At 44.2% G+C, this 144,179-nt stretch overlaps 1 protein-coding gene across 1 annotated transcript; it reads left to right on the top strand.

Moving 5' to 3' along the window:
* The first annotated feature begins 41,064 nt into the window (after positions 1-41,064).
* LOC134366937 (H(+)/Cl(-) exchange transporter 4-like) lies at positions 41,065-101,032 on the top strand. Its single transcript, XM_063083510.1, has 11 exons — positions 41,065-41,205; positions 43,765-43,864; positions 49,554-49,741; positions 52,452-52,574; positions 59,157-59,363; positions 59,483-59,563; positions 60,642-61,187; positions 63,857-64,043; positions 65,004-65,402; positions 72,489-72,705; positions 100,942-101,032. The coding sequence occupies exons 1-11, from the start codon at positions 41,080-41,082 to the stop codon at positions 101,030-101,032; spliced, it is 2,265 nt and encodes a 754-aa protein (XP_062939580.1). The 5' UTR covers positions 41,065-41,079.
* The last annotated feature ends 43,147 nt before the right edge of the window (positions 101,033-144,179 follow it).

The following is a 144,179-nucleotide window of genomic DNA, read 5'->3' as shown; positions in this document are numbered from 1 at the left end:
GACTGTTAGGGAGAGTTCGGGCTCTGAACACCGGCCAACAAATCCCTGGCTCTCACAAGATGTTGCTTCCATGCTTGCCCTGTGCTTTGTATAGATCAGGCCCCATTCTAAACACTTTCTGAGTTCTAGTACCTTCAGTTCTCATGACAGCCCACTGATACATGTACAATTGTGATCCCCATTTTATAGACGAGGGAGCTGAGCCCAGATGAACATGGCAAAGCTAGACTCCCAAGTCCTCACTGGCAGACGCAGTGCTTCCTGGCCCTCTCCATAGTGGATGGCATTTATTCACATCAAAAGAGTATCACAAAATAGAGAAATCCCATGTCAATTGTAATAAGAGCCATCTGTGGCCTTCTTTGTGTCCTGTAAAAAGATAAAAGTGACCCTCAAATGATAGCAGCATAGGAGAAAGTGCAAATGCACACTTGCCTCCTTGTCTCCTCTATCCATTTGACTGAAGACCTTTTAAAAACTAGTACTTTTATTTAAAATAATCATCATTATAATGAATATATATGCACATATATAAATGGTAGTGAGGATGAGGAGGTTGCTGTGCACTGCTGGTGGGAATGTGAGATGGTGCAGCTGCTGTGGTGAACGGTCCAGCAATTCCTCAAAGGCTGAAACCTAGAGGCAGCACATGACCCAGCAACCGCACTGCTGGTGCACAGCGCAGAGAGCTGCAGTCGGCCCCGAGCGGCTGTGTGCACCCCCGTGGTCACTGCACTATTCACAATAGCCAAAATGTGGGACCAACCAAATGTCCATCGATGTATGACTGGCTAACCAAAAGCGGTCTACACATACATACGATGGAGTGTTCCTCGGCCTTACAAGGAAGGAGATTCTGACCACGCTACAACGAGGATGAACCTTGAGGACATTATGCTGAGTGAGATGAGCCAGGCACAAAAGGACAAATACTGTCTGATTGCACCCATATGAGGTACCCAGGGGAGTCAGATCTATGGAGACAGTAAGTTGAATGGGTGTTGCCAGGGACTGCAGGAGGCAGGAATTGGGGACAGAGTTTCAGCTGGGGAAGATGAAAAAGTTCTGGAGATGATGGAGGTGATGATTGCACAGCCACTAAATATACTTAATGCCACTGATGTGTACACCTAAACATGGGTAAGATGGTAAGTTCTGTGTTATGTATGTTTTCCACAATAAAAAGTATTACACAAAAGCAGATACTGTATAAAGAGAGAGGATGCGTTCAAGTTTAGAGGAATGACACCCTGTGGTTGGAGATACTATCACTGTGTTTCTCAGACACGAATCAACCATTGACTTTCCCACACTCACACTCAGTCGCATGACTGCTGTCATGTAAAGTGAGCAGTGATGATGGAGATGACACTACCCAGAGCTGTGAGTTATCATTTACGTTCCTAGTGACACTCTGGCGGCCTCAGTTAAAAACGCCAAGAGCACAGAGTCTAGAAGATCATGCTGGAATTGTGATGATAGTCATTTAAAGCAAAATCCAGGTGGTCTGGGCTGACCTTTTTTTGTGGGACAATCCATTGAAGACCTTGAACTTCTTCACGGAGACGATGAGATGATTAATCTAAAGTGACTCCCGGGAAGTCTCAAGGATCTCCTTAACTTGGACAAAATGATAAACCGTGATGGTGTTTTCCACCAAATAAAAAAAGTGAGGAGGGGGGCTTCTCAGAAGTACAAATGGCAGTAACTCTCCAGTTGTCAAGAAAGCAAATGCAAACATTCTCATGTCGCCATGACCACCAGGGCTGGTGTGGGCATGTTACAATAGGGACACATAAAAAGTGCAGAGTCGTCTGATATCCCCTTGAATTTGAGAAGTCTTTCTAGAACAGAATAATTATTTTTATTATTGTTGTTATTATTATTATTTTTAGGTCCTGGATCAAAAGGTCATTGCAATTTGTGTGTCATAAGTTGGAAAACCATAGGAAGACCCACACTGGATTGAAAGATGTTCTGTGACAGGAGCCAGAGGGCTTTGCTAGAGAAGTCAGCGTCACCTGGCACGCACCTTCCTTAGGTTTTCTTAAACAAGGAACCAGGGTTAGATATTGACGGTCTGAAACTCATAATGCACTCGTGTGATTTTGTTTCCTTTCGGTTGCAATGATAGATCCCATTCTTCCCCCTCTGTATTTTACTTTCAATATTGTGGTCATCTGATGATGCTTAAGGGTGTAGATGTATACAGTTTTAATTTAATACGTACTGTGGCCAAAATGCCAGAAACTCACACACTAAGCACGGAGTCAAAGTAAACTGGAATAAAAGTGGGCAGAGAGGAGAGAAAAGGGCAGATGGGAGATAACAAAGAGAGAGAAACCTGCAGTTTGTGTTTTTGTTTTTATAATTTATTCCCTTTTCTTTTAGATTATACTTAGGGTAAAATTTACAAAGAATAAAATATACAAATCTGCAGTGCACAGGTCGATGAATTTTCACATGGGCATACACCCCTGTCACCTCCTCTCAGATCAAGATACGGGGTATTCCTGTCTCCTAAAAACTTCCCTCCTGCTTCTTGCCAGTCCATAGCCACCACTTCCTGCCCTCACCCAGATCTAACCACTATCCTGACTCTTCTTCTCACAAATTACTTCTGCATGTTTTTGAACATCATATAAATGGAAGCACGTGGATTGTATCTTTGGTGTCTGGTTTCTTTCACTCAACATAACGCTTTTGAATTTCATCTGTATTGTTGAGTGTAGCATCACCCGGCTCACGGGTACCGTCGCACAGCATTCTGTGCTCTGCACGGCCCAATCTGTGCGTTCGTCCTTCTGTTGAAAAACACTGGGATGTCTCTGGTTTGGTGCTATGACAAGGAGGAATTTTTTGGTATTTTAAAAATAAGCCATATGCTTTCTTCTTTTTTTTTTTTTTGTCGTTTTTTTCGTGACCGGCACTCAGCCAGTGAGTGCACCCGTCAGGATTCAAACCCGCGGCGTGAGCGTCGCCGCGCTCCCAGCGCAGCACTCTACCAAGTGCGCCATGGGCTCGGCCCATATGCTTTCTTCTTAATCCGGTGTTTACAATCAAAGATTGGAAGATTGTGCTTCGCAGAAATAGATTTCTGAATGGACTGCGGCAAAGTGGGAGTCTAGCTGGGCTTTTGACATTTCATGGAGAAACCACACACAACATTGCCGCTTCCCCTGGTTTTCTCTGTTGGGGTAGCCTTCCTCTTAGAAGAGGAAACAAGAGAACTCTAGGAAAGGCAGACAGATGGAGTCTTTTAGGCTAAAAATTAGTTTGCCCTACGCTTCTAGAGGAAGAACCCAAGAGGGCCACAGCCCTTAGATTAGAAGGACCACAGTCCTTAGATCAGGCTGTAGGTTAGTAGGATCTTTATCTTAGTAGGGCAACAGTCCTTAGCTGTTAGAAGGGCCAAAGCCCTTTCGTTTAGGCTGGAGCATAGTAGGACCACAGACCTTAATTTTAGCAAGGCCAAAGCCTTGTAGTTTGAGGAATAACCTAACCTTTTAGTATTGCACATAGAAATGCTAAGCTTGGGAAAAAAACAGAAAACTTGCACAGGACCGAAAAGTCCCTGGTGTGGATATGAAAATCATAACAAAGCAAAAGTGCTTGCTCTAAGGCCAAGATGCCCTTGGTGCAGCTAAACCTACTTAAGAAAGAGTATGTGAGTTAAAAGCTTCAAGGCTACTCTCCCAATTAGCGGTTGGTTCCACATTTCACCTTCCTAGGGAACTAAGTGTTGCCATAACAATTATCTCATTGGTTCTTTTGCATGTCACATAGCTCAGTTTTATGATTCCTTTGATGGCAAATTGCTTAAACCATTTTTAAGTTGCACCTGCTTTAATGAAAATTATGTAGCCAGTTTGTTTATGTTCTCTCTGTGACTGATTAACCACCTGTGTTCTTTTCTGTAACTTTCTTGGCTAGACAACAAAAAGCGAGAAAAAACCTAGTTTGGTTTATTTATTTATTTATTTTCCAAGGAATGCTTCTGTCTTGAAGAAGTCATCTCCTGGAATTAACCCATTCTGGGCCTCTCATTTGCTCAGGAAAGATGGGCTTTGAGGAATACTTTGGGTCTCCATCTCCGTCACCCTGGGTACAGGTGACGCTGGTAATGTCGCCGAGAACCGATAAGGCCTCTGCGTGTGAAGACCAGGACTTTCATCTCAGCTCCACCTCTGACTGGTGACAAGTCACTTAGAATCTCTACATTTTATTCCTTCTTGTAAAGGACAGGAGACACCTGCCCTGTGTCCTGTTCCCCACCACAGGAATATGATACTTCCCAGCACACAGGCCAATCTGGTCCCTTCCCCGGGGCTGCCAACGGGCTTGGCCACGATGTGGAAGGTGGAAGCTGTTCACGAAGCACAAAGCACTCAGCTCATTGGGTATGAGGGTGACGGTCACCTCCTGGTGTTTCCTCAGAGTCTGGTGTGGGACTGAGAATGAGATTGTGGGGGAGGAAGGGGTCGCCAGCTCCGAGCTGGGCCCGCCCCTCACTGGCTCCTTTCAACTGTGGCCTCCAGGCCTGTACAGCAAGGCAAATCATAACTAAAGCCAAAATGTTTCATAATTTTAGTTATTATTTTAGTTATACTAAGTCTCCATTTACAACATTAGAGCTAGCGCTCAGACCCTTCAAACCCATTGTACAGACTGGGTCACCAGACCCCTCACACGCAGGTCCATGCTAGTTAATTGGGAAAGATTCCAGATACCACGAGCTGCTGGCAGATGACATGAGCTCAGTCCTCAGCTTCCTCAGCAGCAGCAGGTTACTGGCCTGGTAGCTGACAGGTCTGGCGGTGGCGGTGGCCTTGCGGAGGGTCCCGGGGACACTAGCAGCAGCAGCCTCCAACAGCAGCAGTGGCCTCCCCATGGCACCCGCCCCAGGGCATCCCGGGGCTGGGAGGCGGCCTGGATCAGAGCCACTCATCTTTTATACTTAAGTCCATCAGCGAGGACACCTGGGTGCACAAGCACAATTACACTAGACAATAACCAAGGAACACTGAGCACACGTGCCTATTTATATCAAACGCTCAGCAAGATTCTGAACAACTGAGGGGCCCTGACCATTTTCCTATATTTTCCCAACAAGCCCGAATGCCATAAAGCACCCTCGCAGCTCCCAGATACCTTAGAAAGCTCTCTAGTGGGGAGAAAGAATGAAAGAAATGCCACCAGCCCTTCCAGCACCCTTTGGTGTGTGTTGTGCTGACAGGAAATACACAGGACACACTCTCTTTGCTTTTTCTTGTAAATAATGGAGAAAAGAATCTTTAGTTCAGAAGGTCTCGAGACTCCATTTTTCCTTTCTTCCTTTTACCCTGCTCTCCCAAAACAAAGCATGCCACGGTGTCTTGCTCTCTGTTGAGACTGAAGGCAGAAGAGGGTCAAGGGACCACTTCCCCCACCCTGAGCGAAGTCAACTTCCCCCTATGACCACCAGGTGGCAGACGGGGAGCTGGTTCAAGCGAGAGCTGCTCAGAGTAGCCGTTCCTCATAAACCTGTCTTCAAGTTTCTGTTTTCCAAGTAGCATGTGATTTTGATTCACTTAAATTACACGAATCATTTGCCAAAGCTCCTTAATGTAAGGTTAGCCTTAATTAGACCTACTGTAGGGAAAGATTTTGTTGGGGAAATGTGAGGTTTACCTAGGAACCATTTTAGAAGCCATTCTTGTAGTTACATGGAGAACACATGAGAATCTCTCCAAGACCAGCCCTGAAGGCCTGAGTGGGATTCAGACTCACCATCCAGCTCCTTTCAAACGGGAAGGAAGCCAAGAATTCTAACTAAATGCAAAAGGGTGTGATTCCCTTCTAGTTCCCAATGCTTGCGAGCTGAGGATATTGTACAAATTATAGTCACCAGGAGACGCACATTTACTAAAGAATGCTATCAAAATTTTACAAAATCCCTTAGCCGTAAAAAAGGATGAACTTCTGCCATTTGCAGCAATATGGATGAGCTTGGAGAATATTAAGTTAAGTGAAATAAGCCAGGCACAGAAAGAGAAATGCCGCACGTCCTCTCTCATAAGTGGAAGCAAAGAAAGAAAAAGAAAGAAAGACCACAATAATACATTGAATTTTCAGGAGAGAACAGACCTAGGGTTACTAGAGGTGGGAAAGGGGGAGGGGGAGGGGGTAAGACATAAATTGGGTAAGGGACACGAAGAATAATTATGAATTGTAATGATAAGCATGCAAAGAATATTGATTCAATCTCCAAATATTGTATCAGATTGTGGGGGAGGAAGGGGTCGCCAACACCGAGCTGGGCCCGCCCCTCACTGGCATCTTTCAGCTCTCGCCTCCAGCCCAAATGCCATACACCACCCTTCCGGCTCCCAGATACCGTAGAAGGCTCTCTAGTGGGGAGAAAGAATGAAAGAAATGCCACCAGTCTTTCCAGCACCCTTTGGTGTGTGTTGCACCAACAGGAAGTACACAGGACACACTCTCTTTGCTTTTTCCTTAAATAATGGAGTAAGTTGATAGTCAACTCTGTACTCCAGAAATATGTATAATCAATTATGTTTCAATTAAAAAATGAATTTAAAAAACTCTACAAAATCTCCATCAGAAAGGGGGAATTCCTTGCGCACAAATCAGAACACAAAGCCCAGAGGCAAAGGATTTGTTTGACGTTATATGAGCAAACCCACCCCGCTGGGTTCCTAGGCAGTGTTTGTGGAGCATGCATTCTTAGCTGATAGACTGACATTTCACAGGGGGAACCAATTTTAAAATGCTCTCCAAGACTTAGATAAATATTCTTTGAGAATACGAACATTCCAGGTTTGCCTTTTGATCTCTCTTCTGTGGACTCACTAGGACCCTTCCGTGTGTGGAAATCTGAGATAAAAGTATGTCCAATGTTTAACCTACAAATGCCTTACTTTTTCAGCCATTTATTTATTCTTGATTGAGGCCCTTTATACACCTGAAAAGCTGTGGACAATCAAGCTGCACAAGTAGAAGGTATATGTTATGTCCCCATAGCTTTTGGTTGAATGTTTGGTGGCACTTCTCACATGAAATACATTGATGTTCGCTGAAGGACTTAATCAGCAAGAGAATAAGCTGAAGTTGTCTGTCCCCCCAGGGCTGGCCTTAAGCATGACTTTGCAATGGAATCAGATAAGGACAATTGGGGGCTTAGAAGTTACCCTCAGAGCTAGTGAGGCCACCCTTGAAGTTTGGGACAAAAAAGCACTCCACAGCCCACAAAAGGCGCACCTGGTGAGTGGGGTCCTGGGAGCAGTGACCTAGATTTGTATAAACAAGACCTATGCTCCTAGTAGAAGTTAAAAAACAAAACAAAACAAAACCATTGTAACCATTCCATTGATAATCACCAGAAGAGAGGAAGTATTTAACTCCTCCTCCCCACAACTATAAATGTGGAATGGAAAAAGTAACACTCTGCATGTGTTGAAAGTCTAAGAATACATTAGATTTGCCACACTCCCCAGCAATCCTACTCCAAGATATCTACCCAAGAGAAATGAAAACCTGTAGTCATGCATAAACCCAAATGCAAATGTATCAAATAGCTTTATGGATAATTGCCCTGTACTGGAAACAACCCAATGCAAAGAAAACTACCTTAAGCTTTCCTTCAACTGCAAAAGTAGACTTCAACAAAGGGAAAGACATCCCATGTTCTTGAATAGGAGGACTCAATATTATAAATATGTAAATGATCCCTAAGTTAATGTATAAACTTGGCATTATCCTAACGAAAATACTGAGAGTTTTGTGTGTTTTCCAGTCTGGAGTAATGCAAGTTGATTATAAAGTTCATATGGAAAATAAGTAGAAACAAGAAAGTCCTCAGGGTGGGGAAGGAATAAGATCCCAAATAACATACATACTATTTTAAAATAAGTCTCTGTGATGCTTTTAGGTGTTCACTAGTTTAAGAAATACCTAGAGAACTGGTAAAGCGTTCTTTCTGGATGTGTCTGTCAAGATGTTTCCAGAGCATATTGGCCTGTGAGTTGGTGAACTGAGTGGGGAAGATCCACCCTCAATGTGGGTGGGCACCGTCCAATCGTGTGGGGACCCAGATAAAACAAGAAGGCAGAGGAAAGGTGAATTCTTTCTTTTTCCTGGAGCTTGGACATCCTCCTTCTCCTGCCCTTGGACATCAGAACTCTAGGCCCTTCAGCCTTTGGACTCCAGAACTTATACCAGAAGCCCGCTGGGTTCTCAGAGCTTTGGCCTTGGACTGAGAGTTATACCGTCGCCTTCCCTGGTTCTGAGGCTTTTGGACTTGAATCGAGTCAGGCTACTTGGATCCCAGGGTCTCCAGCTTGCAGACAGCTTGTTGTGGGACTTCTCAGTCTCTGTAGTTACATGAGCCAATTCCCCTAATGAATCCCCTGTCATGTATTGATGTCTATCTATCTCTGTCTATGTCTATCTGTTGCTCCGCCTCCCACGAATTTGTCACCCCTATTGCCCTGGGTGATAGAGCTGCCAGAGATTACTCAAGGCCCATCTCTTCTGAGCAGTGAGAAGCCCCAAAATGGAGTTAATCTCCCAGAACCTTCAAGATAGAGGCATTCCTTCCATTTGGGAAATTAACCACAAGTTGTGTTTCTCTTCCCACATTTATTCTCCAGACCAGGAAGTTACAGGAGGAGAACACAGGTGGGGTTTTTTCCAAGTACAGTTAAACAAGTTTAACAATAGAAGCTGGTAACATTCAGTAAGACAAGCAAGGTGACATTCTATAATGCAATTAAGTCGATCCACTAACAAAAGCTTGATCTTAGCAAGCATTTTCTTCTACAGCAATTTCCCAGTATCTTTACATATCAATCAGTAACCTGTCTGTCTTTGAGCCAGCAACCTTGCTGTGTTACAATTTTTATCTTACAACAGAGACTAGACAGCCTGGAGAAAAATTCCTGTCCTTTGCAAGGTCAATATTTGAAACTGCAAGGCTTTGGAAAACCAGGCCCTGTGAGGTACATTTGCTTTATGTGTACTCCACATCTATCTGTATATCCTATTGGTTCTATTTCCCTGGAGAACCCTGACAAATACAATCTCTACTCTGGTATGAATGTCCCCACAAAACTCAGACTGAAGCTTGATCTCCAGTGTAACAATGACAAGAGGGTGTGAAATCTGACTATGATATTTAAAAGATGGTGCTTTAGGGAGGTGATTGGCTTGTGAGGGCCCTATCCTTATGAATAGTTAATTTATTGATGGAGTAATGGGTTAATGGATAAGGGGTTTATAATGGGAGTGGCACTGTGAGGCTTCATAAGGAGATTAAGTGAGCATGTTTACATGCTCTTGCCCTCTTGCCATGAGATGCCTGGTGCCCCCTCGGGGCTCTGCAGAGGCCCCACCAAAAAGAAGGCTCTCACCAGATACACCCCATCAGCCTCCAAAACTGTAAGAAATAAATTTCTTTTCTTTATAAGTTACCCAGTTTCAGGTATTCTGTTATAAGTGATAGAAAATGGACTATTACAATACCTGAAATTTAAAGCAGGGTAGGACCAGTACATGAATATACAAATACACTAAAGGGGTCAAATAGGATGTCCAGAAATGAGCCCAAGATCTGGAAATGATAACATTTCCATTTAATATGGAAATGATAACATATCAAATCATTGGAGAAAATATGGATTTTAAAATTAAGTGGTATTGTACAAAAGGAGAATCATTTCGAAAAAATAAAATTTGACCCAATACACTACATCAGGATAAATTGCAAATGAATACAGTAGGAATGGACCCATTCAAGAGCCAGGAAAATAATGAACAAAGGCCTTTATAACATGTAAGTGGGAGAAATACACCTAAACTGTGACTCAAATACCAAAAGCAATAAAAGGAAGATTAATAAGTTTAACAATAGGTAAACATTACCAATACATTTGCATACCAAAAAACCATAAGCAAAGTACAAAACCAAATGACAAATTAAGAAAGATATTTGTGACTGAGAGCACAAAGGGCAAATATCCATACCATATTAAGAGCTTCTAAAAATCAAGAATACCAACATGTCAGTAGAGAAAGGGGCTAGAAACATACTTAGATACTGTGGCGGGCAGCTTGTGACCTGGCCACAGAGATTCCCACCTAACTCTTAGTCAATCCCCTGACCCCTTCCTGCGAAGTGTGGGCTGGACCTAGTGGCTTGCTTCTATGAATAGAAAGTGGCAAAAGCCATGGGATGTGACTTCTGTGGTTCAGTTATACAAACATCGTGACTTCCTTCTTGTTAGCATTCTCTCCGTTGCTGTCTGTCCCTGGCTGTCTCACTTACTTGCTCTGCCATGTTGTGAGAAGTTCTACGGACATAGGCCCATAAGGTAAGGAACTGAAGGCTCTGGCCAGTAGCGTTTGAGGAACTAAGGAAATGAATCCCACCAACAGCAGTGTAAGTGAGCCGTGAAGTGGATCCTTCTCCACTGAGTTTTCAGATGAGACCACAGGCCCAGCTGGCATTTTAATTGCAGCTTTGTGAGAGTCCATGAAGCAGAGGACCGGCTAAGCTGTGCCCAAACTCCTGATCCACAGAAGCTGTGAGGTAATAAATGTGCGTTGCTTGAGGCCACTCAGTGCTGCAGGAATCTGTTACATCGCAACAGACAACTGACAGACAATGCTGAGAAAAAAACAATAGCCACTAAACATTTGAAGGAGTACTCAGCCTCACTAAAAAAAAAAGGTCATTGAAATAACACAGAGATAGCCTTTCTCACCAATCATATTGAAGAAAAATTCAGTGTTTTGCATTGTATTCTTTGACAGGGCTGTGAGGAAGCAGACATTTTCATAGCTGGCTCATGGGAGTGCAAAATGGATCCCCCCTGTATTAGTCCATTTGTGTTGTTTATAACAGAATACACGGAACTGGGTGATTTATAAAGAAAACAAAATTTATTGCTTACAGTTTCTGAGGCTAGGAAGTCCAAAGTGCATCTGGTGGTGGCAACAGTGACTCGGTGGTCTCACATTGCAAGATGGTGGAAGCAGAGAGAGCAGAGAGAGAAAGACAGACTAGCCTCCTCTTTTAAAGCCCTCAGAACCAGGCCCCTGACCACCATGTTTAATCCATCCACTACTGCACAGTCCTGCAATCCAATCGCCTCTTGAAGACTCCACCTTTCAATTACCATAATGGGATTTCCCACTCTCTTAAGAGCCACATTGGGGGCTAAGTTTCTAATACATAAAATGTGGGGGATATAATTCAAGCTTCAATGAGTTTTGGAAGGACAAAATTCAATCCACTACACCCCCTATAGTGGAAGATTTAGCAATGTTTTTTAAAATTACAAATGTATTGACCCTTTGATCCAGCAGCCCTAGGAATCTATCCCAAAGATATACTGGCAAAAATACAAAAATATATAGGCACAAAGTTATAATATGTACACACACACACACACGTTTATACATACATAACTGATTGAATAAATCAGAGCACATCCACACAATAGAATGCTTTGCAGCCATAAAAACAATAAGAAAGATGTTTACATATAGACTGATCTCCAAGAAAGTATTACCCAGTGAAAAAAGCAAAGTGCTAAGCTATATACACACTATGATAGCATTTATAAGAGGTGGAATAAATGTGAACACATACCACTTTGCACATATGTGCAAAAGAAAATACTGAAAAATAAAATTAAAATGTTATCTACAGTGGGAGAGAATAGAATGGGGATGGGAACAGACGTTTATTTAGACTTTTTTCTGAATGAACCTGGTTATGTAAATTTGACTTTGAAATTATGTAAATATTTTACATATTCAAAAAGAAAACTATATAAAAAAGACAAAATAAATCCCTAAAAATAGAAAACAAGCTGAAAGGAATAAACTTAATTGCTTATCAAGCTGGTATATAACCATACAAAGAAAACTTTTACACCAAATAACTTTAGAATGCAGTGTTTTGACTATCGAAGCCTAGTACAATCAATTTTAGGGACAAATAGAGCTTCAAAGAAACCTTAACCTTTATCTATTATGCTTACTAATGATATTGGTAATATTTAAAAAATTTTTCTATGTTACAGAATAAAGCAAATAAGTAATTATGTCAGTATTGTTGGGTTTTGAATCTGTGAGAAAGAAATGCAGAATATAATTGCAGCTAAACAACAGTTCTGTAAGTTAAGGACGAATTGAAACTCATCATGATTTTTTTCATCTCAGAAATTCATATATCCTAGTCTTATCCACTAAAGAGATCGAGATATGGCGACAACTCAGGAGGAAAGGCACCAGTGGGGCCCAGCTTGTGGTTTCTAAATCCTAACCCTATGTCGAGGGCTCAGTGAAGGAACAGCAGGTTGGATTCAACATGTCTTCTGACAGACATGTACAAGATACACCCGGGAAATCTTGTTGAGGGACAGAATAGAAAGCCTCAAAGACTAATAGGGACTGCTAATGGGTCTGGGGTTCTTCCTGGGTTGATGAAAATGTCCTGCAATTAGGCAGTGGTGATGGTTGTACTATTCTGTCAATATACTAAAAAGCAACGAATTGTACACATTCAAAGATGAATTTTATGGTATGTGCACTGTACTTCAACCAAGCCTTAGAAAAATTATTTAAATAGAGTATTTTTAAGAGCAAAACAAAAAAGATGAACGGGAAGCCCCGTACTGGCAGCGTGCAGACCACAGGAGTCACGTCTATGAGATGCTTACATGATCTCACTGCATTTAGAATTTCCTGTGCTCCTGAGATAGTGCTTCTGCAGCAACATCCTTCCCTTTCAAATATTAACTTGCATTTTAGTCATGTTTTTTGAAAGAAAGGAAAATGACTTTGATTTTATGAGAATTACAATTTTTCCTTCAACTTTAAATATGGGAACCAACACTCATGGCTGTTTAAGAAAATGGTCTTTAGCACAATATATCTGTGCTCATTAATATTCTAGGCATGTTTTTAACTGGGAAAAGTTAATTTGTTTAAAAAATAACCTGAAGATTATAAGATGGGAGAGTTTCTAGCCCACACATGAAAAAAAAAACTTTCGGGAATTGTCACTTACTTTGAAAATGAAGTCCATGAATAGGTTCCAAGAGGGTTATGAACTTGTGCATAATTTTGTGTGCATGGGCATTATTCTGGGGAGAATTTCCATAAGGTTAAGAACCTCTGCTATACAAGGTAATTAGATAAGAGTAAATAAATATGTTTTAATTTCAACATTTCTCTCCATAACACTTGATGAATGTAGTTATTAATTGTACTGTTATGTCTTTCTCTGTACCATTTTTTTCTTTAGGAAAATCATTTTCATAGAACAAATTTCGTTGAGAAAGTGAGGAGTTACATGAGGCAAATAGAATGTTATGATTGTCTTGAATATAGATTTTTTTTTTTTTGCTCTTAGAAAATATCAATGGAGACAAGTCAATGGACATATGTGTCCCCATGGCTTCACTTCCAAAGATGCTACAACTTGATCATAAAAAGGAGTAATGAATGCAACTGAGTGAAACATTTTGAACATATCGAAACCCACAAGTTACTGTTAAAAACATTTATGAGACAATTAGGGAAATTTGAACATTGCGTATTTGAGTACATTAAGAAATTACTGCTAACCTTTTGGATGTGATACTGGCAATGTGGTTTTGTCAAAGAAAGAAGAGGTCCTTATCTTTTAGAAATATATAATGTTGTATTTATGGATAAAATAATATATTGCCAGTGATTTACTACAAACTAATCCAATTCTGCCGTCAGAGCAGGTAGTAAGGGTAGGGATAAAACATGACTAATCATATATTAATAACTAATGAAGCTGAGAAAATAAAGACTACTTTTGAATGTATTTGAAAATGTCCATGATAAAAACACAGAAACAATCTCATGAGTTCAGACTCAAGAGTTATTGATACTCCAAAAAGAGAAAGAAAAAACTGAAACAGAAAAAAACAAAAAACAAAAGCATTGGGCAACACCGAAGGTAACTAGGACATTCTCCCTGTCTACTTGAGAAACCAACAATTAGAGGGAAAAAATAAAGTATTTACCCTGACTTTTTGTAGGCACTGAATTTTATTTATTTAATTTGTTTTTTAAATAGTGCAGTTAATTTTCACTCCATCTTTTCATCCCCTATTCAGCAAAAATGTATTCTTGGTGGCTGGCTGGTACATTAATCCAAAGCCCTGACTTTGGTGTTACCAGCACCACGCTCTAACCAGTGAGCAACCAGCCAGCCCTGAATTTTGGACGAAGCAAATGGCCACAGCTAATGAGGGAAAACTCTTTACAAAAGCATCCCAGCTAATAAATCCGGCAAGAATGTTCATGTTAGAATGTCACCGCTTGCGATCCTTACTGTGATCCAAACAAGGACAGTCAATAGATGAAACCATTAGGGACAGAGGGAGGTGTGATGAGAAAATTTACAAGAGGGGTCAGACTTCCCCTCCCGGATCCACCACTGATCAGTCTTCGCATCACGAAAAGGAACAAGGATCACGTGCCACCTGCTATGATGCGTTCAGTATGCAGTGCATGGCACCGCCTATGACATGGTCTTCCTCAGAGAGGTCACCAGGGATCTAATTGAGCCTCTAGTGGTAACAAGTTAAGTGACAGGACAATTGACCCTCTTTCTTCAGCAAATCCAAATCATTAAAAACAAAACAAAACATAACAGGCTGTGGGGGGAGTGCCGTGTGTGTGTGTGTGTGAGTGTGTGTGTGTGTGTCTGTGTGTGTCTGTGTGTGTGTGTGTGTGTGTTAGATTAAGACTTACGAGGCAGAAGGAGTGGCTTGTCACAAATAAAACTACAGAATTATTTTTGAGGTATTTAAAAATTCAGAGTACTTGATGATAACAAGGAATAATTGTTAGATTTTTGGTTTAATTCGTTTGCAAGAAAATGTCCATTTTTAGAGAGTGATATTGAAGCACATGGAGATGAAGGAACAGGATGTCTGGGGTTTACTTTAAAATACTTGGAGAAAAGAAACAGATTTAAAAGGGGGAGGCAAGTGGAGAGGAAGCTAAAATCTCTAATAATTGTTGGTAATTGTTGAGTCTGGTAATGCGTGTGTGACGTTCCTTAGACTCTTCTCTCTACTTTCGCACATTTTGGAAAACTTCATATGATAGGGAGATGTTACTACCATGGCATAGGATAGAAGGTTCATTATTGTTTCTGGCAGCAGCTTATGAGGGAGATGCGAGAGCTTAATGTACTCAGAAACTCTTACTTCCATACAGCAGGTTTATAGTATTGACTTTCTACTTTAGCCAAAAATTAAAATCCAGATCCAATAAGACCAACTGACATGTGAGCAAGAGAGGATTTTTGTTTGCTTGTTTTTTAATGAAAGCTCCCAATTCAACCACCTCATCTTATGCACAAGATAACAAAAAGAAACGGTTGGCCAGGTTTTGTCACAAACTACATTTGCCTTGGTCTTGAGTCCTTGGAATTACTTGGTAGAGCATCTTGGTAAGAGTTCCCATAAACTCCTGGGAATCTGGGATTTGCAAAGCCAATGCAACCTGGAAATGCATATTTCTCGAACCTTGGGATGTACTGGGCTGTCCAGGGGAAATTTGTAAGAGAGGAAAAGCAATCCACTTAAAAACATCAGGAAGGCAGCTATCGTTGCCACTATAATGGCACTCCCAATTTCCTGAGTACCTGGCTTGAGGGGCAAATGGTAAGCTGGTGGGAAGGCAATACCCTTGGGGTTCAGGATGGAGTAGTAATTCCAGAGCACAGCAATTAAGATACAGACACCAGCAGTTATGTTCAGAATTCCTGAAGCAATGAATGGCCTGCAGGTGGCATTATTCTGAAGAATCCCCATGTACACATTCCTAAGTGCAAAGATGTTGAAGGCTCTCCCCAAGAGCCCTAGAATGGCAGCAGCCACCAGGAGGTGTTGAGCGGCACGGATAGCAGGAGGAAGGAAGGTGTCACGGTAGGTGTATTAGTGGCAAACTTTGGCTTTGCTGAAGTTATAGTGGTAAACACAGACTCTCCAGATTCCCACATTGGCAAGGCAAGAGGAGGCGTGGGAGCAGTCATCTGTGTGCCACATTTGCCACCCCACAAAGCCCATGGAAGACATGCAGAGGATCCATCCTATGCTGGAAAGTGCAAAACCTGCTACTTGATGATCGGCACTATTGATGAACAAGGTCATGGCAGCAACGTTCCCTGCGGAAATGAAAAGAAAGACAGGGCGTCATGAGGGTAGGCTGCTCGGGCCAGGGACAGTCCCCATGACTGAGAAGTACCAGGAGAGAAGTGCATATGAGCATCTGAGAAAGGAGACATTTGACCCTCTTGCTCTCCTGGTGGGGGCAGAGGCTGAGCAAACCCTGTGAAGGGCCATTTGGAAACGTTTGTCAAGAGCCTGAAAATGCACAATCCTTCAAACAGGCAATTCCACTTCTGAGCATTGGTCCCAAGGTGTAATTAAGGTTTGCCAAAAATCCTTAGTCACAAAGATGTTCATCACAGTTCGTTATATTGAAAAATGAGAAACAACTTTGAGTTCAACTGTAGAGCTTGGTTAAATAATTTACGCTGTACCCATGCAATGGAGCTACGTACCAACATGAAAAATAGAAATGGAGTCATATGAGCTGTAATATTTCATGCTTTTCTCTTAGCATAGTGTTTTGAAGGTTCATACATGTTGTAGCATGTATGAGAAGTTTGTCCCTTTGCATTGCTGAGTAGTATTCTACTATATGGAGTTACACAGTTTCTTTATTCATTCATCAGTTTTTGAACATTTGGATTGATTCTATGTCCGGGCTACTATGAAAAATGAGGCTGTAAACGTGTGCATACAAAATTTTGCATGGACATATCTTCTCATTCCTCTCGTTTAGTTACCTGGGAATAGAATTGGTGGATCGTATGGTAATCGTATACTTAACTTTACTTATTTATTTATTTATATTGAATCATAATTGATTATACATATTTTGGGGGTTCAGTGTTGACATATGTTGATCAAATGAATATACTAGTATAGGTATTGTTACAAATTGTACTTATTCTTTATGCTCCTTGCCCAATCTCTCCCCATCCCCCTGTGCCTCCCCCATTTCCCCACTAATTACCCTACATTTCTTCTCTCCCTCTGAAAGAGTAATGGTTATTTGGTTGATTTGTTGCCTAGATGATCTGTCCAATGCTGAGAGTTGTGTTCAGGTCCCCCAATATTATCACAGAGCAGATGCTTCTTCTGTCACTCTGGAATGGGCTTTGTGGAGAGAGACATCCTCTTCTTTTCTTTGGTCTCTCCTGGTGACTCTCCTTGTGTCAATGTACTCCAGTGGCTGGTGGACCATCTGTGTGGTGGTTGTGGTGTCTAGCCACATTTGCAGCAGCTGTGGTTACTGTGGTGGCTGTGGCAGGCCACCCACCTGGAGGGCATGTTTTTGGCATGCTCCTTGGTGCTAGCAGTGTGCCTGGTCGTGGGATGGGTGTTGCTTTGCCCCAAACGGATTTGTCACCCACCTCCCCTGGGCGATGGAGCCACAAAAGTTTACTCAAAGCCCATCTCTTCTGAGCAGTGAGAAGTCCTGAAGTGGTTAAGTTCCTCGGGAGCCCTCAAGTGAGAGGCTTCCCTTCCTTGGGAAATTAAGCCCCAATTGGGGTTCTCTTCCAGCATTTGCTTTCCAGACCAGGAAGTTACAGGAAGAGAACATAGGTGGGATTATAGTTTAACAATATAGGCTGGTAACTTTCAGTGAAACAAGTCAGATGACATTCCATTAGACAATTAAGTGATCCACCAACAAAAGCTTGATCTTAGCAAACATTCCTTCTCCCTCCAGCAATTTTCCATGATCTTTACATATCAATCAGTAGCCTGTCTGTCTTTGAGCCAGCAACCTTGCTGTTTTAGAATTCTTTATCTTACACCAGAGACTTCATAGCCCAAGAAAATTTCCTGTCCTTTGCAAGGTCAATATTTGAAACTGCAAAGCTTTGGAAAACCAGGCCCTGTGATGTACATTTGCTTTATGAATCCTCTACAGATGGGGGGTCTGGTCCCTGGCTCCATGCCTATATTTAACTTTTCTGAAATTGCTAAGTTGTTTCCCCAACTGGCTGCAGCAATGGACAAAGGTTTCAGTTTCTCCATATCTTCTCCAAAATTTTTTATTTTTAGTCTTTTTTTCTTATAGCCATTCTAGGTACCATTATATGTGACCAAAAGAAAGATGTTCACAATATATCAAGTATAAACAGCATATTACAAAATAGTATGTACAATACAATCATGAATATGAATTGAACTGGGAGGTTAACTGCTGTTATTAAAAGAAATTTTTAGCTAGGCTTGAGAGATTATGAGTTTTTTAAAGCTATTTGTATTGTGAAGAATCACCACGTATAGAAAAGCACACAACATCGAAGTGTACAGCTCGATGACCCACGACAGGGCAAATGCCCATGTAGCCCCCACTCAGTTTAAGACATACAGTATCACCACTTCCTCACTTTTCTTTATCGTTTTACCACCTCAGCATGCATCCCCAAACAGCTCAGCTCAATTTTGCTTGTATTTCATAATGGGAATCAGGCAGTAGGCATTCCCGTGTGACTGGCTTTTCACTCAACATTGTGTTTAATTTTGACACTCGAATTGTGACTTTTCTAAATGGTGTCTGGCTGTGCACTAGTTTCAGATATTTCTGTCATAAGCATTATTTTTTAAAATAATAAAACAATAAAAAGATTTCTTTAAGAAGCTGTCAAGCAGTGGAGGATTAATAAGTTCTGGTATAGAAATACACTTTAATACCTAGTATATGTTAAAGTGCAGTCATTCATTCACTGTAATATTTAGCTGATATTAAAGCAGGAGAGCATTGAAGAACAAGCAAAAATGTCCCTGTAGGGTGGAATCCAAAATGCAGATAACAAAACCATAAGTACATAGTATGATCTTATTTTTGCCTATCATAAAATATGCTGGGAAGATACAAAACAAGGCATCTGAATACCAGGATTGCTAGTGATTTTTCTTTTTATGTTTTAAGGTTAAAGTCTATTACTTTTTTAATTGGAAAAAATGATGGAGCAAACAAAGATACAAACATAGAAATGTATTGGTAAATGATTATCAAGAATAACGAAAACATTGTGTCTTCTGACCCAATCTCTCAATTCTTGGAATAGATTGCAGTGCATAAATCAGAGGTGTGGGATCAAAGTGTCTGGTGCCAGTGCTCACGTGCAGTGTTATTATACTGGGAAAAAGGAAAATCTGGAGACAATATATGAAGCAAGAGGGGATACACAAGTACATTTCATAATTCCAGATGATATACCATATTATTCAACTATATACAACGTATATACGTATGTTTTAATTACAGGAAAATATTCACTGTATTTTAAGTGGGGAGAGGATGCAAAAGAATATATGTCCGTGTGTGTGTTTGTAGTTGTAGGAGCCCAGTTTTGTTTTTAAAAGACACCCACGTATATATGGATAAACGTTTGGAAGGCAGTACTTCAAAATATCACCTCTGGGTGGTAAAATACTTATTTTCTTCACTCTTTTTTGTGCATTCCGATCTTTCAACAGTGAAAAGATGTCACATAAAAAGAACCCTTAACCTTTGAAAAGAAGGTGAAAGTGTGAGTTTTTACGGGTTTTATCTTAAGGCAGCCTCTCCACATGCATCCCTTCCATGTGCGGCAGGAGGGAGTGAAGGATGGAGTCTCCGACGGGGAAGTCCGTGGTGCTCCCTCTGAGGGAACCCGGGAAAGAGATTTCCCTGAAGCTGATCATCTGCAAAATGAGCGGAACGTAACTCCTGGGAAAAATGTCTAAAGGCATCTCTATTTTCATTGCTCGAAGAAGCAGCATTGAAATGCAACACAGTTATCTCATTTTTCAGACAAACCTTTATTGATCCCAGAGATAAAATAAGATCATACTATGTACTTATGGTTTTGTTATCTGCATTTATTGCAAGCTGACCGTGTGCCAGCTAATAAAGGTGGTACCTCCAGGACTTTCTGCATCAATGGGGAAAGGAGGCGTCAACACATGCATCACAACACAACACGCTGAATGCCGCAGCTGGGGTGTGAGGCGAGGTCTGCGGGTGCACCGAGGCAGATGGGGGTTCCAGGTGGTCACTCAGTGGGGATCACTCCAATGGGCTCTTTTACTAAGTTCTACTGCTGGTTGGATTTATTAGGAACCACCCTTTTAGGAAAATTCATCCATTTACCGAAGCCATGGTTGTGTCTACTGGCATTTCCTTTTCTGAGAGCTAAAACTACATCAGACAGGTGCAAACTCCTCCACTCACTTCATTCCCATGACTTCTAAAAAAGCTCGTCTGTTAGCACTTCATCCTACTTGAAACCACAGAATAATGGGACAGCCGGCGCCTGCTTAAATCACTGGCTGCCATCTCTGGGTATGGCAAGCCCCGGATTCTTCCAGCAGAACACTCGGGAACTTTGCTTCGTTACTCCTTACAAAAGACACCACCTCTCTCTTCCTGGAGCCCTTCTCTGTGTCCACCTGTGTCTTTCTTCTACAGTGACAGTCCACTGAATTCCACAGCGTTGGAAGGCATTGACCCTGCCGCTAAATGTGTTTTAATCCCTCAGGGGCTATAAGATGTTCTCCTTTGAGACCAATTAAGGCCCTGGAAGAGGTGATTTGAAAATCCATTCACCTTCAGAGTCTAAACCACATAATCTGGGTTCCTATCAGATAAGATTGTTCAAGTCAATCTCCTATGTGGGGCCTGAGATCCCCTGATCTTTCCTTCTTCTGGGAAGCAGTTGGGCTTAACAGGCTCATTATGGACACCGGTTCTTTAAGGAGAATGTCTCAATGGCCCTTTTAAGAAACAGGTTTTCTATCTAAAGTAAGAAAGAGGAAGATGCTTTCTTAAAGTTTGTGTCAGTAATTGTGCTCTAAGTATTCTTTGTAAAAAATCACCCTCTTCAAAAGTATGCTTGCTTGGGTTACGTGTATGTGAAATGAATACATATTCACTTATACATTCACATACATACACTTCTATACAACACTGGGGAAAATATTATCTGTAATGAACATATACTACTTGTGTATTCATACTGAATACATATAAAAAACGTATTTATTCATGTATATGTTTGTATAAAATATTGAGAAAATATTGTCTATCAGTATCCCTGTAAAATTTAGAAGTAAAACTTATTAGAGGTCAACATAGATCTTCAAATTCTATTTTGCGTAAAAATATGAGTCACAACCTTCCCCACCCATGGCCTGTGTCCTGCCTCTCCCAAATGGCCCAGTGGAGGTTGACTGGTGGCAAACCCCCATCCCGGAATAAGATCCGCTAGTCCCCCACCCCAACACTGGAGGGGAGGGGGTGGCTGCTCAGAGCCTTGAAGAATCCCACCTTCAATAGAGGACGAGCAGCAAGATAATGTACCATCTGCCATTGCCACTAGAAGCAAGTGAGCTGAACACGAAAATCTTCCATCGGCATCTTTCTCTTGGGGTCACAATATTTCCAGTTCATTGTGCTCAAAAGAATCCAAAAATGGTCTTGCCCACAGAGGGGCACAACCCCAGATTTGGCCTCTCTTGAACGCTGTGCTATGGCTCATCTCTGCCTCTCCCCCTCCTCAAATTAAAGCTCCCCCTGGGTCTCTGTTATGCCGTCATTACGGGTAGCTCTGCAGCTTGCCTTGGAGATCCTCTACTGCTGATCACTGTCATCCCAGGTCAACCAACAACCCACCAGGAGAGAAACCAAGGCCGGTATGGACATTTATGGGTTGGCCCAGGTGAAGAATCCTCAACGTCCGAAGGCTTATTTTCTCAGCGGACTGTAAATCCAATATTCCAAAAGATTGTTTTCCCTGCTACATCCCGTCGTTATCTGCTCTGAAACCACTGGGGTCGACTTGGGCAAGCCAGACAATTGCGAGGTTTTAACATCTTTACCTAGAATTTTCATTGGAAAGTTAATACTAATCTTGAGTTTGAAAACTTGTTTTTGAAACTCATTTTAGACTTACAAAAACTTGCAAAATCATACAGAGAATTCTTATATACCCTTTACCCAGCTACTCCCAATGTTCAGATCTGACATAACCATGATGGTAATTAACATCAGCACAATACAATTAACTAAATTACAGATCTTATTTGAATATCATAACTTTTCCCACTGATGTCCTTTTTCTGGTCAAGGATCCAGGAGCCCACATTGTCTTTAGTTGTTGTATCTCCTTAGTCTCCCCCAACCTGTGACAGGTCCTCGGTATTTCCTTGTCTTTCATCTCCTTGAGACTATTAGATAGTAGTAGTCAGATATTTTGCAAAATATGCACTAATTTTGGTTTTCCAGATGTTTCTTCATGATTGGAAAGAGTTTGTACATTTTGGAATAACACAGAAATTATGTGTGTCCTTTCCAGTGCATGAGGTCAAGCTGCTCACAATGTCTGTATGTCTCATGACTGGGGATGCTGGGCCCCATCACTTGGATGAGGGAGTATCTGCTGATTTCTTTCGTGTAAAGCTATTTTCCTTTGTATTTAATCTTTCTCTTGTGTTTAATAAATATCTTGGGGGAATTACTTTGAGACTATACGAATTCATTGTCTTCCATCTTTTCACCCACTAATTTTTTTTTCCAGAGTGAGCTTTTTCCCTGTGGGCTCCAGTGTCCCTTCCCCATGGCTACATTCTTTTTTGAGCACTTCCTTACTTGCTGGTACCACAAGGAATCAACCATTTCTTCAAAGAGCCCTTGTTCCTTTTACTGAAGAACAGTAGGACAAAACTGAATTTTGTCAGCACACTGAGAATTGAACTGATTGGAGGGGTTGACTCTTGTTAGTTCCTTGGGATTCCAGTTGGCGTATAAGCCAAATGCCCTACTTTGAAGAATGCACATTAGGAAGATTAATTGCCACTTGACATCTCTTCTTGGTCACGTAATACGTACTGCAGATTACGACCTAAGCAAACTCCACAGCTCCCTTCCTCACCGCGCCGCTTTCAGCCTTTGTCCTAGCGTCGTCTTCATAGTGGGCCCTTCCTCACCAATCTTCCAAAAATGGCACCTCCCAGGCCATCACTCCCCTCTCCCTCCTGGCTTTAATTTGTGACCATCTGCAATGTCTTACTTGTTTCCTTTCTTCCTTCCTTCCTTCTTGCTGGTCTTCCTCGCGTTACCTGTCTTGTTTACCACTATGCCGTGGCCCTTCCAGCACTGCTTGGCCACAGGAGACACATGTGAGCGAATGAGCAAACAGATGGAACTTTTTAGGTGTGGTGATGGCTCCCGATTTCCTCTGGCCACATAGAATTGCTTCCTGACTCCCAATCTGTGCCACCTTCCTGGTAAGGTGCAGCTTCTCCCCTTGTCCCACCTGCTTCTTTGGGGACAGAATGTGGCAAGTCTCTTCCCATCACATTTCCCTCCTTCCTGTCTACATTTCTCCCGAGACCTTACTGGGAACTAGGGTTTTTACAGAGGTAATCAAATTAAAGTGAGGTCATTAAGGTGAGCCTTAAACAATGTGACTGGTGTCCTTCTACGAAGAGAAGGTATGTACAGAGGGAAGACATTTGTGGAGCATCTACTATGTGCAAAACACTCTCCTGGGTGCTGGGAAGGGTCCAGAGGAATAGTTCACAGACCCCCATCCTCTCAAGGAAGATCCATTGGGCCTCTGAGTGGTGAGGTGGGAGCCTGGATGGGACAGGTGCAGTGGAGGCACAGGGCCAATGCCCACGAGGCAGGGAGGATGTCACAGCAGCCCGCAGGGCATCCCGTGCAGGAGCAGGGAAGGCTCACTCCAGGCTGAAATCAGAAAGCCCTACCAGGGCCAGAACCTTCCTGGCAGATGCCACCTTTATAACAATCATTCTTTATGGCCACATAATCCCGAATACATCACTGTGAAGGGACAATTGAACTGGCACCTTGGTAGGAATGTGAGAGTGGGGCTGAGTGACTTTAACTGACTTTGAGAATTCCTTTTGAGGTGACTTTAGGAACTGCCAGTTGGGGGCGGGCTGCTGGAACATGTGGGCTGGCAGGAAGCATTTAAATGTGCAAGGTAATTGCATCTGTTGTTAGAGAGAGGAATTCAGTGAGTGGAAGAGATGGCACGACACAGCCTCCGCTGGCACAGACGCTGCCACCCAGGGACACTGGGCAACTGAGCCCACCAGTCTCCAGTACAGTGCATTTGGGAGAACACTGTTTGGAAGGGAACGACAATTAATTAATGAGTTAAAGTTGTGGGCTCCCTCTGACGTCCCAGGGATGGCCCAGAGATGGGGAGCGCAGACTCTGTCTCTAAAGGTGAGGGATTCATCAGTGCTGGCATGGCAAAGCCACATTAGAGAAGTCACTTTGTCCTCAACTCAGAGAGGTCCATGCACAAGAGAGATGAAGAAAGTCCTCCTTCCCAGAGCTGCGGGGCAGAGAATCACCTGCAGGTGCAACAGTGGGACCAGAAAACCAGTGAAGGCACCTCCCACTCATATTTACACACATATACACAGGTGTGTCAATGTGTTTGTGTGTGTGTGTGTGTGTCTGTGTAGATGCACACGCATGCATTGAGGAAGAGAGATCCATTACCAAGGGTAAACGTTACAGAACAATGTGTATTTTATAATTTGTGTAAATATGAAAGGATACACATGTCTTCTTACCATACATCTGAATATGCATGGAATGTTCTGGAAAGACAGCACTTGGAACCGCTGAAGGCAGTTTCCGGGAGTGGGGTCTGGGATGGGAGGGCAATGCCCTGCTCACAGTATGCCTTTGGGCACTATTTATGTACCATACACACACATGGTTTCCATTAAAGAAAGAGAGACACAGAGACAGACAGACAGACTGAGAGAGACAGAGCAAGGGGAGGTGTCCTGGCAAGGAAAACTGTTCAAAATACTTTGCTAAGTAAAAACTTCAGTTGCAGAAGAGTTTGTATAGGAAGGTCCATTTCTGTAAAAGTTAATTATATATTTTATATAATACATGTTCATATATATATTAGAAAATAAATATATAATTATAAAAATATGTGCATATATATATTATACAAGCTATAAAACATGTTTGCTTATGATAGAGAATGGGTGCAGGAAATGGTAAAAGTTCTTACCTCTGGGAAGGGGGACTGGGTTGGGCACTGGTGGGAGAACTTCTTCCTTATCTCAGGCGGCCTCTGTTGGATCAAGGGATGACCTCCACTGTGGAGGTGGGGACGGGGCTAGGAAAGAAAAGGCTGTCAGAGAAGCTGTTCAATATTTGTAGAATGAAAAATCAAACAGACGGAAATCAGAGGGCTATTTTTTTACAAGTGTAGTTCCAAGCGTATTATTAATTGTTGCATACATATTTTTATCCTCAGTATCTGTGTTGACATTTTCTCTGTTCTCATTTAACTCTACCTGCCTTAAAATATCTTGAGCACAATGTGCTATCACTTCACATCCATTAGGATCATTAAAAACAACAACAAAACCAGAAAATAACAAGTACTGCTGAGCACGTGAAGAAACTGGAACCCTGTGCATTGCTGGCGGGAATGTAAAAAACGGTGCAGCCGCTGTGGAAAATATGGCGATTTCTGAAAAAAGTAGACATAGAATTATCATATGATCCAGCAATTCCACTTCTGGGTCTATGCCCAAAAGAAGTGAAAGCAGGAACTCAAAAATATATTCACATGCCCACGTTCATGGCGGCACTATTCACAGCAGCCAGGAGGTGGGACCAAGTGTCCGTCCGTGGATGATTCATAAGTGAAACGTGGTGTATCCAGACAGTGGAATGTCACCCCTACTTACAGGCTTAAAAAGGAAGGAGGGGAATTCTGACACACGCTACAACATGGATGACCCTCAATGACATCATGCTAAGTGACATAAGCCAGACACACAGGACAAACAGTGTCTGATACCACTTATGGGAAGTATGTAGAGGAGTCAAACTCAGAGACAGGAAGTAGAATTAGGGGTATCAGGGTCTGGGAGTGGGGGAGTGAGGACAGAGTTAAGGTCGGCAGTGTTTAATGTGGACAGTTCCAGTTGGGGAAGATGAAAAAGTTCTGGAGGTGGATGGTGGTGATGCTGGCACACAATGTCAATGTCCTCAATGCCACTGAACTGTACATTCAAAATGTTTCAAATGGTAAACTTTGTGATGTACACTTTACCCCAATTTAAAACTACACAGCAAAGAAGGACTAAGACTCCACTAACCAGTGATGTGGTCTCCAAGTGAGCCACGAGTTGCGGGGAGGACAGCCAGCATGCTGGGTGGCGGGGCTGGGGTGGACACAGCTCCTCACAGACGTATGTCCCAGCCCTTTGTCACTGGCTTCTGAGCCACACTCTGGGCCGGTCTCGATTCTGAGGCCCTTCCCTCGGCCTTCCACTTGTCACAGCTTTCCACCAGCCACTCTTCCCGCCTTCTAAATTCCCAGTTGCTAGGCACGGCCACCATGGCAGTGCCCATTCTTCATTGGGCCACAGCACCGTCTTCGGTGTCTTTTCTTGGTCATGTGTCTTCTTTGTCTCTCTGTTAGCCTTGGGGGGCAGAGTATGTTTACCAGTGGACCATCAGAGTCCATCTCAAGTCTCTCTTGTCCCTCCCACATTGTATTTAATGCATATCACAGGGAGGTAATGACATATTTTAAAGCGATGGCAGTGTATGAATGCAGGTGTCAGGAGAGGTGGCACCAACCTGGGTGAGATGTAATTGTGAAAGGCCATCGACAATGAACACATTAGGAAAGACATGGTTAATTCATGGGAAATGACCTCCCGGTTGAGTCATGGGCTTGTTGGGACATAGTACACATGGTGAAATGGTGATTGGGCATAGCTTCAGATGGGGCTTCTGTAATAAGAAATGAGATGGCCAAAAAGGCCAATGATGTCAGCAAGCCAGTGTGGAGGGCTAGATGTCATGTGGAAGTCAAAACTCCACTTTGCCTCTGGTGCTCCCATGACAAGGAATTTCTCCTAAGCAAATGAGCAGAGATTGTACAAAGATTTGAGTGCAAAGCACACACAACGAACTTTACTACTGGGACTAAAAGGAAAGCTATTAAAACCACATGTAGAGAAGACATTCTATAAACCGCTCTATCTGTTGAGTCATCTGTAGTTGTTCTGAGGATCGTAATACATGTGTTCCACAGCCTACTTAGAATGAATATTTTGCCACTTCAAGGTGAATATGCAGACTGGAAGTTCCACGAGGCATGTCCCTTTCCTTCTTCCCTGTAGGTCGTGGCTGTCTTACACATTGACATCTACACCACCTTCTACTTCTTAGATATCATTTTGGGTTCTTTTTCACTTAAATTTAGAAAGATGTTGCTGAAGAAAAATACTTTTCTTATACACAGGATACTGTTGAGTATACTATAAAGCAAATGTATTTCACAGGGCTTCCAAACCCTTTAGTCTCAGATTTAGCCTAAACTTTTGGGATTACATATAGAAATGTTAACCTTGAAAAAGACAGGAAACTTTCCCCAGGCTAAAGTCTCTGTTGTAAGATATAGAACTGTAACACAACAAAGTTGCGGCCTCAAGGACAGACAATTACTTGATTGATATGTAAAAATGCTGGGGAAATTGCTGTAGGCAAAAACAGTGTTTGCTAAGATCAAGCTTTTGTTGGCAGATTGACTTAACCTTTTGTAAATTGCATTATGGAATGTCACTTGGCTTATTTCAATGATGTTACTAGTTTTCCATTTGTTAGCCATAATTCTGCTGATGTCCTTGTTTTTATAATGGTTAAATCAACTGAATTTTCTTGTAAAACTTCCTTGTCTTTACAATAAAAGGGAGAGGCTAACTTTGGAGGTGGATGCCACACTCAGTTTCACTCCTCCTGATGGAGAATTACCAAAATGCAGTCTGTCCAGGACTCAGTGCATACATAGTGCTTGAGTATTTGCGTAATTCGTTTTCTTAGTATCCGTTACACAGAGAAAAGAGGTGTAACAGGATACCAAGAAGTTGACATCTGTTATGGACTGAATGCTTGTGTCCCCCACCCCAATCCCCGTATTGAAATGACCCCCCAGTGTGATAGTATGTGGAGGTGGGGTCTTTGGAGGGTGATTGGGTCCTGAGGGCACAGCCCTCATGGATGGGATCAGTGCCTTCTTAAGAGGCCAGAGAGCTAGTTTGCTCTCTTTGTGACAGGTGAGGATGCAATGAGAAGTCAGCAATCAGAAGAGTCCTCACCAGAACGCAACCGTGGTGGTGCCCTGACCTCAGACTTCCAGCCTTCAGAACTGTGAGAAGCACATGTCTGCTGTTTGGGCAACTCAGTCTATGGTACTTTGTTACAGTGGCCCAGATGGCCTAAGACAACATCTAACATTTGCTACTATTTGGATTCTTTGGATCTGTTTATGAAGAAAATGCTCTTGCCAGTAAGAGTTTAAAAAGGACTCTAATTCCAAATATACGTTCTACAGTCCTAGGACTGGAAACTTTAGACAAACAGAATATGTAAATAAAATTTTCATGCTCTGCATCTTTCTTATTTGAAAGTCTCTCTGCACATGCTATTGTTTTTCTTCTTCCTTCGATTAGAATGGGCTGCACATCTTCCTGGTCTGTTCTTGGGCCGATAATTTTATGACTGGATACGAACAGGGACATACTCTTCTGCTAAAATGTTTAGTTGTTCAAGCGTATCCAGAATGTTAACATCACCCCAGAAGGTGCCCCATGCCCATTTCTAATCAACCCCCACCCCAGAGACAACCACTATCTTGATGTTTCCTACCACACGTTGTTTGACCCATTCTCGAAGCCCACGTAGATGAAGCTGTGCAGCAGGTCTCGTGTGTGTCAGCCGCCTGTCACTCAGCATGATGCTCCTGAGATGCACGTGTACTCCTGTGTGACTCGTAGTCCATGCCTTTATACCCCCGAGTAGCATTCCACTGTATAAACAGACCACCGTCTGTTGCTTTATTTTCCTACTGATCAACCTTGGGGCTGTTTCCAGGTTTTGACTATGGAAATAATCAGATTGAAACACAGAACCTGCTCTCCTTTATAGCCCAAAGTGTAAGAAGAGGCAAAACATACAAATTAAGATCTGACCATCATAGACAGCACAGAGGGGAGGGAGTCAAAACTTATAAAACACACATATAAACCAAACCCTGTGGACAAAACCCCAGGAAAAACACCTGAAGAACTAAGAACAGCTCATCATTTTCAACAAATTGACCCAAAGGTCCTTACTGCTTCCTTCCTAGCCACGCCTGTTAAAGCACGGCAAAAGCCTCACATCATGGTGTAGCTCACATCAAGGGCACACATCTCCACTGAACACAGGTGGTTTCTCCATATGGGGACACCTGTGCACCCGGCCGACAGAGGAAGATGAAGGCCGTTTCCAGGTATATTATCTATAACGCTCCTCTATGATTCTTGTCTCTGATATTATGTCACCCGCCTCTATGATTCTGCTCTCTATGATACTATCTAAAAATGCTCCTCAATGATTCTTGTCTCTATGATATTATGTGTCATGCCCGTCTATGATTCGCTCTCTATGATATTATCTCTAATGCCCCTCTATGATTCAGCTCTCTATGATATTATCTATGATGCGTCTCTATGACGCACCGAATGCTGGGTGAAAGCCCAGGGTTACCGGCTTCGTGCGGGGTGAGGCTGTGCTGCCCGCGGGAGTCCTGCTCCGTGTGGGGTGAGTTCATGCGGATGAGGGGGGTGGGCGGTGGGACATGCTCCTGCAGGGTGAGGGCGTGTAGCCCTCGAGGGGGACCAGCTCCGTGCGTGGCCAGGGTACCTGCTCGGTGCACCTTGAGGGCTCCAGACTTTATCTGTCCGGGTGACAGCGTGTGACCTGTGGTGGGGACCTGCTCAGTGCGGGGTGAGTGGGCGCAGGTTACGGGAGTTCCTGCTCTGTGGGGGGATGGGCTCAAGAACTATCTTCTCGGGGTGAGGCGTGCAGCCTGCGTGGGAACCCGCTCCATGCGGGGTGAGGGCAGGCGACCATCAGGAGGATCTGCTTTGTGCGCAGTGAGGGCTCCAGACATCGGTGTAAACGTGAGGACTGCGGCCGGTGGCGGGGAATCTCTCCGTGCGGACTGAGGGTGCGGGTCCCGCTGGGGTGGGACATGCTCCGTTTGGGGAGAGGACCGGCTGCCGCGAGGTGTCCTACTCTGTGTGGGATGAGGTCTCCAGACCTTATCGGCGTCCGGGTGAGGGCTTGTGGCCCGCTGAGGGGTAGTGCTCCCTGCAGAGCGAGGGCAGGAGGCCCTCGGGGCAGGATCTGCTCCTGCGTGGTGAGGGCGTGCAATTCACGGGGGTGACCTGGTCCGTGCGGAGTGAGGGCACGGGTCCAGAGGGGGTGTGACATGCTCCGTTCGGGAGGAGGACCCGCAGCCCACGGAGTGTCCTGCTCCGTTTAGGGTGAGGGCGTGCGGACTGCCAGGGGAGACCTGGTCCGTGCGCAGTTAGGGCTCCAACCTTATCCGTGTCCGGGTGAGGGCACGTAGCCCGCGTGGTGGACCTGCACCTTGCAGAGTCAGGTCTCTAGACCTTACAGGTGTGGGGGTGACTGTGCGTGGCCGGCGGGGCGGGAAGACCTGCTCCTGCGGGCTGAGAGCACGCGACCTGCGTGGGGACGTGCTCCATCCGTGCAGGGTGGGGGCGAGCGGTCGGTAGGGGGACCTGCTCAGTGCGGTTTGAGGGCTCCAGGCTTTATCGGTGTCCAGTGAGGTACAGCCCCGGTAGGGACCCGGTCAATGCAGGATGAGGGTGCGAGTCCCACGAGGAGTGGGGGGACTTGCTACTGCTGAGTGAGGTCGCGCCGTCGGCGAGGTGGGGACCTGCTGCTGAATGTGGAGCGAGGGCTCCAAACTGTATCGTTGTCCAGGTGAGGGCCTGTGTCCCGCTTGGGGGCCCTCTATGATTCCTTTCTTTATGCCATTATCTATGATGTCCCTCTGATTGCCCTCTGTATGTTATCTATACTGTCCCTCTATGATCACCCTCTCCACGTTATTATCTGTGATGTCCCTCTTCGATGCCCTCTGTATGATGCTTTTATCCATAATGCCCCATCAGGTCACCCCTCTCTATGATATTACGTAATATGTCCCTGAACGAAACCCTTCTGTATGATCCTACTATGATGTCCCGCTATGATACCCCTCTCTCTGATGCTATTACCTGGGATTTCCCTCTGATCCTCCTCTCCATGATATTATGTATGGTGTCCCTCTATGACACCCCTCTCTATTGTATTATGTATAATGTCCCTTTATGACACCCTTTCTCTGCTATTATCACTGATATCCCTCTATGATGCTCCTCTCTATAGTACTATCAATAATGTCCCTCTGTGAGATCCCTCTCTATGGTATTATTAATAATGTCCCTCTATGACACCTTTCTATGGTATTATAAACAATGTCCCTCTATGATACTCCTCTCTATGATGTTATGAATGATGTTCTTCTATGACACGCCCCCATGGTAGGATCTGTGAAGTCCCTCTATAATGCAGCCCTCTCATATATTACCTGTGATGTCCCTTGATGACACCCTCCTCTATGGTATTATGTATAAAGTCTCTCTATGATACTGCTCTCTATGTTGTAACCCAGCATGTCCCTCTGTGAACCCTTCTCTGTGATGCTACTGTCTGTGATGTCCTCTATGATACCCATCTCTGTGATGCTATGACGTCTGATATCCCTCTTCAATGCAAGTCGTGTGGGTTGAAGGCGCGGGTGGACCTGCACCGTGCGGTGGAAGGGTGCGCGACCCTCGGGGTGGGAACCTGCTCTGTGCACGGTTAGGGCTCCACATCTTAGTGTCTGGGTGAGGATGCGTGGCCCGTGGGGGGACCTGCCCTTGAGGGGTGAGGAGGCGCGGTCCGCGGGGGTGGGAAGGTGGCGATCTGCTCCTGCTGGGTAAGGGCGTGCGGCCCACTGTGGGCACCTGCTCTGTGAAGAGGGAGGTCGTGCATCCTGTGGTGGGGGAACATGCTCCATTTGGGTGCAGGGCGCTCAGCCCGCGGGCGTTCCTACTCTGTGCTGATGCACATGGCCATGAGGCAGGAAGAAGTGCCACCTTGAGCCCTGGCCAGGGGGAGCCGAGGTCAGGCCAACAGGACCACTGGACAGTCAAAACAAAAGCACAACAGCCCACTGCCTCCAAAATTGAAAGCGACACTTAGAACACGCGGCCCAACATTTTTCTCAAATGTATTTGTTCTTTCAAACTTGTCAATGCACATCCCTAAGAGCGAGCCAGCAGCACTGGGCGCCTGAGGCCAGCTGAGCAGAGTTTGCCGCTGCCAGCAAAGAAAACCGTAAGGTAACTGGGACCTGTGTCATTTTGGGCTGAACTGCCCGGCCACCCATATCACTGGAACACTGCTTATCAGAACTCCACAGTGAGCTCCTTCTGCTGACGTAACCTCGAGTGTCCGAGGCCTGCTTCATGACAGCAGAGGGGACAGGAGAGAAGTAAGGAATTACCCTCAGGTCCAGAAACCAGGGAAAGCCAAAGGGCCACACCTGCCAGGCTTTTGGACACTGTAGCCCAGCAATCCAATCACAGAGAAGGAGACTGCAAGGACACAGGTCTTTCAGCTTTGCATCCTCCAAAACAGCAGCCCAGTGCCAAAGCCCAGAAACGACCTTAACTCAAAGGATCTTCTCCCTCCAGGCACCCATAGCCCCTTTCCCTGGAGAGGCAGCCTCCCCGCAAGCCCAGGCAATCCTGATCCCAAGACTGTGCTCTGAATCTTCACGGAATGGCAAGTGTCTTCAGATGCCCCCCCCTAGACTCTGCACAACACGAAGTCAAGGATCACAGAGGTCTTGTCCCCCAGGACCTAGCACAGACCCTGGAGTGTACTGTGCTCAGACGCATGGAGGACTGGAGGAATGGGGGGAGAAAGGAGGGATGGAGGGAGGGATGACAGGATGGACAGAAGGATGGATGGACTGAAGGAGGGATGGACGGATGGAGGACGAAGAAAGGGACAGAGAGAGGGATGTGGAAAATGAGGAATCTTGTTCTGGAGAGAACGCTAAGGGGGTGGCTGGACAGTCGCTCCATGAAGTGGTTCCCCATGATGTCAAGCAGCCATCTCAGCAGAAGACAGGAATAGAGATGGGATCATACCAGCAGAGAGACTGCCAGTTTGAACTGCAGGGGACAGAGAAATTGGGACAGAATGAAAGAAGGCTGCTGGACTTCTGGGACTCTAAAGGATGTGACCACAGAGATATTCAGATGAGCACATGCACTATTCTTTAAGAAAACTGAAGAATGACACTGAAGGCGATTCAGAGACCACGGGGCTGCTGCTCTTACCACAGGTCCAGGGAACGAGGCTGTTCCCTCCTCAGCTGCAGAGGGCAGGGCCCTCGCAGAGACAACGGGGGCACCCCCTAGAGCCATGAGGGTGATGCTGCCCCACCAGTGAGCCGGGAAATCTGGGCATCAGGCCAGAGAGGCTTGTTCTCCAGCCTTAAGAGCTGACGGCATTTGCCTTGCTAGATTTCATACTTGCTTGAGACCCGTCACCCCCTCCTTCTTTCCTATCCCTCCCTTTTGCAATGGGAGTGTCTATCCATGCCTGTCCCACCACTATATTTTAAAAGCACATAATTTGTCTGGTTTTGCAGGTTCACGGAGGGAAAGGAATCTTGCCTCAGGATAAATCATACCTCAAGTGTCACCCATATCTGATTCAGATGATATTTAGATGAGGCTGTAGACTTTAGACTTCAGAGATGATGCTGGAATGAGTTAAGAGTTTTGGGGTTGTCCAGATGAAATAAATACATTTTGCATGTGAGATGGTTATGAGTTGTGGGGGGCAAGGGGTGGAATGCGACGGACTGAATTGTGTCTCCCCAAAATTCATAAATTGAAGCCCTAACCCCCAATGTGACCATACTTGGAGATAGGGCCTGTGAAGAGGTGATAAAAGTTAAATGAGGTCATATGGGTGGGGGGCCCTAATCCAACAGGGCTAGTACCCTTATAAGAAGAGGAGGAGACATCAGAGCTCTCCTCTCCACCTTGTGAGGACACAGCAAGGTGTGTCATCTGCAGGTCAGGAAGAGAGTCTCCATCAGAAACCAACCCTGCCAGAACTGGACCTGGGACTTCTGGCCTCCAGAGCTGAGACAAAATAAATATCTGTTGTTGAAGCCCCAGCCTGTGCTACTGTTATGGTAGCCCAGGCACACACAGAGAGCACTGCAAGAGCTACGTGAGATGCTCAGTGCCAAGAGTTAATCTCAGGGGAGCAAATACATAACAAATCGCCTCTACCCAGCAGATTCACTCGCTGGTGGGACACAGACAGAAAGCTATGGAAACTGAGCGAAGGAAGCTATTCAACACAAATAGCAAGGATTTTTGGTCAGCAGAACATAAACCCTTACTCCCACCCCCACTCCCCAACCCTCTCCAAAGGAATAATACAGGGGCATTTGTAGCTGTTACACCCTTCTCTCCCCTTTACAAACCCCAACGTTTCTAGTTTCCAGGGTCAAGGTATACTTGCCCAAGCTTCATAAAGAGGTTGAAATGATCAACAAATATTCATTGGTTATTGTGAGCAAGATGGAGTTGTGTAAGCCAGTGTATCTCCATCCTGGCCGGGGACATCATGCAGGGATTCGGACTTAATTGGTCTATGGTGCAGCATTTCTTAAATGCTTGCTATGAGTTGAATGTGTCCCCCCAAGTTTCATGTACTAGAAACTTAATCCCCACTTTGATAGTGCTTAGAGGGTGGGAAATTCAATCGCGGTATTTGATAGGTGAGGCCTTTAAGAGGTGATTAGATTGTGAGGACTGTGCCCTCGTCAATAGATTGATCCATCCATGAGTAATGGCCTGGTTCTGATGGCTTTATCAGGAGAGTGACAGAGCAGGTTAGTTCTCTCTTGCACATGCCATGTCTCTCACCTTGTGACACACTGCATTGCGCTCAACAGATGTGTCCCCTGGACTGGGGACTTCCCAGCCTCCAAAACTGTAGGAAATAAATTTTGTTTCTTTACAAATTACCCAGATTCAGGTATTTTGTTATAAGCAACAGAAAACAAACAAATACAATGCTCTTTAGATAATGTAAATTTGAAGTTGGGTTAAGAACCACTCTTATAAATGACGCTCAAAGGTAAATTTATTCATCTGTCTCCTGCATGCTGGGCATCTCATTGGAGAAGAAAGATTCGAGGTGAGCAGAGTCAGGAACTGTGATATTGTGGTACATGAAGAAGTATGTATTTGGTTTCTTCCCAGATCCTGGCACAGAATTCCTTAAACCCTTGGAATTTCCTGAGCAATGGGGGTGCTAGGAGAATCTTTTTTTCTTATATTTGGTCTTTGGCCCTAGCTCCTGACACAGAGCTCCTAATCCCTTGGAAATTCCTGGGTGATGGGAGTGTCTTTTGTCCTAACAGGGCAACTCTTGGTGGGCTCCTAGATGGGGGATTGTCACCAGAAAGTCCAAGCCATGATTAGAAGACTGGAGGGGGAGAGGGCTGGAGACTGAGTTAATAAAATCATCCCTATGTGATGAAGCCCCCATAAACATCCCCAAAGTACAGGATTCAGACAGCTTCTGCTTTGGCAAACACATCCACGTACTGGGAGGGTGGCACACCCCAACTCCGTGTGGACAGAAGCCCCTGCACTCAGGACCCTTCCAGACCTCGCCTTACACATTTCTTCATCTGGCTGTTCATCCGTATTTTTTATCATATTTAATATAATAAAGTGGTAAAAGTGTTTACTTGAGTTTTGCAAGTAATTCTAACAAATTAATCAAAACTGAGAAGGGGCCATGGAAGCCCCAAATTAGAGCTGGTCGGTCAGAAGCACAGTGACCTGGGTGACCAGGTGAGCTGGACCATGCATCTAACTTCTTTAGCAGCAATGTTGTGCTGGGTCCAGGGTGGGCCCTTGGTTATCAAAGAAGCCTGGTCTGGTAGGGTCACATCATAAGATGTCATTACAGTGTCTCAAGATGGGGGATGTGGAGGCTGCCCTCATGTCCTGTAGTGCCTGGGTCAGTGACAGCATTACCTTTGATGTGCAGTAGCTCGCAGGGACAGCAAAGGAGGTGGTCTGTACGTCCAGCATATGACATCAGAAAGGCTCTCCTTGCAGTGTCCTGTCATGGATGAAGTCACCTGAGTGTTCAGGCTACTGTTTAGCACCGGTGGTTCTTGCCGTCCACCACACTCATTCTTTCAGCAGCTTGCCTAAGACCACACAGCTAGTAAGCAGCAGAGTGTGAGATTTGAACCCAGGCAGTGCTGTCCCAGAGTCTGTGTTTTTAACCACTATGCAATTCTGCCTCTCATGAGAAACGCTCAAAATATAGAGGGAAAAAGCATAATATTTAAGAACCAGATGTATTATACCCCCAATTTGTTAAAAAATATATCTATGTAGAAAACATAGCAACAGGTTGTAGCAGTTCACTATCTAGAGTGTGATGACAGGTAATCCTTATTTTCCTTTTGATACTTTTCTGTATTTGCCAAGATTTTTCGTAAGTTGAGTGGTTAGTTGTATTTTTCAAAAAAAGCCAGAAAAATATTTTTGATTTTTGTATGCTCCTGTTGAGGTTTGCCATTCTCCCATCAAGAGGTGGAGTCTACTTCCTCTCTCCTTGAACCTGGGTGGGCTATTGTGACTGTCTCGAGGGACAGCCTGTGGCAAAGAGACGCTGCCTGACTTCTGAGGCTCAGTCATGCAAGATGACACAGCTTCTCCCTGGTCTCTCTCTCAACGCTGGCTTTGGAGCCGAGAGCCTCCAGGTAAGAAGTCCTGCCACCCAAAGCTGCCGTGCTGGAGGGACCATGTGGGATGCCACATGGAGAGAGAGATGCCTGGGGAGCCCCAGCTATTCTAGTCTCTAGCTGTTGAATCTTCCAGCCCCAGCTCCTTTGAGCCCAGTCAAACCCTAGTACCAGGGGAGAGAGTGATAAGACTATTGATACTGTCTGAGCCATGGTGTTATGGCGTTGGCAGCAGATAACTCGGACCTCGGTGTTATCAGCACCGTGCTTTAACCAACTGAGCTAACTGGTCAGCCCCAGGTTTCCTTTAAATGGTAGAGATCCCTGCTCTGAAGGTGAGCCAGCCCAATCAGAGTTGCCTTCAGAATCAGTCACAAATTGCATCATTGATGACGTCATAATAACACAGCCTTGTCATCACTGGCGCTGGCTGAAGTGGGTTTCACTGGACAGGTTCGGTCGTTAGCAACTGCTGTTGAAGGCTGACCCTAGCCTCTTGGGGTCTTCGTGCTTGGAGAACAAACATACAGAGACTTTCTTGCCTTAAGAGATTGGATAAGGACCTAGGTGTCCTGCACGTCTTCCAGAGTCCGTTTGTAGGCAAATGTAAATAATGGCTGTGGTAAGAGAGATGTTATATTGTCAGGCAGGATGCCTCCGGCGTGGACTAGGGAGCGTTCTGGTCCATCCTGTCCCTTCTGATAGCTTCGTCACCCCTTGCTACTCCACTCCTTCTTCCCTGTCGTCTTTTCTCCTCTCCCAGAGCCCAAGTACGTTCTGTCCGTTGTCCATTGTTATGATGCTGCTGTATAACAACTCTTTGAAAGACTCAGTGGCTTAAAACAATAACCACTTTGTCGTCACAAGTCTGTGGGTCTGCTGTGTGGTTTGACTGGGCCAAAGCTGCGGATCTTGGCTGGGCTCACTTAGGAATCTGTGGTCAGATGGGCCGAGATGATCCGGGATGGCATCAGCTGAGGTGACCCAACTCAGCTCCCTGTGGCCTCTCATCTTCCAGCCTTCTAGTGAGGCTTCTTCTCATGGTGGAAACAGAGGCCCCAGGAAAAGAGCAGAGGCTGCACCGCCACTTGGGGTCTAGGCTCAATTCATGCGTACTGTCACTTCTATTGCATGACACAGGAGTAGAGAATAGACTCCCTCTTAATGAAGTGGAGCAGGAAAGTCGCATTGAAAAGGCAGTGGAGACAGGGAGGGCTAGAGAATATGGGCCACTTTTGTGGTCTGCTGTAGAGATCAGGGGTCAACAAACTTTTTCTGTAAAGGGCGAGATGTTGAACATTCCAGGCTTTGTGGGTGATATGGTCTTTGTCATAACTACTCAACCCTGCTGTTGTAACGTGAAAGCTGCCATAGACAATATGTAAACAAGTAGATATGCTTGTGTGCCAGTAAAACTTTATTTACAAACCAGGCAGCAGGCTGGGTTCGGCCCAAGGGCTGCAGTTTCCTGAGCCCTGACCTAAATGATCCAGGCCAAGTAGAAATCTTAGATCCAGGCTGTAGGATGCTTTTCTTCCTGAACCCATGGCCTTCAGGATGTAAGCGCAAGTGTCATCTGCCAGCAGAAATATTCTTGTTGGAGAAAAGAAATTAAAACAGGTGGGTGGTTCAAGGGCTCCCTTGTAAGTTGCAAATGACTGTGTGCATCCATTTGGGGTTGTTCCTTGTACTTTATTGAACATACAGAGCTTCAGTTTATTTCTCAGTTAGCAAATCCTTGGAGTTCCCTCCCTGTGGCTCCCCTGCCTGGCTGGATTCTAGTTCCTCATCCATTTCACCTCCCAGGTGGATCCCAAATAGAGTCCTTCCCATTTTCCCACCCGGTTGTTCTCTTCTTGCACTGTCTCTGTTCTGGTCATCTCTTAACTCCAATTTCAGACATGACATCACCATTTCCTTCCAGGTCCCCAGGAAAGTCCCCCGAGGCTTTGCAGATTATATCATGTTTACTTTCCTCTACCAATTATGTGTCTAATCATCACGATCATAACATGCTCCATCAAAGTTTAAAGATGTAATTTTTCTCCAGAGCGAATTTTTATCTCAAGCATTATTGCCTGGAGTAGTTGTTTGACTAGAGGTTTGGTTAAATTTCAAGCAGCAAATACAATATCCAGGTCTCTGCAATTATTCTATATGCCAGCTGGGTTTTTCTGATGAGAGCTCCCACTGTGGGCCAATAGCCTGTCATCTTATTTTTCCCATCAGAGATTTTCTTTACCACATGTAATAGGTTATTACCATATTGTTTTTGTAGAGATGAGAATGAAATCTTTGTGCTCTAATTTGACCCCTTCCCTTATATTACTGGTTCTGTTATTGGCTGCTCCTGCCTTATGCAATGCGACTCTTCCCTGGATACTCATCGATGGGTGTAGTTTTGGACTTGGCACTGCTCAAACCTCAAACTTTTAAAGTTTTGAAGCAGCCGAGTTGCACGGACGGTCAACAAATCAATCACTGTGGCCATTTTATTGCTTGGAAGGTGATTACTTTGCCCATAGCGACTTTTCAATTTGATTAAAATCCAGGGACATCAGGTCATGACTGAGTCCTCCAGATATAGAAATACAAAAGCAATGAGAAGTCCGCACTCATCTTTTTAACCATCTATTTCCGCACTTTTGTGGCCCTCGTCCTATAATTCAAATTCCCATGCTCTTTACCAAAGTAGTTTTTATTTAGTGCATATTTCAACCTCCGGTCTCTGTAGGAGCACATTTTTCTTTCTGCTAACTGGTGGTGAGCACTGGCCTGCTCCAGATTAGCTCTGAGGGGATCTGTAAATCAGGCTCTGATGGCAAGAGAGCCTGGCAGATGTGTTGGTTCACTTGCAATTATTTTCCAGGCAGGGGAGCTGGAATAGTGCGAGTGGAATTGTGATCTCAGACAGGAAAGGAAGAGACATTCACCTTTGCTACTACCCTGGCAGCAAGAGCCCTTCTGACTGTATTTTAAGAAGAATTAAAAATGAGCGTCTGTGCCCAGAGCTCCTTGCCCAGGGCAGTGTGCCTCCAGCCTTGCATGGCTCTTGGCTCGTGACGGCTTTTCCTACCTCCCTTATCCATGTCCGTGGTGGCGCCAGGAGTGCAGAGGGCCGCTGCCATCTGCAGATTGCCTTGGCTCCCACCAGCGTCTTCACTGGTGCTGTGCATTTTGAATATCTGCGATGACAACCACATAGACTGTCTGCCCGAGTGGTCCACTTATCTCCCAGGGGAACCAGTTACCAGTTTGGCTACAATTATTTGATTTTGAGTGGTATGCGTCAATCCTATTAGCCCTCGACCCTCTCATTTTGACACCTTGCTTTTGCAGGATGTGGGACTTCTCAGAAATGTATCTAGTTGCTCCTCATTTTTGGGTTTGGTATTTGCAAGTTTGCCTGCTCACTCAAATTTATTGTAGCCTCCGAATCAATACTTGTGGTGCTTTCAATGTCATTCACAGACATGTGCACGTGCACAGTGGCAAAAAATTGAGTTGCCAGAAGCACACGTTCCTCACTGAGATCGAAGAAGGCAATGCTCTGCCTTCTTGTTTTCAGTCTCATGCTTTAAACAAGTGTCCTTTCTGTGTTCTATTTAGTGCCACATTTTTGCGCTTTTTGCTTGGTAATGTTGCTGTTTAAAATGGCCCTGAAACTGAGTGATGAAGTGCTGTCTAGTGTTCCCACGCGCAGGAAGGCTGTGCTGTGTTTTATGGAGAAAATACGTTTGTCGGAGAAGCTTCACCCAGACGTGAGTGGTAGTGCTGTTGGCCATGAGTTCAATGTTAATGACTGAGCACTGTCTATTAACTACAGTGTCTGTAGACAGAAACACAAGATACAGGGTTATGTCTTGATAGGTTGACGAGAATGTGAGCAGAGGCTCTCAGGGCCCTAAATCTGTATTCCCTTAGGAGCAGTCACTGAGTTTTTGCTAATGTAGTGTCTGAAGTGACTTTATAGAACACATCTTCTACCTATAATGAGAACTGTCTGTGTATATATGTTACTACAGCAGAGATGCCTATGCTGAGATAACTTCTTGTTGTGTAAGAAAATAGAGCCCGTGGGTTATCTTCTGCCATGTCCGCATAGATGTCCTGTTCACCTTTTCCTTGACCGTTTTTCTCTCTCAGGTGTAACTAGCCTGGTCAATGCAGGAGCGATGAGTGGCAGTGGAAACCTGATGGATTTTCTCGATGAGCCATTCCCCGACGTGGGGACATATGAGGACTTCCACATCATCGACTGGCTAAGGGAAAAGTCACGGGACACAGACCGACACAGAAAGGTAGGTGGCATTGCGAAGGGACAAGGTGAAGTGGGCCCCTGCAAGTGGCTGTGGCATGCTGGCATCCGGAAGTTGTTGAGTGGGGGCTCAGGTTCATGTGTCATGTACCAGGTTAGGTTCTAAAGAAGAGTGGGGCCAGGTCAGAGATGTGGACAGATGGCTGTAGCTCCCAGTGCTGGGGGTGGGAGTCTGTGTCATATAGAGGGAATGTGGTGCGGAGCACAAGGAGGGGACTATGGAACCAGATGAATCTGGCGCACTTCCTGCCCTTGACACCATTGGGCTAGGTGACTTTGGGGGTGCCAGTTCTGAGCCCCTCATTTTCTCATCTGTGGGGACAGAGGTGATTATTCCTCAAGGGTAAGTGAGGCTGTGTGTGTGAAAGCACATGTTATGGGGCCGGGCGTCTAGTTGGCAGTCGATATATATTTTAATGGGCTGCAGTGAAGCTACGTGTAAGTGCTATGGGATCCTCTAAGAGGGACGGTTAGAGAAGAGGTTCTCAGAGGCTGATATTTCAGTTGGGACTTGAAGGAAGACTAAGAGTTCACTGGGCAGACAAAGGGAAAAGCATGTAAACACCAGAGTGGCCCTTTCTTAAGTCAGAGGCATGAAAGAACATGGCACACTTGGGCAATTCAGGGAGCTCCAGGGGTCTGGTGGGGGATTCCTGGAAGGGGAAGAAAGCAGATGAGTCTAGAAACGAGAGTAAGGGCTGGCCGGTTGGCTCAGTTGATTAGAGCGCAGCCTTGCAACACCAAGGTCAAGGGTTCAGATCCCCTTACCGGCCAGCTGCAAAAAAAAAAAAAAAAAAAAAGATTTGTAGAAACATGAGCAATGGGGCCCATTGGGAGTGACTGAGTAGGCCATGGGGAGGAGTTTGTATTTTGTGTTGCAGGCGACAGAATACAATAAAGATGCATGGCAAAGGGAGAAACAGAAGGCTTGGAAGTGAGTTCGGGAGGAAGCGGGAAGTCTGACTAAAGGCCGTGAAGTAGAGGTGGATCAAGGGGAGCAGGGACCTCAGAGAGACATTGACAGGACTAGGGGAGGGGCTGGGGTCAGGTGGGGAGTGGAGTCAAGGAATACCGGGCTGTGGCCAGATGGGGTTGATGCCTTTGATGATGGGGGGTGGCAGATTTCAGAGCGAGACCAGTGGGTTCTGTTTTAGACGCTTTGAATTTGAGCTGCCCACCTCGCCTGTAGCTGGGGGTGGGTGGGTGGCAGGTGGAGGGAACTCAGCATTTCCAGGGCAAGGTCAGGGCCACAGTGATGGGTCCCTGGCATGAGAGTGGGTGCTGAAGCTTTAGAGGTGGCCAGGGTGGCTGGGGAATGTGGAGGGAGACAGAAGGAGGCGGTCAGGACCCTGGGCAATGCCAGGAGTTAGGAGGTTTGGCGGAGGTAAGTGGGTGCCAGTGACAAATTCTGAGGAGAAGCAGGGAGAGGTGAGGGAGGGGACCAGCCGAGAGTTGTCCCAAGTGAGGAGAGGAGAGAGTGTTGAGGAGGGGCTGCTCCCAAGGTCAGCCTCCATGGAGGGGTAATGGTGAACCAACAACATGGGGGCTGTCGGCGACCTCAGGGAGAGCCTCTTCAGAGGAAGATGCGGAGGGATGTCTAGAGTGCGACTGTGTCACGCCATTTCACGAAGGTTGGCAGTGAAAGGAGGAAGAGCTTTGCAGGAGTGAGGTTCAGTCATGAAGGTGGCGCAGCCTCTTGGCTCCAACGTGGAGGAGCATGGGGACAGGGCAGCCTTCCCTCTAGAGCAGGGCTCAGCAAACTATGACCCTCGGGCCAAAGCCAGCTGGCACCTCGTTTTGTAAAGTTTTATTGGAACTTAGTCATGGCCATTCATTTACATGTTCTTTATGGCTCCTTTTGTGCACAGAGGCCGAGTTGATTAGTTGCAACAGACACCATTTGACATGCAGAGCCCGAAATATTTACTGTCTAGTCCTATATAGAAAATGGTTGCCAACCACCTCTCGAAACGGGTGTGAGGGGAATGGTGATCTCGGAGGATTTTGTGAACACAGGGAGGCAAAGGTGTGTTCTTACAGTGTGTATAGACGTGTCCATCTGCCATGACAACTGTGATCCACGCTGTTAATTCACAGTTCTTGCTGTTAAAATTAAACCTCGAAAACAAAAGTAGGAAATGCAGTCTTTGTTGAAGAGGCTTTTTAATGAACAGACCTGATAAAGTAATTTAAAACAGTAGCTTATTTTCAAGATAGTGATACCCAGTCAGTGCCTCGTTCAGAATGGCTTTTAAATAATGAAAGCTCAGATCACATTCAGTATGTTTTCCTAATCAAGTGCAGTTTTTGCTACTCTTGTTTCTTGGAGACTATGATGGCACCTCCATAGCTCTGTGAACTAGGAAGCCCATTGTGTCATGTGGCACACAACTGAATGAATAATGTAACTGGGAATTTGGTTGCTGAATGACCTTCATTTTCTCTTAATTACCACCCTGTTTCCTGAGAAAACAGTTTCAAGGAGAAAAGCATGAGTTGAAAAATGTGTGCACGTCACCTGCTGTGTCTGCTCTGCTTCCAGATAACCAGCGAAAGCAAGGAGTCTATATGGGGGTTCATCAGGAGCCTGCAGGACGCCTGGTCGGGCTGGGTGGTCATGCTGCTCATCGGCCTGCTGGCAGGTACGCAGGGCACGCAGCGCTCCCGGGCGAGCTGCGGACGCTGACGACCCCGAGCCCCAGCCGCTTGGGATGATGTTCGGAATGTGGAGCGTTTCCCTTTTACCCCGTGCAAGAGATTTCTTACTGGAAATGTCTAAGAGCAGAATACATGACCATATAGTTTCCATCAAATGTGTCATTGATTAAGCTTCTGGAGAGCTGTCATTATAGAGCTGGTTGGCCCTTTCCACATAGTGCAAAGGTTTATGAGCATGCGGGAGTGTACTGAAAGCACACGTTCTGCATTCTGCTGTCCTTGGTTATGTAGAAGCCAACGAAATATGAAAAGATTTTGAGCTGCCATAATCAAACACCACATGAGACTGGCTTTTGCTACTACTGGCCTTCCCTGGAATGACCTGTAAACACCGTAGGACACTGAAAACCATGCTAGACACCCACAGGATCTGAGGTAGGCCCTGGGAGATCCCCAGCCCCGACATCGTTCTGACCCTCGGGGACTCTGTGTCCTTCCTTTTTATAATCCCAACACCGTGTTTGCCAGTAGTAGATGTTTCCAGAGTAAATGGACAAATATCTGGAGGGGAAACCTGTTGTTTTAATGTCAAATGCACCAGCTCTGCATGGAAATTGTTTCCCGAAACTTACTTCCTTTGAGGAGGCTGGGAGGGTTAATGTCTAAGAATTTAAAAATTTGAGCATGCTGAAGAGATCCCCTGAATAAAAATCCCCTACATGTAACAACATAATCATTATGGCAGGAAAATTGATCAGAGAAGTGACTGTAATACAGGCCGAATATAGTAAGTGCTTTAAGAAAGAACAGTAATGAGACACATGATTTTGTGATTACAGGTGATTCCGATTTCCAGGCGACCTTTCATTTATTTCATGGGTAATTGTAGGAGAGGCTCGGTGGCCAGGGAAGGGCCCCATCTGCCTCGTCCGCCTCGGCATTCCAGAAAAAAGGAGCCAAGAGGAATGCTTGAGAGCATCCCTTTCCTACTAGCCACAGCAGCTGTCTATTCATTTCCCCAATTCTATTCTCCCACCCCCCAGTGGCGGCAACCAGGGAAGGGAATTAGTCTTGGCAGATACATGGTCTTCTGCCAGCACGTTTGCTTGACCGCTTCTGTGAAGACCTTTGAAGGAGGCGGGGGTGGGGCGGGGCAGGGGGGAGGGGATGGAGTTTGCTCTGGATTTCGATGGCCCTACTTAGAATAGATTTATCAAACCTTACACTGTATCATTATTCTTGGCTCCTAAGAAGGAGAAATAAATAGGGTAAATGAAGACACTTGGAACAGATGGTCTGGTGTCTTGCTGGAATAAATGGCACAGCTTAGATTTATTTGGCTAGTGGAGGAGCGCAACTGGGCTATCTTTAGCTGACCTGGTATTGACCAGCTGGTCTCACTATCAACTCAGTTGCTGTCAGTTCTCGCAGGAGGAATCACCTGGGGAGTGAAACAATATGTAGAACTGCCTGGGCTGCAATTAAACGGACTCTCTGGAGGGGGCGCCCTGGCATTGAGTAAAGCCCCCTCTTCTCCCCTCTGTGATTCGAATATGGAGGCCGGGGTGAGAACCGCCGGAGAAAGGAAGGTCCGTGGGCGCATCTGCGCATGAGTACGGAAGGAGGGCAAGAATGGGAGGACAGTGGAAACAGAAGTGGCTCAAGTGTTCTTTTGGCCTGGTTGCACCAATTGTCTGGCTGGCTGTCCGTCCCCTCAGTGGCGCCCTGGCCACTCTATTCTGACCCCGGATGGAGAGGCCCAGCGGCATCTCCTCTGCAGAGCGTTTATCAGGAGCTGCTACTTGGTGTCGCTGTTGTACCGTAGAATAAAGCTGAGGCTCAGTCAGCACCAGAATCAGCAAGGAGGATTGGGTGTGGGATAATGTGATTACGAATGAATGAATAAAGATGGAATTTGGGGTGATCATTGCGTCTTGCCCCTAGATATCTGCAGGACCCCTCCCCAACCTTCTTTGGGTCTTTGTTCAAATGTTATCTTTCATTTGAGGCCTTCCCCGACTGCCTTCTCTAAAATTACATCCTTCCCTCTGAATCTCATCCCCCTTTCCTGCTCTAGGTATGTATATATGTGTGTATGTAACAGCTTTATTGAAATATATTTCACATGCTACACAATTCACTCATATAAAGTGTCCAGTTCAGTGGTTTTTAGTATATTCACAGAGTTGTGCAACCATCACCACGATCAATTTTAAAATAATTTTATCACCCACAAAAGAACCTCTGTACTTTGTAGCTATCAAAGCCCCAGCCCCAGTCCCCTCTCAGCCTCAGGCCACCACTAATCTACTTTTTGTCTCTGTGGATCTGCCTGTTCTGTATATGTCTTATAAATGGAATCATACAGTACAATGTGGTCCTTTGTGATTAACTTCTTTCACTTAGCACGATGTTTTCAAGGTTCATCCACATCGTAGCAAGTATCAGTGCTTCATTCCTTTTTATTACTGAATACTACTCCATTGTATGGACAAACCACATTTTGTTTATCTGGTCATCCATTGATTAGTATTTGGGTTGTTTCTACTCTTTGGCTGTTTTGCATAATGCCACTAAGAGCATTTGTGTGCAGGTCTTTATGTGGACACATGTTTTCGTCTTGGGTATATGCCTCCGAGTGGAGTTGCTGGGCCAAATGGTAACTCTGTGTTTAACTTTTTAAGGAACTGCCAGACTGTTTTCCAAGGCGGCTGTACCATTGAATCGAGCTATATTTTCTCTCTAGCACCTATCACCTTCTAGTGGAGTCTCTGGCTACTTACTTACTTGTCTAGTGTCTCTGTCCCCTCCGTGAGGTACAGCTCCATGAAGTCAGAGACTTGGGTCTGCTTTGTTCGCTGCTGTATCCCCAGGATGTGGACTAGTGACTGGCACATAGTAAGTAGGTGCTTAATACATATCCCTTGAGTGAATGAAGGGACCTGAGTTTTCTGATTTTTTCCTCCATTTATTTACTGCAGTCATCCACTCAATGTGAACATAAGCTCCAAGTATATACCTGACGTGGGTACAATAACGGACAAGGCAGGTAGTCTCCTTGCCCACTTACAGTGGACACAGGCTCTGGACGACTGATCTAACCCCCTCTGTGGCATGAAAACCAGACAATGAAACCTTTTTTCCTGTGATTTATAGCCTGTGGAAGTACAGACGTATATATACCTATATTGCTAACCATGAGATCACGATACAGTAGGTATGGAGATGGGGCAAGGCCCGAGAAATACATTTGGGCCACACTTAGGAACTCAGAGAAGGCTTCCCAAAGGAGGGATATAAATGCTGGAATCTGGAACATAAGGAGGACCCTGCCCAGTGGAGGGAGGGTAACGCTTGCCGAGATGGTGCAGACAGGAGCTCCTGGCATGTTCCAGAAACATGGATTGGGCAGAGGGTGGGGGTTAGTGATGGAAAAAAAATGAGGCTGGAGAGATACGAGGTGCCTGCCATCAGGGACAGCAATCTGTTGAGGATTTGGGCGTTCTCCCAAGAGCAACGGGAAACCGTGGCATGCTTTTCCATAGGGACTGGCGTGGGTCAGATTGGCAGCTTTGAAAGCCTGTTTGACCACAGTGTGGAGAACCCACCGGAGGGGGGCAAGTTGGGCATGGAGACCCGAAAGGGAGCTCTGGCTGCAGCCCAGACAGAAATGATTCTGAAACGGTGGCCTGAATGTTAGCAGAGGCCATGGGGAGGAGGGGACGGGAGCGATTCAAGAGAGATTTGGAGGTGGAGTTGCTAGGATGTGGTGATTGCCCGGAGCGGGATGTGTACGCAGGGTTCTGGTTTGCACAAGTACCTGGATGCTGGGCCCTTCTCTCAGCTGTGAGCAAAGCTGGGCCTGGGAGGGAGATACTGTCGCTCAGCGTTGGATGCAGAGAGCTGGGGTGGAGATGTCCCACAGACCCAAGAAGCCAAATAGACGCGTGTCCTTTGACAGTTGCTGCTCATTGGCTTTGACTGCCTGGGGCTCTGTTAGAAAGGGTGTTTGAGGGTGATTGCACATGAGTCTGGCATAGTGGATAAGTGGTGTCTGACGGGGGCATGTCAAAAGCGTTGTGAAGGCGAATCCAGTAGAGTGTGTCAGATCGATGGGTGATGTCTGCCATGGGCAGTGGAGCTGGCGGCTGGGCTCTGTGGTGACTGAGCACAGTAGGCAGGAGCTCCTACGTGCCTGGAGGGCAGAGCTAGATATGCACAGCTACAGCTCAGTGGCAATAGAAGGACGTGAACCAGGTGGCCAGGGTCGAGAGCGTAGTGTAAGATCAGAGAAGGGTTTAGGTTCAAGCTTGGAGGAAATGTGCCTTTTAGAAGTTGGGTAGAGCCGAGATCAGGGAGACAGAGAAAACCAGAGAGCCAGGAGGAAACCAGGGGAGGATGATGTTGTGGAAACCAAGGGCAGGCGTGTTTCTAGAAGGATGGAGTGGTCAGCAGTGTCAAAGAATGCTGAGAGATCTGGAACTGGGGTCAGCACACTTTTTCTGTAAGGGGCCAGGGAGTAAATATTGTCAGCTCGGTGGGCCACCCACTTTCTGTGTCACCTCTTCAGTTCTGCCTCTGTAGCATGAAAGCAGCCACAGATGGCACCTCATTGAGTGGCACGGCTGTGCTCCAATAAAACTAGATTTACGAAAACAGGCAGTGGCCAGATGTGGCCCGTGGGCTGTAGTTTGCTGATCGGGTCCTGGAAGATGAAGACTGAGCAAAGGCCATTGCCTGAGCTGCGGGTCTCCAGGTGGACAGAGCGGAGTGAGGCTGAGCGGACGGAAGAGACTGGCCGGTGGCTGGAGGGGAAGGTGGGGCCGGGCAGTGTTCACACTGAAGGCTGCTGGGAAGGAGCCATCAGAAAGGGGAGGTGGCAGGGACAGGAGAGAGAAAGGGGAACTGTAAGAGGGAGGGCCTGAGGACGCAGGGTGTCTGGGACCCAGGCGGGCCGCTGCGCACGGAGCAGAGGACAAGGGACGTGGTGCGCCTATGTGGGGGTGCGGATGCCTTTGGGGGTGATGCGGGTGTGAACCCGATACTGTCGTGAGGATTCAGTAAAAGTTTCACAAGTTAAGAAGCCGGAGAACATTCCTTGCCTTTGGAAAAGACTAGAATGAGTTATTCTGGAAAGAGATGCAAGGCAGCCTTTTGTGGCCCGCTGAGCTGCACAGTCTATTATTTATGTTTTCGTTGGGACGTAAGTGACTGTACATGTGTGTGGGGCACAGCCTTGAATATCTGTAGCCGTGTGCAACATGCGATGCTCCGACCAGGATAATTGGTACACTCGGCATGACACCATGTCATCGTTTTGGGTGGCCATTTACCAGTCCCTCCCTTGGCCATCTCCCCTCCCCCTTTCCCAACTCTGGTAACCTCGGTCCTGTTCTCTCCTTTGCAAAAGTATTATTGGCATCCTTGTGTCTTTCCTTCTTTCTTTTTAAATTTATTTTGCAGCTCCCACTTATGAGTGAGGACACGTGGTGTTTCTCTTTCTGCTGCACATTCTATTTCATCCCACTTCTATCGGCCTTTAAAGTCATTATCTACTTGTATGGACCCACGATCCCTTACCCAGAATTTAAAGAATCCGGAAAGTCCTAATAAGCATGGGTTTCCCAAGTTTGGTTCGCATTTGGTGGCAAAACCTTGTGCTGCTTCCTCCAGGCATCTTGGCTGGGGTCATCGATCTTGCCGTTGACTGGATGACAGACCTGAAGGAAGGTGTGTGCCTGTCTGCCTTCTGGTACAGCCACGAGCAGTGCTGCTGGACTTCCAATGAAACCACTTTTGAGGACAGAGACAAGTGTCCACAGTGGCAGAAATGGTCGGAGCTGCTGGTGAATCAGTCGGAGGTGGGTGTCTGGGCAGGGTCGTCCTGGGGACTCACGCAATTCCACATGCCTTTGGAACCCTGCAGGGTGATTCGTGAGTGTCATTTCACCTTCAAGTGTCTGTTGCGATGACAGTCCACAGTGTAATACTAGTGTGACTTGCTTTTCTCTAGCTCTAATGCAGCCACCCAGACTTCACTTGGAAAACCCTTCCTCACTGTTTCATGTGCTATATACATATATATTTAAAAGCTTTCTATTTGGCTTTATTTTTCTTACTGAACGTAGTTTGTTGATCATGCTGAAGAAATAGCATTAATTTTTATACCTTTTATTTGAGGAGAAAAGATGAATTATCTTTTTTTAGAATAACAGCTTTAGTGAGATATAATTCACATTCCATATTTAAAGTCTACAATTAAACATCATCACAATCTAACTTTAGAACATTTTCATCAACCCCCAAGATACCTTGTACCCATTAGCAGTCAGTCCCGTGGCCCCCCAACCCACTAGCCCCTGGCAACCGCTCTATTTTCTGTCTCTATAGATTTGTCTATTCTGGAGATTTCAAGTAAATAGAGTCATATAATGTGTGGCTTTTTTGTCTGGCGTCTTTCACTCAGCACAATGTTTTCCAAGCTCCTTCATGTTGTAGCATGAATTAATAATTCATTCCTTTTTATGGCTGAATAATATTTCACTATATGGATATACCACTTTTTAATTTTAAAATCTAATTTTTCACATTTGTGGGGGGACATACCACATTTTATGTATCACTTTCTCAGTTGATCAACATGGGTTGCTTTCACCTTTTTGCTATTATGAACGATGTTGCTATGAACATTTGTGGACACGTTTCATTTCTCTTGAGTGTATACCCAGGAGTGGAATTGCTGGGTCAGATGGCAACTCTGTGTTTGACCTTTTGAGGAGCTGCCAGACTGTTTTCCACAGTGGCTGCACCATTTTACCTTCCCACCAGCAGTGCATGAGGGTTCCCATTTGCTCTCCTTCTTGCTAACACTTATTATTATCTGCTTTTGATGTTAGCCATGCTAGTGGGTATGAACTGGTACCTTATTGTCCTTTCAGTTATCTTCCACTCCATTTTATGAGCTCATTACAAAGGATGTTCCGGGCCTTCGGTGAAGAGAATGTCCCAGGCACAGGGGATGTGGTGGTGAACCACAGACCTAGTGTTTGCCTTCAAGGCACCTAGAGTTTCACATCTTTATAAAAATCTAAGCTCAGGAAAGGGTTAACTTTTAACCAAATTCAGTGGATACCACAATGACTGGATCCTTGAAGGATCAGAAATCCAGGTGAGGGGAGCTAGGAGCCAAGCTTCACATTAGGGGTGATGTGAGGACCGTTTAAGCTAGAACTGTTCTTGGAAAGTACATGTAATCTGTTTATCCGTCTCCTCCCTGCCCCACTTTTTTTTGCCTGACCAACTTAGCACAGCTGAAGACATTTGGAATGCACTTTGCCATTTTGCTAAACCCCTTTCTCAGTGGAATAGAAAATGAATTTCTTCAAATCTCAGAAGTAGACAGAGATCTTGAAATCTCACACATTCTCAGTGCTCTCTGTCACTTCCGAAAAGAAACTCTCTACTTGGGCCGATGGGTGTAGGCAGGCAGAGGTGGCTGGGCGCCATATTTTATTTCTTCTCTCCTACTTGCAATATGTGTTTTGGGGCAATATGGCCATCCATCTTTTCAACTACTTTTAATATTTATACTTTGGTTCAAAGAGTTACTGTTAGTAGGAGTGAGAAATTATTTTTAGCCTCCAAAAAAAGTACATATTTAAGTGGGTGAAAGATAATCCTCTGTCCGAACTCTCACCTCATAGGGTGTGAATATATGTGCTTGTAAAGGCCAGAGCAGTCTTCTGGAATGTGTTTTGCATTTAATAGGAACACATTTGGCTGTGTCCATGGCCTGACTTGTAGGTGACCTCTCTTTCCTTCCGCCCTCACTTGAGTCATCGAGATGGTAGCAAGAAGCTGAGGCCTAAAGAAATGCAGACTCCACTCAGCAGACCAGGTCCTCAACTGTAAAGACCCCAGACTATGTCTTTGACTCAGAAAAATGCTCCCCACATACCAGATAATTTGGAATCAGTGAAGTATTCTGAGGGAGATGATCAAGTTTTCCCTAAAGTAGTGCCTCTCATATGGGACCTGAGACTCTGCATTTCTTGCAAGCTCCAAAGACATGCTGAGGCCGCTGGGCCAGGCAGCTCACCTGAGTAGCAGCATTCCAAACCACAGCTCCCACCCTTGCTCATCGCCAGTGCAGTTGCTTGCTGGGGTGTGAGCGTGGCCTCTATGAAAGCTAGGAGAGACCAGTCCACCGCAGACAAGAAAGACAGGCCTTCCAGGCTCTGAAGATAGAATTTTCTGCATCACACCGTTCATTAGCTCTAGTGCAAGTGGTGATTAAAATCGAGCATCATTCACGGCTTCCGTTGCCTCTGAGACATCAGCCGGTGGAAGGTGCACGTGAACAGCTCCTGGAGGAACACCGGTGCTGTGTTGTGTGTACCCATTTCAGCGATGGCGACAGGCGATAAAACCGACTCTGGCCTTTTTGTTTTTACAAGACAGGGACTGGGCCTGCCCGATCCCATCAGAGTCTGCTCTCCCGACAGAGGGGTGGCTTTGGTATGTTGCTCAGGTTTGCCATGGCTCATGTCCTCTTCCTTTGTGTCTGTTTAGGGTGCCAGTGCTTACATCCTGAATTACTTAATATACATCCTGTGGGAGTTGCTGTTTGCATTTCTGGCCGTCTCGCTGGTGCGCGTGTTTGCACCATATGCCTGTGGCTCTGGCATACCCGAGGTGAGTCGTGGCTGAATTTCTTTTGTACCAATAAGAAGAATAGCAAATACTTCCATAGCACTGTTGTGACAAGCACAGTTCCGAGCATGAACTCATTTTACTAACTCATTTACTCCTCACAGTAGACTATGAGAAAGGTACTATTATTGTTCATTTGGTAGTTGAAGAAACTAGCGCAGAGAGATTAAGGAACTTGCCCAAGGTCACCAAGCTGGTCAACTGTGAGTTCAGGATTCATACTCTGTATCCAAGATTTCTGCTTTATCGCTTCTCAGATGATTAAACCATTGTCGTAGTAAACCTGGCATAACTCTTAAGGCCTGTGGAATCAGAGTTCATTAACCACACGCATAAATTGGCAATGGGATGACTCGGAAGTGCGCCTATGATATAATGTGAAAAAAGGGCAATAGCGGAGGTTTGTTGCTGAGAAAGTTCACTGATGATTAAACTCACTTGCCACATTCTGCTCTTCTGATGACCAGGTAATAGCAATCTTTACAAAACTTAATTTCACTTTCACCGCATGCACTGTGAATTTACCCTTGTGAATTTAGCATTCTTATAAATAGTTTTCAGCGCTTTGATGTAACCAAAGTATGAGGGAAGTGAGCTCATCCATCAGGGCGAATGCCTGAGACTGAACTTGAAACCTACAAGGATCTACTGGGCAGAATAATGATAATTGAGCTGGTTCGCAAAGAGCCCAGACAGTGACAATTTTAGCCAGAAATAATTTTTAAAATTCTTGTATTATCCCTCAAATCAATGCAATTCAGTTCTTCAAGTTGGTGCTGCAGCAAGGCCCACAGGCGGTAGAGATGGTGAGTTTGAAGATATAGTTGTGCACCAGTTGTGGCGACACATCCCCACCCTTGGGTGGTGCCCTCCACCACTGATGCTGGTCCAGGCAGTTACAGGAAGGGCTGAGTCATTGAAAGATGGTGAAAAGAAAAATTCAATATGGTCTTGTTTCAGGAAAGATAGGGAAAAATCTTAATATGTCATGCTAAATTTTTGATGGTTTATATTAACGAATTGCTTCAGGAACCCAAAAGAAAGCTGTATTACCATACTATTTTCTCAGTACAGCCAGTTCGGCTATAGTGTGACATATGCATTCCTAAACATCACCATGCCATGCAAAATCACGCAATTTAAAAAAAAAAGGGCTTATGGAGAAAATGGGTTAGGAACACAATACTCAAAAACTTCATCAGTGATACATATAAAAAAGATAGGCTAGTAAAAACAGCAGCACAGTTTTACACATTAAATAGCAAAGAAATATGTCAATACTACAATAAGTATGTTTCTTCTTGAAAAAACTTGAAGTTGGCTGTGGAAGTGGGTGTCAGAAGGGCTGCAGCTTGTGAGTTACTGTGAAGGGGCTGCAGGAGGGTTATCTGGACCTGGAGGGGAAGCTGTGACAGCGGCGTGCACGGGTGTGGCTCCCCAGCACACGTGTGGACTGATTGATGTTTGAGGCATGTGTGTATGTATGTTTTGTGTTTTCCTACATAGCTCGGTTCAGCTGGGTACGGTGTTCTGCATTCACCTAGTATTTCTCCCCGAGCATATTGTGCATAAACAGACATGAAATTTGTGTTATGCTCAAATTCTTCCCTAATGTATAGATAGCATTAGAACAAATTTGCATTTTCTAAACAAGTATTATAGCCGAGCTGACTGCATTTTCTCTGACATCTAAAGCGTAAGGCACCCTGGCGTCTTAGTTTATGATCCCACCACCCGCCGATACGTGTTGTTGACTCAAATATTTCCAAAATAAGGAGATGGCCAGTGGGGAATTGGTGGAAAATATAAAGCAGAAATAAAAGGCATGATGGGCTGTCCCGTCTTCCTCTTCCAGGAACCAGAGGTGTGAGGCTCAGCTTGTGATCTTACAGACAGACCTGGAGCTCGAGTATGAGCTCTGTCTTTGAGGGCTGGCCGGACTTGGTGTTCACTTGAAGTGGGCATCTTTAGTGGTGACAGCTGGACTCAAAAGACGTGAACTACCCAGAGGAGCATTGAAATTTCTTATATAACAAAAGTACCAGGAACAAATCCATGTGGAGGAAACTGAAAAACGTGATGTCAAGTGAAAAACTAAGTTGCAGAAGAATATATAAAGGATGCTTCTCTCTATAATAGGAGTCCATAGGGAAAGGCAAAGAAATGATCGGAAGTGGTGAAGGGAAGGAGGACGTTTCTACTGGGGAGTGAACATGGGGCTGTCAAAGGGACCCACTCTTCTATTTCTTAAACTTGGGAGTGGGTACATAGTGCTTGTTTTAGTAATTTCTTTTAACCATATGTAAATATGGATGTAATAGGTTCATTTCTCCATTTAGAAAAGAGTTTATAACAATCTTTTAAAGTATCAGGAACCAAATAACCTAAGTTTAGTTATTATGACTCAGCAGTAGCAAAATTTTCATAGTAGAGCTTGAAATTCTTAACCGAAGAAGGCAGTACCTATCCCAGTTCTTGGAGGAAAAGGGCAGAGTAGAGAGGAAAATAAGTAAATAAAAGTAAATTTAAGTAAATAAAAGTAAATTTTTAAAAAAGTGAATAAAAGTAAATTTCAGTTCATGGATAAAAAGAAGCTCCTCCTGGTCAAAGCCCTACTAAATATGTGCACCGACTTCAGTTGAGACATGGAGCTATTCTTTCATTTTGGCAAAGATACTAACCAAATTATTTAAAAACAAACTTTGAATGCAATGTGCCTACATACATTTAAAAAATTGCTCATCCTCGTAGCATTTGATTCCAAAACATATTAAGTGAAATAAGTCAGGCACAGAAAGAGAAATACCACATGTTCTCACTTATTGGTGGGAGCTGAAAATTAATATATAAATTCACACACACACACACACACACACACACACACACAAAACCGGGGGGGGGGGTGGAAGGAGATATAACATCCACAATTACTTGAAGTTGATACGACAAGCAAACAGGAAGGACATTGTTGGGGGGAGGGGGGGAGGGAGAAGGGAGGGAGGTTTTGGTGATGGGGAGCAATAATCAGCCACAATGTATATCGACAAAATAAAATTTAAAAAAATAAAATGAAATAAACCTTTGGAGAAAAAAAAAAATAAACCTTTGGAGAAAAAAAATAAAAATAAATAAATAAATAAAAATAAACTGGATCACATTTTTATTATTTAAAATTAAGGTTCTTTGGAAACATTTTTTAAAATGCAAACTTAGAGAAAAGTTTTTTATGTGTCTTGAATACTCCAAGTGGGGTAGGTGCTGCCTTCTTAGGTATAAGCTCTGTAAAGCATATTTAAAAGTGAACACTCATAGTTTCTTGGATTTGGGAATTTAGAGAGAACTGGGTAAGAGTCTCTCTTTCTGCTTCTGTTCGCTTTATCAGTAGAACCACTATCAACTATACAAGGACTTCAAGAAGGTCGTGGAAAAATAGACTTAAAATACAAATCTTTCCACGAACTTTTTGAAGTATCCTCGTATATGAAATCATGTCTTCTCAGAACTTACTCTGAGTTGATGTTTCCGTTCATTACAAGAAATGAACACTCTTACAAATATTTACTTAACAGAAAGTGTTCTGGTTTTAAAGTTAAAAATACCAAGTCACAAATCCACTGCAATACACCTTGTGAAAGCCCTGCTTGCTTCAGTCTCAATGAATCCAAGTTAAAGCAAGTCATTGGATTTTGGCATCTATTGGGAATGAATTTTCCCTCTTTAGTCCCTAATTTGATCATGAGAATGTTGTCAAATCATTTTAGAGAATTAGAAAATACCTATTACACTGTTCAACTTACCACATGCCATGGTTGGCAAAGGCTCAGGTAATTTAGATGCTTGTAATTTTCTAAGTGCTATTATGCTTTTAAACTGTACCCTGGGGTCCAAATCCACATTAACTAACTGACAAAAAATTATAGAGAATTTTATTCAAGGCAACACAAAAGGGCAGGATTGTGGCAGGCATAATAAAACATCCCTTAAATAAAGGGATCTGAGATCCCCAGAGCACAGGATCCATTAGGCCAACCACCACCTGTTAAGGCCTGGTTTCGCCACCACTAGTTTGCCATCACTTAAAGGCTCATTCAAGAAACACCAGCTGACTGCGCAGCTAGGAGGCCTCTGGCGTGTCCTGTAGGGAGGAGCTCATTGAGTTCTTCAGGAAGACACGCACGACCTGCTCGCATGGGCTCTTTCCCTCGCCTGCTCCTGAGATGAAAATGGTCCTGTGCACACCCCTTTAACAATCTGAAGATTCACTGACTTCATGACCCTCCCCAAGTCACCATAGGTGACATGATGCTCAGTAGCAGGAATTTGTGAAAGAACCAAGAGTGTTTCAGGTCCGTCTCTTAAATATTGAGAAATTAGGGCTACCTGTGCTACATTTTCCCGGAATGGAACTGTGGTTCCCCACCTGGGCTGCATTGTAGATTCACCTGGGGAGGCTGTACAACTCCTCATACCCTGGATGCACCTGGGGCCAATTACATCAAATCTCTCTGGGGAGAGCCAATTCTTAATATTTCCTAATTCCCAGTGATTCTGATGAGTGCTGAGGTTGTGAAGGACTGTAATAGCTACTTGAGAAATTGAATACTTGGCAGAGCAGTGTCCACAAGGAGGCACTTTGAAGTTATGTAAATGGCACTGATAAGCGATAACACTGTCCCGTTATGTATTACACAATGGGAAAAGAAATCGACCACGAAATTCATGGAGTAACTCACTTGGCGTCTAATTTATCTGTGATTACAGGCTTGTAAATTGCCAGCTCGTTCATAAACATTCACCCCATTTTAGCGAATTGTGGGAGAGGTTGGAGGTAGAGGTTATGTAGCCATGGTAATGTTTCTGTATCCTAAAGGACACAATTTTGGGGGAGAGGACCACAGTGTATGAAGTTAGTCACTGAGATTGGCACTGAGTTGAATTCTCAAAGCCTTAGGCAAAATGCTCAAGCATGCCTTTAGGAAGAAAGCCATTACTTGGCATTTACAAAATGCGGCAGGTCTGAAAATGGAGCAAGACAATGCTCCCTGTAGTCAAAGTCCTTTTCAATACAAGAGATAGGATTAGGCAAAAGAAAAGGGGTTGCCATGGATTCAAACATCTGTATATCCCCCAAAGGTGCGTTATTAGAATGCTGAGCGTCTTCTTCCTTTTCCAATGCTGTGTTAAGAATATTTTCAAACATATAGAAAAGTTGAAGGAATTGGACAGTAAACACCCATTTTACCTATCGCCTCCAGCAGGGGCCAGCAAACTTTTCTTATAAAGGATAGAGAGTCAATATTTTAGGCCTATGGGCCAAGAGGCAGGATGGAGCAACTATTCTCACTGAAGGGCTAGTAATTTTTTCTTACTTTATGTGATATTTCTATTACTTTAAATAATGTAAAAACCATTCTTAGCTTGTGGGTCATATAAAAATAGGCAACAAGCTAGATTTGGCCCACGGGCCATAGTTTGCCAACCCTTGACCTAAAGTTCAACTGACGTTTTGCTCTTGTGGGGGAGGCAGGATTTTACCTCTACCCTTTTAGGGGTTTTTGGCTGGGCCTGAGAATTAAGTTGATGTAAGACAGATCCATAGGAGAAAAACATACACATTTATTTAATATGTTTTATATGACATGGGACCCTTCATAAGGAAATGAAGACCTGAAGACGCAGTTAGAGTTGTGCACTTATATGCTGCATTGGACAAAGAGTAGTCAACTATGAAAATGTGACAGGGTAAAGGGGCTTGGGCTCGGGTACTGACAGAGACGTGACTAGGAGGATAAGGGCTAGTCTAACAACGTTGGTTTGTACAGAATTGCTTTGGCCTCAACTTCCCATCCTTGATGATAAGAATGACACTCTCCTTCTCGTACATGAAGGACATCTTTCACATGTGAATTTCATCTCCTTCTTTTAAGAAACAAAATGAAGGTCAGAGAGATCTTGCACCTGCTGTTTTCTGAGTGCCTGTAACTCAAATAGTCAATCTGCCAGAGTGGCATACTCTGGGTGGCGTATTCTAAACTCCTTCACTCTGTTTGCTCTGTCATGTAGCTGGCCAGCTCTCCCTGTCATTTCTCTGGGATATCTTCCAAGAGTCAAAAGGTAGCGGTTAAAATCATAGGTATATGAGGATACTTCAAAAAGTTTGTGGAAAAATGGAATTAAAGATAATACGAATCTTTCCATGAACTTTTTGAAGACCCCTTGTATATCTCTTCTCAACACAGCAAAGGGTAATGTGAACAGGACAAAACATCACGACTAAAATGAGACCTTAGAAGTGAGTTATTCAGTCCTGTGATCTTTTAGTACTTTGGGAATTCTTAAAGTTTCCTTGCATTGAATTTTTCAATGTTTCTGTTAATATAAAATTATATATTCATGTAAGTTTCTGTTAATATAATATAGACAAATGGAAAACCAAAAGAGCCTGTCTTCCACATGACTTTGTGAATCAAAACTTTAAAAATGCCTCTCAGAGGAATTACAGCTATTTTCCTGGCCGTGCATTGAAACAGTTCATTCCCTCTCATTCTCGATCCTCTGTTTCAGATCAGGACCATTCTGAGCGGCTTCATCAAAAGGGGCTACTTGGGGAAGTGGACCCTGCTAATTAAGATGGTCGCCCTGGTGCTGGTAGTGTCATCCGGCCTGAGCCTTGGGAAAGAAGGGCCGCTGGTGCACGTGGCTTGTTGCTGTGGCAACTTCTTCAGCAGACTTTTCTCTAAGTACAGCAAAAACGAGGGCAAGAGGCGCAAGGTGAGCTGGCCAGCTTCCGCTGCAGGAAAGCGTTCTGCCCACAGCCCTCCGTGGTCTTGCCTGCACACGCTGGTGTTCACGGAGGGCCCGGAGCTCATACGTAACTGTTTGCCTTGCAGGTGCTTTCAGCCGCAGCTGCGGCGGGAGTCTCCGTGGCCTTTGGTGCTCCGATCGGGGGTGTGCTTTTCAGTCTGGAAGAGGTGAGAAGGGGCAGCAGAGGGAATGCGTGGGGCTGAGAGGCAAGGACCCGTGGATGACTGGCACAGCAGTGAGCCTTCGTCTCCTGCCCTGTGAGGAGTACATTCAAAGAAGGGTTGCATAAGATTCCTGCAGTTAATTAAGGAGCTACAATTTCTGCCATTTAAAAATATTGCTTTTAAAATTGCCAACATGACTTTTTTTGAAGATTTATATTGTCTTCAGTGTTTCTCAGAGCCAACTGAATTAAGCATTTTTGGTTTTGGTAACGCGAATGGATCATTCCAGGGGTTAGCTGGTTGGCAAACGTTTTCCGTAAAGGGCCAAATGGGAAATATTTCAGGCTCTGTGGGCCACACAGTTTCTGCTGCAACTGCCCAACTTGGCCATGTGGCATGAAAACAGCCATAGACAACACATAGTTTGTGAATGGGCATGGCTATGTTCCCATGATCACTGAAATTAGAATTTTCTTTTTTTAATATCCTATGTGTGTTCGTGTGTGTGTGTGTGTGTGTGTGTTTATCATTATGCACTTTTAACTTTCTTTGTGGCCTTTTACCGTGAAATTAGAATTTTCTATAGTTTTCACGTCACAAAATATTGTTCTTCTGAGTAGTTCAACTCAAAAAAACATTTTTTTCTCCTCCAACCATTTAAAAATGTAAAAACCATTCTTAACTCGTGTGCCTTATGAATACTTTTGGTGGGCCAGAGTTGACGTGTGGGCCAGAGTTTTCCAACCCCTGAATCAAATCCAGAGGTTTATTTGCTTTTAGGAGGGTCTCTGTGCTATGAACAGAATTATGATTAACTATTTTTCTCTTAAAAAAAGTGGCTTAAGCCACCTTGCTCAGTATCCATTTTACTTTTAGACACAATTAGATCCCTTTGGTATCTTCGTTGGTGCATTTTGTCATAGTCAAGCCTGGACTGACTGATGAAGTGAGTGCCGATCGTCCATGTTTGGTCCCAGTGTGTCTCACGGTGGGCACCAGCAGGTGGCTGCTGACCAAAGGGCCTGAACTCTGAGCAGCTCTTTCTCTGGCCAGTCACTAATTTGCGACTTCTTTATTCCAGATCAGTTACTACTTTCTCTCGGAGACATCGTGGATGTCATTATTCACGGCCCTGGTGGCGGCCTTCACGTTGCGATCCATCAATTGCTTTGGGAACAGCCACCTTGTTCTCTTTTATGTGGAATATCACACGCCCTGGCACATGGCTGAACTCTTCCCCTTCATTCTGCTTGGGGTGTTTGGGGGCTTGTGGGGAACCCTCTTCATCCGCTGCAACATCGCCTGGTGCAGGAGGCACAAGACCACCCAGCTAGGGAAGTACCCGGTGCTGGAGGTCATTGTGGTGACTGCCATCACCGCTGTCATTGCCTACCCCAATCCGTACACACGCCAGAGCACCAGTGAGCTCATTTCTGAGATGTTCAACGACTGTGGGGCCTTTGAGTCCTCCCAGCTGTGTGACTACATCAATGACCCCAACATGACCCGGCCTGTGGATGACATTCCAGACCGGCCAGCTGGGTTTGGCGTTTACACGGCCATGTGGCAGCTGGCCCTGGCGCTGATCTTCAAAATCGTCATCACCATATTTACCTTTGGCATGAAGGTAAGTGAAGGGTAAGAAAGTGAGGGTGGGTGCTGGTGGGGGGAAGAACCCAAGTCCTTCTGGGAACAGCACCCTACTCTCCTGAACAAAATTGTCATGGGAGGAAAAGGGGATCCGACCTTTCTTGAATGTTCTCATGTGCTGGGCACTTGACATTCTTTCAATCATCAGGACACAATTCTTTAATAACCAGCAAGCCTGTGAAATGAGGTTTTAATCCCATTTTACAAGTGAGGAAGCTGAGGCTCAGAGACCCAGAGTGGCCTAATCAGACCCACAGCATATGGGAGACAGAGCTGGGCATGGAGCTCACTTCATCTCACTCCCAGACCAGGGGTGGCCACAGCTTTGCCTGCTGGCGGGGTGATGCCAGGTGGTGGGACAAGCCCGTGTGTGGCCCAGTTTGGATCGTTGAGCATGCATTGAGCATCTGCTGTATCTAGGCTTTGTGCTAAGTCCAAGGTGTACAGCACTCGAAACAGAATGCTGCCCGTAAAGAGCACATGCCTCTGGGAGAGACAGACGCAAACCCAGAGTTCTGAGACTGTGTGGCAGCACCTACGCTGCACACCACGTGATGGCCTCCCAGTCTGGGTGGGGCTGGGGCCACGACGGGGGCTCTTTGCACACATCGTCTCCTGTTGAGGGGTGTCCTCAAGAGCTGTGGATGACACCGTGTGCTTTCCTCATTTTTGTTCCTAAAGCCAGAGAAGAGACAGCTTCTTTCTTCCTGCTTTTAAACACTGCATTAAAGTCAGACATACGTTGAAAGCCGTTCCTAAAGAGCTTTCTTTTATGGAAACTGACATTAAGTTGTTATTGCTTTTTTTTAAAAAAAATTGAGGTAAAGTTTACATAACCTGAAATTGATCATTTTAAAGTGTACATGTTAGTGGTATTAAGTACATTCACAATGTTGTGCAACCGTCACCTCAGTCAAGTTTCAGAACATTTTCATCCCCTTCATAGGAGACCCCATGTCCATTAGCAGTCCCTCCCTGTTCTCTGCCCCAGCAGCCCCTGGCAACCACCAATCTGCTTTCTGTCTCTATGGGTTTGCCTATTTCGGACAGTTCATTTTAATTAAATTAATTCATTTCGGACCGTCCTTGTGGGACTGGCTTTTTTCACTTAGCACAGTGTTTTCAAGGCTTATCCATGATGTAGCACGTGTCAGCCCTTCATTCCTTTTCTGGCTGAAGAGTGTTCCTCTCTGTAGACTGCCCCACACGTTGTTTATCCACTCATCCTTTGATGGACATTTGGGTTGTTTCCACCTTTTGGCTATTGTGAATAGTGCTGCTATTGCTTACTTAAAAACAAAATGAAACTTTTATTAGAGTGTTAGAGTGTGATAAAAGAGTATCATATAGAGATGCATACAGCTTAATGAATTTTCACAAAACCCACACGCTTGTGTAACCAGCACCCAGGACCAGAAGCACAACATTACCCACCCCCCAGAGCCCCTGATGTGTTCCATTACTTTTGCTTTCTGTGTGGTATTTCTATGAATTGTCTTTTTCAAAAAAAGTCTAAGAAACGGTGTCTCTAGGTGTGTAGTGGTCAAACACAAACCCGAATCTGTGCCTTAAGAACAAGGATGGGTAGACTTTATTAAACACCTGACTGTGTCTGATCCATCATCTCCTTGCAAAGGAATTTATTTTTGTGCCCAAGGAAGATGCTGGAGCATCTTCTGGTGCTTGCTGAGACTTTACTTTGAAGTTACAGGGGATTAAATGGCTGTGGACTAAGGGGGAGCCCATATAGGAGCAATTTCCTAAGGAATATTCCAAACTCTAGAAATCACACCCAAGGTTCTGAACTTCAGTTCGCCTGGCATCCTCAGACTGATGACCGCCTGGGGCGACATAAATGCAGCTGTGGCTCAGGGTCTGCACTCACGTCTCAATGAACACAGAGTAGTTGGGAGTGTCCTATATCACATGTACGGTCACCAGACAAACTAAAATGCATTAGCAGCCAGCAAAGTAAGCAACACGCTACTTCTAAGATCATTCAGTTTACATAGTCTGTTTCTTTGCTGCCGCTAATGTGGCTAGAATATATTCAGGATACTTCTCGGAAGATGTAGTTGGTTAGGAAAATGGAACTGCCTCCCTCGTCTCTCTCTGACTGGTATCCACTGTCTATAAACAGAGCGGGAAGCCTTTGAAAGCTTTTTGGAAGATCGGGGGCAGCTGCGATGGTGCGTTCAACTTCTTAATTTTACCAGGGAGCAGTTGCAGGCCCTTTTCCATTTTCATGCTGTGGCTTGGCATTTAATATTAGAAGCCAATCTGCATGACATGGCAAGGGGAGAGAGAAAGTCACGAGTGTCTCAAGTGACAGATGTTCACTTTGAATGGTATTTGCACCGGGGCTTATCATTCTTTAATCCACAGCAGGCAAACTGGGCCAGACTTTGCAGGGGAAGAAATGAAAGTGTAAAAGGGCATTCTCTCCATGTTGCAGTAGATGCGACCGACTAAGGAGGTCAAATCACTTGTCCCACCTTTTCCCAGCTGACTGATTTTGAAGAGCTGTGCCTCCTTTGAAGGCTGAGCAAAATGCAAGCTTGTCGAGGGGGCACCGTTTTTCCTGGAGATCGGGAAGGGGGACTCAGCTGCCTTCCCTCATGCTGCTTTTCTCTGTGCTCCCTCGAGATCCCGTCGGGCCTCCTCATCCCCAGCATGGCCGTGGGAGCAATGGCGGGCAGGATGGTGGGCATCGGCGTGGAGCAGCTGGCTTACCATCACCATGACTGGATCATCTTCCGGAACTGGTGCAGGCCCGGAGCAGACTGCGTCACACCAGGGCTTTACGCAATGGTGGGAGCTGCAGCCTGCCTAGGTACAACCACGGGTGGGGCAGGGAGGGGGTGGGGGCACTGAGCTGGTTTAGAGGACTGGCGAGGAGGAAGGCGTGGACTTGAACATTTGCATTACTCATGATAGGCTAGGTTGTGCTGCTATAACGAGAATCCCCCCAAATCTCGGTGGCTCACACACCAAGTCTTATATCTTGCTCACTATATACACACACACACACACACACAAATATATATATATGTAAAAAACATGGGTGAACAGAAGATTCTTCCCACCCAGTCATTCAGGGGCCCAGGCTGATGGAGTCTCCACCATCTTACAGCCATACCACCTAGAACAGTAGTTCTTAACCAGGAGTGATTCTGCCTTTCAGGGACACTTGGCAGTATCTGAAGACACTTTAGGTTGTCACACCTGGGGAGGGAGGTGCCACTTGCATCTATTGGGTAGAGACCAGAGATGCTGCTAAACATGCTATAGTGTACAAGACAGCCCCTGACAACAAAGAATGCTCCAGTCCCAAATGTCCCTAGTGCTGAAGTTGAGAAACCTTGGTTTAAACTCCCTGGAAGACCAGGAGTCAGTATGGATTCTCCCTTTGAATACCAAAGGACAAAAAGCTGGGTCTCTCTCCTCTCTCTAGTCCCTAAGAATCCTAAAATTATAAGGCTTATGGGATTGCTTGTTCAGTCAGATCCACTCGCCCAAAAGCCAGACGTGTGGGCCTAGGTGAGTGGACAAGCCAGGGTCTCTCGTTGGAGCAGAGCCCCCAGCCAGGTGTGACTTACAGCTCCCTGATGCGATGCCACGTTGAACAGAACCTGGCATCTGTTCCTGAGGCCTGAGCATGGGCGGCATGTGGGAATGTCCCCTTGGAACACGTGTGAGGAGCATTTACAGCCATCTATCCATTTCCACACATCATGCCCTCCCGAGGGTCCGGGGTCGGGCTTCGGAATCTCACTTGTGTCTTGTGTTGCAGGTGGAGTTACCAGGATGACAGTGTCGTTGGTGGTCATCATGTTCGAGTTCACGGGTGGTCTGGAGTACATTGTGCCCCTCATGGTGGCGGCTGTGACCAGCAAGTTGGTGGCCAATGCCTTTGGGAAGGAAGGCATCTACGAGGCCCACATCCACTTGAACGGCTACCCCTTCCTGGATGTGAAGGACGAGTTCACCCACTGCACACTGGCCACTGATGTCATGCGGCCCCGGCGGGGAGAGCCGCCGCTGTCGGTGCTCACCCAGGACCGCATGACCGTGGAGGACATGGAGACGCTCATCAAGGACACTGACTACAACGGCTTCCCTGTGGTGGTCTCCAGAGACTCCGAGCGCCTCATTGGATTTGCCCAGCGGAGGGAGCTGATTCTCGCAATAAGTGAGTAAAGAGGGCAGCTCGCCTTTTGTCAGGAGCCAAGAGGCAGCTCTGTGCCCCCCAGTGATCAGAGAGGTGCGCGAGAATGCGCGTCACGCCAGGGGCTCGCAAGCGTTCGTGTGTGCGTGGTCACCCGGGGATCTGGTGGAAATGCAGACGCTGATGGAGCAGGTCTGGAGCGGGTCCCAGACTGCGCTCCTCACGGGCTCTCCATTGATGCCGATGCTGCTGGCCCCCAAGTCACTCTGTGAAGCACAAGGGCTCAGACCCAACTCTTGTGTGGCTGGAAAGGGACCACGTGTTTGCAAGCAGCCCCCTGCGCCCGCTCCTCTGGGAGGCAAGCTGCAGATGCCGCCTTTTGGGGGAAGTGCTGGATGAAGCTCAGGAAGAGATGTGAGTAGCCCGGGCCGAGCTGCTCTCAGAGAGAGACTTTCAGGTGGGCTGTGCAGCCGCTGGTGCTTGTGAGGTCTCTGCCCTGCCACCTCCCTGCCACTGCACAGGCTTTCCTTCACTTCATGGCATTACATGTGATCCGGCTGTTAGCGGCCACATGGGTAAATGATATCGCTCGAGTCCGCTCTGTGATTATTTTCCTCCTCGTTTTCCAACTGAAATCAGCTGCACCGAGGGCCAGGCTGTTGAGTTGGTGGAGGAGAGAACGGGCGATGCCCATGTGGGGGCACTTCAGAGGAGCAAGCCTGTGGGCCCCAGCAACCTAGGGTCGGCCTCTTTGGAAGGGGAGCAGGAGGAAGGATTCCGCAGACAGAGGGCACTGAGGGCCAGAGGCCTGGGCGTGAGTGGTTGGAAGCCCCGGGCAGGGAGGAGCAGTGAGCCTCGGAGATGGAGCCCTGCTGGACCTCAAGATGCAGGAGGGGCGGAGGCCAGCATAGCCCTTGCACCGGCACGTGGCCAATGCCATCTGCTCAGCATCCTCGCTCCGCGATCTGCACGGCATTCAGCATCCTGTGGTAGTCGGGGGCCCATGGCCGGCTTCCGTGCGCATGTGATGATTTTTACTGTGCGTGCCATCTTCCAGAGTATTCGTAACGCTCATCAATGGGACTTGCCCTGGTCTCGTTGCCGATTGCCTCACCGCGAGCATGTCTTCACCAGACGAAACTGCTTGCTTCTCCCTGCCCTTTGATTTTTATTTCTAAGGTGCTTCCCTTCAACTGCTAAATCCTCTTCCCAATGTTAAGTAGCTTTTAAAATATCTTTAACGTATCTCCATCAAAGGCTTTATAAGATAACCATAAGATATGGCCTCTAATTTAGCTTGTTGTTCAAACATTTTTACCTCCCCCAAAGCAAAAATTGATTTTGTATTTTAGACACCATAGCAAGTTTGTGCTTCACTGTTCAGTTTGTGTTCACTGTTTGTTGCTTTAATATAAGTCCTGTCCCTTAACAGGTAGGTGCTTTCAGGCCTAAATATTGCCTTATAAATAACGAGTTTTTTAAAGTTGTTTAAGTAGGGTTGGGTTTCTTTTAAAGTAATGTAATCAGCAGCCTTTAAAAAATGTATTCAGTCCCTGAAATCCTTTAAGCAAAGGTTGAAACTTAAAAACTAAAGTAATAAATGTCACAGCATCCACTATCTATTGTGTGGTTGCAGGCACAGCTGCTAAGAGACAGCTGACTAATTTCGCTGAAACCCATTACTGTAGTCAAGGGGGAAGCACTAACTGTCGTCAAGTGGTGAGGGAAGACCCTTAGGCTTGCCCACCACGCGCTCTCCTAGAAGCTGTGTTTGGAGCGTCTGAAGAGGCACCACGCAGTGTCAATAGTACCTGTGTGCTTTCAGTCAGACCCGTAATAGTACAGAAGCAGCTATTTACACAGTTCGTGCCAAAGCAAGGAGTGTGTTGCTCTGAGGAATCACAAGAGCTGTTTTCCTGGTCTGTGGAAAGAGAAGAGTCCCTGTACTATAGGGGAGAAATTCATGACCTGTACTTGAGGAATTATCTGCCCTTTTATGAGTATAGAAATGTGACATTCACATTTAGCCAGTGTCACTTTTAGGGGAATTGGGAGCAAAGATTACAGACAGATGCAAGATAGTTGCGATAAGAAAAGAATGGTGATTGAGGTAAATGAGGAGTTTTCTCACACATCATGTTTACAATTGTAACAACCGCTCACATGAAGTTGAAAATGTTTTATTTTCAATCCGTCTCTGGAATACCAAAGCACAGCTACGTCTCTGCTAGAGGGCGCTTAGTTAGCACTGCCCAGGCAATGTGGCCATCTTCGTCACCACATGTTAAGACATGGGGCCGTACGTGACCCGTGTTCCAATTCCTGGTGAATGGGACTTGGCCTCTCGTTTCTCTTTGCAAGTATGAGGCTCTTTCTGTACTCAGCGGGGCTCAGGCTCTTCTAGTCTTGAGTTGTGCAGTTAAGCCAGGAAGGCTTCGGAGAGGCCTCAGTGGGAGCCACAGAGGCGATGAAAGGAGGGAAGGGTAGGGTGGCGGAAAAGAGTGGAGGGACCTCATCTCCTCGTCTGGTGGATGATTGAATGATGACTCTTCAGCACGTGGAAGGTGCTCACTTGCAGAAAGGGGTCCACATCCAGGACTGAACAAGAGGATAAGTGTCACATCTGTTGGACAAGCTATTCAGAGGTACAGAGGTGTCTGCCTGGGTGGGCTGTTGATGATTGGACTAGATCATGGGGAACAGTAGGGCCATCTACTTCTTTCTGCTGCGGATGTTAAAATATACATATACATATATGTAAATATGTAGATATAGATATAGATATACAGATGGATGTGCAGGGGGACTTTTCCATGCTTTGGTAGACAATAACCTGTCATAAGATAATATGCTTTTTCTTCTATATAGTGTTTACTTTTTTATCCTTTCATCTACGTACCGACCGCTACTGTGGTTGCTTCCAAGTTTTTATTTTAAACTTTTTCATTAATTACGTCTGTTTCATGGAAGCATTTTTAGTTAACAAGATGGTAAAGTATTACCTCCCTAAACACATAATTACTCTAAAGTAGGGGTTCTCAACCTTAGCACGATGGACATTTGGGGCTGGATCGTTCTCTGTGGTGGGAACTGTCCTATGCACTGTAGGATGTTTAGCAGCATCCCTGGCCTCCACCCACCAGTTGCCAGGAGCACCTCCCCGTCCCAATTGTGACAACCAAAAATGTCTCCAGACATTGCCAAATGTCCCCTGGGGGTGGGGAGTCGGGGCAAAATTGCTCCCAATTGAGAACCATTGCTCTAAAGCCACTTAGTAGCTTACCAGATGTGTGATTATTTCTAGTCTTTTAAAATTTCTTGGCCTATCACAGTTTGTAAAATTCATCTTACAAATGCTATGGATTACGCCCTCTGTGTACAAGGGTACTTCAAAAAGTTCATGGGAAAATAGAATTAAAGGTTGTATGAATCTTTCCATGAACTTTTGAAGTATCCTTATATTGCTGCTAGAAAGTAGAATGTCAAGGTGAATAACCTCAGCGGCTGCTCATAAAATGTACATCATATTTCAGGGGCTGTGGTCACTGAGAGTAGCTCTAGTGGAATATATGACAAACCTCCTATGTTAAAGACAGTTATAAAAAAGTTTAACTACTTTAACTTTAAAACATTTAAAAATAAGGACTATTAGGTTTTTTAAAAAGTAAAATTAAACTAATATCCCGAATATATAAAGAACTGAAACAACTTTACAAGAAGAAAACAAGCAACCCAATTAAAAAATGGGCAAGAGAGTGAAGTAGGCATTTCTCTAAGGAAGATATACAAATGGCCAACAGACATATGAAAAAATGCTCAACATAACTCAGCATCCAGGAAATGCAAATCAAAACCACATTGAGATACCATCTAACCCCAGTTAGGATGGCTAAAATCCAAAAGACTCTGAACGAGAAATGCTGGCGAGGTTGCAGAGAAAAAGGAACTCTCATACATTGTTGGTGGGACTGCAAAATGGTGCAGCCTCTATGGAAAATGGTATGGAGGTTCCTCAAACAATTGCAGATAGATCTACCATACGACCCGGCTATCCCACTGTTGGGAATATACCCAGAGGAATGGAAATCATCAAGTCGAAGTTATACCTGTTCCCCAATGTTCATCGCAGCACTCTTTACAATAGCCAAGAGTTGGCACCAGCCCAAATGTCCATCATCAGATGAGTGGATACGGAAAATGTGGTACATATACACAATCGAATACTACTCAGCTATAAAAATGAATGAAATACTGCCATTGGCAACAACATGGATGGACCTCGAGAGAATTATATTAAGTGAAACAAGTCAGGCACAGAAAGAGAAATAGCACATGTTCTCACTTATTGGTGGGAGCTAAAAATTAATATATAAATTCACACACACACACACACACACACACACACACAAAAAAAAAAAAAAAACCGGGAGGGGGGGAAGAAGATATAACAACCACAATCACTTGAAGTTGATATGACAAGCAAACAGAAAGGACATTTTTGGGGAGGAGGGGGGGAGGGAGAAGGGAGGAAGGTTTTGGTGATGGGGAGCAGTAATCAGCCACAATGTATATCGACAAAATAAAATTAAAAAAAAAAAAGAAAAAAGAAAAAAGAAAAAAGAAAAAGCTTAAAATCCACCAAAAAAAAAAAAAAAGTAAAATTAATACACACTCATAGAATATTGGGGAAATTAGAAAAAAAAAGGAAAAATTTAAAAAGGCATCCACTTTCTTATCACCATACAAGGACATGGTTAATATTTACTGCATTTAGAGCATTTCCTACCTGGCTCTTAAAAAATATGTTCATTTTGGGCTATATATTTTTGGTTTCTTTCCCAACATGGGCTCCCAAGAGTCCCTGGGGCCTGTGAGTCTATTCTTTCCTACCACTAGGTCATCCCCTGGGTGAGGAGTTGGTTTATTCTTTCATACAGAAATATTTCTTGAGCATCCACCATGTGTTGTGTATCCTAGGAGCGGTGGGTCCGTGGATGACAATACACAGTCTCTGTCCTCTGTGAACTTATGTGCTATAGTTTTGTTGCAGGCATTTTGGTGACTGACAAAGATTTCTGGTCCAAACTGGGAGTAGGTGGTTCACTCTAGTAGAGAGTTGCAAAAAGCTTTCTTGCCGGTTCTTCTTCCATTCACCAGCTTTTGGCCTATACATAGCACCTCTAACCCCAAAGTTAATATACGTGCTTATAATAGAGTTCCAAAGTGGCCTAGCAGAGCCCTTCTGGAGAGAGCAGCAGTTGCCGGTGTTGGAGCACAAGCTCAGATCTCTGGCTCGGACCCTAGCCGATGCCTACGATTCTTGCTTGGCAGTGAATAGCTCATGGGCTTTCCTTCCTAATGCCTCCCACGTGAAATAGGCTCTGTTCTACATGGCAGGTAGCACCAGATACATTGTCATTTGGTAGACCTACCATTCATTTATGCGTGCATTTAGCAAATATCTGTTTTGTGTCTACTGTGTGCTAGGCATTGTCCAGGCACTGGGAGTGCACTTGAGAGCATGAGTTCATTGAAGTAGTGGCTGTTAGAATCAGAGCTTTAAACCCAATCAGTAAATTCAGAGGAAATATAAGCTTGTTATTTATTTTAAGAAGTGGATTGATGGTTCACTAAGTCATATTGGGTTTTATAAGTGTTCGGCATATCCATGTGATCAGTTCTTAATTGGGGTCTGTGGCTTGATTCAATCCTGACATTCAACCTGTTAAAATAGATGGAAATCTTCTTATGTGGGACATTATGGGAGTCAGTGGTCTACAAAAATGAGCAAGTATGTGTTGACCGCTGCCTCCCTGCCGTAGTGCTTATAGATGGAAGCATCTTGGTTTAGGAGAGAGGTACACAGTGTGTATCATGCACGATCTACATTTGAAAACATGTTGTGCATCAGTGTCGTCTGGTGTTTGTGGTTGAATCATATTCCATTTGATGTAACTGGATTTCACCTGACCCATATAATGTGCAGGCATTTGCCCAGCAGGCCCACTGTTCTGCTTTTAAACAGAGACCCCCTTTCAGACTCAGCCTGACCCCAAACACTGCCAGATTTCCTTTAAAGTACTCTATTGTTAGAGGAGGCAGTTAGAGTTTTATTTTTGAAAGAACAATATAGGTGAATCGTAGTCTTGAGAAGGCAAGAAATGGTATTACAGAAACCAGGATCCATTCTAAGGCTAGCCTTGCTGTACACTTTCCCTAAGCTTTTCTCATGAACAAAGAAAGATTAAAATTCCAACAGAAGGAAAATCGCCTTGGAGAAATATCTTGAGACCGATGGATTTATTTCATGCGTGATTTAAAATAGCCCGGGTTTCTAGCACTGCATTAAGCTGTGTTTCTAATGAGTTCCTGTTACCCTACTCTTCTTCAGCTTTCTTTCACATGGCCTTGCCTACAGACAGAAACAGGCTAATTGCTACCATAACAGTTTTACTATCTTTCTTTGAGAAATGCACAAAATGGCCCATTTTTAAGACAGGAGATCCAAGGGGTGGGGGGATGTAGCTTTTCTGAGGTCGTTTCTTTGCACCCAAGGGCCATATTTGGGATTGAGCTGCATTTCTGGGCTGTGAGCCTGGGCTGGTCTTATTGGTTCCTTCTTCCTCTTAAGATTCTTAATGCCATTTGGGCCAGTTATGACTGATTTTATTAAAAAAGAAAAATGAAAAAAACCAATGTATTAAGGTTATTGGGCAGCTAAGTGAGGTTTCTTGTCCCGTCAAACTTCAGCCTCTGAGCAGATGGAGGAGTGTTAGGAAAGCAAGAGTGGAGGGCCCTCAGCCATTAGGGGTGCCCTGGATTGCAGGGGGGAAGCAATGAATATCCCCAAAGGAGCCATCTTGATCAGGCCCATTTTGCAAGACTTTGGCAACCAACGATCTGGTCACAGCAGGGGGACCCTGGCATAGCATAGCTTAAGAGAGATGCCAGTTTCACAGATCTTTGGCTGAAGCCCCTCATTAAAAATGTGTAGTTTGTCCTCTAAACCCCTTTTCTGTAGGATTCGAGGATGCCGTGTGGGGCTATAGGGTGGAGTTTCTCGGCCAGAATTTTTTTGTGGCTTATTGTTCCTGCTTGTCCCCGTTCTAGAGAATGCCAGACAGAGGCAGGAGGGCATCGTGAGCAATTCCATCACGTACTTCACAGAGGAGCCCCCTGAGCTGCCGGCCAACAGCCCACACCCCCTGAAGCTGCGGCGCATCCTCAACCTCAGCCCTTTCACGGTCACGGACCACACCCCCATGGAGATGGTGGTGGACATCTTCCGGCAACTAGGGCTCCGGCAGTGCCTGGTGACACGGAGTGGGTGAGTGGCGGGACAAGTGTGGACAGAATGTGTACTGTGGCTGGACTCGGGAGAAAAAGATGCATCGTCAGCCCTTAGGGAACTCACGGTCTGCTGGGGTGGACCAGTGCTTGCCAGGTGATGTCAGGGAGTCGTGGTGAGTGTATTGAGAAGGCAATGTACAAGGAGCTTTGGGACCTGGAGCCGGGATGGCCAGTGCAGCCCAGGAAGGCGGGAGACGCTTGCAGGCTGCACTCCTGTCTGGGCCGAGTCTGAGGGTGGAATCAAAAACGGGAGGAGCCAGAGGAGAGGGGCTTGGTGCTGCTTTTCTATCACCCGGATGGTACTTGGCTCAGGGAGAAAGTATGGCCAATTCTGTCCTAACGCAACATAGGAGTTCCTCAAAATCACAGCGCTCTGCATAAATGAGCAGTGAAGACCACAGGACTTATGGGGAAAATGGGGTTAGGCGCACAACACTCAAAAACTTCATCAGTGACACGTTTAAAGAAGCGATGGAAACATAATACAAATGGTAGTGCCATTTTATACATATTAAATGGTCAAGAAATACATGAATATGCCAATAAATATGTCACTTCTTGAGAAGACCTGAAGTTGGCCGAGGTGTGGGCGTCAGAAAGGCTGCAGCCTGTGTCACAGTGAAGGGGTGGCAGAAGAGCTCTCTGAAATCGGAGGGGAGGCTGTCCCAGTAGGTGTGGACCCATCAGCTGGAGTAGCTCATAGATGTTTGAGGGGTGCGTGTGTGCGCATTTGCATATTCTAGTGCCACTGGGTTCACCTAGGTGCAGTTTTCTGCATTCACCTGGAGTTTCTTGTGGATAAAATCTTGCATAAGTGAGGTGGTATTCATATTATGCTCCGACTGTTCCTTAATATATCAGTGTCTGCAACAACTTCAGGTATTCCAAACAAACATCGTCAGAGAATTGAGAGGTTTGCCAACCCCATGGCATTGTCTCTGCCGCCATATTACTTTTGCTTTGTGTCATCACAAACCAGGAAACCAGTGACACAAAGATCAAGGGTCCATGACAGTACCACAGTTGCAGTTCCCTGAAGGTCATTCTTTGTGCTCTGAGGTGTGCCCCAGGTTCCATGGCTCAGAAGCTTGGGTAGAGGAGGGAACTTGCTCAGTCAGGGTGGACTGGAACCTAGGCTGATCTGTCCATTTTATTCCTTTATATGCTGGGGTAGGAGGTGGGGGATGAGTTGTGGAGACATTGGTACCCGATGTAGTTTAGGCCTTAACAGAATCCATTTGGGGTGTCACAACTGGAGGCCAGGGCTGATGCTTAACATCCTGCAATGTACAGGACAGCCCCCACAACAAAACATTTGACCCAAAATGTCACTGGTCCTGCAGTCGAGTGACCCTGGACTGGATGTCCATGTATAGCCAGATGAGCAATTCTATTCATTTGTCTTTCCTCCTGCTGTCCTGCTAACAGGGACACAGTCTCTGCAAAGGGTTAGATTTGCACATATACTCAGAGAACTCAGCCAGCAGGATGAGCGTCCTCCTTAGGTCTGACTGCAGCCAGAGGTGTGTCTTGCACATGGGAGGTGCAGTCAGCAGGGAACAAATCAATGAATTCTGTGTTTGAGGATAGAGATCATTTCTGCTGCTGAATTTTAAAGGAGCTCAGTGGCTTCTCAAACTTGAGTGTGCATCAGAGTGCCCCAGAGGGTTAAACCTCCAGGTTAAAACCCACCACAGAGCTACTGATTCCTGAGGGCTGGGGCGAGGCCTGAGAGTGTACGTTTCTAGCAAGCTCCCAGTGAGGCTCCTGCTGCTGCTCGGGGGACCCCACTTTGAGAACCCCTGAAGTCAGCTTATGCACTTGAGTTTCCAGTGCTTGGCACAAATACCACTGTGATCACCCGTGTCGTTTCAAGTATATAACAGTTTCTCCTTTCCTTTAAAACAATAATCCAATGTCGTTTATCATCAGAATTTCCAGTCCAGGCAGGAAATTCTGCCCTTAACGCCCGCTCACAACTCATGGAGCCCCATGAGATTTTCCTGTGAAGATCTGGGTGCCAAAATTGGCTCTGAATGTTCTGCGAGAAAACAAAATCGCACTCTCTCTCGCTCTACATGTTTTAAACAAACACAGATGCTGATACGTTGGTGCTGGCAAGGGATCCTTGTTTGCGGGGCGTTTCATCTCCTTGGGCTCGCAGCCAGGGCAGGCGTCTCAAGCTGGCTCGTGTTTCTGGTGCGCGCCCCTGCCATGTGCCTGCCTGGCTTGAAACGGCGGGAGCCGAGCCCGTCCTGCCCACCTGGATCATCTGCAGGATTCCTCAGGGCCTGGGGCCCAAGGTAACCTTGAAACCAGACCAGGAACTGTAGAAGTCTTTGTCCCCAGGATGCCAGAATCTAGGAAGCCTCTGTAGGCTAAGAGTGAGATTTTTCCCTAGGAAGGTTCTAGAAAAGAAATGTGAGTATGGGAGATGGTGTTAGATTTCCTCCAAGGCCTGCTAGGCTGGTTCACAGGGACCTGGCCGAGGCAGCTTTCTCAGAAGAGCCCAGCTGCTCGAATCTGAGTTATGTTCTTGCATAGATCTGGCCATTTATAATTCACTAGATTCACTCAAACTGCTACCCAAAGGGGCTGGAAGTTCAAAACCTTGATTTAAATCAAATAGGACATTTCGTGCCACTAATGAAGCCTGCTGGATTTGATGTCGTCTCCTTCTGGGCTGATGTTCAGCTTTCTTTCAGTGTATGCGTGAACTCAAGGCAGCTCCTGAACTATTTCCCCAGCGCCATTGGAATCAACTTAACTTTTACAGTCACGGGCTTTTTTTTTTTTTTTTAATTTTATTTTGTCGATATACATTTTGGCTGCTTATTGCTCCCCATCGCCAAAACCTCCCTCCCTTCTCCCTGCCCTCCTCCCCCGCAACAATGTCCTTTCTGTTTGCTTGTCGTGTCAACTTCAAATAATTGTGGTTGTTATATCTTCTTCCCCCCCCTCCCCGGTTTGTGTGTGTGTGTGTGTGTGTGTGTGTGTGTGTGTGAATTTATATATTAATTTTTAGCTCCCACCAATAAGTGAGAACATGTGGTATTTCTCTTTCTGTGCCTGACTTGTTTCACTTAATATAATTCTTTCAAGGTCCATCCATGTTGTTGCAAATGGCAGAATTTCATTCGTTTTTATAGCTGAGTAGTATTCCATTGTGTATATGTACCACATTTTCCGTATCCACTCATCTGATGATGGGCATTTGGGCTGGTTCCAACTCTTGGCTATTGTAAAGAGTGCTGCGATAAACATTGGGAAACAGGTATACCTTCGACTTGATGATTTCCATTCCTCTGGGTATATTCCCACCAGTGGGATAGCTGGGTCGTATGGTAGATCTATCTGCAATTGTTTGAGGAACCTCCATACCATTTTCCATAGAGGCTGCACCATTTTGCAGTCCCACCAACAATGTATGAGAGTTCCTTTTTCTCCGCAGCCTCGCCAGCATTTATCGTTCATAGTCTTTTGGATTTTAGCCATCCTAACTGGGGTTAGATGGTATCTCAATGTGGTTTTGATTTGCATTTCCCGGATGCTGAGTGATGTTGAGCATTTTTTCATATGTCTGTTGGCCATTTGGATATCTTCCATAGAGAAATGCCTATTTAGCTCTTTTGCCCATTTTTTAATTGGGTTGCTTGTTTTCTTCTTGTAAAGTTGTTTGAGTTCCTTATATATTCTGGATATTAATCCTTTGTCAGATATATATTTTGCAAATATTTTCTCCCACTCTGTTGGTTGTCTTTTAACTCTTTTAATTGTTTCTTTTGCTGTGCAGAAGCTTTTTAGTTTGATATAATCCCATTTGTTTATTTTTCCTTTGGTTGCCCATGCTTTTGGGGTCGTATTCATGAAGTCTGTGCCCAGTCCTATTTCCTGAAGTGTTTCTCCTATGTTTTCTATAAGAAGTTTTATTGTTTCAGGGTGTATATTTAAATCCTTAATCCATTTTGAGTTGATTTTAGTATACGGTGAGAGGTATGGATCTAGTTTCATTCTCCTCCATATGGATATCCAGTTATCACAGCACCATTTGCTGAAGAGGCAGTCCCTTCACCACTGAATAGGCTTGGTGCCTTTGTCAAAGATCAGCTGGCAGTAAGTGTGTGGGTTGGTTTCTGGATTCTCTATTCTATTCCATTGGTCAGTGTGTCTGTTTTCATGCCAGTACCATACTGTTTTGGTTATTATATATTTGTAGTATAGCTTAAAGTCAGGTAGTGTTATGCCTCCAGCTTTATTTTTTTTGCTCAGCATTGCTTTGGCTATGCGTGGTCTTTTATTGTTCCATATAAATGTCTGGATAGTTTTTTCCATTTCTGAGAAAAATGTCTTTGGAATTTTGATGGGGATTGCATTGAATTTGTATATCACTTTGGGTGGTATGGACATTTTCACTATGTTGATTCTTCCAATCCAAGAGCATGGGATATCTTTCCATCATCTTGTATCCTCTCTAATTTCTCTCAGCAGTGGTTTGTAGTTCTCATTATAGAGATTTTTCACATCCTTGGTTAACTCAATTCCTTAGTATTTTATTTTTTTGGTGGCTATTGTAAATGGGCAGGCTTTCTTGATTTCTCTTTCTGCATGTTCACTATTGGAGAAAAGAAATGCTATTGATTTTTCTGTGTTGATTTTGTATCCTGCTACTGTGCTGAAATCATTTATCAATTCCAACAGTTTTTTTGTAGAGGTTTTAGGCGGTTCAATATATAGGATCATGTCATCTGCAAACAGGGACAGTTTGACTTCATCTTTTCCGATCTGGATGCCCTTTATGTCCTTCTCTTCTCTGATTGCTCTGGCTATTACTTCCAACACTATGTTGAATAGGAGTGGTGAGAGTGGGCATCCTTGTGTAGTTCCTGTTCTTAAAGGAAAAGCTTTCAGCTTTTCCCCATTCAGGATGATATTGGCTGTGGGTTTGGCATATATGGCTTTAATTATGTTGAGATACTTTCCCTCTATACCTAACTTCTAGAAGGTCTTTGTCATGAATGAGTGCTGAACTTTATCAAATGCTTTTTCAGCATCTATAGAGATGATCATATGGTCCTTGTGTTGGAGTTTATTAATATGGTGTATTACATTTATTGATTTGCGTATGTTGAACCAACCTTGAATCCCTGGAATGAATCCCACTTGATCGTGATGAATAATTTTACGTATGTGTTGCTGTATTCTGTTTGCTAGTATTTTATTGAGGATTTTTGCATCTATATTCATCAAGGATATCTGCCTGTAGTTTTCTTTTTTGGTTATATATTTACCTGGTTTTGGTATCAGGATGATGTTTGCTTCATAGAATGAGTTTGGGAGAGTTGCGTCCGTTTCAATCTTTTGGAATAGTTTGTAAAGAATCGGTGTCAATTCCTGTTTGAATGTGTGGTAAAATTCTGCTGTGAATCCATCTGGTCCTGGGCTTTTCTTTGTTGGGAGCCTTCTGATAACAGCTTCAATCTCCTTTATTGTTATTGTTCTGTTCAAATTTTCTACGTCTTCACGGTTAAGTTTTGGGAGCTTGTGTGTGTCCAGAAATTTATCCATTTCCTCCAGATTTTCAAATTTGTTGGCGTATAGTTGTTTATAGTAGTCTCGAATGAGTCCTTGTATTTCATTTTTTTTTTCCACATTTTATTTTATTTTATTTTATTTTATTTATTTATTTTTTTTGATATACATTGTAGCTGATTAATGCTCCCCATCACCAAAACCTCCCTCCCTTTTCCCTCCCCCCTCCCCCCCAACAATGTCCTTTCTGTTTGTTTGTTGTATCAACTTCAAATAATTGTGGTTGTTATATCTTCTTCCCCCCCCCGTTTGTGTGTGTGTGTGTGTGAATTTATATATTAATTTTTAGCTCCCTCCAATAAGTGAGAACATGTGGTATTTCTCTTTCTGTGCCTGACTTGTTTCACTTAATATAATTCTCTCAAGGTCCATCCATGTTGTTGCAAATGGCAGTATTTCATTCGTTTTTATAGCTGAGTAGTATTCCATTGTGTAGATGTACCACGTTTTCCGTATCCACTCATCTGATGATGGGCATTTGGGCTGGTTCCAACTCTTGGCTATTGTAAAGAGTGCTGCGATGAACATTGGGGAACAGGTATACCTTCGACTTGATGATTTCCATTCCTCTGGGTATATTCCCAACAGTGGGATGGCTGGGTCGTATGGTAGATCTATTTGCAATTGTTTAAGGAACCTCCATACCATTTTCCATAGAGGCTGCACCATTTTGCAGTCCCACCAACAATGTATGAGAGTTCCTTTTTCTCCGCAGCCTCGCCAGCATTTATCGTTCATAGTCTTTTGGATTTTAGCCATACTAACTGGGGTTAGATGGTATCTCAATGTGGTTTTGATTTGCATTTCCCGGATGCTGAGTGATGTTGAGCATTTTTTCATATGTCTGTTGGCCATTTGGATATCTTCCTTAGAGAAATGCCTCCTTAGCTCTTTTGCCCATTTTTTAATTGGGTTGCTTGTTTTCTTCTTGTAAAGTTGTTTGAGTTCCTTATATATTCTGGATATTAATCCTTTGTCAGATGTATATTTTGCAAATATTTTCTCCCACTCTGTTGGTTGTCTTTTAACTCTTTTAATTGTTTCTTTTGCTGTGCAGAAGCTTTTTAGTTTGATATAATCCCATTTGTTTATTTTTCCTTTGGTTGCCCGTGCTTTTGGGGTCGTATTCATGAAGTCTGTGCCCAGTCCTATTACCTGAAGTGTTTCCCCTATGTTTTCTTTAAGAAGTTTTATTGTCTCAGGGTGTATATTTAAATCCTTAATCCATTTTGAGTTGATTTTAGTATACGGTGAGAGGTATGGATCTAGTTTCATTCTCCTGCATATCGATATCCAGTTATCCCAGCACCACTTGCTGAAGAGGCAGTCCCTTCCCCAGTGAATAGGCTTGGTGCCTTTGTCAAAGATCAGATGGCAGTAAGTGTGTGGGTTGATTTCTGGATTCTCTATTCTATTCCATTGGTCAGTGTGTCTGTTTTTATGCCAGTACCATACTGTTTTGGTTATTATAGCTTTGTAGTATAGCTTAAAGTCAGGTAGTGTTATGCCTCCAGCTTTATTTTTTTTGCTGAGCATTGCTTTGGCTATTCGTGGTCTTTTATTATTCCATATAAATGTCTGAATAGTTTTTTCCATTTCTGAGAAAAATGTCTTTGGAATTTTGATGGGGATTGCATTGAATTTGTATATCACTTTGGGTAGTATGGACATTTTCACTATGTTGATTCTTCCAATCCAAGAGCATGGAATATCTTTCCATCTTCTTGTATCCTCTCTAATTTCTCTCAGCAGTGGTTTGTAGTTCTCATTATAGAGATTTTTCACCTCCTTGGTTAACTCAATTCCTAAGTATTTTATTTTTTTGGTGGCTATTGTAAATGGGCAGGCTTTCCTGATTTGTCCTTCTGCATGTTCACTATTGGAGAAAAGAAATGCTACTGATTTTTGTGTGTTGATTTTGTATCCTGCTACTGTGCTGAAATCATTTATCAATTCCAACAGTTTTTTTGTAGAGGTTTTGGGCTGTTCGATATATAGGATCATGTCATCTGCAAACAGGGACAGTTTGACTTCATCTTTTCCAATCTGGATACCCTTTATTTCCTTCTCTTCTCTGATTGCTCTGGCTAGTACTTCCAACACTATGTTGAATAGGAGTGGTGAGAGTGGGCATCCTTGTCTAGTGCCTGTTCTTAAAGGAAAAGCTTTCAGCTTTTCCCCATTTAGGATGATATTGGCAGTGGGTTTGTCATATATGGCTTTAATTATGTTGAGATAGTTTCCCTCTATCCCTAACTTATAGAGGGTCTTTGTCATGAATGAGTGCTGAACTTTATCAAATGCTTTCTCAGCATCTATAGAGATGATCATATGGTCCTTGTGTTTGAGTTTATTAATATGGTGTATCACATTTATTGATTTGCGTATGTTGAACCAACCTTGCATCCCTGGGATGAATCCCACTTGATCGTGATGAATAATTTTTCGTATATGTTGCTGTATTCTGTTTGCTAGTATTTTAGTGAGGATTTTTGCATCTATATTCATCAAGGATATCGGCCTGTAGTTTTCTTTTTTGGTTATATATTTACCTGGTTTTGGTATCAGGATGATGTTTGCTTCATAGAATGAGTTTGGGAGATTTGCGTCCATTTCAATCTTTTGGAATAGTTTGTAGAGAATCGGTGTCAATTCTTCTTTGAATGTTTGGTAAAATTCTGCTGTGAATCCATCTGGTCCTGGGCTTTTCTTTGTTGGGAGCCTTCTGATAACAGCTTCAATCTCCTTTATTGTTATTGGTCTGTTCAAATTTTCTACGTCTTCACGGTTCAGTTTTGGGAGCTTGTGTGTGTCCAGAAATTTATCCATTTCCTCCAGATTTTCAAATTTGTTGGCGTATAGTTGTTTATAGTAGTCTCGAATGATTCCTTGTATTTCAGATGAATCAGTTTTAATATCGCCTTTTTCATTTCTAATTTTTGTTATTTGAGTCTTCTCTCTTCTTTTTTTTGTTAGCCATGCTAATGGTTTGTCAATTTTATTTATCTTTTCAAAAAACCAACTTTTTGATTCGTTGATCTTTTGAATTGTTTTTTGGTTTTCAATTTCATTCAGTTCTGCTCTGATCTTAATGATTTCTTTCCGTCTGCTAACTTTAGGATTGGATTGTTCTTGTTTTTCTAGTTCTTTAAGGTGAAGTGTTAGGTTGTTCACTTGCCATCTTTCCATTCTTCTGAAGTGAGCATTTAATGCAATAAATTTTCCCCTCAATACTGCTTTTGCAGTATCCCACAGGTTTTGGTATGATGTATCATTGTTTTCATTAGTTTCAATAAACTTTTTGATTTCCTGCTTGATTTCTTCTTGGACCCATATGTCATTAAGTAGAATGCTGTTTAATTTCCATGTGTTTGTATAGTTTCCAGAGTTTTGTTTGTTATTAATTTCTAGTTTTAATCCATTGTGGTCTGAGAAGATACATGGGATAATTCCAATTTTTTTGAATTTATTGAGACTTGATTTGTGACGTAATATGTGATCTATCCTGGAGAATGATCCATGCGCTGATGAGAAAAATGAATATTCTGAGGTTGTTGGGTGGAATGTTCTGTAGATATCTGCCAATTCCAATTGGTCTAGAGTCTTGTTTAGATCTTGTGTTTCTCTACTGATTCTTTGCCTAGATGATCTGTCTAATATTGACAGTGGGGTGTTCAGGTCCCCTGCTATTATGGTATTAGTGTCTATTTCCTTCTTTAGGTCTAATAGAGTTTGTTTTATAAATCTGGCTGCTCCAACATTGGGTGCATACATATTTATGATTGTTATGTCTTCTTGATGGATCAGTCCTTTTATCATTAAGTAGTGTCCCTCATTGTCTGTTTTTATGGTTTTTAGTTTAAAGTCTATTTTGTCAGATATAAGAATAGCTACTCCAGCTCGTTTTTCTTTTCTGTTTGCATGGTAAATCTTTTTCCATCCTTTCACTCTTAGTCTGTGTGAATCTTTATGGGTGAGGTGGGTCTCTTGTAGGCAGCATATAGTTGGGTCCTGCTTTTTGATCCAGTCAGCCAGTCTGTGTCTTTTAATTGGGGAATTTAAGCCTTTTACATTAAGAGTTGTTATTGAAAGGTGTTGATTTATTCCTAGCATTTTATTGGTTGTTTGGTCGTCTTAGGTGTCTTTTGTTCCTTGCTTTCTGATTTACTGTTTGTATTCAGTGTTTGTTGGTTCCTTAGGTTGTAGACAGTGTTTTTGTTAGCTTGTTCTCTCTTCATGAATGCCATTTTTATAATACTAGCGGGTTTAGATTTTTCTTGGGTTTTTATGGCAGTGGTAGTTATTTTTCAGGAACCAAACCCAGTACTCCCTTGAGGATTTCTTGTAAGGGTGGTCTTGTGGTAGTGAACTCCCGCAGTTTTTGTTTGTCTGAGAAATATAGTATTTACCCCTCATTTCGGAAGGATAGCCTTGCAGGGTAGAGTATTCTTGGCTGGCAATCTTTGTCTTTTAGTATTTTGAAAATATCATCCCATTCCTTTCTAGCTTTTAGGGTTTGTGATGAAAAGTCTGATGTTAACCTGATTCGGGCTCCCTTATAGGTGATTTGACGCTTCTCTCTTGCAGCTTTTAAGATTCTCTCTTTATCTCTGAGTTTTGCCAATTTGACCATGACATGTCTTGGAGAAGGTCTTTTTGGGTTGAATACATTTGGAGATCTTTGAGCTTCCTGGATCTGAAGATCTGTGATTTTCCCTATACCTGGGAAGTTTTCTGCCACTATTTTGTTGAATATGTTTTCAATGGAATATCCATTTTCCTCCCCTTCTGGAATACCCATGACTTGGATATTTGAGCACTTAAGGTTGTCTGATATCTCTCTCAGATTTTCTTCAATGTCTTTGATTGTTTTTTCTTTCTTTTTGTCTGCTTGTGTTATTTCAAACAGCCCATCTTCAAGTTCAGAGGTTCTCTCTTCAACTTCGACAAGCCTGCTGGTTAAACTCTCCGTTGTGTTTTTTATTTCGTTGAATAACTTCTTCAGTTCAGCAAGTTCTGCTTCATTTGTTTTCAGGACATCGATTTCCTTGTACATTTCCTCTTTGAGATCCTGTATACTTTTCCTCATTTCATCATGATGTCTAGCTGAGTTTTCTTGTATCTCATTCAGTTTCCTTAGAATTATCACTCGAAATTCCTTGTTAGTCATTTCAAGGGCTTCTTGTTCTATAGGATCTAGAGTTTGAGATTTATTAACTTTTGGTGGTGTACTTTCTTGATTTTTTGTATTTCTGGTGTCTTTTTTTTGGTGTTTATTCATTATGGCACGGGGTTTCACAGTCCACCGGTTTGAGACTAATGACTAACTAGGGTGTTGCTGTGGTTGCCAATTTCGTATGGCTCCCTCCGTGACTGCTCAGTTGGCCTCTAGTGCCTTGTGTGTGTGGTTGCCTCGGGTCTTGGGCTTCTCCGGGAAGCCACCTTTCTGGTCAGCTTGGACTCTGCTGGGCTGGTGGATCACGTACCACAGGGTGTGTGATCTCTGTTGAGCTTTCACTTCCTGTGCAGGGCTTCTCCCTGTCCCGTGTGCTCTGACCCAGGCTGTTAGATCGTGCAGTGGTGACCCCACCGGGTGTGTGGTTTCTGTCGAGTCTCCGCCTCCCTGGCCGCACGTCTCCACACTCTGTGTGCACTGTGCTGGGCTGGGGCGTGTCTTCTGCACCCCTCGTCTATCAGCTGGGCCTTGAAGACCCTGCTCGGCACCGCCTCGCCCAGGAAGTCTACCAGGTTTCTGCTAGGCACAGACGACCGGTCTCTCTGGGTGCCTTTGTAGCACTATGTAGATCTTTCTTGGGTCTTGTTCACCTTTGTATCCCCCCAGTATAAACCGTGCCTAGTGCCCACATGCAGCCTGGTCTCCGGCAGGTTCAAGCGGACCTGGGAACTCTCCTACCACACTCTTCCCAACCAGAAATTCGTTAGGCTTTTTTCCAAACTGGTGGCCGCAGAGATGGTATCTGCCTCCCAGTAACAGGGAGTTTACCTGGGGCCGGAGTCCAGGGTATGGTGGAGTGACAGTCAGCCCGCCTGTACTTCCTTGCCCTCCCGACACTGGCCGGGGACGCCCCCCTCCACCACCCTCGCCAGAGAACCACAGAGGGAGTGGGACCGGAGGCCGGTCCGCAGTCTCTGGAAAGCCCGGCGACAGGCCAAGCAAGTGGGAGAGCTCAGTGATGGCCGAGCAGGGCGGAGCTGCCCGCATCTGGGAAAATGGAGGCAGCACCGGGCGGTGAGTGACCTGGTGGTGCAGGCGGGAGCCGTGTGGGCACCCACCCCCCGAACAGAGCTGTGCCAGGGGTCACTCACAGTGCTGTGCCAGGTCGGGTGCTCGCTCTCTGTCTCTGGTTTGCCGCCTTTCCCAGTTCTCGGCTGCTGCAGCCTCGGGCTGTTCAGACGCGGCGTGGTTCGGGCGCTCCCAGGAATCTTCTTTAATGCCGGCCTGAAACCTCGAATTCTGAATAGGACAGCTGGCCGCCTTCAGCGCAGCCCCGGCCTCCGGGATCCTGGCTGCATCCACAGCAGCCCTGGTGCAGTGTTCCCTGTTTCGAGACTCGCTTTTGCCAGTCACGGGCTTTTTAAGAGGAGGTTTCCAGAACTGCAAGTGCCTGATCTTTTGATACTGTCTCCTGGGTGAAGATAAGGAAACAAAGACCAGGCTTTATAGATATGGGAGGGGTTTGTGTGTGTGTGTGTGTGTGTGTGTGTGTGTGTAGTATACTGGAGTTCTCATCACATTGCAAACACTAACAAGTCACATTTTTTTCAATGCAACATTGGTTTAATCAACATCTTACTGAGCATCTTATGAGCATTTTGGCTGAGAACTGGAGAAAGCTCAAAAAGTGTTTAAAAAAAAAAAAAAGCCGAGGAGCTTGTCATGCACTAAGGAACACGGACGTAATCCAGTTTAAGTGCTGTTACCCAAGGCAGGAGTTCTAGAGGGGAACGTCCTGAACTAGGCTTTCCGGTAGAAAATAAATGTCAGAGGATGACAGCTGGTTAAGTTGAGGGACTGTCGCTAGTGGGTGATCGTCAGCAGCAGAGCCCTTGCCCAGTGCATGAGAGCCCCTTTAGGTGTCCTGCCCGGGTGGACGGAACTGCTCACACCTGCTCTCATCTTCCTTCTGATCAGGGCTTTCCTCGTGGGCTATTACAGGTAAATGCTGCTGGCCTTACAACTATTCCTTTTTCATTATGAATGGATAGTTGGAATCCCAACACTTACAAATGCTCATTTTAAAAAAACTTCCATCTCCTGTTCCTTTGCCCTCTGTTTTACAATGATACTTTCTGAGGGAGAGGTCAGTGAGAGAATTCCTCACCTGCCCTTCACTCCTAGCTGTGGATTCTTGGCATCTGAGTGGTGAGTGGGACTTTGCATCACATATGCATTTATTTATCTATCTGGCTGTCTATTTATTTAATAATTTTATCAGAACTCACATACTGTACAATTCATACCCTTAAAATATACAATTCGGTGATTTTTAGTAGAAAATGAATTGTGCATCCATCTCAACAGTTTTAGAATATTTTAGTATCCCAAAAAGAAACTCCACACCCCTTAGCTATACCACAGCCCTAAGGCAATCACTAATCTACCTTCTGTCTCTTGGGATTTGCCTATTCTGGACACTTTATATAAATGGAATCATACAATATGTGGCCTTTTGTGATTGGTTTCTTTCACTTAGCACAATGTTTTCAAGGTTCATCCATGTTGTAGCAAGTGTCAGTACTTCATTTCTTTTTCTGGCTAAACAATTCTCCGTTGTATGGATAGACCACATTTTGTTGATCATTTCATTAGGTGATGGACATTTGGCTTCTCTTTATTTTTCAAATGAGGATATGGGACGTTAAGAGTTAAAACACTTTGCTCAAGCTTGAAGGGAATCAGTTGCACAGCCAGTCCTACCAGGGCTGCTTACAGGTATCCTATTTCCTGAGGCACCGTGAGCTACCAGGCACTGGGGCAAAGCTGTGCAGAGACGGTGCCATCAAGGGAATTTGGTAGAGGACCCTGCCAGCTGACCCTGACCCCAGAGGACATCAGTGCCCTTCATCAGCAGCTTTGCGGGTCAACAACAATGGGGAGTGGACCTGGGGGCAGTTGGAAATATGCAGCAGCGCCTTCAATATTCAAGATAATTGGAATATTGGAATATCTGGTCAATAAAATACTGAGCATGTGGGGCCAGGTAGTGGGATTTCCATGTTCCATGCTGACGGTGCATTATACATTCACCTACAGAGGTCCACTCTTGCTTGAAAACTCCCAGGCAGGAGTGATATTGCAAGTATTTTAGAGCTGCTGCCAGATATTAACCCTTTAGTTATGAGTTGAGAGGAGATAAGTGGGGTTCTAGAAGTAACACAAGGGCAACGGAGACATTTCAGGGTGTCCAGCTCAGCAGCTATAAACCAACTGGTCTAGAAATATTTACTACTTTTCCATCTGGGCAGTGGCTCTCCAACAGGGGCATTTTTGCCTCCCATCCTCAGACATTTGACATTTGGCAAGGCCTAGAGACATTTTTGATTGTCACAATGAGGGGGGCATGAGGGTGGTGGTGGGATTGGAGCTACTGGCATCTAGCGGGTAGAGGCCTGGGATGCAGCTTTATGTTCTACAGTGCATAAAACAGGTCCCCCACGACAAAGAATTATCCAGCCTTAAATGTCACTAGTGCCAACGAGGAGAAACCCTGAGTAAAGCCTTCGTGGGGCATGGAGGAGCAGAGGGAGACCTGGAGACCCAGACTGGGACTCATATGGCTGCTACTGCACAGGAGGGGGACTCACTGAGGACTCCTTCCTGCCCTTATATAGTGGCCCCTCCCAGTGACAAAGCCACCTCTCCTTGTCATCCCTTGAAATTAATTAGAATCATCAGAGCTAGAAGGAAAGTGATCTGACCCCAGGAGGAAACCTCCTTTTCTTACCTGGGCCGCCAAGCCTCTGACATGGATAAGACGGGCTCACTGAAGCTTCTGTGACTGTAGAAGCAGGGTGATTTGGCAAAGCAGTGGGTAATAGTGCCCTTGAGGAAATGTTTACCTTTAATCAAGTGAATGCAATGGGCCTTTGTTATGGCAGTCGACCCCCAAGCTCCTAAGACAAATCAGGATGGAAAGAAGGGGTTCCAGGAGCTGCCAGCTGGACCAGTACCATTCCTGTGTTGGGAGCCCTTGTTGGGTTCTGATCCCATCAGCCAGGGTGATACTTACACATGGCTTTTCCCGGAGAACCCAGCATCGTGTGCAAGGAAGAGAGAGGATGTTTGTTTCCTTTGGGTGTCTTGATTCAGGATTGAACCAGCACAAGCCAGGTGGACCTACATCAGTTCCATACACCTTGTTATCAATTTTAGAATTCCACATGGTGTAGGAAGGAAAGCATTCAGAGGGGATTACTTTACTACAACTGTTCAGTGGAGAGGAACTTGAAGGATTGTTATGGACTGAAACATGGCCCCATCCAAATTTCTGTGCTGAAGCCCTAACCCCCAATGTGACTGTATTTGGAGATAGGGCCTTTAAGGAGGTAATTAAGGTTAAATGAGGTCAGAAGGGTGGGGCCCTCATCCTATAGAACTGGTGTCCTTATAAGAAGAGGAAGAGACATCAGGGACATATACTCACAGAGGAAAGGCCATGTGAGCACTCAGGGAGAAGGTGGCCATCTGCAAACCAAGGAGATGTCTCAGGAGAAACCAGCCCTGCCCACACACTGATCTTGGACTTCCAGCCTCCAGAACTATGAGAAGAAAATAGCTGTTGTTTAAGCCCCCCAGTCTGTGGTATTTTGTTAAGGCAGCCCAAGCCAACCAATACAAGGACTTGGCAGATTTAGAAGAGCAGCATCTTGTTTTATGGGGCATCTTTAATTTTACTGCACTTTGATAAGTTTCCCAGAAGTATTTAAAGTAGTACACGAACATGGTGAAAGTCGAGTGGTCCTAAACAGCTTGAGTGAACAACAGTTCCAGCTGTATCCCTCGTCACCACCCCGCCTCTCCTTTCAGGCAACCACTTTTCCCCCCAAGGTTCTGTTTTTGTTTGTTTGCTTGTTTCTTTTAATTAATAGACTATTTTTAGAGAAGTTTTAGGTTTACAGAAAAATTGAGCAAAAAGTACAGAGTTGCCATATACCCCCTCCTCGTCCCTCCCGTTTTCCCTATTGTTAACATCTTGCATTAGTGTGTTCTATTTGTTGCTGGAGCAATACTGATACATGCTTATGAACTGAAGTCCATAGTTTACATTAGGGTACACTCTCTGTATTGTACATTTCTATGGATTTTGACAAATGCATAATGTCATGTATCCACCATGATAGTGTCATATGGAATAGGTTCACTGCCCCGTATGCATCTCTCTCACTCTCCTCCCACCTCCTGGAAAACAAAGATCTTTTCACTGTCTCCATAGTTTTGCCTTTTCCAGAGTGTCACATACTTGGAATCAGACAGTATGTAGCTTTTTCACACTGGCTTCTTTCATTTAGCCGTAGGCATTTAAGGTTCTTCTGTGTCTTTTTGTGACTTGAGAGCTCGTTTCTTTTTATTGATGAGTAGTATTCCATTGTATGGATGTACCACGGTTTATTCATTCACCTATTGAAAGACATGTTGCTTGCTTCCAAGTTTTGGCAATTAGGAATGAAGCATGAAACATACATCCTCTAAGGATAAGGGTATTCTTTTACAAAATCATCAAACCGTAAATATTTAACAATAATTCAATATATCATTCAATATCCAGTCCATATTCAAATTTCAATCCAGAATCCCATCAAGGTTCACACATTGTATTTGGTTGTTTTTCCTCTTTGGTCTTTTGTCTAGAACAGTTCCCTGCCTTGTTTGTTTGTTTGTTTGTTTTTTATGGCATGGATTTCCTTTGACAAGTCCAGACCAGTAGTTTCACATTTTAGATTTACCTGATTCCTTCCTCATGATTCAATTTAGTTTCAGTAGTGTTTGGCAGCATTCCAACACAGGTGATGCTGTAAAATCACCTTTTCTGACTTGGTTGATGTTAAGCTCATCACCTGGATGAAGTGGTGATGATCAGAGTCTTCTGTTGTAAAGGGACATTGTGATCCTTGCACATAATCAGTAGAACAGTACTTGAGACCATGTGAATTTTCTGTTTTCAAGCAACATTTACCCAATGGCTTTGCTATCCATTGATAATTATTGACTAAACTAATTATTACATTGGGGCTTGCAAAATGCTGACTATCTAATTCTATTCTGCTTCCTAGATTTATCAAGTGTTCCTCTCCAGTGTTTTGTTTGTTTGTTTTCATCACTATAGAGTCATGACATTTTCTTTCCGTGTTTTTGTAATCCATGTCATCATTATTATTTTTGTTTAGAATGCTTTTAAAGGCCCCTTTTGCTATTTTTCTCTTTCCTGAAGATGTTCCTGTGAGATGGAGGGAAAGGGGCATATTTGCTGTCTCCCCGGGTGTGATAGATGGGGAAACTAACGCAAGAAATAAATGACATTTTTCAAGGATGTTTAAGGTGCAGTGTGGTCAGAGATAAAAAAGTTAGAATTCTGGTCTGATAGTTTCACTGATCAGTGTCCATTTCACCAAATGTAACTGATTTGAATACCTGCATGCCCTCTTCTTATTCACTATCTATTAGTAAGAGATGTGTTTGGCTAATTTGGCTTTAATTAAATAAACAGCAGTGTATTACAGTGGTGTTTTCTGATTGTTGTTGTTTTTGGTATGGCATCATTATACATAAACACAGAGTAGAAACCTGTTATTTTAATAGCTATACATTATTCCCGTGTGAGACTGCCATAGTTTTCTTCCCATTTCCCTCTTCTTGGGTAAGATGGAGATATAGTGATCAGTATTTTGTAAACTTATTTGGCAATGGAACTTTTTTCGCAAAGAAGTCGTGCATGTCCCCTTCTTTCAAACCTTCCGTTTTACCCAGAGGGCATGATTTATTCCCACAGGTGGTCATCTAAGTATTCAATAAAATGATGAAGTGAGGGTTTCTGTGAACAGTTGTGCAGATGTTCACTGCACAATCCAAGGGGCACTCTTTTAGTCCGTTTCCTTTTTTTTTTTTTTTATTTATTTTTTTTTTAAATTTTATTTTGTCGATATACATTGTAGCTGATTAATGCTCCCCATCACCAAAACCTCCCTCCCTTCTCCCTCCCCCCTCCCCCCAACCATGTCCTTTCTGTTTGTTTGTTGTATCAACTTCAAATAATTGTGGTTGTTATATCTTCTTCCCCCCCCCCCCGGTTTGTGTGTGTATGTGTGTATGTGTGTGTGTGAATTTATATATTAATTTTTAGCTCCCACCAATAAGTGAGAACATGTGGTATTTCTCTTTCTGTGCCTGACTTGTTTCACTTAATATAATTCTCTCGAGGTCCATCCATGTTGTTGCAAATGGCAGTATTTCATTCGTTTTTATAGCTGAGTAGTATTCCATTGTGTAGATGTACCACATTTTCCGTATCCACTCATCTGATGATGGGCATTTGGGCTGGTTCCAACTCTTGGCTATTGTAAAGAGTGCTGCGATAAACATTGGGGAACAGGTATACCTTCGACTTGATGATTTCCATTCCTCTGGGTATATTCCCAACAGTGGGATGGCTGGGTCGTATGGTAGATCTATCTGCAATTGTTTAAGGAACCTCCATACCATTTTCCATAGAGGCTGCACCATTTTGCAGTCCCACCAACAATGCATGAGAGTTCCTTTTTCTCCGCAGCCTCGCCAGCATTTATCGTTCATAGTCTTTTGGATTTTAGCCATCCTAACTGGGGTTAGATGGTATCTCAATGTGGTTTTGATTTGCATTTCCCGGATGCTGAGTGATGTTGAGCATTTTTTCATATGTCTGCTGGCCATTTGGATATCTTCCTTAGAGAAATGCCTCCTTAGCTCTTTTGCCCATTTTTTAATTGGGTTGCTTGTTTTCTTCTTGTAAAGTTGTTTGAGTTCCTTATATATTCTGGATATTAATCCTTTGTCAGATGTATATTTTGCAAATATTTTCTCCCACTCTGTTGGTTGTCTTTTAACTCTTTTAATTGTTTCTTTTGCTGTGCAGAAGCTGTTTAGTTTGATATAATCCCATTTGTTTATTTTTCCTTTGGTTGCCCGTGCTTTTGGGGTCGTATTCATGAAGTCTGTGCCCAGTCCTATTTCCTGAAGTGTTTCCCCTATGTTTTCTTTAAGAAGTTTTATTGTCTCAGGGTGTATATTTAAATCCTTAATCCATTTTGAGTTGATTTTAGTATACGGTGAGAGGTATGGATCTAGTTTCATTCTCCTGCATATCGATATCCAGTTATCCCAGCACCACTTGCTGAAGAGGCAGTCCCTTCCCCAGTGAATAGGCTTGGTGCCTTTGTCAAAGATCAGATGGAAGTAAGTGTGTGGGTTGATTTCTGGATTCTCTATTCTATTCCATTGGTCAGTGTGTCTGTTTTTATGCCAGTACCATACTGTTTTGGTTATTATAGCTTTGTAGTATAGCTTAAAGTCAGGTAGTGTTATGCCTCCAGCTTTATTTTTTTTGCTGAGCATTGCTTTGGCTATTCGTGGTCTTTTATTGTTCCATATAAATGTCTGAATAGTTTTTTCCATTTCTGAGAAAAATGTCTTTGGAATTTTGATGGGGATTGCATTGAATTTGTATATCACTTTGGGTAGTATGGACATTTTCACTATGTTGATTCTTCCAATCCAAGAGCATGGAATATCTTTCCATCTTCTTGTATCCTCTCTAATTTCTCTCAGCAGTGGTTTGTAGTTCTCATGATAGAGATTTTTCACCTCCTTGGTTAACTCAATTCCTAAGTATTTTATTTTTTTGGTGGCTATTGTAAATGGGCAGGCTTTCTTGATTTCTCCTTCTGCATGTTCACTATTGGAGAAAAGAAATGCTACTGATTTTTGTGTGTTGATTTTGTATCCTGCTACTGTGCTGAAATCATTTATCAATTCCAAGAGTTTTTTTGTAGAGGTTTTAGGCTGTTCGATATATAGGATCATGTCATCTGCAAACAGGGACAGTTTGACTTCATCTTTTCCAATCTGGATGCCCTTTATTTCCTTCTCTTCTCTGATTGCTCTGGCTAGTACTTCCAACACTATGTTGAATAGGAGTGGTGAGAGTGGGCATCCTTGTCTAGTGCCTGTTCTTAAAGGAAAAGCTTTCAGCTTTTCCCCATTCAGGATGATATTGGCAGTGGGTTTGGCATATATGGCTTTAATTATGTTGAGATACTTTCCCTCTATACCTAACTTATAGAGGGTCTTTGTCATGAATGAGTGCTGAACTTTATCAAATGCTTTTTCAGCATCTATAGAGATGATCATATGGTCCTTGTGTTTGAGTTTATTAATATGGTGTATCACATTTATTGATTTGCGTATGTTGAACCAACCTTGCATCCCTGGGATGAATCCCACTTGATTGTGATGAATAATTTTTCGTATGTGTTGCTGTATTCTGTTTGCTAGTATTTTAGTGAGGATTTTTGCATCTATATTCATCAAGGATATCGGCCTGTAGTTTTCTTTTTTGGTTATATCTTTACCTGGTTTTGGTATCAGGATGATGTTTGCTTCATAGAATGAGTTTGGGAGATTTGCGTCCGTTTCAATCTTTTGGAATAGTTTGTAAAGAATCGGTGTCAATTCCTCTTTGAATGTTTGGTAAAATTCTGCTGTCAATCCATCTGGTCCTGGGCTTTTCTTTGTTGGGAGCCTTCTGATAACAGCTTCAATCTCCTTTATTGTTATTGGTCTGTTCAAATTTTCTTTTTTTTTTTTTTATAGAAATGTGATATTCATTTATTCGTTCAACAATATTGATTTTTTTTTTTTTTTATTAAATTTTTTTTTTTTTTTAAATTTTATTTTGTCGATATACATTGTAGCTGATTAATGCTCCCCATCACCAAAACCTCCCTCCCTTCTCCCTCCCCCCCCTCCCCCCCAACAATGTCCTTTCTGTTTGCTTGTTGTATCAACTTCAAGTAATTGTGGTTGTTATATCTTCTTCCCTCCACCCCCCGATTTGTGTGTGTGTGTGTGTATGTGTGTGTGTGAATTTATATATTAATGTTTAGCTCCCTCCAATAAGTGAGAACATGTGGTATTTCTCTTTCTGTGCCTGACTTGTTTCACTTAATATAATTCTCTCAAGGTCCATCCATGTTGTTGCAAATGGCAGTATTTCATTCGTTTTTATAGCTGAGTAGTATTCCATTGTGTAGATGTACCACATTTTCCGTATCCACTCATCTGATGATGGGCATTTGGGCTGGTTCCAACTCTTGGCTATTGTAAAGAGTGCTGCGATGAACATTGGGGAACAGGTATACCTTCGACTTGATGATTTCCATTCCTCTGGGTATATTCCCAACAGTGGGATGGCTGGGTCGTATGGTAGATCTATTTGCAATTGTTTAAGGAACCTCCATACCATTTTCCATAGAGGCTGCACCATTTTGCAGTCCCACCAACAATGTATGAGAGTTCCTTTTTCTCCGCAGCCTCGCCAGCATTTATCGTTCATAGTCTTTTGGATTTTAGCCATCCTAACTGGGGTTAGATGGTATCTCAATGTGGTTTTGATTTGCATTTCCCGGATGCTGAGTGATGTTGAGCATTTTTTCATATGTCTGTTGGCCATTTGGATATCTTCCTTAGAGAAATGCCTACTTAGCTCTTTTGCCCATTTTTTAATTGGGTTGCTTGTTTTCTTCTTGTAAAGTTGTTTGAGTTCCTTATATATTCTGGATATTAATCCTTTGTCAGATGTATATTTTGCAAATATTTTCTCCCACTCTGTTGGTTGTCTTTTAACTCTTTTAATTGTTTCTTTTGCTGTGCAGAAGCTGTTTAGTTTGATATAATCCCATTTGTTTATTTTTCCTTTGGTTGCCCATGCTTTTGGGGTCGTATTCATGAAGTCTGTGCCCAGTCCTATTTCCTGAAGTGTTTCCCCTATGTTTTCTTTAAGAAGTTTTATTGTCTCAGGGTGTATATTTAAATCCTTAATCCATTTTGAGTTGATTTTAGTATACGGTGAGAGGTATGGATCTAGTTTCATTCTCCTGCATATCGATATCCAGTTATCCCAGCACCACTTGCTGAAGAGGCAGTCCCTTCCCCAGTGAATAGGCTTGGTGCCTTTGTCAAAGATCAGATGGCAGTAAGTGTGTGGGTTGATTTCTGGATTCTCTATTCTATTCCATTGGTCAGTGTGTCTGTTTTTATGCCAGTACCATACTGTTTTGGTTATTATAGCTTTGTAGTATAGCTTAAAGTCAGGTAGTGTTATGCCTCCAGCTTTATTTTTTTTGCTGAGCATTGCTTTGGCTATTCGTGGTCTTTTATTGTTCCATATAAATGTCTGAATAGTTTTTTCCATTTCTGAGAAAAATGTCTTTGGAATTTTGATGGGGATTGCATTGAATTTGTATATCACTTTGGGTAGTATGGACATTTTCACTATGTTGATTCTTCCAATCCAAGAGCATGGAATATCTTTCCATCTTCTTGTATCCTCTCTAATTTCTCTCAGCAGTGGTTTGTAGTTCTCATTATAGAGATTTTTCACCTCCTTGGTTAACTCAATTCCTAAGTATTTTATTTTTTTGGTGGCTATTGTAAATGGGCAGGCTTTCTTGATTTCTCTTTCTGCATGTTCACTATTGGAGAAAAGAAATGCTACTGATTTTTGTGTGTTGATTTTGTATCCTGCTACTGTGCTGAAATCATTTATCAATTCCAAGAGTTTTTTTGTAGAGGTTTTAGGCTGTTCGATATATAGGATCATGTCATCTGCAAACAGGGACAGTTTGACTTCATCTTTTCCAATCTGGATGCCCTTTATTTCCTTCTCTTCTCTGATTGCTCTGGCTAGTACTTCCAACACTATGTTGAATAGGAGTGGTGAGAGTGGGCATCCTTGTCTAGTGCCTGTTCTTAAAGGAAAAGCTTTCAGCTTTTCCCCATTCAGGATGATATTGGCAGTGGGTTTGTCATATATGGCTTTAATTATGTTGAGATACTTTCCCTCTATACCTAACTTATAGAGGGTCTTTGTCATGAATGAGTGCTGAACTTTATCAAATGCTTTTTCAGCATCTATAGAGATGATCATATGGTCCTGGTGTTTGAGTTTATTAATATGGTGTATCACATTTATTGATTTGCGTATGTTGAACCAACCTTGCATCCCTGGGATGAATCCCACTTGATCATGATGAATAATTTTTCGTATGTGTTGCTGTATTCTGTTTGCTAGTATTTTAGTGAGGATTTTTGCATCTATATTCATCAAGGATATCGGCCTGTAGTTTTCTTTTTTGGTTATATCTTTACCTGGTTTTGGTATCAGGATGATGTTTGCTTCATAGAATGAGTTTGGGAGATTTGCGTCCGTTTCAATCTTTTGGAATAGTTTGTAAAGAATCGGTGTCAATTCCTCTTTGAATGTTTGGTAAAATTCTGCTGTGAATCCATCTGGTCCTGGGCTTTTCTTTGTTGGGAGCCTTCTGATAACAGCTTCAATCTCCTTTATTGTTATTGGTCTGTTCAAATTTTCTACGTCTTCACGGTTCAGTTTTGGGAGCTTGTGTGTGTCCAGAAATTTATCCATTTCCTCCAGATTTTCAAATTTGTTGGCGTATAGTTGTTTATAGTAGTCTCGAATGATTCCTTGTATTTCAGATGAATCAGTTGTAATATCGCCTTTTTCATTCCTAATTTTTGTTATTTGAGTCTTCTCTCTTCTTTTTTTTGTTAGCCATGCTAATGGTTTGTCAATTTTATTTATCTTTTCAAAAAACCAACTTTTTGATTCGTTGATCTTTTGAATTGTTTTTTGGTTTTCAATTTCATTTAGTTCTGCTCTGATCTTAATGATTTCTCTCCGTCTGCTAACTTTAGGATTGGATTGTTCTTGTTTTTCTAGTTCTTTAAGGTGAAGTGTTAGGTTGTTCACTTGCCATCTTTCCATTCTTCTGAAGTGAGCATTTAATGCAATAAATTTTCCCCTCAATACTGCTTTTGCAGTATCCCACAGGTTTTGGTATGATGTATCATTGTTTTCATTAGTTTCAATAAACTTTTTGATTTCCTGCTTGATTTCTTCTTGGACCCATATGTCATTAAGTAGAATGCTGTTTAATTTCCATGTGTTTGTATAGTTTCCAGAGTTTCGCTTGTTATTAATTTCTAGTTTTAATCCATTGTGGTCTGAGAAGATACATGGGATAATTCCAATTTTTTTGAATTTATTGAGACTTGATTTGTGACCTAATATGTGATCTATCTTGGAGAATGATCCATGTGCTGATGAGAAGAATGAATATTCTGAGGTTGTTGGGTGGAATGTTCTGTAGATATCTGCCAATTCCAATTGGTCTAGAGTCTTGTTTAGATCTTGTGTTTCTCTACTGATTCTTTGCCTAGATGATCTGTCTAATATTGACAGTGGAGTGTTCAGGTCCCCTGCTATTATGGTATTAGTGTCTATTTCCTTCTTTAGGTCTAATAGAGTTTGTTTTATAAATCTGGCTGCTCCAACATTGGGTGCGTACATATTTATGATTGTTATGTCTTCTTGATGGATCAGTCCTTTTATCATTAAGTAGTGTCCCTCATTGTCTCTTTTTATGGTTTTTAGTTTAAAGTCTATTTTGTCAGATATAAGAATAGCCACTCCAGCTCGTTTTTCTTTTCTGTTTGCATGGTAAATCTTTTTCCATCCTTTCACTCTTAGTCTGTGTGAATCTTTATGGGTGAGGTGGGTCTCTTGTAGGCAGCATATAGTTGGGTCCTGCTTTTTGATCCAGTCAGCCAGTCTGTGTCTTTTAATTGGGGAATTTAAGCCTTTAACATTAAGAGTTGTTATTGAAAGGTGTTGATTTATTCTTAGCATTTTATTGGTTGTTTGGTTGTCTTAGGTGTCTTTTGTTCCTTGCTTTCTGATTTACTGTTTGGTTTCTTTGTTTGTTGGTTCCTTAGGTTGTAGATAGTGTTTTTGTTAGCTTGTTTTCTCTTCATGAATGCCATTTTTATTGTACTAGCGGGTTTAGATTTTTCTTAGGTTTTTGTGGCAGTGGTAGTTATTTTTCAGGAACCAAACCCAGTACTCCCTTGAGGATTTCTTGTAAGGGTGGTCTTGTGGTAGTGAACTCCCGCAGTTTTTGTTTGTCTGAGAAATATACTATTTGCCCCTCATTTCGGAAGGATAGCCTTGCAGGGTAGAGTATTCTTGGTTGGCAATCTTTGTCTTTTAGTATTTTGAAAATATCATCCCATTCCTTTCTAGCTTTTAGGGTTTGTGATGAAAAGTCTGATGTTAACCTGATTGGGGCTCCCTTATAGGTGATTTGACGCTTCTCTCTTGCAGCTTTTAAGATTCTCTCTTTGTCTCTGAGTTTTGCCAATTTGACTATGACATGTCTTGGAGAAGGCCTTTTTGGGTTGAATACGTTTGGAGATCGTTGAGCTTCCTGGATCTGAAGATCTGTGATTTTTCCTATACCTGGGAAGTTTTCTGCCACTATTTTGTTGAATATGTTTTCAATGGAATCTCCATTTTCCTCCCCTTCTGGAATACCCATGACTCGGATATTTGAGCGCTTGAGGTTGTCTGATATCTCTCTCAGATTTTCTTCCATGTTCTTGATTCTTTTTTCTTTCTTTTTGTCTGCTTGTGTTATTTCAAACAGCCCATCTTCAAGTTCAGAGGTTCTCTCTTCAACTTCGACAAGCCTGCTGGTTAAACTCTCCGTTGTGTTTTTTATTTCGTTGAATAACTTCTTCAGTTCAGCAAGTTCTGCTACATTTTTTTTCAGGACATTGATTTCCTTGTATATTTCCTCTTTCAGATCCTGTATACTTTTCCTCATTTCATCATGATGTCTAGCTGAGTTTTCTTGTATCTCATTCAGTTTCTTTAGAATTATCACTCGAAATTCCTTGTCAGTTATTTCAAGGGCTTCTTGTTCTATAGGATCTAGAGTATGAGATTTATTAACTTTTGGTGGTGTACTTTCTTGATTTTTTGTATTTCTGGTGTCTTTTTTTTGGTGTTTATTCATTGTGGCAGGGGGTTTCACAGTCCACCGGTTTAAGACTAATGACTAACTAGGATGTTGCTGTTGTTGCCAATTTGGTATGGCTCCCGCCGTGACTGCTCAGTTGGCCTCTAGTGTCTTGTGTGTGTGGTTGCCTCGGGTCTTGGGCTTCTCCGGGGATCCACCTTTCTGGTCAGCTTGTACTCTGCTGGGCTGGTGGATCACGTACCACAGGGTGTGTGATCTCTGTTGAGCTTTCACTTTCTGTACAGGACTTCTCCCCGTTCCGTGTGCTCTGGCCCAGGCTGTTAGATCGTGCAGTGGCGACCCCACCGGGTGTGTGGTTTCTGTCGAGTCTCCGCCTCCCTGGCCGCACGTCTCCCCCCTCTGTGCACACTGTGCTGGGTTGGGGCGTGTCTACTGCACCCCTCGTCTATCAGCTGGGCCTTCAAGACCCTGCTCAGCACCGCCTCGCCCAGGAAGTCTACCAGGTTTCTGCTAGGCACAGACGACCGGTCTCTCTGGGTGCCTTTGTAACACTGTGTAGATCTTTCTCGGGTCTTGTTCACCTTTGTATCCCCCCGGTATAAACCGAGTCTAGTGCCCGCCTGCAGCCTGCTCTCCGGCAGGTTCAAGCGGACCTGGGAACTCTCCTACCACACTATTCCCAACCAGAAATTCGTTAGGCTTTTTTCCAAACTGGTGGTCGCAGAGATGGTATCTGCCTCCCAGTAACAGGAAGTTTACCGGGGCCGGAGTCCAGGGTGTGGTGGAGTGACAGTCGGCCCGCCCGTACTTCCTAGCCCTCCCAAAACTGGTCGGGACGCCCCACACCCCCAGCCCTGCCAGAGAACCGTGGAGGGAGTGGGAGAGGAAGCCGCCCGCAGGGTCCGGAAAGCCCTGTGCCAGGCCAAGCAAATGGGCTCAGTGATGGCCGAGCAGGGCGGAGCTGCCCGCACCTGGGAAAATGGAGGCAGCACCGGGGCAGTGAGTGGCCTGGTGGTGCAGTCGGGGAGCCGCGTGGGCAACCACCCCCCGAACAGAGCTGTGCCAGGGATCACTCACAGTGCTGTGCCAGGTCGGGCGCTCGCTCTCTTTTAGTCCGTTTCTGTTGCTTATGACAGAAATACCCGAGACTGAATAATTTATAAAAGAAACAATATTTATTGCTTACCATTTGGGAGGCTGGGAAGTCCAAAGTCCAGGGAACACATCTGGTGAGGACATTGTTCTTGGTGGTGACTCTACTGCAAAGCAAGATATGACATGGTGGATATGGCAGGAGTAAGAGAGAGACTAAGCTCCTCACTGGCTCTCCTTTTAAAGCCGTCAGGACCATGCCGATGATCATCCTTAAACGATCAACAGATTAATACATTCACTAGGGCATGGTCCTCACAATCTAATCACCTCCCAAAGGTCCCATCTTTCAATGACCATAATAGGATTTCCTACCCTCTTAACACTGTCACAATGAGGATTAAGTTTCTAATACATGGGACTTTGTGGGACACAAATCAATCCACAGGAAGCACTGTTTACACTGTAGTATTTGTGAACAGTGTTTCTTGGAGTTCTGTAATGTATAGTCTAGGAGGACCTATGCAAAGAACCTTGATAAGGGGCATTGATGTTTGTTTTTTGGGTTTTTTTGGCAGCTCGCCAGAATGGGAATCCAAACCCTTGACTGACCTTGCTGTTATTACATATATATATATTTTTGGATGTTAACTTTTTTTTTTTTTTGGTTGCTGGCCAGTATGGGGATCTGAACCCTTGACCTTGGACCTTGTTTTTATAAGTTGAAAACAATGGAATTTTGAAAGGGGAGGCAATTTAATCTACAGATATGGTCAGAGAGGAATGTCAAACTTTACCCCTCCAGTAAGATAGGATCAAAAATAGAATCAATTTTTATCTTATATTTAAAATTCTTTATACTTAAAATACCTTATGCTTGAAATTTCTGTGGTGTGATCGAGTTTCTGACAATGGCTTTTGTAAGCCCTTTTTTAATTGACTATAGTCTTGAAATTTAAGAGAGTATTTTAGTCATTGTAGGTTTGCTGCCATAATAAACAAGCTTGCAATCTCAGTGGCTTAAAATAATAAAGGTTTATTTTTCATACACATCTCATCCAGTGTGGGATACAGCGGGCGTGGGCTGTAGACCACACAGTCATTCAGGGATCCAGGTCTTTGAATCTGGTGGCTCCCATGTCAGTCTTCTGTTACTCAGAGTCCTTCACTAGCTCCTCTGCCTCTGACTGCCAGATGAGGAGAGAGAGTGGGGAAATGTGCAGAGACCTGGGAGTGGTGTCTGTCATCTAAAGCAACAGGCCATCGGCCAGAGCTCACTGCATTGGGCTGCCCAACTGCAAAGGAGGCTCGGAAACATTGTCTATCACTGCACCCAGGTGGAAAGGCACTGGGGTTTAGGGACAGGGTTGAGTCAATATTGCAAGGCTGACCTTTTTTCTCTATTTTGTTTCTTCTGCAGAAGATTTCTGGGCATCATCACAAAAAAGGACGTGCTGAGACATATGGCCCAGATGGCAAACCGGGACCCCGAATCCATCATGTTTAATTAGCAACAAGGTGGCAATTATTTTGAGAAAAACACTGACTGTATTATTTTAAAATAAATAAATAAATGATACATTATTATCCCAGGAAAAGATCGTGCATGCACTGGGGGCAGCTGAAACAAAAGCTTTATTTGAAAGGAGGGCAAGAAGGATGAATCCTTTTTTAAAAACAAAACAGTGAGTAGGTATTTTATAGCTTTAACCCTGTATGCATTTCAAGCTGTGTTTCTTAATGAGTTTACTAACTGCTGTGGGGGCATGTGGGTGGGTGTAACTGATGTGGTTTGTACAAGGACATGGAACACCAATGCCAAACCGAGAAACGTTCACCCCTTCTGCTCGAGGCTGATGTTTGTCACTTAGGAAAGCACGTGAAGCTTTGAGTCCAAAAGGCAAAGGGGTGTTGGCAAGTCAGTGTCCTTGCTTATTGGTTCCCGAAGTTTTTTCTGCTGTGTTACTGCATCATAATAAAGACATTTGCACTTGCTTTCTTGGAAAAGAAAAAGAAACTAAATTTGAACCCAGTGAAAATTGGGAGTATGCCAGTGGTCCACTTACAACCAGCCCATCTCTTGCTCCTAGTTTTAGACTGTTATTTTGCTTATCAATCAGTTTCTGAACCAAAATCAGGGCACCCACCATGATGAGTGTGAAGAAATCATTTCTCCACGCAAGACTAGCACCATGGGTGTTTTAGTGCATTTTGTGTTGCTATAACAGAATACCTGAAACTGGGTAATTTATAAAGGAAAGAGGTTTATTTGGCTTACAGTGCTGGGACAGCTGCATCTGGCATGAGCCTCAGGCTGCTTCTACTCCTGGTGGAAAAGTGGCAGGCAGCCGGCAGGTACAAGGAGATCACATGGAGACAGGAAGCAAGAGAGGGAAAGAGGAGGTGCCCGGGTCTTTTCAAACAACGAGCTCTTGCAGGAACCAGTAGAGCGAGAACTCACTCATTAATCTTTCCTCCCCCAGAGGGAGCAGTAATCCATTCCTGAGGGATATGCCGCCATGACCCAATCAGTTTCCAACACTGTCACATGAGTTTTGGAGGGGACAACATATACAAACTCCATCGTTCTGCACCTGGCCGCCCAAAACTCATGTCACTCTCACATAAAAAATACAATCATTCTGTCCCAACAGTCCCAAAAGTCTTAGCATGCTCCAGCACCAACTTAAAAGTCCAAAGTCCAAAGTCTCATCTGAGACCAAAAGCAAAAGTCCTTCCAGCTGTGAACCTGAAAAACAAAACGAAATTTATCTATTGCCAAGATACAATGGTAGAACAGACATTGGGTATACATTTCCATTACAAAAGGGAGGAATAGGCCGGAAGAAAGGAGAAACCGGCCCCAAACAATTCTGAAACCCAGCAGGGCAGACATTATGTCTTCAAGCCCCAAAATAATGTTCTTTGACTCCAAGTCCTGCATTCTGGGCACATTTGGGCATCTGGGCCCCCACAGCATTAGGCAGCCTCATTCCCACAGCTCTGCCAGGTGCAGCCCAGTGGGCTACACTGGTGCCTGCAACTTTTCCAGGCTGGAGTTCCACTCTGGTAGCTCCATAAGTCTGGGGTCTCCATGGTAGTCCCGCTGCCTTGGCTCTACTAGACATTTCCCTGGTGGGGGCTCTCCGTGAGGGCTCCAACCCCACTTTCCTGTTCGGCATTGCTCTAATCAATGGCCTCTGCAGTGGCTTTGCCCCTGCAGCAGGTCTCTGTCTGGGCCCCCAGGCTTTTCCATACACCCTCTGGAATCTAGGTGGAGGCTGCCACGCCTCCACTGCTCACATGTCCTGCTGGCCTGCACACTTAACACAACGTGGACACACCGAGGTTTCAGGCCTCTACTCTCCAGGGCTGTGGCATGAACCACACTTGGAGCCTTACCAGCTGGAGCAGCTGGGATGCAGTGAGCAGGATCCTGAGGGCAACTGTGCCCCAGGTATGTCCTCCAAGATAACTAAGTCCTTCTAGGCCTCAGGGCCTGTGATGGGTGTGGCACCCTTCTAAATTTCTCAAATGTTTGATTTTCAATAATTGTGCACATTGTGTGATGGTTAGATCAGTTTAGTTAGCTTATTCATCATAACAATACACAATTATTCTTTGGGTCCATTAATCAATTCTTTGTTAGCCTCCCCTGCCTCCCCTCCCCTTTTCGCCCTCTATTAACCACGGTCCTTTTCTCTCTAAAAGTTCAGTGTATTACTGTGATGGTTGTTTCTTTTTCTCTTTCTCTGTCTCTCTTTATTTTTAATTGTTTATTTATGGATTCCTCCCAGTTATGAGTGAGAATATGTGGTATTTCTTTTTCTGTACCTGGGTTGTTTCACTTAGAACAATTTTCTCCAGGATCATCCACATTGCTGCAAATGGCAGAATTTCATTCTCTTTAATGGCTGAGTAGTATTCCATTGTGTATATGTACCACAATGTCCTTATCCAGTCATCCATCAATGGACATTTAGGTTGGTTCCATCACCTAGCTGTTGTAAATAGAGCTACAATAAACATGGGAGTGCAGGTATCCCTTCAACCTGATGATTTCCAATCCTCTGGATATATCCCCAGTTGTGAGATTGCTGGATTCTATGGCAGTTCTATCTGTAGTTTGAGGAATGGCCATACTGTTCTCCGTAAGCACTGCACTAATTTACATGCCCACCAACAGTGCAGGAGGGTTCCTCTTTCTCCACATCCTCATCAGCATTTGTTATTCTCTGTCTTTTTATAATTGCCAGTCTGACTGGGGTGAGGTGATACCTTAAAGTGGTTTGGATTTACATTTCCCTGATGATTAGTGATGCTGAGCATTTTTTCTTATACCTGTTGGCCATCTGTATGTCTTCCTTTGAGAAATGTCTATTCAACTCCTTTGCCCATTTTTTTAGTTGGTAGAATCCATCATTCCTTTACCCTAATAAGAATTTTCATTTTGGATAAAAATATAGCTACAAGTGGGTTTCTGTGAAACTTCTAGTTAATGTGGGAAAATATATTAAGTCAGATCATGCTGACTTGCTATGGAAAATTTGTTTCTGTGTTTAATTAGCCCCATCCAAAGTAACCTCACATAGCACTTCTGTGTGGAAATATCCGGTCAATAGTAGAGAATTTAATCTTTGATCCTTTAATAGAATGAAATTCATTGTCTCATTCACAGCACTTAAGTATTGAGTAACAGATCCTGTTGTTAGTGTTGTCGGGGTTTCCACGGAGTATTTGCAAGTGAAGTTGGAGTCTCCTGGACTTTAAGCCTTAAAGATCGCTTCCTGCAGTTCTCTCTTGTTCCCACGTGGGCCTGTAATGGAAGAGTGCTGGTCATAGCCTGGCTCTATGGAATCCAGAAAGTCCTTCCAGCTGAAACAAGTAGCTTCAAAAGGGAACACGAAACAGTGAAAAGATAGTCAAAGGTCAGTGAAACCACAGACTTTTCTTGTAATCCAGCTGAAGCCATGGAGAAGCACTGAGAGCAGAAGCATGAGAAGCACTGGCAGGGGCTCAGACCGACTTCGTGGGGAACTTACGGCTGCAAACTGCCCCTCATCCTCCTGAGAGTGCGCGGGTAGAGAGTCTGAGGGTATTTGCTGTGTCCAAATGCACAGCTTCAATCCATTTTACCTGTTGATCTGATGAGCAGAAGTGGGATGTGGAGGGGAAATAATCGTCTTTCAGGAATAATGTTTGTTTTTTTTCCCCTTCTTTTCCAGAACCAAAGGCTTTAGACATTTGCAGAACTTGCTGGAAGGTTTCTGAATCAGTTTTTAACGTAAAAAACCATAAATGCATAGTGGAAACAGTGTTCTGTAACGATGCGCATCAACTCTTACCCTCCCTCTGTTATTACTAAACAACTGTGTGGCAGGAAGACACCAAATAAAGGGTATACTGAAAGTGATGAGTGCATTTCTTCTCAGTGTTTTTTCAGTGCATCCCCTGGGAATGCAAATGTTTGTGTGGCTTTTAGGGAAATGTAAATGCTCTGGAGGTAAGTCAGGCAATACTCTGCACTTGCTGTTACTTAGAACCAGACAGCCTCAAAGTTCTCTATTCGGTGCTTCCTAAAGACCTCACAAAGGAGAAGACATGGAAATAGCTATATTTTGAATCCTAATAAGTCACAGAAACTGAAAACGTTAGTTTGTTTCACTTGGGTGAGAACTGATTACTTTGAATTATCAACAGGTGGAAATTCTGCTCAGTGTTCATTATCAGATGCTGAGTTGGAAAAGATGAGAAACCAAAGGAGGACAACTATTGGATTACCACGGAGTTGTCATACTATGCTTTCATTTTAATTTCACATGGGCAGCGTTTTATCAGACTCAGCTTATAACCTTTGAACTGAGCTGCATGAGGAGAAAGTCTGTGTACGACTTGGGAAACATTAACCAGACCCCATTTTCACTGGCACGGTAATAACTATTTATTGGCCATCCTAGGTGTGCTGGGAACGAGCCTACGTGAGACTTTTATGAGACATATTCGCATTTGGTGTTGGAGTGACCACATAGCAACTTGTTTTTTTAAATCCTAACACTCTGTGTAAACATTGGCATCTTATTAAAAGTTAAATGTTTGAACTCTATTTTAAAAAATAAAATAAGCACAGAGTCCTCAACAAGCATGTTGTAAATAGAAGAGATACTGATTTCACAATATGTTTCTACCCCACAGAACCTCTGGAAAACTGGTCCTGGTGACTTTGCTCAAGTATTTAGGAAAGTTGAAGACCCATCCTTAAGACTGTTGCACAGAATGTGCTGTCGACTTGGTTGATATCAAATCCCTTGTTCTTGACTGGCTGGGCGACGACCAAATAAAAATTAAATTTCCATGGATGGGGTAGGACCGTTGTCCCCAGGCCATCTGCGTGTCTGCTGTGTGTGAGGCTGCTGCGGGGCACGGCTTGGGGAGTTGTCTAACATTCATTCATTTTTAACATCCTTTCATTCAACAAAATTTTCTATTCCTATGACCCTTGCTGATGGCAGTCCAGTTATTTCTGGATTAACTGCTGTTTTTGATTACCCACGCTATTTTTTGTGGGTAATCCTTCATCCAGATAATTGAAAATTTTCTGCCCAAACACTCTGTGTTTTTGGCCAACTGAAATCCTAAGATTTTGCATCTCTGCTTTTCTAGTAGTGCCTTCAAAGCCCAGTAACTGCTATGTTCTCAGCAAGTGCACTGACTAATTGCCGAATGCGCTTCAATCCGAATCATAACAGTGAAGACTTCTCCACACCTTACTATGCCAAGCAAGATCTAGGCCGCGCACGTTTTATGTTCATTGTGTCTCTGAATGCTCACTCGGAGCTGATTCCACCGTGGACTTACATGAGGGCTGGACAGGTGTGGGGGCTTGAGGAAGCTCCCACAGGAAGTGCACGGCAGAGCTCTACTCCCAAACCAGGCGGCCTGCTTCTCAAGCCCATGCTTCCAACCAGCGACGACACCATCCACTGTTTTTGGAAATGGCCCAAGTTTGTTCCCAGAGGTAGAGCTGAAGTTGGCATCTCACTTTAACTGGTAGTGGAAGAGGCCGAGAGTCAGGAGGCAAGAACAGCCCCTTTGTTCACTGCTGGACTCTGTCCTGGTCACATGGCTCTGTGACAGCAGGGACTTCCTGTGTGTGTGATGGTCGCTGGGCTCCTTTCTAATTCCAGGAAGCGGGACCTCACTTCCACCTTTCAAAGAAACAAAGATTATAATTCTTTTGTTGTCAGGGATCAAAATGGATTAAAAAGTGCTCCCGCTTGTGTCCGATGGTGGTGTAGAGTGAATGTCTAACAAACAAGAACAAAACGAAAAAGAACGTTGCTGCTTATTTCTGCATTTCTACCTCATTCAGTTGCGTTCCTCATTTGTCCTGCATGTCGACGGCCTTCGTGTGCTGTTGTGTGTGTGTGAGGCTGGGCGGCCTTTACAACGCTCAGGGATTCCTTCCCTTCATAGTGGAGGGCATCATGCTAACACAGTGGTTCTCAACCAGAGGTCATTTTGCTCCTCGGGGGATATCTGGCAATATCTGGAGACATTTTGATTGTCCAAATGGGGGAAGGATGCTACGGCATCTAGTGGGTTATATTAGTTTCCTGATGTTGCTGCATATATCAAACTACCATAGACTTAGTGCTTAAAATAACAGGTGTGTTCTCTCTCTGTTTTGGAGGCCAGAAGTCCAAAATCAAGGTGTCAGCAGGGTTGGGCCCTTCTGGAGTCTTCTTTCCGTGCCTCTCTCCCAGGTTCTGGTGGCTGCTGGCGATCCTTGACATTCAATGGCTTGTGCCAGCATCGCTCCCATTTCTGCCTCTGACTTCACATTGCCTTCCCCTCCATGTCCCTGCGGCTTAAAATTCCCTCTCATTTCTATGGTATGGACACCTGTTATTGGACTTAGGGCCCACCATAAATCCAGGATGATCTCGCCCTGAGATTAACTTAGTTCCATCTGCAAAGACGGATGCTATTCCAAACAAGGTCACATTCACAGGTACTAAGAGTTAGGATTTGAACGTATATTTTGGGGGGACACTATTCAACCTGCTACATGAGTGGAGCTAGGATGTTGACAAACATTCTTCAGTGCACAGGACAGCCACCTAACAAAGAGGCTGGAAAATGCTGCTCTGCCATGAGTGAGAAATTTGACTGCAGCAGACAACACCTCTCACTGTACTGCAAGCCCGTCAGCCAGCTGTGGCGTGCTGTGCGACCCAGTGCAAGCAATGTCATCAAATGGCAGCTGTCACCTCCATTTTTCTGGAGTGGGAACGATTGACGCGAGTGAGAGAAGGCCACCTGTGCCCAGTAGGTGGCATTCAAATACCGCTTATTACCAAGACTGATGTGCAGATAACCCAAAAGAAAAGAAATAAATGCAACTTCCAGAAGTGTGTGGGTTCAGGTACATGAATATACAGTGTATATCTCTCTCCTAAGGGCATATTAAGAATTTCTGATTTCCCGGTATAGGTTGGGGCCTGGCTCCAGGAAGGGGGGCAGGAGGTCGGGGAGGGGATGGAGGGGTGGGGTAGGGTGAGGCTCACCGCTTGATGAGATTTACTCTGCCCCTGTGACACCCAGGTCCTAGCACACCCTCTCACCCTCCTGGGGAGCTGGGCTACCTCAAGTTGGGCAGCTGGCTGGAGGGTCCTGGACTGCTTGGCCCCCAGTACTTGCTGACAGAAGAGGCTACAGTGTGTAGGTGGCTACCAGTATGGGCCCTCAGCAGCGGCCACTGTCTCAGGAGGCAGGTTGTGGGAGCAGAGGGGAAAACAGAGGTGAAGGGCGATGTCATGGCTGGTCTCATGTCCCACAGTGCCAACCTGCTCCAGCAATGTCTGCGGGCCGTACAAACACTGGTGGTGGCTGGATATGGCCTGCGGGCCATAGTTTGCCAGTCCCTGGTTTGACCATATAACAAAGTGCCCAATTAGTCCTTTTTGGCTTGACAAACTGCCCGTCTCATTTGCAAAAGCGCCGTGTTGAAAGCAGTAAGAACCATCTGACACCCCTGTGCTAAGTTAGTCTGTAGGTTTTTATTGATAATATATTGAGGCTTAGAAAAATGGGGGCTACAAAGCTTCTCTTTGCAAATTAATATGCGGGCCAAAGAAACACCCAGCATCAGGGAGCTGAAAGGACTGTTCTTGCCCTTTGCATTTTGAAGTTTAGCTCCTCTCCTCCTTCCACACCCCCAACCATCTTAGTGCAGTATATAATCCCGCAAAAATGCAGGTTCCAGGGATCAGATTCTATTTGTACTTGCGATATATGGTTTAGTTTTGGCAAACTGATGTTTCTTGTCTTTTACTATGTCATCCTTGAAGACATGTTAGAAGCAGTATGTTTGAGAAGAAGAAAAGAGCAGCAAACTCCAATCTAATGTCATGAACCGTGTGCTGCAGGCACCACGCTTTGGCACTTGCAATATGGACGCATTGGTTAAGACAGCATGTCTTCTGAGTCATTGCCCCAGAAAATATTCTGGGGGCACAGTAGTGACTGCTGTCTGTCAGCAAGTATTCTTTCCTTGCTTAGAAACTTCATTTTAATGCTGCAGACATTGCAGGAGCATTAAAATGCATTCTCAAAAACCAGCTGTTACCTTCCTTTTTTTTTTTCCAGCTAACCTCATATATCCTCCTTTGGATGCCCACCTTGCAGTCCGTGCTGAGCCACGTTAGATGAGGTTTGTGGAATGCCAGCTCTTGCCCCTCCCCTTTAAAGTCCCTCCTGGTGCAGCTTGAGCAGGATCTTAAATCCTGGGGAACCTTTCCCGAGTCCTTAATAGTGCACAAATTCAGAACTAGATGAAAATGTCAGGTCTGCTGCTCTGCCATAAAAGTGACCAATAACCACCAGAAATAGAGGTTTTGAATGGAAAAATGGGAAATCTAAGGTAACAAATGAGAGATCCGAGTCTAGGAAAGAGGGCAGAAATTGGTTTTCAGACCTCCACACCCAGGTTCCTGCCTCAGTCAATAAGAGCCTTCAGTGATGCGATTGGTGCTGACAATGGAAATATCTCAGAAGAGAATATCCCAGAGCTTGACACTCAGAGATGTGGCAGAAGGTGCTAAAGTGACCCACTGGCCCCCCAGATCCAGCTCCTTGCCAGTGCGAGGCAGAGGGAGTCTGTGGGTGCGGAAAGGGGCACGCAGTGAGGGTCCTGCCACCTTCTGGATCCTTCTTCACCTTCAGTAGCAGCTGAAATTCTGCTGCTGATGTTTCTTCCGGGCCTCTGTGACATGCCTGTAACTTTGGGGAGAGTAACAATGAGCGATGTCCCCCCCCCCATAAATACGGGGCTTGCAGGGCTCCAGGCTTGGCCTTCTCGTCGCTAGAAACTCTCGATTTTGAACATCACTCCCCAATCTCTAGCCTTGTTCTCTGTCCCAGAACTCCAGGCTGGCTTCTCTCATCTGCTGTTTGGATGCAGTGGAAGGTCCCTCAGACATTTCAGGCTCAGTGTGCTGTCTACAAGAGACGAGCTGCAAGTTCAAAGACACCGATAGGTTGAAAGATTTGGTATCTACATGGAGATTTGGCACCTGCCAGAGATTTGGCAGCCCGTCCATGTGGGAGGAGATGGATGACGAGAAGCCAGTGATGACGCGTCATCTTCCTGAGCCTGACAGGGAGGTAGAGAGGTGCTGGGAAGACAGAGCTGGTGGCGCTGGTGACGGGGCGCAGTGGCCACTTAGAGGAGGAAAATGGGATTGTGTTGGTGAGGTTTTTGGTTGCAGATCACAAAGTCCCAACTCAAACCACCTTACACAGACACGTACACACACACACACACACACACACACACAGAGAAGAAAAGGAAAAAAGAGACTGTAATTTTATTGGGTCAAAGAACTAAAAAGTTGAAGGAAGTAGTTTCAGAAACGGCTGGATCCAGGTGTTGAAATGGTGCTGTCTGTCACTGACTAGGTTCCTCCATAAAGGAGGCTGAGACGAAGGATTGTCCATGGGCAGTTTATTTGGGAGTCACACTGGGAAGGGGATGTGGGAGAGTTAAGAGAAGGGTGCGAAAATGAGTTGGCTGGCACCAGGGGAAACTGGATCACGCTGCTGGGGCATCTTCAGGAGAGCCTATGGAACGCATCTCCGGAGACGAAATGAGGAAGCATTTGCTCATCAGCTCTGTCCCCTGTTCGTCAAGTGTGGTTGTGGCTGTTGATGTCCCCCACAGTGATTGGTTGTGCATGTGAGTGCTGAGCAGCTTCCACAGGCGTCTCACAAGAGAGAAGTCTCAGGGTGGAGAGCGAACAATGGCAGCCTCACAGAAGTCTTAGGGAGGGTGGAACACGCTGCCAGGTGCACGTGTGAGAGGCTGGCCAAAGCCTGCACGGAACTGATCTTAGCAGCAGTGGGCGGAGTAAGGGCAGAAGCCAAGAGGATCTGAAGTGGCCATAAAGCTGTCTTATCTATCATCAGCATGTCTCTGGCTCCATCTCTTGAGTCTTCACGCCTCTGCGTGATTCTCATACGGCTTTATCCACATGGTGACAAGACATCCCCAGGAAGTTCCAAGCTTATACGAGGCTACTTCAAAAACTTCATGGAAAAATGGAATTAAAAGATAATATGGATCTTTCCATAATCTTCTTGAGGACCCCTCATATGGTCTTTAGAGTTCATCATCACAGAGAAAGAGAGATTCTGGCCACCCCATGCTTAATGTTCAAAATTGATTCTCGTGGTCCCTCCTTGGGACATATGCTCATCCTGTGACCAGAAAAGCAAGGGGTCTTGTCTCTTTGCCAAGCTAGAATTACATGCAACTGGGAGTGGGGCTATTTCCAAATGAAAGAGTGGCTATCTGTGGCAGACGCGAAGATGTGCCGCTCAGATCCTCCTTCAAGCTTCCAGAAAAAACTTGTAGCCGAGCTTCGAGGAGTATGTTTGGTCAACAGCCTTAGCCTTAGAGCCAAGGTCAAACTCCTCTTAGAGCAGTCCCGGCCAGGACTGAACAAGGCAATGCTACAAAGGCTCTAGCTATTCCTTCCCTCTTCTAACGGCCATCTTTGTTCTGGAGCTTTCTGTTGGGCTGATAGAGAAATTGCCAGGTCAGCATCACAGTTTGGAAGCTTCCTCGGCCCAATCTTTCTTCCGTCCTTTTCTTTTGCAGTTGCTACTCTCCAGTCCACCTGCTGCATTCGTAACTCCATCTCAGTGCCGGTTCCCTGGAGAACCCAACCGGCACTCAGGCAGATGAAGTAACCCGGTTCTTTCTCAAGGGATAAGAGAACTTGAAAGATGAAGGAAGGGAGGAGAAAGGAGAAAATGCCAAGTTTTGAGCGGGTACTGCAAAGAACATCCAATGGCCTCTTCTCTGGTCCTTCTCTTCAGAACCACTTCCCAATGTGGCCTCCCTACAGCACTGAGAGTGGCCCGAGAAATTAAAGGCAGACTTAACATATGAAATCTAGGCCATCAGGTTGTGATGTCATATCAGCTGCAGGGCCTGGACTGCACTGTCCTAAGACAGTGGGCTACATAATCAGGGAGATAAATCCAGAGAACACACTCCCTGGGCCAGCCCAGATGCAGGCAAGGCCACTTCTCATAGACCTTGGGCATTACCTCATGGAGAACTACATGAATTCCAAAGACTTCCCTCCATACAGGACGCCTTTGCCAGCAGGCACGTTAGGGAAGGGAATGGAGCTCCTTTGTGTGGGGGTTATTCTTACTCAAGTGGAAATACAGGTCCGAGGAAGGGTAAGGAAACACACTATCGACATAGACATGAATGTTCTCATTTCTTGGATACTATTGTGTGTAATGTGTCTCCAAAACCCTGGTTTGTGCATCACTGGCCTTGGGTTTACAAATTGGGAGTGAGTTTTATGCAAAAGTGGCACATAAAATTATAGGTCTATAAATGGCCATCATAAGCTAACCAAGTAAAAGGCATAAATTCCAAATCATATGATATGAAGAAAATTAGCTGAAATTGCTCTTATTTTCCCTGGCAGGCAAACACAGATGAACAAAATCCTTATTCTTCTGAGCGGACAGGAATCTGAATGCATTCCCACAGTGACTTCTTGTGTCCTACATGCAAGGGAGCAAAACAGACGTCCTAGTTCAGCAATGTGACTTCTGATCTCTGAGATTTGATGTGAATACAATAATAATGGTTTTCTGTGGTACTGTCAGCCTGGAAATCCAGTATACATGATCGGCAGTGTCATACAACTTTTCCCGTGGTCCTCAGGGGCAAATTTAAGGCAAACACTGTTACAATCATGTTTGAAGCTAGATAAATTTAACAAGCAAAGGGTTATATGATTGCTACTTGGTAGTTTAAGGAATTGAGCTCATTTTGTGTCCATTCCTGTTCAATCACAAACCACAACAAATCTGTATGATTTTAGCTTATGTAAAAGTTGTACTAATCTTGGTAAGACACAGAATTACCCCAGCGTCATCTTAGAGAGGCACATCTACAAAAATGATTGTAAACTATTCCATCGTGTTATATTTTTTCTAAGGAAAGGCTATTTCTTTTTTTAGAAATAGAATGTCCCCGTGGCTGTGAGAGAGTGTGGGTGCATCTGGGTGCAGTTAGAGAGATGGGGAAGCCGAGATGAGGTGGTGGGCCATTTGGGTAATGCAGGGGTTGTTACTAGGTTTTGGGTTTTCAAGAACAGAAAGCCAATTTTGTTCATGTCATCAGAAATATCGAGCTCTTGGGAATGGACCCAAGCTAGTCAAACACCTAAAAGACTGAGGGATAACACGAAACACAAATGTAAGCACTGATGTTGTGCAGGAGTGGCGTGTTGTTGTCAGCTACCTCGAAGCCTTCTGTCCTGGTGTCCAGACGTTTGGGAATTTGGCTTAGAAATGAGAAGACTGGGTGGAGAGCACAAAACTAGAATTCGGCTGATATATGGTACCAAGGGCTACTCTGTGCAGACCATGGTGACTCCTTATAAATCACACAACTGTCTCAGTGATATTTATCTCTAAGGAATAGAATATTCATATTTCTCAGTCAGGGCCTGCCTCTCTCCTAGATTAACACGTATTTCCAAGCCCCACGTAGACCAACATTATCTCACCTGTAAGAAAAAAAAAAGCCTTTCTTTAGAAAAAAATATAACACAATGAAATAGTTTACAGTCACTTTCTAGGCTTCCTTCTCTAAGATGACGCTAGTGTAATTCTGGATCTTACCAAGATCAGGGATAACTTGCTCTCCTTGACAGTCCTAATTATCTCATTGGTTTTTGAAAATGTTTGGATGGATATTTAAAGCTACCAAGAGGCAGGCAAACACAGGAGAAGATTTTCTACAGTTTCTTTTATTTTTCCTATGGCAGTATCGGGTAATAATCACATATTAATCACATTGGGTTCTTTAGCCCCCTATTGGTGAGATTTTTCTTTATCTTTTCAATGTTGGAGCAGAGGGTGCCCATTCTGAGATGGAGGGCTGGACGAATGGCTGGCATGACCCAGTGACTTTGTTTCACCTGGGGTAGAAATGATGGGAGTTGGTGGTATCTGCCTGTGACTACTCTCCTCATTGGAAGCACCGAAAGGCCGGCCTCCTCCTCCCTTTCTCTAATAACATACTTTAGATAGCAAGTCATAACTTTGGGACAGAGGAAGCTTTATCTCCGTAATTCTCTACTTCTATCTCCAGTTCTCTTTCCTTGCCATAGACTGCCTAAATTACATTTTGGGTTGAAGTAAGAGTCTTGCAGCACCTCACAATAATAAAGTATCCCTTAAATAAAAGTATCCCTTCTTTCCAGGGAGAAGGAAAAATTGACACACTGCCAGCGACCCGAGGGTCCATGCCTGTTAATCTCTCGATTAGCCAATGATTTTCTAGAGCAGCATGGTGTTCGTGGAGGGCTGGATGTCTATATCAGACTCTCATCACGCATTTACACACATTCTCCTGGCTTTCTCATTTTATCCATGGTATATGAATGTTGCCTGTTTAACGTCCTGAAGGTAATCTTATTTCCCTTAGAAGGCAAAGGTGGTTAATACTCATCAGATTTACAACGTGCTTCCCTATATTTCCCCACTTCCTTCAAAGGGAAGTGGAGGCCATCTGACAACTTCTACTGAATAAATTCTGCATGGAAATGGCATGTGTCACTTATGAGCCGAGGAAGTGAAGAGCTGGAGTGCTTTCTCTATCCCCCTCTTTCCCAACCATGGCAACCTGGGAATTTACATATTGAGAAGGCAGCCTCAGCAGATGGAGGAAGCTTCAGTCCTTGAGTCACCAGATGCAGGCAAGCTCTTGCCAACTTGCACCAGATTTCCTGTAAGTGAGAAACAAAGATGTTGTGTGAAGCCTTTGTGATTTTTGTTACTGTAGCATAGCCAATCCTGTGCTGACTACAACTTATTTCCACATTTTTGTAAAAATACACACTGCCTTCTCTGTGAATGGATTACAAATCTATTAAAGATAAGGAGATCTCAGACTCAGTATCTGAAGTATCAGAATAGACTAGGTGGAGAAACAATTTGGTTAGTCTCCTTTAGGACTTGAACTAAACAGAAACAAACAAGCAAATAGAATCCCAAGTTTTCTGCTCAAATAGTCTCCTCTTCCAAACTACACAGAATACCAGAAGTTATGTAATTTGTCAATGCAGAACTGTGGAGCACTATCTCTTCAAGCATATTATTTACAAGAGGGGTCAGAGTTAGCCTAAAGACAGTGTTGAGGAGTATCTTTGGTAGAGGTGGAAATGGAGGGCTTTATGGAAAATTGTGCATTCACCAAAGTTTTCTGAATTATTGTCCTTTTATCTTGTCGCAATTGTTCTTTAGGTACTGGGCTAGATCTGATTATCTCATAGGAAAACTATGTGTGCACACACACACAAATCATTCTGGAGGGTATTAAATATTTTGAAAAAACAACAAACCAATAACCATGGGAAAAATCAGAAATTGGTTGGGCTTCCTTACATTTTGGGGGACTCAGTATTGTTTTTATTTAGGTTGACATTGGGAAGGGAGTTGAATGTGGATAAAGTTTTCCACATCTTTCAGAGCTAAAGCTCTTCATAAGACCCTGCTCAGATATTTCTTCTGAATTCTATCTTGTATCCAATTCTTCTCAAATAGCTGCTAGCAGGCATTAAGTACAAATTAAGCATTTTTTTTTTGTAATAGAGGATATTTACATTTTAGAAAAGTAGGGATGCATTTGTAAGAGATTATGGCAGGGTCTGACTAATTTCCTCTCTTTCTAGGGCATACATCTTGACTACATTTCCCAGAATTCCTTACAGTTAGGTAGGGAATGTGTTGTATGCTATCTCCAGGCCTGGCCCATCAACAGTCTCCATGTGATTCTCCATATTCTTTCTCTTTCCTTGAGGGATGACCTAATGCAGATCTTTTAGTGGAGACAGCCCCCAGGGATTTAGAGCGATTTAGATGGAAGGAGCCTGGGTCCTTGAATGACTGTGTGGAGCAGAGCCTACCTTATGGCCTGCATTGAACTGTGATATGTGTAAGAAATAAGCCTTTAAAGTGTGAGACCACTGAGGTTTGGGAGGTGTTTGTTGGCTGCATTAGTTAACCTGCCCTGACTCATACAGACCTCTTAGCCAATCACAGTTTATTCTTTTCTAAGAGATGTGCACTGTATGAAGCAATTCTTTACGTACCCTAAATACGTCTGCAAAGCTCAAGGGTTTGAGGGTTACAACAAAGCGTTACCACCTTTATGAAGAATTTCCAGATACATCCTTCCAAAGGTAGTATTATTTCCTCTTTTCTGACAACATGGTAACAAATCTTTACCTCTCTTATGTAACCTGTCACACAGTACTGAAATTATTATTTTTTCTTTTTTTCTTTTTTGGCTTTTTCATGACTGGTACCCAGCCAGTGAATGGACCGGCCATTCCTATATAGGATCCGAACCCGCGGCGGAAGCGTCACTGTGCTCCCAGTGCAGCGCTCTCCTGAGTGCGCCTTGGGCTCAGCCCATACTGAAATTATTTTAATGGTGTAACTTGACAACCTTAGACAAAAAGAGGGATTTGGTCCATATTAGGAAGTGGGGTAGATAGTCTCCAAAGATGGTCACTATCAATTCCTCTCTTGCACGTGCATGTTTCTCCACCCATCAAGGCATAGTTTGTTTCCCCTCCTCTGGTGTCTGGACTGGCCTTATGACTTGCTTTGACCAATAAAATGTGGAGAATATGACATTCTGGGACTTTTCAGCCTAGGCTTTAAGAGGAATGGCTGCTTTGACATCCTCCCTCTTAGAAGCCAGCTGCCATATAAGAATTCTGACTATCCTGAGACCACCATGCTATGAGAGAGCCCGAGCCTATTAGGTGGAGAACCCACGTGGAGAAGCACTTACGCACCAAATGTAAGTGCAACATTCTTGCACATTTCGGCTCAGCACAGATGCCAGCTGAATACAGCTGGGTGGTTGACTCCTAATACCAAATGGATCAGGAGAACCTTCCAGCTGAATCAACTCACAGAATCACAAAAATACCCCCTAATTGTTGCTGGCTTAAGCCACTAAGTTTTGGAGTAGTTTGTCACACAGCAAGAGATAATTGAATCAGGAGGAATCGTAGGTGTGAAGTTCTGATTGGTTAAGGAAAGAACTGTAAAGTCTCCCTTGGGATTGTTCATTGTTTTGTTTGAAGTCATGAAAGTAGAAACATGGCTTTCAAAGAAGTCTGAGAAAGACTATTATTCTCAGGGGCATGCAGTGGTCAGAAACCACTACCTGTAGGTAAATCTCAATCAAGTTGCATTTGAAACACTGTTTGTATTGCTCGTAGAAAGTGTTCTTTTCTTGAGAAATAATTTAACACTCACTATAGACAACGTGATGACCTGCAGGTACAACTAGCTGAGATGGCCCTGCGCTAGGAAGAATAGATGTGAAATGGAGCACACCTGGACAGAAAGAAACCCAGTGAAGACAAAATATGCAAGGGCTGTTGCTTACCTGTTTTGTCCCACACTCTGGGTATACCTATTTTGATTTCAATAGTCAGGTAAAGATCATTCACTTCATATGTCAATGTATAACATAGACAGAGGGGTTCTTTAACCTGGGATTTTTGAAGATAACAGAAGGATTAGCTGAGAGAAGATGAACTGTGCTGTGGAAAGAGAACCACACCCATTTTAATATTAAGTTGACTAAATATTTACTACAAGTTCCAAGGAATATACTGTGGGGTTCTATTATAACTTCCAGTTACTTCTTAAGGAGCTGATAAGAGCATTTGGTTTTTTTGTTTGACCAAGGGACCCAGCGTGTTGGATTCAGGGTTTGCTTATCACCTATCCATCCCTCCATTTCTAAACTACTTATAGAAGCACTTGCTGTTTGCCTGGTGCTGCATATATAGCTGGGAATATTAACAAACAGGTAATATTACCAGAGTGGTTTTCATGTGGGAGCCCATTGCACATCAGTGTGCTGCTCTTCCGACTGAGCCCCAAACTGGTCTTGACCCATTCCATTCTGTATCGGGCATGGATGCTTTCTTGCTCCTGTGATTGAACAAAGTTTTTCTGAAGTACAGAATCTTTATTGCTGCATTAAGGTTGTTTGATGTCTCTACTATGCCCAGACGAATGCTGGCAGCCTGATTCACTCCTTAATCTGGTGTAATACAACATTAAATGAGACATTTCTTCTTTCCCATTTCAGCTGAGGCCTCAACACTGAGAATATGTAGCAAGTTCCCCCATTCTAGAGAGAGGACTATATCAGGTATATAGGGTAATATGTTTGTCCAGGGGCCTTTAGCCTGTCACTAACCTCAAAAGTCTGTGAAGGAGGCTGAAGTTGGACTGAAGAAACTGAAGAGGCTGAGTGGTGGGTGGAGCTTACCTCTACCTCACAACCACCTCTGGATGCTTGATTGGAGGTAGAAACACGTCATCCAGCTATAGCCATGGGACCAGAGTGAAAGTCCATGGAAAATCTGGGAAAGGATTCCCAGAGTTCAGACGGCACACAGATTGCTGTCTGACACTTGCCTGGACATGTCTAAACTCTGGAAATTGGCAATTTCTGTGAGGGAAGAGAAGAGAGAGGGTTGCCAGAGGAGTGGTTTGAAGTTTGAAGTTCTGCTCAGCTAAGAGGCAGATTTCTGGTGGCTGGATTGAGTACTTAGGTAGGGACCCCTCTCAGGAAGACTGCCTGCCTAGGAGAGAGGGTCCAGGCAAAAGCATTCTGCAAGGGGTGATGAGGTGGCAGGTGGCTTCTGGAGATTGTATCCCCAAAGCAAGGGAGGGAGAAGTGGGAAGTTACCAAAGGAGGGCTGGTGCTGTGGTCTGAATGAAAAAGGCCCCCAAATTCATATGTTGCAACTTAATCATCATTGTGATAGTATTAAGTGGTGGGGCCTTTAGGAGGTGATTAAATCGTGAGTGGAGTCTTCATAAATGGGATTAGTGCTTACAAAAGGGCTTGAGAGGACAAGTCCTTTCCTTCCATCCCTTCCCTCATGTGGGGACACAATGTTCAAGGTGCCATCTTGGAAATAGAGACCCAGACCTCACCAGACACTGAACCTTGATCTTGAACTTCCAAGCCTCCAGAACTGTGAAAAATAAATTTCTGTTGTTCATAAATTACCCAGTCTCAGGTATATTGTCATAGCAGCACAAATGGACTAAGACAGTGGGTCACTGAAATACACAGCAAGGCATCCTGTGAGAGAATGAGCCAGCTTTGTGTACCTGCTATACCACCACAATGCAAGTACACAGCCAAGTAAGGCCTTTACCCTCCTGAACGCTTCTGCTTCGCTCCTACCCACCCTGGAGTAGCCAGAAGCAGCAGGCGTAGGGGACTGAAAGTAGGAGAAAAACTGGAGAAAAATTAAAGAAGCCAACCATGCCCCACCCCCTTCTACAAGCTTCCTAGTCTGAGTCAGGTGCATGCTTTGAGACTGTTGTCATCGTTGAATTGGATGAGCCATTTTAGCTTTGCTTTTAGGCTCTACCGGGCTCCAGGATCTGCAGATTCATTGGTGGAAACCAATAAAGTTGTTTTTCACCATGGCCCCCCGTCCCCAAGTGCAGCTTATTCAATATACAGATGGCACCCAACCTAGGATGGCTTGACCTTACAACGGTGTGAAAGTGACACGCATTCAGTAGAAACTCTACTTAGAGTACCCATATGTCCATTTTGTTTTTCACTTTCAATACAGTATTCAATCAATTACATGGTATGTTCTACACTTTATTAAAATACAGGCTTTGTGTTATACGATTTTGCTCAAATGTAGGCTAATGTAAGTGTTCTGAGTACATACAAGACGGGCTAGGCTAAGCTATGATGTTTCATATGTTATTTTCAACTTACGATGGGCTTATCAGGATGTAACTCCACGGTAAGTCAAGGAGCATCCGTCCTGGGTATATCAGGAATGGTTTTTATGACGTTATTATTTTCTGTCTTAATCCAACTGGTCTGTTAACCTCTGTTTGCTGGGTCGTTTGCTGCAATTGGTATTTAACTGGAATAGAGACGGGACATGTATAAATTCCTTTCAGTGGAGAGAGTGGGCTAATTCTGAATTAAAAATGGATTTAACTGTTTTGTATAAAAGTGAGCACAATGACTTAACCTTCTGGCATCCTTCAACATCCTTCTCTGAGTAAGGTAGGTGACAGGTTGCCTTTCTTTAGCCATTTCATTACCAATATTAAGGAGGTTTCATGGACCTGTAATAAAGGGCAGGATGTCTGATATCTCAGAAATGAAAAGAATTAGAGGAAACTGGATTATATTGAGAATCCCAAAGTGGAAATCAAGGCAACGAATTATCAGAACTTGAGCTAAGGATGTGGCGGAGTGGAAAAATAATTGGGGATGGATTTAAAGGTAAAAATAGAGGCTTCTGGTCAAGATGGAAGAATAGACAGTCCCCAGCGTCACTCTCTCCCACAAACCAACCAATCTACAACTATAAAAAAGCAACAACAGCCAAGCTGGGGCCGCTAGAGCTCAGGGGAAGAGGAGGAGAGACGTACGGAGTGCATGAGGGTGGCAGAAGCCACGACAAGAGTAAGAGAAAACCACTCTGATCATTTCGTGCTGTGGCCGCTTTAAAGATGGAGCTGCTGAGTTCACAGAGCAGGAGCCAGCAAAAACTGCAGTTGTGCCCTTCGGAGGGAGTTGCTTGGAGGTGGCAGGGGAGAAGAGGGCCTTGGTGGCCCCAAGGACAGCAGGACCACTAACAGGGTTCCTGTGGACCCACACAGGAGTGAGGAAGCAGAACAACTGAAAAAAAGGAGCCACTCAGAGGCCAGTGAGTCACCGCAAGGGACCAGTGCAGGGCCCGTCCCATGGGAAGTGTTTGCAGCACTGCTGGTGGGGGAGATGGGCCCATCAGGGGAACACTGGGGCACAGCAAGGACAGCTGATCTGCCCCCCAATCAGCATAGGACCACTCAGAGAAGACTGATCAGGAATATAGGATTACAAGGAGTGTAGTTTGATGTAAAGACTCAGGCCCAGATCAGAGTTTCTACACAAGCCAGGTGCACCCAGTCTCTGGAGAGGCAGAAGTACCTATAAGGTCAACCATTAAAACTGGACCTGCACAAAAAGACTTCCCTAGGGAATCAGCAGCAAAGCAGCAATTTACCTCAACAACACAGACCCACCCCCCCAACCAGGCACACCACCAGTACCTCGGGGCCCACCCGGGCTCCTGAGGCACAGAGCCAGGGACTGGAACCCCCCACAACAAGGCACACTGCCAGAGATAAGGAGCATACCAAACACATCACCTCCATGTGGGTGGCCTGCCACAGCCACCAGAGTAACCAAGGCTGCTGTGAAAGCGGCTAAACACCACAACCACCACACAGATGGTCTACCAGCCACAGGAGTGCATTGACACAAGGAGAGTCACCAGCAGAGACCAAAGAAAAGAAGAGGATGTCTCTTGCCACAAAGCCCATTCCAGAGTGACAGAAGGAGCATCTGCTCTGTGATAATATTGGGGGACCTGAACACGACACTCAGCATTGGACAGATCCTGTAGGCAACAAATCAACAGAGGAACCATTAGTCTTTTAGAGGGAGAGAAGAAATCTAGGGTAACTAGAGAGGGGAAGGGGGAGGGAGAGGAGGATGAGGAGAGATTGGACAAGGGACATAAAGAATAAGTACAATTTGTAACAAAATATATGCTAGCAATATAGATTTAATCAACATATGTCAACATTGAACCCCCCAAGTATGTATAATCAATTATGATTCAATAAAAACTAAAATTAAAAATAAAAAAATTTTAAAAACGTAATTTTCCTCTTCTTCTTACACACCCCAGCTTTGCAAACACTATCAGCCAACCACTCCACAAAACCAATTCCAGTAACTCATATGCTTATGTCATTGGTTTGCTTCATGGAAAATTTCCTGATTTTCATTTATTTCAGTGGTTTGGAATATGCCTTGGCACCTTTAATTCCGGTTGGAGAGGTAAAGCAAGCCAACAGCAGTGAGACATAAAAAAGACCACGGAAAAGAGGAAAGACAGAGAGGCGTGCTGGCTTTTTCCACTACACCATCAATGAATACCTCAGCACTGACAATGAAGAGCCCCCACAGAGTCCAGGCTGTCTGAACTAGCCATGAGTTTGCAGAGCGTTCTCCCATAAAACAATCACACAGCTCATGCGGGTGCAAGAAACAGCTGAGCTCTTGCTCCCCACCACTTGGTTGAGATTAACCCACAAGGCTTTATAACTCTGAAAATGAGACAAAAGTAGCAATTGTCCCTGAAGTGAAATGTCAGGGTGTTATTTTCACTGGTGCAAAAAAGGGACTGCGTCCACTCGAACCGATGAAAGAGGGCTACTAACCAGTTCTAAGTAGGTGGGAAAAAGTGACGTGTTTCTCCATTTTACATAACAAGCGAAAAATTAGCCCATCTGAGGGAAATGCAGACTTTGAATTCCGTCAAATATTTACTGAGCTGGCACTAGGTTTAAAGCTGAGACACTGACAATGACTCAGGAAAAACAAGTATATTATCAGTCACATGTTTATGTAAAACTTTATAGTCATCTATGTTTCAAAAGGAGCTGGGTGACAAATGGCATGACAAAAAGAATTCTCTATATCAGTTTGAAGGTATAATGAGCACGTGTGTTCTTATTTCCAACTTGAAAGTAAGTAGGTCTAAAGTTCCAGGTAAAGCTGAGCATTGAGAGTTATTCAAACAGCAACTGCAGTTCTGGCCACTGCAGTGGCATTTGAAATGCAAAAGCTACTCTGTCCTTCTCTTGTGAATACATGTGAGTGCAAGAAGCTATTCTTGGTCATCCTTGACATTTTTGTCAATATGCCATGTACATGGTGACATTTTGGAGGTTTATGATGCATGTTGGCGGGGAGAGGGTTGGTTTCTTGGGCCTTGGATTTTAATACTGAGATTAACAACAGACAATCTTGGGTCAACCTGGGCCACATCAGTAACAGATTGATTTATCCGGGATGCCTTTTGAATCAGTATATCAACAGCAAACAAAACAGTACCATAGGACTTCTGAAGACCATTCACAATGCTTTCCTGGGGGAAAATGTGAAAAGCTCTGTAGAGTTGGCCCCCATGGACTTGAGCCCTACCATTTTAGATTCTAATCCACCCCAGCCATCAGAAAGTAACTTATCACATCATTTCTCAGCCTTTTGGCTAAGATCAAGTATAGAATGTAACTGATCACTGATCAGTACTTTTTTAAAAAGTAATAATAAAATACCTGTTTCAACACAGGAACTCATAACATTAAATGGGCATTCAAAAGGCATGTATAAATCTTCAAAGACGCCGTCTTTAGGTACCCAGCCAACTGCTCAAATGACAAGAACATTCTGCGTGCGCTGCATAGCGCATCCTGTTCCACGGAATTGCTGCAGCCCCAGCAGCAAAGCTCAGCAGAGGGCAGGCAAACGACCCCAGCTGCTCTGTGCTGACCCAAGCACACAGCCTTGGTAGCCACTCTGGCAGGACACTTCATCCCCAAGCCAGCAAGGATCCTGAGGGGAGGCCTCAAGAGCAAGGTTGAATCAGATGAGGACCAAGACACAGTGTCCAGGGCCCTGAGAAACTACGTCAAGGTCTGGGGTGCCCCTGCTGCTCCTCCTCAGCCTGAGCCACCATCACCTGGCCCTGGGGACAGCAGCCATCTCCTGACCAGTCTTCTTGCTTCAGCTTCCACCCTCTAGACCCCCACAGCAGTCAGAGAGACTGCAATACAAAGTTGTCTTCCCAATAGAATGGCTCCCTGTCTCATTCAGAATCACAATCTGAGTCCCTGAAAAGGCCTGCAAAGTCCTCCGAGGGACGCCTCGTCACTCTCACCTCAGCACCTGTTGTTCCTTCTCCCAGACAGCCCCCATCCCTGGATACCTTAGGCTCCCTCCGTACCCCCTGCAGGCATTGGCCCAAAGGCAATCTGACACCCTCCACAAAACAGCCACCCACACCCCAGCCCACACCCCATCAGCCTCATCCTGCCAGCATTTGGCCCTATCTGGCACTGGCATGCTCAGTTATGGCTATCTGCCACCTTTGCAATGGAAGCCCCACGTGGGCAAGGGCTGTCCAAGCATGGTTCACTGTTGGAACCCCAGAGCCTCAGCACTACTGACACTGGGGCCGGCTCATTCTCCAGCATCAGAGGCCAGGCTGTGCACTGAAGAACGTTTAGCAGCATCTCTGATCTCTACCCACAAGATGCCCTTAGCACACACTCCCAAATCCCCAGGGAGGGATGGCCAGAAATGTCTCCAGACACTGCCACATGTCCCCTGTGGAACTAAATTGCCTCCAGCTGAGAACCACGACTATTTTAGTGGAATTAGTGAGCCTAACGGTGGGAAGATCTTTTACAGCTTCAGTTGAATGCTGCTGGGAAAACACCTAAGCTGATGTTGCAGTTAACTGTTAACTGTTTTCTGCTGCCGCTCTCTAACCCCCTTTCACCCACTTTCCCATCTCCCACCACTGGCACGTGAGCCCCACAATGGCGGGGACTCTCCAAGGGGTCACTATGGACAGGCCGCCCGTGCCTCCCTCGATTCTGGGTCTTGGAAGGAAACTCTTGGACTGCAAACATCACAGTGATCTGGGCCAACGTCATTTCATCCCATAAGTAAGTTCATCCGAGCATCTTAACATACATCCAAAAGCTATTCAGACACATTTGAAAACTGCCTTGTAGAATATCGTACAAGGGTGCCAAGAAGATGTGGCTGAAGATCTTGACCTTGAATCTACTTCACATATTCTTAGTATCTGTCCAATATTAAGGAACTATCAGTTAAGGAACAACATCTAATCATATGACGTAAATTTTTTTAAAGTCTCTAACATCACTGAATGTTACGAATTCCAAGTTCCAGAACGTGATGGCATTCACACCTGCAAATTAATAATTCTGTACACATTCAGGGTATTTTCAGATTTGTAGCCAAGCATATGCAAGAATAAAGAAAGTTTATGACACAAAAGCTTCGGCTGTATTAACATGTTAAACAAAGAGGAATGACATCGATCCTGGAGTGGTAAACTGCCCTCAGGCCAAATCTGGCCTGCCTCCTGTCTTTGTAAATGAAGTTTTATTGGTACACAGCAAGGCCCATTCACTTACATGTTGTCTATGGCTGCCCCTGTGCTACAAGGGCAGAGTGGAGCAGATGCAACAGAGATGCTACGGCCTGTGAAGCCTAAGATATTTGCTAGCTGGCCTTTGACAGAAAAAGCTCCATGGCTTTGTTCTAACCAGTTCTCGCTCTTTCACAACATTTCATTTCCAGCAACTTCACTCACCCAGCCACAAAACCAAGACAATGCAAAGAACAAGTAGAGAGGAAAAAGTTACCACAAATTCTGAGCACTTCTGACACTGGTGAACCTCCAGTGCTACCCAACCATGTGGAAAATAAGGAAGCAACTCAGAACAGAAGTGTCATGATGGAGGGAGAACATTTTGATAGGCAGAAGAGTAAAGACATTGAAGAATCACAAAACTGACTGACTATGTAACATGATGACGAGAACTTAAAATGTAAATGCCCATTCTGCACTAGACACTGCCCTAAGTGCTTTACCTCGTCTTATTGAGTCTTCCAAACAATGTCAAAGGCAAATATTATGTTCCCATTTTATCCAAGAAAAAATTGAGGCTCACAGAACACAAATAACATGCCTTGAGGGGGGGACGGGGGGAAGAAGGGAGGGAGGTTTTGGTGATGGGGAGCAATAATCAGCCACAATGTATATCAACAAAGTAAAATTTAAAAAAAAAAAAAATAAATAAATAAAATGAATAAAAAAAAAACAAAAAAACATGCCTTGGAGCACACAGCAAATGGCAGAGCCAGGAGTCAGACTGAAGGCTCATGTCTGAAGTCAGGGCCACCCGCAGTTGGACGGTTATGAGACCAGGAGGAGTTGAAGAAAGCATGGAAGGTTCTCCATGAATCACTGTTGAATGAAACCTTTATGACGTAGCTAGGCTAGTGATAGTAAAATACATGAGCGTGCATTCACTCACTCAGTCATACTTATAGAGCGAATGTGGGGCAGGCATCTCTGGGGGTGTCTGCCCATTTGAAATCAAGCCTCCATTATTCTCAGAACCACAAGTGGGCTTCCAGAGCTCTGTAATCCTCCTGAAAGCTTCCACGTGCTGGCACCTTTTTCCAAACACAGAATCCCTACCTTGTGTCAGATTTCCCAGGGTCTGTGATTCCAAAATCCTGTAGAATCCCTGCACTCTACAGTGAAGCCTTGGAGCAAGTCTAACAAGGTTGTCAACTGTATTAAAAAATACTCACAAAACACAGATGGAGGACACACTTACAGATATTGGGTTGAACTGTGCAAATATCACCAATTTAACAGTTCTAAGCACCACTGGAACAGAAAAAGAACATTAGTAGAAAAACTAGTGACACCCAAACCTCTAGAATTTGGTTAATAGTAATGTATCAAGGTTGGCTTCTTGGTTTTGACAAATATACTATGCTGATGTGAGATGTTAACAATGGGGAAACTGTCCAATCTTTGCAACTTTTCTGTAACTCTAAAACATTCCAAAACAGAAGTGTATTAACACAAACAAATAAAAGGTACTGGGTTGCATTCACCCCATGCCTAGAACAATCTCCTAAGACAAAAATGAAAAAAAATTAAACTGGGCTGGCCAGTGAGCTCAGCTGGTTAGAGCGTGGGGCTGATAACACCAAGGTGCAGGGTTTGATCCCTGTGCTGGACAGCCGCCAAAAGAACCCAAAACACAAAAGACTACAGAGAAATTAATTGGATATAAGCAGCATTATAACTATAATACATATTTAATCATAAATATCAGGGGGCAATCTAAGTAGAGGAATATTTAATAAGCAATAATATATCTGCTCAGTGGCAGCCTACTCCCCCAATGAGAACGCTAATGATGAACACTGCGGGGTGATGTCTTCGCTGGCTACAAATGACAGAACTCCAATTCAACGGCTTAAAAGGATAAGGACATGTTATTTCTCATTTCATTAAAAAAAAACAAAAGTGCTGAGGGCAGACAGCTCCAGAAGCTTAATGCATCCATCCATCCACCGTTTTAAAGACACAGTCTTTCCACTCTGCCAACCTCGACTTCTCAGCCAGCTCGCTCCTGGTGTTTGGAGCAGCGACAAGGCTGCCCAGCTCCAGGTTTACGTGGAGACAGGACATTAATTAGCAGAAGGACTACCTTCCATGCAGGTCTACGGGGACAAGGAGGCTTCTCCCCAACCATGCCTGACACACACCTCCCCTCTCAGTTCATGGGACAGCTCTGGGTCACGTGCTCCTGCCTCAGCCAATTGCAGGCCTACATGCTACATGCTACAATCTCAGGCACTACTGCAATTTGGGACTGGACCATTCTTCGCTGTGGTGGGGGCTGTCCTGTACATTGTAGAACAATTAGCAGCACTTATGGCCTCTGTGTACTAGATGCCGAGAGAGCCAACCCCCACTTGTAACGACACGAAATATCTCCCAAATGTTGCCAAATACCTTCTGGGGGGCAAAATCCACACACCCACCCCAGTTGAGACCCACTGGCATAGAGCAACCAGGACTTCAACAGGACGTACAGAAAGGGTCACATCCCTTGAGTCAAAACGAGGAGTGGCCACCCCAACAAAATGGGGACTCTGACAGCTTGCAAGGAGGGACTGCTCTTGAGAACTCTAGAATATATTAAAAAAAATTCAGTGAAATACAGAAATACAAAATGATCATTATCAAGAAATAAAACCTGTCTCTACACACATAATTACATTCAGGAAACATTTATTGGGGACCTACTGTATGAGAGGTACTGTGTAGACAAAGAATAAAATCCAAATGAGTGCAAGGAAAGGAGATGACTTAAATTTTGTTTGTGTGGCGGCTGGCCCATAGCGGGATACGAACCCTGACCTTGGGGTTACCAGCACCATGCTAAATTTAAAAAACTTACAAATAACCGGATGTCTGCTTGGCTCCCTCATTCTCCAATTTTCTTTTTTTAAACTTTTTATTCTGAAATAATTATAGATTCAGTGGAAGTTGTAATGAAATATACAGACAGGTCCCTGGGACATTTCCAGATTGGGCAAATCTATAGAGAGGGAAAGCAGATGAGTGGCTGCCAGGGGCCGGGGCGGGAGACAGGGAATGAGTGCTGATGGACAGGGAATTTCTTTCAGGGATGATGAAAATTAGACAGTGCTGATGGTCACACAACCTGGGAAATATACCAAAACCCACTAAACTGTACACCCTTAAATGGTAAATTTTATAGTACATGAATGTTATCTCAATTTTTTAAGACAGGGATAACTTTCTGGGCAAATCCAGTTGACGCCACACTCCGAGACGAAGTGGCAGAAAAAGCACGTCGCCTGCAGTGGCTCTGTGGTTTCCTGGCCGAGTTCAGGGCGGCCCACAAAGGCCACATCCGTGGTGGCAAGTGCTGTCTCTACTGCTGGCCCTGAGGCTGGTGCACAGGAGCTGCTCGGACATCTCCCACCTGCCTCAAAGACCCACCCAGGGACACCGCAAGGCTGGTCGCCTGCAGGTTGGCACAGCCAGCTCCCCCTCCACATCCTCAACATCAACATTGCCCCTCCTCCTTCCCACTCTCCCTTCGCCTCTTCCACTTTAAAGAAATAAAAAGAATACTCTCCGAAAGGAAAGTGCTGGAGATCACACAGCACCATAAGCGGCCTTTCCAGATTTCCTTGCTCCGGATTTCTAGACATTCTGAGCAGAGGCAGGAGCAATCCTCAAAAGGCTAGGGGCATCTCAGGCAGCCTGACACCTCCTGTGCATGCATTCAGAAGGCCGGGCCAGCTGTCTAGGCTGCTGCAGATGGCTGAAGTGTGCTGCTCCTGTTCCACTGCACATGTAGACACTCTTGACAGTCAGTAAGTGCCTATTAAACAATGGTATGCTAGGAACTGAAGAATGCATTCGCACTAATATATGGTCCCAGTTTCACATAGTGGTTCAGGGTTTTCATGTGAGCATATTTAACGTCCATTCTTCATGGAAACACAGTAATGCTGCCTCCATCGTCTTACCCTGTGTTGCGCACTATTTTGGAAGCTGATAAGCCGCTTAACACAAATTTGGCTGCTAAAGATCAATCATCGTACCCAGGTAGACAGAGGTAGCTCAGAGATTCTCAATCAGGAAATACTGCCCCCAGGGGACATTTGGCAACATCTGGAGTCATTTTTGATTGTCAGAACATGGCAGGGGGAGGGGGGAGTTGCTACCTGCCTCTAGATCTAGTAGGCAGAGGCCAGGGAAGCAGCGAAACACCCCAAGCCACACTGAACGGTCCCCACAATAAGGAATTACGTTGCCCCCAAAATCACCAGTGCTGAGGTTGAGAAACCCTGGTCTAAAGTAACACTTTGCTGCTTTGGATTCCTTTTAGAACACTGCCCATCAGCAATACAGTAACTTGAACAACTCAACATGTTTCTCTATGTAACCAAGTTATTGAACACACAAAACAACAACAAACAATGATGGCCTCTGTGTGGGGTCCCTTGAAGGCCTTCCAGGTGGCCCCGGTGTGTCTCAGCTACTCCGAAGGTGTTAGCAAGGTCCCTTTAACCCCTTCCTGATCCCACCTGCCTGCGTCCAAGCATTGGTTAAGTCCTCCGCTCCTCTTGTTTCCTTCATGATTTCCCTGACGCGGTCCCTGCCTTTTCTAGCCCTAGCACCCCTCATCTCTCCAGGTCAGGCCCATCACCATCCAAGAAAACCGCCAGTAGTTTGCAACTGGCTTCTTCTCTCAGAAATCCAACCTGCGCACCACCCGTATTTGGTGAATTAATCAGCTGTGACTCGGTGTGTCGCATCTGACATGAGTCCCAGCGGAAGTGAGACTGCATGCTCAGTCCACAAGAAAAGAGGACCCACTAGGGGTGCTGTGAGCAGCCAGGGAGAGAAAATGGATGTACAATGCTGAGCACAGTACCTGCCTAGGCATGTAAGGTCAGCTGTTGCGGCTGTTTTCAATGACACCAAACTGACCAGATGCTTCCATGCTCACTGGGAAAACAATGCATGGGGGTATGTTAGTTTCCTACTGATGCTGTAACAAATTGCCACAAATTGAGTGGCTTAAAAAAACACAAATTTAGACTTTGCCCTCGGCAGGAGAGGCTGCCTCATTTACAGGCAACAGCTTTGAAGTTTGGAGCAGGAAAAGAACTGTTTCTTAGCTGCAAAAGCGAGTATCTAAACAGGGAACATGGCGCCAGGGCTGCTCTGGATGCAGACAGGATCCCGGAGGCCGGGGCCACGCTGAAGGCGACCAGCTGCCCTATTCAGGATTTGAGGTTTCAGGCCGGCATAAAAGAAGATTTCTGGGAATGCCCGAGCCGCGCCGTGGGACCGACTGAACAGCCCGAGGTAGCAGTGGCCAAGAACGGGGAAGGTGACAAACCAGAGGCAGAGAGTGAGCGTCCAACTTGGCACAGCCCTGTGAGTGACCCCTGGCCCAGCCCTGCTTGGGGGTCTGACGCCCACCCGGCTTCCACCTGCATCACCGGATCACTCACCGCCCCAGGGCAGCCTCCATTTTCCCAGGTGCTGGGAGCTCCGGCCCGGCTCCGCTTGGTTCCTCACTGAGCCTTCCCACTTGCTTGGCCTGGCGCGGGGCTTCCCAGGGTCTGCGGGCCGGCCCCACTTCCCACTCCCTCCGTGGTTCTCTGGTGGGGCTGGTTTTGTGGGGTGTCCCCGGCCAGTGTTGGGAGGGCAAGGAAGTACGGGTGGGGCCGACTGTCACTCCACCACACCCTAGACTCCGGCACCGGTAAACTCCCTGTTACTGGGAGGCAGATACCATCTCTGCGGCCACCTGTTCGGAAAAATTCCTAACCAATTTCTGGTTGGGAACAGTGTGGTAGGAGAGTTCCCAAGTCCACTTGAACCTGCCGGAGAGATGGCTGCAGGCGAGCGCTAGACTCGATCCATACCGGGGGGACACAAAGGTGAACAAGTCCCGAAAAAGATCTACACAGTGCTACAAAGGCACCCAGTGCAACTGGTCATCTGTGCCTAGCAGAAACCAGGTAGACTTCCTGGGCGAGGCAGTGCCGAGCAGGGTCTTGAAGGCCAGGCTGATAGATGAGGGTTGCAGAAGACATGTACCAGCCCAGCCCAGTGCGAACAGAGTGGGGACACGTGCGCCCAGGGAGGCAGAGACTCGACAGAAACCACACACCCTGTGGGGTCGCCACTGCATGATCCAACAGCCTGGGCCAGAGCACACGGAACAGGGAGAAGTCCTGCACGGGAAGTGAAAGCTCAACAGAGATCACACACCCTGTGGTATGTGATCCAGCAGCCCAGCAGAGTCCAAGCTGAAAAGAAAGGTGGCTTCCCGGAGAGGCCCAAGACCCGAGGCAACCATACACTCAAGGCACTAGAGGCCAACTGAGCAGACACAGAGGTAGCCATATGAAATTGGCAACTACAGCAACATATTAGTTAGTCAATAGTCTCATACTGGTGGACTGTGAAACCCCCTGCCACAATGAATAAACATCAAAAAAAAGATACCAGAAATACAAAAAATCAAGAAAGTACACCACCAAAAGTTAATAAATCTCAAACTCTAGATCCTATAGAACAAGAAGCCCTTGAAATGACTGACAAGGAATTGCGAGTGGTAATTCTAAGGAAACTGAATGAGACAGAAGAAAACTCCGCTAGACATCATGATGAAATGAGGAAAAGTATACAGGATCTCAAAGAGGAAATGTACAAGGAAATCAATATCCTGAAAAAAACTGTAGCAGAACTTGCTAAACTGAAGAAGTTATTCAGCGAAATAAAAAACACAACGGAGAGTTTAACCAGCAGGCTTGTCGAAGTTGAAGAGAGAACCTCTGAACTTGAAGATGGGCTGTTTGAAATAACACAAGCAGACAAAAAGAAAGAAAAAAGAATCAAGGACATGGAAGAAAATCTGAGAGAGATATCAGACAACCTCAAGCGCTCAAATATCCGAGTCATGGGTATTCCAGAAGGGGAGGAAAATGGAGAATCCATTGAAAACATATTCAACAAAATAGTGGCAGAAAACTTCCCAGGTATAGGAAAAATCACAGATCTTCAGATCCAGGAAGCTCAACGATCTCCAAATGTATTCAGCCCAAAAAGGCCTTCTCCAAGACATGTTATAGTCAAATTAGCAAAACAGAGAGACAAAGAGAGAATCTTAAAAGCTGCAAGAGAGAAGCATCAAATCACCTATAAGGGAGCCCCAATCAGGCTAACATCAGACTTTTCATCACAAACCCTAAAAGCTAGAAAGGAATGGCATGATATATTCAAAATACTAAAAGACAAAGATTGCCAGCCAAGAATACTCTACCCTGCAAGGCTGTCCTTCCGAAATGAAGGGCAAATAGTATATTTTTCAAACAAATACTGCGGGAGTTCACTACCAGATGACCACCCTTACAAGAAATCCTCAAGGGAGTACTGGGTTTGGTTCCTAAAAAATAAGTACCACTGCCATAAAAACCCAAGAAAAATCAAAACCCACTAGTATAATAAAAATGGCATTCATGATGAGAAAACAAGCAAACAAAAACGCTATCTACAACCTAAGGAACCAACAAACACAGAAACCAAACAGTAAATCAGAAAGCAAGGAACAAAAGACACCTAAGACAACCAAACAACCAATAAAATGCTAGGAATAAATCAACACCTTTCAATAACAACTTTTCATGTAAAAGGCTTAAATTCCCCAATCAAAAGACACAGACTGGCTGACTGGATTTAAAAGGAGGACCCAACTATATGCTGCCTACAAGACACAACCACACCCATAAAGATTCACACAGACTAAGAGTGAAAGGATGGAAAAAGATTTACCATGCAAACAGAAAAGAAAAACGAGCTGGAGTACCTATTCTTATATCTGACAAAATAGACTTTAAACTAAAAACCATAAAAAGAGACATTGAGGGACACTACTTAATGATAAAAGGACTGATACATTAAGAAGATATAACAATCATAAATATTTACGCACCCAATGTTGGAGCAGCCAGATTTATAAAACAAACTCTATTAGACCTAAAGAAGGAGACAGACACTAATACCATAACAGCAGGGGACCTGAACACCCCACTGTCAATATTAGACAGATCATCTAGGCAAAGAATCAGTAGAGAAACACAAGATCTAAACAAGACTCTAGACCAATTGGAATTGGCAGATATCTACAGAACATTCCATCCAACAAACTCAGAATATTCATTCTTCTCATCAGCACATGGATCATTCTCCAGGATAGATCACATATTACGTCACAAATCAAGTCTCAATAAATTCAAAAAATTGCAATTATCCCATGTATTTTCTCAGACCACAATGGATTAAACTAGAAATTAATAACAAACGAAACTCTGGAAACTATACAAACACATGGAAATTAAACAGCAGTCTACTTAATGACATATGGGTCCAAGAAGAAATCAAGCAGGAAATCAAAAAATTTATTGAAACTAATGAAAACAATGATACATCATACCAAAACCAGTGGGATACTGCAAAAGCAGTATGAAGGGGGAAATTTATTGCATTAAATGCTCACTTCAGAAGTATGGAAAGATGGCAAGTGAATAACTTAACACTTCACCTTAAAGAAGTAGAAAAACAAGAACAATCCAAACCTAAAGTTAGCAGATGGAAAGAAATCATTAAGGTCAGAGCAGAACTGAATGAAATTGAAAACCAAAAAACAATTCAAAAGATCAATGAATCAAAAAGTTGGTTTTTTGAAAAGATAAATAAAATTGACAAACCATTAGCATGGCTAACAAAAAAAAGAAGAGAGAAGACTCAAATAACAAAAATTAGAAATGAAAAAGGAGATATTACAACTAATTCATCTGAAATACAAGGAATCATTCCAGACTACTCTAAACAATTATACACCAACAAATTTGAAAATCTGGAGGAAATGGATAAATTTCTGGACACACACAAGCTCCCAGAACTGCACCATGAAGATGTAGAAAATTTGAACAGACCAATAACAATAAAGGAGATTGAAGCTGTTATCAGAAGGCTCCCATGAAAGAAAAGCCCAGGACCAGATGGATTCACAGCAGAATTTTACCAAACATTCAAACAGGAATTGACACCGATTCTTTACAAACTATTCCAAAAGATTGAAATGGATGCAAATCTCCCAAACTCATTTCATGAAGCGAACATCATCCTGATACCAAAACCAGGTAAAGATATAACCAAAAAAGAAAACTACAGGCCAATATCCTTGATGAATATAGATGCAAAAATCCTCACTAAAATACTAGCAAACAGAATACAGCAACACATACGTAAAATTATTCACCATGATCAAGTGGGATTCATCCCAATGATGCAAGGTTGGTTCAACATACGCAAATCAATTAATGTGATACACCATATCAATAAACTCAAATCAAAGGACCATATGATCATCTCTATAGATTCTGAGAAAGCGTTTGATAAAGTTCAGCACTCATTCATGACAAAGACCCTCTATAAGTTAGGGATAGAGGGAAAGTATCTCAACATAATTAAAGCCATATATGACAAACCCACTGCCAATATCATCCTGAATTGGGAGAAGCTGAAAGCTTTTCCTTTAAGAACAGGAACTAGACAAGGATGCCCACTCTCATCACTCCTATTCAACATAGTGTTGGAAGTACTAGCCAGAGCAATCAGAGAAGAGAAGGAAAAAAGGGCATACAGATTGTAAAAGATGAAGTCAAACTGTCCCTGTTTGCAGATGACATGATCCAATATATAGAACAGCCTAAAACCTCTAAAAAAAAACTCTTGGAATAGATAAATGACTTCAGCACAGTAGCAGGATACAAAATCAACACACAAAAGTCAGTAGCATTTCTTTTCTCCAATAGTGAACATGCAGAATGAGAAATCAAGAAAGTCTGCCCATTTACAATAGCCACCAAAAAAATAAAATACTTAGGAATTGAGTTAACCAAGGAGGTGAAAAATCTCTATAATGAGAACTACAAACCACTGCTGAGAGAAATTAGAGAGGATACAAAAAGATGGAAAGATATCCCATGCTCTTGGATTGGAAGAATCAACATAGTGAAAATGTCCATACTACCCAAAGTGATATACAAATTCAATGCAATCCCCATCAAAATTCCAAAGACATTTTTCTCAGAAATGGAAAAAACTATCCAGACATTTATATGGAACAATAAAAGACCACGCATAGCCAAAGCAATTTTGAGGAAAAAAAATAAAGCTGGAGGTATAACACTACCTGACTTTAAGCTATACTACAAAGCTATAATAACCAAAACAGTATGGTACTGGCATAAAAACAGACACACTGACCAATGGAATAGAATAGAGAATCCAGAAATCAACCCACACACTTACTGCTATCTGATCTTTGACAAAGGCACCAAGCCTATTCACTGGGGAAGGGACTGCCTCTTCAGCAAATGGTGCTGGGATAACTGGATATACAAATGCAGGAGAATGAAACTACATCCATACGCCTCACCTTATACTAAAATCAACTCAAAATTGATTAAGGATTTAAATATACACCCTGAAACAATCAAACTTCTTAAAGAAAACATAGAAGAAACACTTCAGTAAATAGGACTGGACACAGACATCATGCATACGACCCCAAAAGCACGGGCAACCAAAGGAAAAATAAACAAATGGGATTATATCAAACTAAAAAGCTTCTGCACAGCAAAAGAAACAGTTAACAGAATTAAAAGACAACCAACAGAGTGGGAGAAAATATTTTCAAAATATACATCTGACAAAGGATTAATATCTAGAATATATAAGGAACTCAAAAAACTTTACAAGAAGAAAACAAGCAACCCTGTTAAAAAATGGGCAAAAGAGCTAAGTAGGCATTTCTCTAAGGAAGATATACAAATGGCTAACAGACATATGAAAAAATGCTCAACATCACTCAGCATCCAGGAAATGCAAATCAAAACCACACTGAGATCCCATCTAACCCCAGTTAGGATGGCTAAAATCCAAAAGACCCTGAACGATAAATGCTGGCGAGGTTGCAGAGAAAAAGGAACTCTCATACATTGTTGGTGGGACTGCAAAATGGTGCAGCCTCTATGGAAAATGGTATGGAGGTTCCTCAAACAATTGCAGATCGGTCTACTATACGACCCGGCTATCCCACTGTTGGGAATATACCCAGAGGAATGGAAATCATCAAGTCGAAGGTATACCAGTTCCCCAGTGTTCATTGCAGCACTCTTTACAATAGCCAAGAGTTGGAACCAGCCCTAATGTCCATCATCAGATGAGTGGATACGGAAAATGTGGTACATCTACACAATGGAATACTACTCAGCTATAAAAACGAATGAAATATTGCCATTTGCAACAACATGGATGGACCTCGAGAGAATTATATTAAGTGAAACAAGTCAGGCACAGAAAGAGAAATACCACATGTTCTTACTTATTGGTGGGAGCTAAAAATTAATATATAAATTCACACACACACACACACACACACACACACACACACACACACACACACACACACACACACCGGGGGGTTGGGGGAAGAAGATATAACAACCACAATTACTTGAAGTTGATACGACAAGGAAACAGAAAGGAAATTTTTGGGGGGGAGGGGGGGAGGGAGAAGGGAGGAAGGTTTTGGTGATGGGGAGCAATAAACAGCCACAATGTATGTCGACAAAATAAAATTTAAAAAAAAGAAAAAGAAAAAGAAAAAAAAAAAAGAAAAAAGCTTAAAATCCCCACCCCACAAAAAAAGTAAAATTAATACACACTCATATAATATTGGGGAAATTAGATAAAAAAAGGAAAAATTTAAAAAGGCATCCACTTTCTTATCACCATAGAAGGACAAGTTAATATTTACTGCATTTAGAGCATTTCCTTCCTGGCTCTTAAAAAATATGTTCATTTTGGGATATATTTTTTTGGTTTCTTTCCCAACATGGGCTCCCAAGAGTCCCTGGGGCCTGTGAGTCTATTGTTTCCTACCACTAGCTCATCCCCTGGGTGAGGAGTTGGTTTATTCTTTCATACAGAAATATTTCTTGAGCGTCCACCATGTGTTGGTTCTATCCTAGGAGTGGTGGGTCCGTGGATGACAATACGCAGTCTCTGTCGTCTGTGAACTTATGTGCTATACTTTTTGTTGCAGGCATTTTGGTGACTGACAAAGAATTCTGGTCATAACTGGGAGTAGGTGGTTCACTCTAGTAGAGAGTTACAAAAAGCTTTCTTGCCAGTTCTTCTTCCATTCACCAGCTTTTGGCCTATACATAGCACCTCTAACCCCAAAGTTAATATACGTGCTTATAAAAGAGTTCCAAAGTGGCCTGGCAGAGCCCTTCTGGAGAGAGCAGCAGTTGCCGGTGTTGGAGCACAAGCTCAGATCTCTGGCTCGGACCCTAGCCGATGCCTACGATTCTTGCTTGGCAGTGAATAGCTTGTGGGCTTTCCTTCCTAATGCCTCCCACGTGAAATAGGCTCTGTTCTACATGGCAGGCAGAACCAGATACACTGTCATTTTGTAGACCAACCATTCATTCATGCGTGCATTTAGCAAATATCTGTTTTGTGTCTACTGTGTGCTAGGCATTGTCCAGGCACTGGGAGTGCACTTGAGAGCATGAGTTCATTGAAGTAGTGGCTGTTAGAATCAGAGCTTTAAACCCAATCAGTAAATTCAGAGGAAATATAAGCTTGTTATTTATTTTAGGAAGTGGATTGATGGTTCACTAAGTCATATTGGGTTTCATAAGAGGTTCGGCATATCCATGTGATCAGTTCTTATTTGGGGTCTGTGGCTTGATTCAATCCTGACATTCAACCTGTTAAAATAGATGGAAATCTTGTTACGTGGGACATTATGGGAGTCAGTGGTCTACAAAAATGAGCAAGTATGTGTTGACCGCTGCCTCCCTGCCGTAGTGCTTATAGATGGAAGCATCTTGGTTTAGGAGAGAGGTACACAGTGTGTATCATGCACGAACTACATTTGAAAACATGTTGTGCATCAGTGTCGTCTGGTGTTTGTGGTTGAATCATATTCCATTTGATGTAACTGGATTTCACCTGACCCATATAATGTGCAGGCATTTGCCCAGCAGGCCCACTGTTCTGCTTTTAAACAGAGACCCCCTTTCAGACTCAGCCTGACCCCAAACACTGCCAGATTTCCATTAAAGTACTCTATTGTACTAAATGGCCTTAGAGGAGGGAGTTAGAATTTTATTTTTGAAAGAACAATATAGGTGAATAGTAGTCTTGAGAAGGCAAGAAATGTTATTACAGAAACCAGGATCCATTCTAAGGCTAGCCTTGCTGTACACTTTCCCTAAGTTTTTCTCATGAACCAAAAGAAAGATTAAAATTCCAACAGAAGGAAAATCGCCTTGGAGAAATATCTTGAGACCGATGGATTTATTTCATGCGTGACTTAAAATAGCCCGGGTTTCTAGCACTGCATTAAGCTGTGTTTCTAATGAGTTCCTGTTACCCTACTTTTCTTCAGCTTTCTTTCACATGGCCTTGCCTACAGACAGAAACAGGCAAACAGTTTTACTATCTTTCTTTGAGGAATCCACAAAATGGCCCATTTTTAAGACAGGAGATCCAAGGGGTTGGGGGATGTAGCTTTTCTGAGGTCGTTTCTTTGCACACAAGGGCCATATTTGGGATTGAGCTGCATTTCTCGGCTGTGAGCCTGGGCTGGTCTTATTGGTTCCTTCTTCCTCTCAAGATTCATAATGCCATTTGGGCCAGTTATGACTGATTTTTTAAAAAAAGAAAAATGAAAAAAACCAATGTATTAAGGTTATTGGGCAGCTAAGTGAGGTTTCTTGTCCCGTCAAACTTCAGCCTCTGAGCAGATGGAGGAGTGTTAGGAAAGCAAGAGTGGAGGGCCCTCAGCCATTAGGGGTGCCCTGGATTGCAGGGGGGAAGCAATGAATATCCCCAAAGGAGCCATCTTGATCAGGCCCATTTTGCAAGACTTTGGCAACCAACGATCTGGTCACAGCAGGGGGACCCTGGCATAGCATAGCTGAAGAGAGATGCCAGTTTCACAGATCTTTGGCTGAAGCCCTTCATTAAAAATGTGCAGTTTGTCCTCTAAACCCCTTTTCTGTAGGATTCGAGGATGCCGTGTGGGGCTATAGGGTGGAGTTGCTCGGCCAGGATTTTTGTGTGGCTTATTGTTCCTGCTTGCCCCCGTTCCAGAGAATGCCAGACAGAGGCAAGAGGGCATCGTGAGCAATTCCATCACGTACTTCACAGAGGAGCCCCCTGAGCTGACGGCCAACAGCCCACACCCCCTTAAGCTGTGGCGCATCCTCAACCTCAGCCCTTTCACGGTCACGGACAACACCCACATGGAGATGGTGGTGGACATCTTCCGGCAACTGGGGCTCCGGCAGTGCCTGGTGACACGGAGTGGGTGAGTGGCGGGACACGTGTGGACAGAATGTGTACTGCGGCTGGACTCGGGAGAAAAAGATGCATCGTCAGCCCTTAGGGAACTCACGGTCTGCTGGGGTGGACCAGTGCTTGCCAGGTGATGTCAGGGAGTCGTGGTGAGTGTATTGAGAAGGAAATGTACAAGGAGCTTTGGGACCTGGAGCCGGGATGGCCAGTGCAGCCCAGGAAGGCGGGAGACGCTTGCAGGCTGCACTCCTGTCTGGGCCGAGTCTGAGGGTGGAGTCAAAAACGGGAGGAGCCAGAGGAGAGGGGCTTGGTGCTGCTTTTCTATCACCCGGATGGTACTTGGCTCAGGGAGAAAGTATGGCCAATTCTGTCCTAACGCAACATAGGCGTTCTTCAAAATCACAGCGCTCTGCAAAAATGAGCAGTGAAGACCACAGGACTTATGGGGAAAATGGGGTTAGGCGCACAACACTCAAAAACTTATCAGTGACACGTTTAAAGAAGAGATGGAAACATAATACAAATGGTAGTGCCATTTTATACATATTAAATTGTCAAGAAATACATGAATATGCCAATAAATATGTCACTTCTTGAGAAGACCTGAAGTTGGCAGAGGTGTGGGCGTCAGAAAGGCTGCAGCCTGTGTCACTGTGAAGGGGTGGCAGAAGAGCTCTCTGAAATCGGAGGGGAGGGTGTCCCAGCAGGTGTGGACCCATCAGCTGGAGTAGCTCATAGATGTTTGAGGGGTGCGTGTGTGCGCATTTGCATATTCCAGTGCCACTGGGTTCAGCTAGGTGCAGTTTTCTGCATTCACCTGGAGTTTCTTGTGGATAAAATCTTGCATAAGCGAGGTGGTATTCATATTATGCTCCGACTGTTCCTTAATATTCAGTGTCTGAAACAACTTCAGGTATTCCAAACAAACATCATCAGAGAATTGAGAGGTTTGCCAACCCCATGGCATTGTCTATGCCACCATATTACTTTTGCTCTGTGTCATCACAAACCAGGAAACCAGTGACACAAAGATCAAGGGTTCATGACAGTACCACAGGTGCAGGTCCCTGAAGGTCATTCTTTGTGCTCTGAGGTGTGCCCCAGCTTCCATGGCTCAGAAGCTTGGGTAGAGGAGGGAACTTGCTCAGTCAGGGTGGACTGGAACCTAGGCTGATCTGTCCATTTTATTCCTTTATATGCTGGGGTAGGAGGTGGAGGATGGGTTGTGGAGACATTGGTACCCGATGTAGTTTAGGCCTTCACAGAATCCGTTTGGGGTGTCACAAATGGAGGCCAGGGCTGATGCTTAACATCCTGCAATGTACAGGACAGCCCCCACAACAAAACATTTGACCCAAAATGTCACTGGTCCTGCAGTTGAGTGACCCTGGACTGGATGTCCATGTATAGTCAGATGAGCAATTCTATTCATTTGTCTTTCCTCCTGCTGACCTGCTAACAGGGACACAGTCTCTGCAAAGGGTTAGATTTGCACATATACTCAGAGAACTCAGCCAGCAGGATGAGCGTCCTCCTTAGGTCTGACTGCAGCCAGAGGTGTGTCTTGCACATGGGAGGTGCAGTCAGCAGGGAACAAATCAATGAATCCTGTGTTTGAGGATAGAGATCATTTCTGCTGGCGAATTTCAAAGGAGCTCAGTGGCTTCTCAAACTTGAGCGTGCATCAGAGTGCCCCAGAGGGTTAAACCTCCAGGTTAAAACCCACCACAGAGCTACTGATTCCTGAGGGCTGTGGCGAGGCCTGGGAATGTGCGTCTCTAACAAGCTCCTAGTGTGGCTCCTGCTGCTGCTCTGGGGACCCCACTTTGAGAACACCTGAAGTCAGCTTATGCACTTGAGTTTCCAGCGCTTGGCACAAATACCGCTGTGATCACCCGTGTCGTTTCAACTGTATAACAGTTCCTCCTTTCCTTTAAAACAATAATCCAATGTCATTTATCATCAGAATTTCCAGTCCAGGCAGGAAATTCTGCCCTTAATGCCCGTTCCCACCTCATGGAGCCCCATGAGATTTTCCTGTGAAGATCTGGGTGCCAAAATTGGCTCTGAATGTTCTGCGAGAAAACAAAATCACACTCTCTCTCGCTCTACATGTTTTAAACAAACACAGATGCTGATACGTTGGTGCTGGCAAGGGATCCTTGTTTGCGGGGCCTTTCATCTCCTTGGGCTCGCAGCCAGGGCAGGCGTCTCAAGCCGGCTTGCATTTCTGGTGCGTGCCCCTGCCATGTGCCTGCCTGGCTTGAGACGGTGGGAGCCGAGCCCGTCCTGCCCACCTGGATCATCTGCAGGATTCCTCAGGTCCTGGGGCCCAAGGTAACCTTGAAACCAGACCAGGAACTGTACAAGTCTTTGTCCCCAGCATGCCAGAGTCTAGGAAGCCTCTGTTGGCTAAGAGTGAGATTTTTCTCTGGGAAGGTTCGAGAAAAGAGAAGCGAGAAGGGGAGATGGTGTCAGATTTCCTCCAAGGCCTGCTAGGTGGTTCACAGGGACCTGGCCGAGGCAGCTTTCTCAGAAGAGCCCAGCTGCTCGAATCTGAGTTATGTTCTTGGTCATAGATCCGGCCATTTATAATTCACTAGATTTGCTCAAACTGCTACCCAAAGGGGCTGGAAGTTCAAAACCTTGATTTAAATCAAATAGGACATTTCGTGCCATTAATGAAGCCTGCTGGATTTGATGTCGTCTCCTTCTGGGCTGATGTTCAGCTTTCTTTCAGTGTATGCGTGAACTCAAGGCAGCTCCTGAACTATTTCCCCAGCGCCATTGGAATCAACTTAACTTTTACAGTCACGGGCTTTTTAAGAGGAGGTTTCCAGAACTGCAAGTGCCTAATCTTTTGATACTGTCTCCTGGGTGAAGATAAGGAAACAAAAACCAGGCTTTATAGATATGGGAGGGCTGTGTGTGTGTGTGTGTGTGTGTGTGTGTGTATTATAGTGGAGTTCTCATCACTTTGCAAACACTAACTAGTCACATTTTTTTCAATGCAACCTTGGTTTAATCAACATCTTACTGAGCATCTATAAGCATTTTGGCTGAGAACTGGAGAAAGCTCAAAAAGTGTTAAAAAAAAAAAAAAAGCCGAGGAGCTTGTCATGCACTAAGGAACACGGACGTAATCCAGTTTAAGTGCAGTTACCCAATGCAGGTGTTCTAGAGGGGAACGTCCTGAACTAGGCTTTCCTGTAGAAAATAAATGTCAGAGGATGACAGCTGGTTAAGTTGAGGGACTGTTAGTGGGTGATCATCAGCAGCAGAGCCCTTGCCCACTGCATGAGAGCCCCTTTAGGTGTCCTGCCCGGGTGGACGGAACTGCTCACGCCTGCTCTCATGTTCCTTTTGATCAGGGCTTTCCTCGTGGGCTATTACAGGTAAACGCTGCCGGCCTTACAACTATTCCTTTTTCATTATGAACGGATAGTTGGAATCCCAACACTTACAAATGCTCATTTTAAAAAAACTTCCATCTCCTGTTCCTTTGCCCTCTGTTTTACAATGATACTTTCTGAGGGAGAGACCAGTGAGAGAATTCCTCACCTGCCATTCGCTCCTAGCTGTGGATTCTTGGCATCTGCTTGGTGAGTGGGACTTTGCATCACATATGCCTTTATTTATCTATCTGGCTGTCCATTTATTTAATAGTTTTATCAGAACTCACATACTGCACAATTCATACCATTAAAATGTACAATTCGGTGATTTTTAGTAGAAAATGAATTGTGCATCCATCTCAACAGTTTTAGAATATTTTAGTATCCCAAAAAGAAACTCCACACCCCTTAGCTATACCAAAGCCCTAAGGCAATCATTAATCTACCTTCTGTCTCTGGGGATTTGCCTATTCTGGACACTTTATATAAATGGAATCATACAATATGTGGCCTTTTGTGATTGGTTTCTTTCACTTAGCATAATGTTTTCAAGGTTCATCCATGTTGTAGCAAGTGTCAGTACTTCATTTCTTTTTCTGGCTGAACAATTCTCCGTTGTATGGATAGACCACATTTTGTTGATCATTTCATTAGGTGATGGACATTTGGCTTCTCTTTATTTTTGAAATGAGGATATGGGACGTTAAGCGTTAAAACACTTTGCTCAAGCTTGAAGGGAATTGGTTGCACGGCCAGTCCAACCTGGGCTGCTTCCAGGTATCCTATTTCCTGAGGCACCGTGAGCTACCAGGCACTGGGGCAAAGCTGTGCAGAGATGGTGATATCAAGGGCCTTTGGTAGAGGACCCTGCCAGCTGACCCTGACCCCAGAGGACATCAGTGCCCTTCATCAGCAGCTTTGCGGGTCAACAACAATGGGGAGTGGACCTGGGGGCAGTTGGAAATATGCAGCAGTGCCTTCAATATTCAGGATAATTGGAATATTGGAATATCTGGTCAATAAAATACTGAGCATGTGGGGCCAGGTAGTGGGATTTCCATGTTCCATGCTGACGGTGCATTATACATTCACCTACAGAGGTCCACTCTTACTTGAAAACTCCCAGGCAGGAGTGATATTGCAAGTATTTCAGAGCTGCTGCCAGTTAT

This window comes from Cynocephalus volans, chromosome X, assembly GCF_027409185.1.
Source record: "Cynocephalus volans isolate mCynVol1 chromosome X, mCynVol1.pri, whole genome shotgun sequence".
NCBI classification, from domain to species: domain Eukaryota; kingdom Metazoa; phylum Chordata; class Mammalia; order Dermoptera; family Cynocephalidae; genus Cynocephalus; species Cynocephalus volans.
This window is presented reverse-complemented; position numbering and strand designations above follow the sequence as displayed.

What these genes read in the sequence shown, in the direction of transcription:
- LOC134366937 (XM_063083510.1), top strand. Translation starts at nt 41,080, where the DNA reads ATGAGTGGCAGTGGAAACCTGATGGATTTTCTCGATGAGCCATTCCCC. An exon ending in TGCTTTTCAGTCTGGAAGAG is followed by an intron (nt 59,564 to 60,641) that starts GTGAGAAGGGGC and finishes TCTTTATTCCAG; the next exon opens with ATCAGTTACTACTTTCTCTC. An exon ending in TATTTACCTTTGGCATGAAG is followed by an intron (nt 61,188 to 63,856) that starts GTAAGTGAAGGG and finishes TGCTCCCTCGAG; the next exon opens with ATCCCGTCGGGCCTCCTCAT.